Below are 121896 nucleotides of genomic sequence, written 5' to 3' on the forward strand. Positions count from 1 at the left end.
TACAGCTCCTGCTTCTGGATTAGCTTCTCATTCTCATTGTCTGGGATGATGACTGATTGCAATGAGCCTCATGATTTTTATTTTAGTAAAAGGGAGAAAAGAATGACTGCATGTTGCTGTTGTGACAAACACACATCCAGCCCTCTCCTGCTGCAGGAAACAAAAATGTTTGAAGAAACGGAGCACACACAGTTGTAGTAAAGGAAAAGCTACAAAGGGAAAATTCTAGAGGAATTCCTTTCTCCCCCTGCTTCCTCAGCCATGTAGTCACTTGCAAGTGACTACAGGCTTGCAGCAGAGAGGTGTTTTCATTGGGAAAGGTCCCAGCAGGCAGATTGGGTGGGCCCTTGCCCTCTGAATAAATGCCAAATCCAGCAGTCCAGGAAGAAGGAAACTTTAAAAAAAAAAATATATGCTTCAAGCCTAAATCAACAAAAAATGGAATAGACACCCTAGAGGTAGAAGTGTCGGGGTTGAGGTGGGAATGCAGGTGTAACCAAGATTTCTCTCCATTCCCATACTCATCTGAAAGCTCTTCTTACCCATTAAAGTCAAAACTATTTTGCAGAGGTCTGTTTCTTTTGCATTCAGGATAATTTCTTCCCAGTAGAACCTGTACAATGCAGAGTTTTTTAGAGCTCAGCAGCAGTGCATGTGGCACCCACTTAGTCTGTAACCCTGCTGCCACTGTGGCTCACCCCAAAGCACCCTCCGACCTCTCTGCTCTGTGCCTCTTGCTAGGGAATGTGAAAAGAAAATATGAGTGCATAAGTAAGCAGCAGCTGGGGAGTCTTGGAAGGAGAGCATTGACCACATATTCAAAATGTGGTAAATTGAAACAATTGTCAGTAAAATTATCTGTAACTTAATGATCTAGTCTGAGTCTAGATAATCTCATAGCACAGGAAATGTTCTGGACACTGAATTGACCTGTTTCTGGTGCAGTCATTATTTCAACCTTGAAGAGTTTATTTAGGCTACATGGCCTTCCTGCTTCTTGCCTTGTCAATTGATTTTGGATGGACAAAAAACCACTTCATTATTCTCCAAGGTTCAAGTGTTTGCTATCAAGGATACGGTTCTTTTTCTAACATCTTTAAAATACAGTTACCTATGGAAAAGAGGCTCCATAGTCATAATCAGTAGGGACTGGCACAAAGCAGACATGCACCCACATAATTATAGGTAGGAACGCACATGTATTTATAGGACCATGCAAGTACCTAGGACCTGATCTCATAAAAATTATGTTTCTCAGCTGTTTGTTCTTAGCACTCTAGACAAAGGTCGTTCTAACTGACAGAACATTATTGGAATATGGGCCAAAATTACAGAAATAACTGTCATGATGAGTCTGAAAGTTAATTTCAAGAGTGGTATATAAGCCATATATCTTTATAACCAGGGTCAAAGGACTCAATGCTTGATAATTCCTCTTCTTGCCCTAGTTTCATGGCATTGGACAAAGAAGTAGCCACTTCTTAGAAGAAGGCAGGGAGAGGAGCAGGAAGGAGAGCTATCATTGTCTTTTACACTTTACCGGATTTCCACTAATTTTAGTTTCTTTCTACCAGAGAAATTGTAGGAGAATACATTGCTCTTAAAGTCTGTTTGAACTAAATTTAACTACTTTATTTCCAATTTTTTTTCTTTCCTTCTATTTTTATTGTTTGCACAAATCCTCACATAAAGTTCACATAAACCTTCAATATTTAAATTATATTTAAATCATTTGAATGTGTATTCTCCATATGGAGAAAGAGAAAATTGAAAGACTGGTATACCAAACTTTTTAAAAAAAATGCTGATAAAAAGAGCAGGTCTGCCTTCCTTGCTATTACTTGTGACTAATTACCTGATTTTTTAATCATGAAAGGAAACTGATCTTGCTGCAGAAGTTGTGCAGCAGAGTATTTGGTATAAATACTCGGTGTGTGCTTAGTGGGTTCGTATAAGGTACATACCATATGGGCTGCTGAGGAATTAAAAAGCATTAACTCCTTAGGGCTTCTGGTAAACCAGCTACAAGAGACTGTTATGCTACAGGGGCTGCACAAAATCAGTAGTCCCACCTTGTTGCATGAGTGAAGAAAAGTGCGTTGGAATGTGGATGGAGTGAATGAAACAAGCCCCTTACCCACAGAAGGTTTGGACAAGAGGGAGCTCCCCACTGCTGCCTTCTTTGGGGAGTCTAATTGTCATGCCTGGCACTGTGGTCCTGTGAGATCCAAGAGACTGGCCAGAGTCTGTTTGGAATTCTCACTCTGTCATTTAGAAGAGCTGTATTTGGCATGCAGAGGCTGAGGCCTGAACTCCTCTGGTTGAACCTAAATAGCTGTTGCTACTGACAGCCACGTCACCTCTCCTACCTCAGCCTGAATTTTGTAATTTCAGAAAATTCCCTGTCATCTTCATGCCACAGATCATTGCCTTGCTTCAGCAAAGCACTTAGGAAAAATTTTCCTTGTAGGTCTGTTTGCATTAGACAAAAGTCACATTTCTAAATTAGATGTTAGCTTGATTCTGCAGTTGGTTTTGCTTTAAAGGTACAGTAACTTCTGTTCTAAACAGCCTATAGTCTAAACAAGGCTAGCATGGAAGGCAGAAAGCTCTGGAGCTGCTCTGGGAAGAACTGATATGCACAATGAATGTATATACAACAGGAGATGAATGATCCTCCCAGACTAAAACTGAAGTGCTTTTAAAGCTGTGAAATTTGAAGTTATTGCATAGACTTTCAGAGTGGTCCTTTGCAAAAGGTTAAATTTTCAGTATAGCACACTCAGTTATTCTGGCAGCATTACGCTTTCTATACTTTTGCCAATAGCTGAATTTAATTACTGTTGCATTTATGGAAATACTTACCAAACTAGAAGAGCTACACATGAATTCCATCAGCTTCATATAAAGTGAAGCAAATGCAGAGATGTTTGCCTATGGAGATAATGTGGAGAACTTTAAAACAGAGCTTTGCATTACTACCTCTAAATGTCATTTCTTCCTCTGTCTGGTTTAAATGAACTTTAGCATGCATGAAAAGTGCAAGGAAGTTGGAGAAAAGAAAAAAATTGGGAAAAATAAACTCTTCTGTATGTTGCGGTAGAGTCAGCAGTCCCTCCCATATTGTTGAAATCAGCTGGGGATTAAAGGGTGCTGCAGTTTTCAAAAGTAACAAGGGTGAACTGTACCCCCCTCTTACAGTGTCTCTGGCAGCAGTTTTGTGCAAAAAGAACTAAAAGCAGTACTACTTGCTCATTCATCTTTAATCCAAAAACCAGCTGCATATTCTCATTTTCCCTCACATTCAGAAGGCGAAATGGCTTGTGCAGAGCTCCACAGCCACAACCTAAGAGTGAGGCTCCTAAAAACTTCTTTCTGTTAAGGCCATATTTTTGTAGATTCCTTTTTCTTCTCTGCTCACAACCAAATTCAAAACTCATGAATCCTGTTGAATCATTTCTTTTTTAGTGAATCAATGAGGCATGTTTGCCAGCACCAGAGAATTCCCAGCCACGTGCCAAAACTACTGTTCTTTAAATGTGCTCCACAAGGCCAGCACACCCATCTGCCTGTGGGAATAAGAGAAGGTGAGATCTATACAGATATATATCCTAAGTCTAAATGTCTTGAAGCACTTGCAAAGAGCAAAGATCACTTCTCCTACAGATCTACAATACATCTGCTGCAATGGGTGCCTTCAGGAAGTAGTCCCTAAATAAAATTTCTTTCTTGACACTTCTGTTGAATTATAAACCTAGTCTTAAATATGGATTTTGTCCTAATTTGGCCAATACTGAAAATCAATTGTACTTTCGAAATATAATAATATTTACTTTTACTGAACAAAAGAAAACACTTTGCTAAAAAGACAAGAAAAACAAAAAGGCTGGAATCATCTCAGCTGATGTGGCAACCTGTTGGTGTGCCTCTCTTCCTGTCCCTGTCTCTACAATTTTTGTTTAAGGACCCCTCATCTCTATATTCCTTCTCTGATATTCTGGGATAAACACTAAGATTTATTTTATTTTTTACCAGCTATGACATTCACTGTACAGTTTGCCAATGTGTAGACAATTCTGAAGCCCTGCAGATGTAGTCCTGTCATAGTTCACACTCTGATTTTGACTGATGATGTACTGATAACATGCTGCAGTGAAATGTCAAACTACCAGCCCCAGATGACTGGATCTCCTATCACAGCTGGAGGCCTAGTTCAGACACAAATTCCTTTGTTGTTGACATCTACCTTTAGAGAAACACACTCTACCCTAGGAATTCCAAATCAGAAAATGTGCTGAATTTTATATAGGGAAACGGTGCATGGGAAGGGATCATCAGGTCCAATGAGCCCAGTTGCCAAACATAAATTACAGTGTAGCAATTTCTATTTCAGGCAGATCTGAAGAAAAATTGCCCCACATGACCCTTCTAAGGAACACAACTCCTATTGAATTTTCAGGTTTTTTTGACTGCAAAAAATATCTTTCCCTATGACAAAAGAAGTATAGTTGATAATTGCATATGTGATAGTCTAAAAACTAAATAAATTTAATTCCTTGTCTTCCTTTCATTGATGAAAATCACTCCTTATTTACCTTGTGCGGCTTTCAAATGTCAGCTCTATCTGCAGTTTAATTTGGTTATGCCAGCTATGGTACTGAAAGAAGACTCATTTTCTGAGACTTCTTTATTTGCCACCTAGTTGAATCCATCTTCAGCAGTTTCTTCTTGTTTTGTGTCATAGAGTTTCACAAAAGCTGCAGCTCTCTGCAAGTCTCTCTGTAATAACATGTTGCAGGTAATTATTGGTTTCTTGGAATTCACTACCCTCTACTTCAAGCCATAATTAAAGGAATCGAACTTTGGAATAGTCTCTGGAAATCTGAAAATAGGAGGGCGGAATGGGAATGATCTTAGGGTGGAATGGGAAATGAGTGAGCCAAAATCAGCATACTACAATGCTTTCTTGCAGTACTCTCAACAGGAAATCCCCTCTGTTTTGGCCACCAAGACTTATCCAAGGAGTCTTGTATATATATATGGGGTGGTGAGAACAGCAGCAGATCCTCTCCAGAAAGAGCAGAGTGCTTTTATTATCAAGACAGAAAGATATTGCTTGAAATTACATGAAGGTCTACTGTCAAAGGGACAATATTTCCACAGGGGAAACAGAACATTACAGACAAAGCCTCTTGTTATACCTGTTCATCAGTGTTGCCCACACACTACCTGCTGAAGTCCACATTTTAAACATATCTGGGGATACTTGTTTTAAACAAGTGGACACCTTCAGGGATGTGAAAGGGTTATGTGAAAGGTTGTGGCTTCTGTTGTGCTTTCTGTATCTATGCCACCTTTATGGTAAATGGCTGTTTACAGAAAACTCTCAAAACTTTGTAAACAGACTGCTGGTTAAATCCAGGTTATAGTCCATCAAGTGTACTTTTAACCTTTTTCCCAAAATCCTTCAGATATGGTCTATGAATATTTCTTCCTTATCAAGTGCTGGGTTATATTCTATTCCAATAAAATATTGGCAGCAGTTTTATGGGATGGTCTGTACAGTTCTGAGAAGCTTTACTATAAAACTAAGTGTCATGACAAGATAGGCCCAAAAAATTAAACAGTGCAAATAACCTGGATTTTATGAATTTCTTGGGGTTTTGTTGATTTGTTGGGGTTTTTTTAAACTTTAGTATCACTGTGAATTTTTTTACAAATTCTCAGCAAGTAAAAGCATAACCTTCTTTATTAAAAATGGAGCAAAGTACTTACCTAGATACTGATTTACAAGTAATTCACTGCCCTTATTTTTCACTTCTGTCTCACTACTTACTAGCTCATTTCTTCTTTTCTGCCACTGTCTCTCATTTGTATAGTTGGAAGACATTTTACCAGTTTTTTAGAATCTAACTAATTTTCTGTTTCTCCTTCCACTCCATTCCTCTCAGTACTTTTAGATCATCCTTGAGGTTCAAATTAGAAACCCTGTGACCTCTTGCTTTTCCCAGATCTCTCTCTTGCACTTTTAAATAAAGTGCTTTAACTTGAATATTCTTCAGATATATCTCAGGGTATTTTTCCCCTCCAGGTCATTCACAATACTGAAGGTCAAGTATTCATTTATGTCCCCTCCATTTTCCTTTCCCTTCTTTACAGGATAAAGTTTACTTTTTTGCAAAAGCTTATTTTATCCATAAAGTGTCATACTAATATATAGGATGAAATATTCTCTCCTGTGCATCAAGCACCTTCCCATGCTCTTAGAATTTCTCCCATAACCTTTCTGTAAAATATTTTTGCCTAGAAATCTAGGTTTATATTTGTAATATAAACATGCACAGAAGACAAAATTACTATCACTTTGTCTCAACATCTTGATTTTCTTTCCCCTCATTGCCTTATTTCCTGTATCCTGTGACAGGAGGGAAGATTAAGAGCTGATCACTGGCTGATTCCCTAATCTGCCATTTCCTTCTGGAAAGGGATGATTTAACAGAGGAAAACAAGAGTTTGGGGGGATGGATTCCAATATCCAAGTCTTTGTTTTAATCCTGGGCAAGAATCTGGGTCTTTGTTTCCCACATCACAGCTAAATGTCCAGCTCCACAGAATTGTTTTGGATTGCACATCTATTCCTGAATCACCTTTTTCTGTTTCTCCCTCCCATCTTTGGTCTGCACACTTTGAAGGGCATGAAACCCCCTGATTCTTCAGGACTGGAAAAGCAGTCCCTCCTTCCACTGTTCCTCTTTCCTGACATTAAAATCTCACCTCTGTGAAAAAGTGTGTAACCGAGAGTAATTAATTTCTAAACTGGTGACAGAACTGCTGGTTATATTGGCAAATATCCATTGTTTCTTGTGGTTTCCATGTCTGGCCCCAAGGAAATGGATAATTCTGCTCAAATGGAGGAAAATGTGTAGTCATTTGCTTTCTTGATCACCAATACCTGATTACAAAGGTCAGGATGATACCATCAAGGCAATACACATGAAGCTGTTTTAAAGATGTTTTCTATTTCCTCAGAACATATTCCATTTCCTTTGGGAAAGGTCAAAGCACAGAGAATGGGGGAATAAATGAGCATTATGCTAATAAACTTCCTGGAGCTATCTTTTACATAAATTACATGTTTTCTCTGCCTCCTTTGGGTATGCTAACAGAAAGACATAAATTTCACAGGGAATTTCACCTCTGTAAGTAATAACACGAATGTTGTATGAGAAGGACTAAAAAAGAAAACTGGAATAAATAAACTCTCTATAGTTACAGAGCAGCAAAATGGGAGATGTTAATGGTTTTCTTTTAACATCTGACATCCCCATACCTACCTCAGGCTGTAGTTCTCTTATATCAATTCCTGGAAAACCTATCATTTTCATCCATTATAATTCAAGTGCTGTTAATGACTGCTTCTCTTAGAGATTTTACCAAATAACTGAAAACAGGTATTCCTATTTTTTTCTTTGGAAAACTAATCCTATCAGAAAAAATATCATTAATGTCTGTTTACCTGTGATTCTCTTTGTCTTGGGAGGCTTACTTCCTTCACTCATTCCCATACTCTACTCACCTAAGTAACTTACTGATTTTGGTGGAGCTAATCATGGGAGAGAGTCCAACACTCTGCCTTGCAGAAAGACATCCAGAGTTGGTCCCATGCGGCCAGAGTTAATTTTCTTCCCTCTGTTTTGACATTGTTTTACCTCTCATATCTCTTCCCATTTGGATTCTTTCACTTGCTTTTTAAGCTTTGTTAGAAAATTAAGAGAAATGTTACAGAAACAGGCTCTTATAAACCCTTTTCCCAGTGCAATTGCAAGCACTGGGAAATACTGTTTATTTTTCTGCTGCATCTGCACCTGGTTTCAAGCAAAACTTCTTCACCCCCAGATGGTCAATTTTTAACACTGCTCACAGTAGAAGCATTAATTTGACAGCTGACCCCTTGGTACCATCACTGTTTCTGCATAAAACTGACAACTGCCAAACAGGAAAAAATACTGGAAGAAAAGGAGATATAAGCAGCTCCAAAGTTCAAATAAGAAAAGGATTTGGGGATTGAAAAGTGGAGAGCACTAATTTTCATATGGAGATGTCAAGTCCAAAATAATACATAGGTTAATTCCTGTTAGTAACATTTTGCTGGCTTGTCATAAAGCAGTAGGAGGCTGAAAGTACTTGTTCCTCTAACAGAAATGCTGGGTAAAATCCCCATATGTATGATTTTCCCATACTCCTTCAGGACACACAGGGTGAAAAGCAAATTGGTCACCTCTGTGTTGCTGCAGGCATAGGTCAAAGCTCAGGCTGGTGTCTGGGCTGTTGACCATCTTCCTCTCCTTCTTCACTCTATGGGGCTCCTGCCAGGTGAAATGGCAGGAATGGACATTTTCCTATGATTTCTTATTTTCTAGTACATGGTTTTAAAGTGTAGTAGGGTACAGAAAATTAATTACTCCATAAGATGTATAAAACTATGCTATAGACTAAGAGATAATTTTCAGTGCAAAATTTGACCCGCATTTCTGTTCATTTTCAATGTTCTGCAATCATTTCAGGCAGCATATGTCTTAGTGCCTCTCATAGCTGTAATATTTATATATCCACTTGTTCAACACTTCAGTTTGTGTAAGCCTTAACCAGGTCTTAAAAAGGGACCTCAAAATACCTCGGTGCTCTGCTAGACACTTGTCTGACCACAGACACTTGCAGAATGAGGGGCTGAATGTCTGGCCAAGTCCACAGGACACTCCAGTGGCAGAACACAGCCATTACTGACAGTAGTTAATATATGGTCCATTCCAGTTTTTCACTGTTTTACATCTTTTAGATTCAAGATCATTGAAAACAATATCATCTCTCTTTTTACAGACAAAGTGAAGCACCATAAACTCACCATCATAAGCCCTCCATCAGTTGAACGTTGTACACTGTGTATGAAAATATGAAGTGAGAGATCTTTTCTTCATGGTCTTTTCAGGTACCAGTAACAGTGTCTAGTAATTCAGCTGCTGTGTCTCTGTTTGTGATGATGAAATGGGATCAGCTGATGTTTCTGCATGACACCACTTATCTTGAAAATTGGTTGAGAAAAGTGAGTTCTCATATTTTTGACTGCAGCTGACTCTAACCTTACAGTAGATTAGATTCCCTGCTGGAGACAGTTAAAGATGCAAGGGGAAATAAATGGACTTCAGGCAGAATAGTAAAGGATGAAGTCTTCAGCTTTATCATCACCAGATATGCTAAGCAGAAGGAGGTCCTATGAGAGGTTTGCAGCTAGTTGGGAAAGGAGGACCCTGGCATTATTTAACTGGCTATAATCACTGTATTCAAGGCATAAATTGGCAGAAGCAATTGGGAGGAGACTGTAACAGCCTGGCCCACAGTGCTGATGTCTGCAGGAGGAAAATGGCTATCCACAGGCAAACAGATCTGTCAACAGAAGTTCAACAGAAAACAGATCTTCATTCATAGTTTGATTATTTGAATTCTCTAAGGGAATTTGGGTTTAATGCTAGATTATAGCCCTGTAGTTTACAATGCCAGTATATTATTCTAGCAGTTGTTTTTAATGTAAGAAAGAAGTTAGAATGTTCCAGTGAAAACTATGACAGGAAAAATAGGCAGAGCAAAAGTAAAGCTATTTGAACTCTCCTAAATAGTGCAGGGAACTGTGTCCAGAGGTATTACAGACGGGTTTATTGGAATTGCCTTCAGGAGGGAAATGGGGGAAAAGCTTTCTTGGTTGCATATTCACAACACATAAAAAGTGTTGGAGTTTCATTGGCTCTAAAGTTGTGCTCTGTTTGATTGGCTTAGAAACTGTAACGGGAGGAAAAAAAGTAGAAATTCCATCCTGCTTTAATCACTGCCCACTCCGAGCTTCCCTAATGACTTCCAGATGCATTCTTTTTGTGCCATTGTTTTGGCACAGTTTCCAGACAGCTTTTGGGTCTGTTAACATAAAAAAGAAAAAAGGAAAAACTCTGCCCTCCCCTCTCCTCTAACAGAAAACAGATTTCACTCTGGTTATATAAATGTGTGATGAGCTGAAGAATTAAAATGCCTGTTGCTTTCTCTCTTCAATCTCCAGGAAAATGTCTGACATAAAGTGAAAGAAAAATACTCCTTGTAGGGAAAGAGTTGAAAGCAGATTCTATAGAATCTATTGATATTTATGCAAACACCATGAAGTTGAATAAACTAAAAAACATTAATTCTACAAACCTAAATCTCCCCATCACAAAATAATTTCCATGCTGCTGTGTCTCTCTGTTCTGTTGAGCTGTCTAATGCAAATCATCTTGCCTCTTAATGCCCCAGTTTCCCCCATTTGAAATGGAGACAATGGTGTTTAGTCACAATACCAAAAACTTCTATGGTTTGTAGATGGAAATCACCTTGTAATGTAGAGTCAAAACATCCTCTAGCACACCCAGGGGATGACACAAGAGTCATGATGCACTTGCTAAGCTGGAGAGCAAAACAGCAGTCTCCTCTCCAGTGGTGTGTTTGATGCCCATGCAAGGCTGCCAAGTATTTGTAAAGTACACTGCTCCCCTTGGAACAAGATAACATATTAGTGCTAAGAACTTCTGTCTTTGAAAGCCAGCAAACCACTACCTCCTTCTTAGGCACCTCACCAGCCCTGCCTTTGCAGAGGATAAAACTCTGGATGCATTATTCTACATTTTTATATCTATGTATCTGTATCTTTTATATCTATAGCTAAAGACACAGATTATTCTATATATTTAAGAGAATTCCACCATTCCTCTATTCAGACATTCCTTCTCCCCCTAACACTGTTGTCCACATCAAAATGTCCACCCCCACAGTTACTGTGTCTTCCAGCCCTCCCATCCATGACAAGGGAAGAAGAGATATTGGTATATCTTGTGTAGAAGATATCTTTTTATCAGTCCTGAACTGCCTCAAGAAGTCTGGGTTTTAGGTGATAGCATCTTCTGCACCAGCAGAAATTCATTTTCTATCAAAAACCCCATGGAATTTCTGCAGTGAGCAAGGACACTTTCAACCTAGATCAGGTTGCTCAGAGCCCCAACCAATCTGACCTTGAATGTTCCCAGGGGTGGGGCATCCACCACTCCTCCAGGCAAAGTGTTCCAGTGTTCCTTCACTCTCATCATAAAAAGTTTCTTCTTTCTGTCCAATCTGAATATACCCTCTTCTACTTTACAACTGTTATCTCTTCTCCTATCACTGCAGGCTCTGCTGAAAAGTCTGTCTTCATCTTTAAAGCTTCCTTTAAGTACAGGAAAGCCACAATAAAGTAATTCCAGAGCCTTCTCTTGTCCGGGTTGAACAATCCAAACTCTCTCACCTATTCCTCATAGGAGGTGGTCCTTCCCTCTGATCATCTTATTGACCTCCTCTGGATCTGTTCCAACAGGTCCATGTCCTTCCTGTGCTGGTACCCCAGAGCTGGATGCCATGTTCCAGGTGGGATCTCTCTCACCAGAGCAGAGCAGAGGGGCAGAATTCCCTCCCTCCCCTGCTGCCCACACTGCTTTGGATGCAGCCCAGGACACGTTTGGCTCTCTGGGCTGGGAGTGCCCATGGCTGGGTCATGTCCAGCCTCTCACCCACCAGCATCCCTTCTGGTCCTTCTGGGCAGGGCTGCTCCACATCCCTTCATCTCCCAGCCTGTGTTGATACCTGGGGGTGCCCTGACCCAGGTGCAGCACCTTGACTTGGCCTTTTTGAACTCCATGAAGTTCACGTTGACCCACTCCTCGAGATACATAATTACCCTGAGGATAATTGCTTTGTGTTCCAGAGATACTCCAAGCACTAGTAGACTAAATGGTCTCCAAGCAGCAAGCACTTCTTGAGAATCAACCTTCTTGATTATAAATTCTTGTGTAACATTATTTTATGTACAAGTAAAACCAGCTGCTCCTGATAAGCTGGGAGAAGGGGAGTACTTGGGAAAGCTGTCTCTACAAAACTTTCAAGGTGTTGGCCAGAATTAGACTGAGCTAAGGAATTTTGCAACCCGATTTTTGCTTAATTTTAAGACTTGTAGTAGAATAGGGGGATCTGTCTGTTATGAGGTACTGAGAAAGAACCTATTTCAGTATTCAGCACTAACCACATGCAAGTCAAAGACCAGTAACTCTCAGAAGGACAACAAATTCAATGGTAACAAAAGAAATTTTGATTTATCCTTTCTTTTTCATCAGTTAATGAGTTTATATTAGACAGAGGAGATCTATGACAGCTCTTTATTAAATAAAACATTTACTAATAAAAGCAACATTAAAATTACTTGTATTTCTCTGCCATGAGGGTATCTAAAATGGTACAGAGAACATTACAAATTTTAATTGGTAAGAAGAAAAGAACATTGCCTCCCTCTGCAACTAATAGCACCAATCTGGATTTAAAATGAAATCTAGGAGATAGGTACAGATCTCTCCTGAGGAACTGGTTTAATAATTCCTTAATCCTAGTAAAATATACTCTTTATTATATTTAAATTATAAGACTTTGAACCTATATTTTACTATCTCTTACAATATCATGACATCTATGAAACAAAAACATTCACTTTACCCATAGAAATATAAATGAGGATACGCCTTTGGATTAAAAATGAAGACAAAGTGTGTATCTACCAGAACACCAGATATGCCCAGAAGGATTCTGTGCACAGTGGTGAACTGTCAGGTACTGGTTCTGGGCCAGGAAACCTTTCTTGAGAGCACCGTGTTACAGACAAGAATGATTTTGGGATGGCACCTGAAATAAGCATAGTACCTCACAACTGTTTGGCAGACTATGAGCTGGTCCAGGGATGATTCTGACAGCACAGACCATTTATACTGCCCAAGGACACCCCCTGTTTAATTTCACCACTGTGGGCATAGCCAGCGTGGCCCAGATGTAAAGGGGGATGTAGCAAATTTATGCCCATCCAAAGCAACACTTGGTAGAAAAGTTGCACACAGCTTTGAGGCAAAATCTGATGTTTCACATCAGAAAATCCATACCATGCCCTTTGATGTGCATAGGTATCAAATCATTTTGGACAGGTTCACTCTAAGATTCAGTCTTTGCCAGATCCTTCAGTCCTTGATCACCAGCATTACTCTTGTCGTGAAAAGTTCCAGCTCCTGCCAAGGTTGTGCAATGCTGGGTTCTTTGGGCAGACATTGAAATAACTTTTAACAGTAAGCTTGTTTAAAATTTAAGAAACTCAATCTATTAAATGTAACAAATGTAGGGTTGAGAAATCAAAAAGTCAGCTTAAACTATCTCTTTACTTCTAATCAAAGGCAAATATTTCTAGATGAATGCTGACTCATATTTAACATCCTTTTTAAACTTCTAAGAAAATTATTTCTCTCTCAAGAGTGGCAGTAGGTAACTACCATTAGCAGAAAGTTTTTCTCTTATAGATTATCCAAGTTTTTTGTCTTCCGAGGAATGAAAATTTGCTTGTTCTGCCCCAAATGAAGTGTGAGCAACCTTTCATATGCTGAAAGAATGCAGATGATATGCCCATTCAATCTGAAATTCCTCAAAATTTTTTTGTCAAACCTCTGTGTTGTTGAATGACTGCTTGTTCCTTTGCTTGCTCTCACTCTTGGACTCTCCAATTTGTCTCCCGTCCATCTCAAGAGTGAAAAAATGCTATTTAACTGCTTACACACATTTTTATTAATATATTTCTGAATGACATCAACAAAGCTGCAAAGAGGCTGTGCCATTGACTCACACTCAGTTTAACCTCTTTTGTATTCTCCAGATCCTTTTCTGAGGTGTTATTACTCACTTACGTTAACTATTCATTGTATATTTTGTGTCTATTTGCTTTCCTTCCTAAACTTATTTTGCTAGTGGTTTTTTTTTATCGAATTCCATGGGTTTTCTCCCTTTCTCCAAGTTGTCAAGATCACTCTGAATCCTAATGATAATGGCTTTCAGCCCCAGCTGTGGTGTAACAGTTAAACATTTTCCTGTTCTCTTGAAATATGCCTTGAGAATCTCAGGCAGATTGGTACTCACATAAAGCTCCTTTGACATTAAAAAAATGCCCTGAATCAAATATTTGTAATGAAAGACTATTTATAGGACACCATATTTATGACATTTTCTAAGACTGTCCCACTGCAAGGCACTTATCCAAACCTAATTTCTAAAACTTATCTCCAACTTCTTTTTTCCTTATATTTTATGAATTCTACCTCCAATGACTCCTCATGAATAGGGTTCCCCCTCCCTAAAACGTTAAGAATTAAGTGCAGTGACCTAATTTAGACTAGATGTAGAGGAAGAGTAATCTATTTCATACAGTTATTTTTGGCAGATGGTCTTGCAAAGTTTTTCTTAATATCTTCACTCCCTATTTATTTGCCCTTTCTTTGGGAAGGGACTAATGAGAACTTTCATCCCATAGACAAAAACATAACAGCCCCAGGATATAAGTTACCTTTTCACTCACAGGTGACCTGATACAGCATTGGAACTCATTTCTTCAAGCAGGAAATTGAATTAACTGACTTCCAGAGATCCCAATCAAAATAAAAATGTCAAGGCTCTTGCTACTGCTGGAAAGAGTTTTACAAAATTTTTCATGTAAACTCTTTTTTTAATATTTTTTTTCAAATCATAAAATTTCCTTGATGATTGATCAGTTTTACTGTAATACTGGGTGTTTCTAAACATTTCAGTAATGGTTTTGCTTACAAATTTTAAAAATCATTGTTTATCCATCCCCTCCCCCCATGTATCATACTATATAATGAAAGGTTTTTGCAAAAAGGAGCAATTTAAAAAAAATAATATTAAAATCCTTTCTTTTTAAGTGCAATAGGTGTTTTAGTAAAAATGTTGATCACCAAAACTATGAGAAACAAAAAGCAGTATGAAAAGCTTTTCAAACCATGTAAAATGGCATTTATTCAGCTTTTAAAAGGCAGAAAATTCTTCAGCATTCTTTATTAAAAAAAAAGTAGTTAGAAAACTTATTTTACAATACTGTTCTCTCATTTTTCATTGCTGATCTCATGTTTTCTAAAATCTCAAATAATTTAAGGTACTTCTATACATAAGCATTAGATTCTCCTTAGTTTACATGATCCTGAGCCCTGGTGCACCTCCTCCTCAAGATCCAGGGGGCAGTTTAACAAAAGCTATTCCTAGATTTTGCTCAGGCTTTGTGTTCAGCCTGGATATGGTCTGTCATTTGTATCTTCCTGACACGTCATGAAGTGAAACAGGCCAGCTTATCTTAGCACAGAATCCCCACAATATTCTCTTTATCTTCCTTTGCACAGACTGTTTGAAGCCCTGCCTCTGTCCTCCATGTGTTCTATAGTTTATTTTTTTCACTCTTCTGTTGCAGATATGTGAATCGGCTCAGATTAAGTTAAAAAAAGCCCGCAGCATACGGGGTTTATGTTGTGGCAAGGAGCAGGGAAACTGTTTTTAGGCATAAAGGGGGAAAGCAGGGAAGTTTAGACATTTGCCATTCATTAAAACTACTCTTCCAAGTGCTGCTGAGGAGAATGCAGCTCAGGCTCCGTGCGCTCTCCGAACAGAAACATGAACACCATGCTTAGCTGCAAATCACTTCTTATTTACTTCATGAACTCAGTGACAAACTGCATCCTGTTCAAGGTATGGAACTGAGAATTCTCCTCCCCCTTCACGTTCTTTCTTTGTGATTTTTCAGAAATACTGATACCTCCCTAGCATTTTTTTTTACAACCAAGTATCTTTGCATTTAAAAATTGAAATGTTCAGAGGTGATTGGGCAACTTCTAACGCAAGGTAGTAAAGCACAGGCAGAGAGCAGAGGGCAAACTGTCCTTTTGCATGGTGAGAAGGAAAATGTTAAATTATCTGGTGTTCCAAACAAACCCATAAGATGCAGAAATACCATGGGAAAGAATGTTGACCAAATTTATGCTTCTGGGTTAAAGATTCAAATGCTTTAACAAGAAAACTTGCAGGTCAAAAAGCAGAGGATTCCCTTCCCCCCTGCTCTGCTTGAATGTTTCTTCCAGGGATTTGAGAACTGCAGGATGACGTGGAAAAGGGTAATAAAACCCTTCGAGTCTCCGGGTGTTCCACAGCCTGGCCTCACTCACAGCAGCTCTAGACACTTCAAAATTAAAAGTCCCATGGAGTGAGTCATCTTGCCTCCCAGCTTCTCCCCTGTCAGAAAGAGTAGGCAAAAAAGACTGAAAATTTCCCCTGCAAATGTCTCGGTCTTGCAGGCTTTAGTCAAATCATAAAAACATTTTTTTAAATGTTACTGAGGAACTGCAGTAAATAAAACTCAGATCCTGAGATCTAGCAATTCTCAGTCTCAGTGTATCGGGCTGCACCTCTATAAAAATTTTCTATTAAGAGAAAAATAAGAAGAGAAAGTCTTTGTTGTTCCTCCTAACTTCTCAGTTTTTGGGTGGGTTTTTTTGTTGTTTTTTTTTTTTTTTCTGATTGGACTTTTTTGTGCTCTGTGGCTCTTAATTTGGAATTGTTGACTGTCTTCTTGTCCTGATGGTCACAGGGGACATACAACATGCATACCATATAATTGGGAAGTGGTTCAGGAAGCTGCCACGTCTGTAGGGCTCCAGCGCACAAAAGGAGGCGGAGGTAGCAGGAATACCTTCTACTTGACGAACTTGGAAATTCTCGTGCCACATCAGCAGGAGCATAGCCCAGCAAACTGCTCCTCGGTCACTGCAGAACTGAAATGCACCACAGAAATGATTCAAGGCACAAAACTGCCCAAATGCCTGCTAATATATCTGCCCTACTGCCCCTCACATCTCAGTCAGCGGGGGTTGGTACACACTTTAAACCTCTGTTTACAACAAAGTGCCTAATTTCATTAATGTACTAGGAACTTATTACTTCTATATCCAAAAGCCTCTCAGTCTGCTTCTCTGTGGATCAGAGAAGAACTGAGGCACAGAGAGACTGAGGATATATCAAGACCATGCAGTACAATTTCACATCCATGTACCTGACCTGACTTGGGAGTCAAAGTCTAACAGACAGACAGAGTCAATTGCTCCTACCCTAAGGACTCCCAGGTCCCAGTGGCTTCTGGTTCTATAATTAATTCAGGACTGTCTGCATGATGTTGTGACGGCCATGAAGACATAAGTGTCATTCTTAATCTAGTTTTGGTTCCATTGTGCTCAGGTTCTGAGTAGGCAGTGTACAGGATCTCAAGCTTTTCTGTTCTAGAGGTTGGGAGAGGGACTTTGAGCTACCTGTATGAGACACCTTACCTGGGTTTGGGCCCATTGGGTAGTTTTTTGACAGAGTGGGTTCATTTATAGACATTGAAGTGTATTTGCAATTCTATGAACTACAAAGACGTGATCTAGGAGAAATTCAGGACTGTATTAGCAAGGCCAAAGAGTGACCACCTGTATGCACAGTGCCTCTAGGGATAACAGCATGAGCATCTCATTTATCTGCTCAGCCCCTAAAAGTAGTGAAGTATTAATTAAAGAAAACCTTGATTCTTGCACCTTTGTACAGCTATTTGATCATATATCTGAAATAAGAGTGTGTGTTCACAGAGTCATGGCTCTACCTATCTCAGACATGATGTGTTTGAGGACAGAAGAGCCTGCTAGAGTGTCTGCTGTAAAAACCATCCTTGGAGCTATCAAAGCTGTCATTATGTGCTGATTATTAAGATTTATTATCATGTAGACTTGATCTGGGATGTTGAAACATGCAGAAAAAATAAGGGACATGTAGCAACTTAACAGGAACGATAAAAAGATTATGCTGGGACCAAAAAGGAGAAACAAATAGCAGAATTCAGAGAAAAATATAAGAAATAAATGAGGTTTCCCCCAAAAGTATATTTCATCTAGACAGAAGCAAGTTGATTTAGATGTTTAAAGGTGGAAATTGATGTCTTTGAGTACCATTTTTCAAATATTTTTGAAATGTTTGGAGGAAACAATAAATACAACTACACAGGTGAGTGTTCAGTCATCTAGAAAATAAATACAATTATGGATTTTCTCAGTTGGTGACTGATGTTCAGTTATCTCTTTTGCCTGTTCCAAGTGCACTTTTGAATCATGTAAATGTAATCTCCTCACATGGGGAAAAGAGGCAATTTCCCATTTTCCAGAACGGATACAACTGAATAATTTGCACATTAATTACCATACAAATCCTATGATGTCTAATCTCTCTGCATTACATACTTACTATACACACATCCACGTTTATGTGCTGGACACTGGTAAGAACTTAGCGCACTGATATCTATTTCATGGCAAAAATCAAAGTGGCACGAGGTGGCTGCAATGTCATGGCAGGACAGCAGCCATCCAGCTCCTTTACAGTAAAACCCCACCTCTGATGGAGACCTGCAGGACTTAGTTGCCAGGGTAGAGGAAGTATTTATTTTTCTGAAACAACATCTGGCTCGTTAATGAACTCCACAGGTGGCTACGCTGGTGGTTTCTAGTCCCTTATGTGGTTAGGCTCTGTGTGGACAGCTTAAAAAGCCCATCATGTCAATGACTGGCTCTTTCAGCCTGAACTATTTTCATTGGACTTAGTGATACTGTGGGATCTGTGCAACCTCAGCAAAGCCTCTCCTGAAGTAGGTGCTTAAAAACACCTACAGTTCAGACCGGAAAAAGAGATGGTATGTTTGTTTACATAAAGTTTAGCACAGGCAAGCCACCATCCATACAGTCTTTCTGAAACTGTTTATCCAATTTATAAGATTTTTGTTCTTAATAAAGAAATAAAACATATTATATGCATACACTAAAAGAGTGTTTTAAGGCTATAAAGTCAAGCACCCAAATTCAAAAGATTGAAAGAATTAAAAATGTGTGGGAAATATTCAGTCAAATAAACTGGTATTCTTTTCAGAAATGTTTTTGGATACCTAACACAGCTCTGTGTGTTAGTTATCTAACACTGTGTGGGGCTGCACAGTAATTTCCCTCAGCATCGCCAGAAAGGAGACCAAAAGGTTTTTTTGCTGAACTTTTGGAAAAATTTGACCAATCTAAATTGAACCAGAAATGGAGCAAACCCCTGCTTTCTTGATCTCTGCTACCTAAGTGGAATTGTTAATGCATTCTATCTTCCTCACTGTGTAAAAAGTTGGAAATAAGTAAGAAGCTAGGATATTTAATTATTTTTTTCTTTTTACATCCAAATGTTTTTAAATCTCCAGTGGGGAAAATCAGAAAGTGTGAAGAAATACATTGCTAACAATGAGCTATTATGAGTGGAGCACTCAAAATAGTGTGGAGGCAATATTGTAGTAGTGAATTAAAATTTCAGTTTCCTACAGAAAATTGCAGCTAGTCTAAAACAATCTGTCCAGAGCCCAGAACCTGGCTAGCACTGATACCATAGTTCAGCCCTAAATTTTCAGGCTAAAATATTTTCATATAGCTTCCAGCTTGGTCTATCTCTCTGCAGTTCTAACTGGCAATACCAACAATAAATGCAGCTTAAATATTTTCTTTCTCTCTATCTAAGGCAGAGAAGATAACAGCATCATGAGAACTTGCAAAATAAAAATAAAAATAAAAATAAAAATAAAAATAAAAATAAAAATAAAAATAAAAATAAAAAAGAATTTTATTAATTTTATTTTGAAAAAAACCAAAAAAAAAAAACCTTTGAAAAAGCAAGCTAAACTAAGCAGGTGATACATGGTCATTCTTTCCATAGAGTTTTGTTTATACATTGAAGCATATCCCTCAGGCTGTGGCATCCAGTTGGCTACAGTTTGCAGGTTAATAAGAAAGGCCTTGCAGGAATTCCAGCCCGAACATGTGACTTCTGCTTTTATGGCTATGAAATGAAGGAAGGGGTCTCACGTTTATACTGACTTTTCTCAGCTAGAGGCTCTACAGTTCCATTAATCAATAAAGTGAAGCCACTTACGACTGGGGAGCCAAGTGTACTGTTAAGCATCATGTACCTTTATTTCTGTATGGGCAGTGATTTGCCTGGAATGAACCCTCACCATTGCAGAGGATTCCCCGTTTCAGAGCCTTTAGCTTTGCTCTCAAAGTGGGGTTCCTGGAGGCTATGGAGGGTTCAGCTGGTACAGCGGTACGTTGCTACCCTGTCTGAATTGCACATCTGAGGGCTCAGCACTTCAATTCTAGTAGCACACAAACACTGCAGTCACACTTCCTCTTGTCATCCAGACACACTGATGTGTTCACTGGTCAGCTGTAGGTTGGTATGGAAAATGAACTCGCTCAAACAGAATTCGCTTTAATTTATTTTTCATATCAGTTTTAGAACAACTGATGACCAGGTAGAATTACTACTGAGAAAAAAATCAGTAACCATTTTCACAGTAAAAAAACATTTCTTGCATTTATGATTTTATCCAATTATTTCAAAACAGTCTAGTAATTAGCAGGATGATAAATAGGTGTCATGGCATTCTTCTAAAGTACTTGGCTTCTTTAGGGCTTACTGTACTTTTCACTGCAGAAGAAAACTGAAGTTAAAAGCAAAAAGAGTCGTATGTATAATGTGAGGACACAGGTTCCATAAAATGATTAAATACAGTGTACTTTAATAGTGAGTGTAGAGTTGCACCACACTGAATTTCAGCAGAACTCAAAGAATGGTTTCCCTACAATTCAGGGTATCGTGGGAGTCTTTAGTTTGTGTGTGCTCATTTCTAGACATCATCTGAGATGTGGTACCTTAGTAAAGGCATCCCTTTTTTCCTTAAATAGCTTATGACCTTTTTTTCTATGTACAGATACCTCTTTGTTTCCTTAGCTAACTAAAATAAAATATTCTGAGACATCACAATATGGTAGTTCTCCCGGAATTATTTGCAAACCTGCCACTCAGGCTTGTTTTACTTTCTTTATTCCACAATCAAATATAAACTAGAAAAAAATTAAAGCATGTCTAGTAACAGTTTCCTGAAGGTTAGGAGTGGGTGACTACAACACAGCAGACAGAGTCAGGTGCTGGCAAGGGGCTCCATCAGGAGCTGTAAATTCAGCATACATGGAACCAAGTCCGGGGTCCTTCTGGGAAGTCCTGTCACAAGCAACAGGAGACAGGTCAGAGACAAGGCTGCATTGTGGGTCAAAGGTTCTTGCAAGACACAGGTGACCTACTGTACAGGGCCCAAGTACATCCAGGAGGCAGGGCCAGAAGTAGGGCTGAAGAGAGAACACCTACAGCATAATTCAGGTAAGGACTCATGGCCCAAGGCTGTGCTGAGAGGGGGCTCCTGGAACTGGCTGAGGGTAGAGCCCCAGGGTGAGACTGGTCACCATTCAGGTCTCAGAGTCCTGGCAAATGCCTTCTTCAAGCTTCTCCTCACTTCATCTGCATGGCCCATTGTCTGATATTATTTTCACCATTTTGAAGGATTAGGCACTCCTACTATGGAAGAGCATTAGGACATTTTTGTTGGGAACATACCCAGTCTGTCTCGTTAACCATTGCTTTGAACAGTCCAGTAAGAAACAGAATAGAGAATTATCTCAGCCTTCCCACAACATACACTCTATATGTCACCTCTGCAGAATAGTACATTCTTCAGGAAATTTTTCAGAAATTTGGAGGCATTTCCTTTTTCTTGTGCTATAAGCATAGTGAGATGAATGCTCTTTTCGGATGCAAAACCAGTCTGCAAACCACCAGTGACACCACTATACTGCCACAAGCACAGGGAGCCAAAACAACTTCTTCACATTCCTATGATCCACACAGAGACGGGACATACGTGGCAGGTTGGGCACTGTGCTGGTGCCCTGCCCAGGACGCAAATTTCAACATGAAAGATCGGTCGGTAACTTCAGAGGCTGAATGTCTTGATTGCAAGCTTAGTCCATTTGACATTCCCTGCAGAACTGTTCTGTAATGGTGAAGAGAAAGGGAATAATGAACAAGTGGGCAGCTATGCTGCTGAAGATGTTAGTATTAAAGCTGCAGAAGCCACTGTGTGCTGTGAGGACTCAGCAGGAAATGCAGCCATGGAAATTCTCAGCAGCGGGGAGACTGGGCTGTCTCTTCACCTGCATTTCAGACTGAAAAAATATCATGGAAAAAAAAGATTGCAATGACTTCTGAATCTTCCTAAACATTCTACTTACTTCTGAAGTTCAAGAAGTACATGCCACTACACCCATTCTTATTAAAGAAAGGTTATTTCTTTAGAAAAAAAAATCACAAGAAATATGATAGAATGATCACAGAGTTAAGACAAAATAATGTACAGTGATTTAGTCTTGATTCATAAGTGAACAACAGAAGCAAACCTTCCAATAAAAATGGATTCTGAAAAGAGTCATTATTTTAGCTTTGGAATAGCCTGGTTTTGCAAAGCAGTGCATCACCAGAAATCTGTTTATTCGTATTGTGTTTTTTGTTTGATGTTAAGACAAAGATCCTGGGGTAGGAGGCTGGTAAAGAAAATACATTCTCTTGCTACAAACTGTTAGCAGACAGAGCTTTGCTTTGCTCACTTTAAGTATTTTGCTTAGTTTGGCTCATAACTCTGTTTTTTCTGGAAACCTCTCATTTTTCTTTTGGTCTGCCTTCTAAAACCACAGTGAGCTGAAAAAGAATTCTTACTCTGGTGCTTCTCTGCTTCAAGGAATGCTCACTTTATACTTTCATATATACCTGTACCCTGCATTTTCAGGACCATATTTATACAAATTAAAATATTTATCCCGCCACATTTTTATTTTTTTAAAAAGAAAAGGACAGAAGTTTAAGCCAGTATACAGGGGATGATCCAGCTGGCTTCTCCAGTGGAAATGATTACCGCAGAAACATTTGCAATCACTTAGCTTTGCTCTCCCATGATCCTTAGCAGAAAAGGCTGAAAACAATTCAAAATAAATGTAGTCCGATCTAAACAGGGAAGACAGAAATGAAAGACAATTTGCAGTAAATGAAGGAGAAGCCTTTCTCACCATTCAGGGTCCATTAGCTACAAGATTTTACAGTTATTTCAGCAATCTTGCTACAAATGCCTGGGAAATTAACACATATGGAGCCTTTATATATTCTGCAGCTCAGCTACAGTCACCCACATCTGTTTCTGGTTTAAATTATACCTCACTCTGGCATTGATTCAAAGAGCAGCAGTGGAAGTGAGTCTGGGTCTGAGACTTGACTGGGGTAAATGGATGCTGCTCCACTGAGAAAAGAGCAGCTAAATCCATATAACTAATAATGTGGTGCTACATTTCTGGAGACCTGTATTTCTATATTTTTTTTCCCTTTCCCTTCCTCTGTGTCCAATCAACTCTTCCACACAGGAAAAATAGTGTCCCTACCTTAGGATTCAGTTCTATAACTATATGTGAACTTCTTTGTAAAGCCAAAAAACATTATTCAGTTGAGAAAACAGTTCATGCTCCTATCAGATTGGTAAGTTTTGCATTTAAGAGGATCATTTATATATATTTATAAGTACAGAAGCTGGGAATACCATGTGATGTGTGTGTGTGTGTGTGTGCTTGCACATCCATACATATATGTTCATCATATGTTTGTCTGTGTGAAAAGCCTTTCATATAAAAATAACTCAGTAAGCAGAAAATTCCTTACCAAATAATTTCCTGTACCAGAAAAGGCTACATTTTTCCCTTTAAGTAGGTAATTTCTCATGCTGCAGTATGAATAAACTGAAAAATTGAGAAAATAATATCTTAGATCGCTTCAGCATTTTATCTGACAATACTGATTGTGTAGATTCAGCAATTCCTCATATATTTTGCATGCAAGAATAATGAAATTACACTAAGGATGCACTAAGGTATCATCATCCAGTTTTGTCCTGGAAATCCCAGTTTCACATAAGCTCCTAAATAAGCACAATGGGGTATTTAACTTCTGGAAGAGAAGCAGAATTTGAGTCGTATTCTGATGTCCTACATCTCCTACTATTTGTGTGTAGCAGTACCTACACTAACAGGTATAAGGAGCAAGGTCTCTTGCTTGGGCCTGTGGAAACAGTCTCCAGGTGGCTAAAAGTTCTTGCACCTAAACTGAAACTAAGCCCTTCCTTTATGATTTGGGACAAACAGCACTGGGTGAAGTAAGAGCACCCTGCAACTCAGCCCAGCAGCAGCTGTCTCTTACAAAGCAGAGGTGTAGCTTTTGAGAGAAGCTACAGCCAGGAATACAAATGAAGTAACTGTAGGTCACAGAAGCTGCACACCCACTCAAGAAATCCATAGTCACACAGGAATATGACCCACATGTCACTGTTTCTAACTGTAGGAAAATCCTTCCTCTTCTTACATTTGTTACCTAAATGGCTAATCAAAGCAGATTGAGAACTATCTAGAAAATAGAGTTTCCATTTTTCCTCTCACATCAACTAAGCAAGCAGTAAAAATCAGACCTATGGCAAACTTCTTAGGGAACTCTTCAGCAAGTTTCATTTTAAGTCCAACACAGCTTAATGGCTTTCATTGTATGTCAGTTCTATTTCATTCAGGATCTTAATTTTTGTTTTTGTTCCTTCATTTGTGACTGGGTTTCTATATTCCTAGGAAGAATTCAAAAAGACTGAAAACTAGTGAACACCAAGCAAGAGAAATTTCATTCCTCCTAGAAATAATGGTGTAGTGAAGCCATGTTTGGAGAAAATGGAAAGTGCAACTGTCCTATAAGTAGGAACACCACCAGGTCCTTCAAATAGTTTTTCCTTAAAATCTGCTAAACCTACCATGCTTCATACTGTCAATACACAGATGTAGATGCCACATTAAAAGGAAATGTCACATACAAAGGGGAATATATAGGTGTTACAGAAATAGTAAAGTACTCATTTTTTAGCCTGTTATTCAAACTGTTTCACCCATCCTCATAACAGAAATTCTGTAAAGTCTATCTCACTAAAAGCAGTATACCCCATATGATTTAGCCAGATAAAACACACGGGCACCTACAGGTGAAAATAACAACATGCTGCATCAGTTGCTCCTAGTATCATCTGTAGATCAAACAAGACACTAAAAAAAAATCACAAAAAATCCTCCTCTACTTCTTTTTTTATTTTTTTTTCTTAAGTGGATAAACTTTAGATCCATTTTGGTTGCATAACTATAGATTTTTAATTTTTCAGTCTGTAAAGACTTTCTGTAGTGTATTTTATTGTTTTCTCAGAATCTTAGAGGTGTGTGGAAGCAGCTAATTACAGAGTGAACACATAATCATTACACATTAATGAAATAAATTCTAAATATTTACTAGAATCAGAGACTGGGCTTTCAGGTTTTTCAAGTGTTTTTTTAATTCAGTCTTGCCAGTCAAAAGAATTTGCAGAGAAAAAAAAGTTTCTGTCCTCCCTTTTAAAAAAAACTTTGGAAGGTGTCATTCATCTACAAGTATTTTACCATTATATGAAACACTGACTTCTGCACATTTATGACACATCCAGCTCTGTATGTGTTGATTTCAATGCTTTTAACAAACTATGGAATATAAAGAAACAATAAATTACTGACAGATAAATTATTTGTGTTTAATTTGTCTTTCATAGACTAAAATATGGCTTTGTTGCACCACATGTATGACACATGATAAAATATAGGCTGGACCTTCTGAGGCAGCACCACTTCCCAGGAACAGACAGAAATAGCTAGGGTTAATCTGCACATCTAGCAGCAACTCCCATGTCAGAAAAGAAAAGCACAAGTCAACTACTTAGTCCCTAGGAGACAGCCATAGGAGGTTAAATCCAGGATGTGATTTCAGTGCATTAATCCTACTACCACATGGGAAGGGAAAAAAAAGAAAAAAACAGGCAAACTTTTTCCAACTTTTGCCTTATTAGCCAGAGTAGGAAACCCCCACTCAACGTGTTGAGAACTGTGAATCTTCCCCACAACCCAGCTCTCCCCAGGCCCTGGGGGAACTTGGCTTCCCAAGTAAAGCACACAGAACTTGCCAGGTGCTTTTGAGGTACTGCAGGCACAGCATCAGAGCACTGGCAGCCCGTTCTGGGGGGGACAGAGATTGTTTTGTGCTGAATTTAATGCAAGAGTCCCTCACCTGTCAATGGGAGCTGTGTGGCTACTGCAAATATTTCATGTTCAAACTATGGAGGGGGAGGGCACAATGTGGCCTTTCTCCTTCTTTTGAGACCTCATAATTTTAAGCATAGATTCTGAGAGCTGAACTGCTTGTGGAGCCCAAGAGAAGAAACGTAATGGTGAAGGAATCCTATTGCAGCAGGAGCTGCACTGCCACATGGCTAACTAGCTGAAGCAAATCCTGCCACTGCCCTCCAGGCCCCTCCTTAAGACACAAGTAAACGTGGCTCAGCAGTAAGCTCTCCAAACCAGAGCTCCAGTTCATAGATGGAGGGATTTCAAGGAAACTGCCCAGGATTTGTAGGCTTTCTTACAGAAGTACTTCCTTGCTTTCTTCCTCCCTCCCTCCCTCCCTCCCTCTACTTCTCCTTCTTTATTCTTGCAAGTCCCTTTCTGGGGGACTGGCTGCCAAGGCATTCCAACATTATGCTGATAGGAATCAGAACAATCTTTTCTAGGCTTACTTCTTTTTAGTGTCTGTACCACTAGGTTCATGGGCCTGACAGGTGTTTCTGACCATGCCTTTCTTTACAAAGTAAAGCACTCTTCATTTTTCAGCCTGTTTGGTGATAGTTATCATGCATTTACTCCAGACTAATAAGCAGGTAAAAGGAAACAGCATTATCTGATATACAATGCCATTAAAAGGGACGCCTATTCATGCATTTTTTCAAAGTAATTTCCAACAATTCACATCTTCATTCAAGAAGTGTGGTCCACACAAAGCAATTACTCTGAATCAAATGCCTCTGAAGTCTAAAATGTGAGTTTCACTGGGCATCATGTTCAAATAAGGGAGAACTTCTGCTAGATGCCACAGTCAGAGACTACAGTTGAATCAGTCCTTCTCTGCTGCCTTTCATATATATGTCAGAGATACATTTAGCTCTTTAATGTTTGTGTTTTGCTGAATGATAAATGGTTATTATGCTGACCAAAGGGTGTGCCCTTCTCTGAGCTTTCAGCTTTAGGGTCTAGGCTCATATGCTGCAAGTTAACACATGATTGACTGCTTGTGAAATGCTGCACAGCACTGACAAGAGTTAGAGAGCAGAAAAATCAAAAGGCTTTATTGTCAAAAAAGTGTTTTTGTCTAACAAAGCAGGTAACATCTCTGTGTTATTATAAGCCTCCTTGTTTTCAGGTAAGCCCAGCATACTGCTGAGCATTTCTGCTCAGACTTCCTCTGAGACTAACAGCCCTTAACTTCTGAAGCGCTGCACGAAAAAAAAAACAACCAACCAACCAAACCAAACAAAAACTGGTTTAAATACAAGTATTTGCAGTCAGTGATGACTATCTCTTAATTTTTCACCACACCAACAGGTTTTTAGTAGCTTCTCTCTCCCTCCTCTCTTTTCATTTTCAGCCTTCCTCTTCACTCTTTCATAATAGGGGGAATACTCAGCATGAACTTTGCCTGGATACTGAAATCGAGGAGTTGCAAGCAGTTTTAGTAAGAGAAAGGCAGAGGGGGAAATGGCTGCAGCTATAAAGAGCATTTGGTGGGCTGGAAAGATCCTGTACTTCCCAACAGCTGCACTGCATCAAGGCAAACCACAAAATAGTTTTGCAGCAGCTCCCTAAAACACAGGGAGAGCAAAAGTCAGACAAGGCTTTTTTTGGGTGTTGGGCTTTTTAAATGGTAGAGGACAGGAGGGAGAAGGGGACAGAAAAAAACCCCTACCTTGTGCCAATATGACACTGTGTGTATGCATCTGTAAATATACAGGTAGCTGGCAGTAGTGCTCATTGTCATATGTTACCCATTTGCTGTGATTTACATGCTGAGATTTCAGGGTAGAATTCATGGAGCAGTCAACTGCAGTATTGATCTACTAATAGATACAGCAGTAGATGTAAAAGAATATCTAAAGATGTAGATAATTCTGATTCTAGTGACACTCTGATGAAATTACATTCAGATTACTAGTTACTCCAGATTAAAACTAGTATAAATTTTAGATCGTGTCTTTATTGTCTTCCTCTGACTCACCACAGAAGTACAGATCCTGTCGTAGTAAGAAATACATGTGTTGATTGTCTGTGACATTGCCTGAACTTATTCAGATACTTCTAATGAGAGGGTTAAGAAAACTAACTCCTGCCAGGACATTAAAACCTTCAGCTGAAATCATAAGAATGTCTGAGCTGAAGTCCCATCTCCCTCCCTTCCCCCATTCTTCAGGCTGCACTATTCTTAAATAAACTATTTGGGCTGGAAAACATTCCTTGCGTGTATTCTGACTCATGATTTCTCTGCTGCTTTAGAACCTTTAAGTGCCAGGCAACTGGACAAAAGTTTCACTCTGCCTAATCTGCTGGGGGAAAAAGGCAACTCCTCAGTTCCTTGAGCACAGGGAGCCCAGTGCAAAGTAAGTTTGGGTGCTGGCTGTTGCATGACATGTGAGGAGGAAGCATGGGCTCTTTCCTAGATTTCCTAATTGTGCTCTCAGACGGACATGACATGATTCATAGCTGGCTATGAAGAACTCTTGCTTTCCAGCTTTTTTTTTTGGGACCAATCCATCAAAAAAGTAGCTTTCAACCAATTCTGAAAGAAAAGCTGACCACTGCATACAGACAGCAATGGAAAACTTTTGATGTAGCAGGGAGAGTTTTCTTGCTATTTAAATGAAAGGCAAAACATAATTTCATTTATGTGTTTAGTTACCAAATCATTACATGCAGTACAGATTTAAGTCATCTCTCTCATAAGGAGAGAACTAACTTGCACAGGTACATAGTTCTAGATGGACACAGGTACAGAGCCATACAAAGAGTCAAATTAATTAAAATATGTTTACCAATCAACAGCTTATGTCACTGGCTATATGCATGCACTCAGATCATGTAAACTGCAAACTAATACAATTTATCATACCCCTTAAGGGAGGAGAGATAAAGTAATCTCATTTTCCCATGTTTGTCACAGAATATTTGTGATGCTCAGCGACACTGATCACAGCTCAGCTGGTGACAGATCATTTGTTAGACCACCTGTAGGCAGTAATTCACATCTTTGTGCTTATATTGTATATTAAGACTTCTGAGGACAGATAGGGCTCTGTGTTTCTTTTGTCAGGTACAGTAATTACAGAGTATTTTATTCCAAGGGCTACTGTGTGCTTCATCTGCCATCAAAGGCCACACAGTGTGGTAAGGAAATTTGAATATCTCATAACAGTGAAGTACAAGAGCTTATAGAAAAGGAAGTGAAGAATGTTCTGTATGAGCTGGAGCAAACCAATTCACTTTACATCCAGGACCTGCAGCTGTCAATTATCTGTTGTGTTAAGCAGCTCATAGAGAACAACCCAGAAATGGAGAGTGAGACCCAGTGCACTGCAGTGTTTGCATCCATTCCCCATCTCTGTTTGCTACTGCAGGCACCTGCTCCTTCTTCTCCCACAGCTGCAACTCCCAGCCCATCAGAAGAGAGGCAGACATTTGGTGCCAGATGAACAGCAGCAATTTCACAAAGCTCCTCACCTTCTCCCTGTCTCTTTTCCATGCTGAGTGAGCCAAGCTGTTTTCCCACCACACAGAACCCAGTTAATTACACACTCACATGTAGTGCAGGAAGTGTATGAGAACCCAGGTCAGCTAATTACGGGACAAGTCCAGGAACATTTATTTATTTATTTATTTATTTATTTATTTATTTATTTATTATGGGGCAAATCCAGAAGTTATGGACACTTCTGAAGTGCTGCTTTCTTTGAAAGGAGGTAATACAAGCAGGACCAGACCTCAAGAAAGATTATATCACACATGCATACAAACATATACACAGGCCTACTTGGAAGGCAGAGGGACTGCCCTAGGGCATCTCCTGACCTTGGCCATACCCCCTCTAGGTCCCCCTCTGCATCATTTTCCTCTACTTTGTTTTCTATCCCTGCATTGAAATGTCAGATATATTTACATTATGCCCACCCAAGAAACTTCTGTAAATCTCTGATCATATAGCAAAATAGTTACTAGGTGGCTCTCTGTAAACACACAGGTTGTTCAAATTAGGGCTTGAAGACAGGGACTTCCTGTTTGCTCTGGTTCTTTCACAGCCTTACTTTATGAGCAAAGCCTCTACAAGTGACAATATAATCCCTTTCTGGCAAACTCATTAGAAATATATGTAAGAAATACAAAAAATAGCTAGAGCACAACCACCTTGCTGTATCAGAGCTAATGTCTCAGGCCTTCAGAACCATAATCAGACACAAATTTCTTTAGAACTGACTAATAAAGAGTAGGTCATCAAGACAACATCTTGTAAGTAGCATTTTAATGGCCAGACAGCCTCTGCAGACACCTTTGTAACAGGAAGATGGCTGAAAAGCTGAATTATATGCACGATTGAATTCAGATAGCAAGAATGTCTTTTCCCAACCTTGTTACACCAACTCAGTTATAAATTTTACTGGGTGGAAGTCTAAATATTCAAGGATCCCATACAACTGTGGTGAGCAGTCTAACAGGGGTGTACAGGTAATGACTGAAAGATAGCTTTTGAAATACTAACTACTTGAAGAGATGTAATGCCCAGGGCTGAATGAACAGACACAACACTAAAGGTTCTGACTAGTGTTAGGGCTCAGCCACAAGGTCTGCTCGTGCCAAAACATTTCTGTGTCACATGAAATTAAGGCTGGGCTGCACCAGCATGAAACTATTAGCATGCATCACACCTCTGCAAAGCATGTAAATGAAGGCACTTGTATGCATAATGCAGGGGCAGAATCAAGGACTCAGGAGGTAAACTCTCAGAGGTTAGCTGCCAAATCAGTGGCTTCAGGTGATGATAAATGCCCTGTCTTATGGCAAATGCCATCATACTGCCTTTTCATATTGCTTGTATGCAAACACTCTGTTAGAAATCAAGAAATTGTCTGGCAGCTAAATGACCCCTCAAAATAATGATATTCTAAGGTCTGTTAAACTGGTAAATAATGTCTCTAACTGACCTGAGTCTCTTGACTGTATTAATGGCCTAGAAACTGAATATTGGTGTATGAAACGTGTTTATCATGTAACTCATTAGCTAGATTTCTAAGTGAAATTCGATTTACCCAGTAACCTGGAGTATAATAAGTAGAACAGCAAAATAAATTAAAAACCAAGAGAAAAAACTATGAAACTTACACTGCAGCAAGTGAATGGAAAGGTATTCTTCACTTTTATCTGCCTAATTTTGGCAAGGATGTTGAAAATGAGAGCCAAAGTGCTGTCATTTTTAGCAGTGTGATTCTTGCACCAGTGAAATTTTCTGGTGTGCTGCAATAGATTCCACCAGGTGTGAATGTAATCATTCTTTGTTTCTGTGTCTGTAATAAGTGAGCCCCTTCTCCTGCTCTGACCTTAGCTTAGGAGCACTTATTACTTTGGAGAAGTAAGAACTGAGAACCCGAACTTTGTGTTAAAATTGGTACCATTTAATTTTTGATGAATAACCTTATAACTGTGAAATACAGCTCTGTATAAAAACAAATTACTTGGAATTCATTGATAAGAAGTTTCCTTTGAAGTCATTGATACAGAACTCCTCAGAGCCTGGAATGCTTGATATTAAAGCACATATTTTCTCTTATTTCTGAGATACTGTTCCAACCACAGGTTAAAAGAGCAGAGGCCAAACTTAAAGTTTAAAAACTGAAGTGTAACAGTGTAGGAGTGAATTTACATTTTCTTCTTTACCAGATGAAACTCCTGTAAACTGTATTAACTGCATTAAGACTTCCCAGACAAATACCAAGAATGTTATTCCTCTTGTCCCGAATTCATGTTTGTGCCTTAAAAAAGGGACTGCAACCTTGTGTATTTCTCTTCATTTGAGCTCTACCCTGCAATAGGGGCAGCAACTCCAGCAACTTGCAAAGAGCTGAGAAATATGAGAATCTGGAAACAGAGCAATATGAATTTAGCTGGGCACCCCCAGTCAGAAATCATCTGGAATATGGCAACACTGAGATGCAGGCTAAGTTATGGATTTGGAAGTAGTTAAAGAAAATTAAATTAACTCAGAGCAAAGAAAAAATAGAAATCCTGTGCAAATTAAGATAAACATTCTCTGCTGCAGTTTTCTTTTCCTTTTGTTACCACTCAGACTCCTCTGATGATCAAGTGTCTATACAGTGAGGTTGGAGTTTGCATGGGATGAACAAACAAATCTTGTCCTGAGCTGATGATGCAGGACATACACGAGGCTTGAATTTTGAACCATGCACCTACCTAACTAAGTTAAATGTACTAATTTTTTCAAGTATTAGAGTTTAGAATAGTAAAATTTGCAAGGGTGAGTAAACAGACCTGTCGGTATAGACACAAAGATTGCAAATGTCTTTGGGATTTGGCCACAGCTGATGCTGCTAGTGCAGAGCAAGAATTTGAGCACTGATGAGAACACCAAGTGTCTCAACATTTAAATTTAAGAGAGAAAAGCACTAGTAATTCCTGTAGAAAATAATAAACTAAGGCTCATGTAACCCTTTCACATTGTGTTTGAAAGAAAATAGCTTCAAGCAATAATTCCTTAAATCATTTAAACTGAGGTGGAATTTATAGACCAGTTCTGGAAGACACAAACACAGTTACACTGTAATGCCAGTAGTATACAACAGCTTTCAGAAAAGCTGAAATCTGCCTCATTTGCATGTCTTTCTGTTCCATGACAGGGATACAAAGGGAGGCATATTTCACTTGGAAGAAAAAATATTTACTTAATTTCATGAAAATAGTATGATTGAATGGCTAAGAGAGAGTTTGGCTCCAGGTGACTGCATAATCCATCCACAGTGTAAGTCTGATAGGGTCATACACTAAAAATGGATATAGTTATGTGCTCTCATAAAGGGTGATCTTTCCATTTACAGTTTAGCCAAATGAAAGGCAAACACTCTCGTGTTTGAGAGTGTAAGGGGCATAACCCCCCATTTTTCCTCTATAGCAGTTTTATAACAGAGGCACCATCCTCTGTGGTTTGAGACCTTTCAGAGAAGCCTTCCAAAAGCCTAAGATCTTTTAAATATTCACTTAATTATCCAGTCTGGGCTTTTCCAAAGCACTTTAACCCTTTGTTGATTTGCTCCTTATCCATTCAATGAGACCTTTTTGGTACAAATAATTCAAGAAAATATTTTTGGTTTCAATCTGGATGATCTATGAGGTTATGGTAGCCTGTAGTCCCAGTTCTGTGACCACTGCAGGGAAGGCAGAGTAGCTGCTGAATCAAATAGCTGCTGAGGCTATGCAGGCTTCTTAGGCTGCACCCTAAATTATCCTGAAAGGGCATTAGACTCTGGACTATCCACACTGCCTATACCCTTGAGCTTCACAGCACAACATTCCCTTTAAATGCACTCCAGCTGTGGTCAGATCAGAGCAGAGCAGTCTGCTCCCTCAGGATGTAACCCCACTCTGCACCACTACCTTTCCTGTAGGGCAATAGAGCCTCATTTCCACTACAGACAGTGCTAAATTCCCAACACTTTCCTGAGACAAAACCTGTTGGCTTCCTGTGGCTGATCTACTGAGACTGGATTCCATCCCACAGGATGGAATGGGAATTCAGGAGTGGGGCCTTCATGCACACAGAAATTTCACCTAGACATCCTAGTCCTTAATCACTCTTTCTGTAATTTCTAAAATGATAAAAAAATGGAATAACTTTAAAATATGGTATCATTTGTACATAGGCTTTGTACATACTTGCACTGGGAGCTCTTCTGTCCAGATCTTATCCATACACCCTATTGAGCATCTGGTCACAGATAGAAAGCAGTTTACGAATTAAAGTATTCTCCATCATATCTGTTTAACATAATCAGACTAAGCACAGACAGTTTAACTAGTCTCATGTACAGCCTGGTCAGTAATATAGATTCTGTAGACATGACCTTACCTTTCTCAGAGTCCCATGAATATACCTGTCAAGATTTTTCCATTCAACTTTTTTATAGCAGTACAACAAAGTCATAATCGACTTTTCACAAGAAAGATCCAGGAGAAAAACTTAAATCTGCAAACTATATAGAAAACAAAAATTATTTTAAATACACAGGCTCAGTACTGATAAAATCTTTAAAAATGTAATGATTCTATTAACTAATATGGTTTTATTCTGTGATTCTTGAGGCTGTCCTGTGCAAGGAACTGGACTTTGATGATCCTTGTGTGGCACTTCCAGCTCAGGATATTCCATGACTCTGTGACTCTATGTTTAAAGAACCCATCTTCCTTTCAGTATTGTTTGAGTTTTTTATTCACGAGTACTTTGGAACCTATCATGTCATATCAAAGTGTGTCTAATGCAGTGTCTTGTCTCTGATGATGACCAATAATTAACATTTTAAAACAATAAATATAAGAGATATTTTATTTAAATAGTCTCATTGCCTTTAGCTTCTTATGGTGCAGGAACAAGCTTCAACTCTCACTTGCAAATTTGCACTTAGTAGAGTTTCAAGGAGTCCACTAATCTATTATCTAATATTTCAAATATCCTATTAAAGTTTGACATGTGAAAATATCATGCTGTGAAAAAAGTGGAGTACAGCACTTCACAAGGCTGCTTATCATCTCAGAAGACTATGGAGGAGTACACCAAGGCAAGCCTTTTTCAAAGAGAGGAAAATATTGTGGAAGAGACAATGCAGAGCTGCCACTCTTTATCTATTAGTGGTACTTACTAACGAGCAAAGTTAATACTAAGAAGGCATTTTGTGATGAAGAATGCCAATATTCAACAAAATAGATTTATGTCTGAAGCCCAACAGACTTCAGTAAGGAGACATATCCTCTCTACTTGCCTGCCCACTGCATTCCCCCATAACCTTGTAGCCTACTTCAGCAGAACTGATGGAAGAATCCACAAAGATATAAAGTTTCTGCAAGTTTCAAAAAACTGGCAGGTTAGCTAGAGGGAAAAGACTAAAATCAGCAACTCCAGGAAGAAAAGGCTTCAGTGTGAGTCCAAAACTGCCTGGTTTGGTTCACCAGCTGGCTAATCAGTAGAAATATGCTGGCTTGCTTGGGTTCATCACTGGTGTGGGCTGCTTTTTGCCCAGCTGATAGCTGCAGAATAAGAAGCTTAGTCTAGTGAGAGGAGCAGGTATAAACGTGAGAGGGAGAAGGATTCTCATTCTAGGAGAAGGGAGAATCTGAGGTTTTTAGGATGTGTGCCACATCTATTCTTCTGAAGGTATGTGAGACAGTATCACACAGAATCCCACACAGAGAATCTTCTGAGCTGGAAGGGACCACAAGGACCACGGAGTCCAGCTCTTAAGTGAAGGACCCGTGACCTTGGCTTGGTTATGAGCACTCCTCTCAGACCAATCAGTTGCAAGGTCTGTTGCTTCCACACCTCATGCAATCACCCTGGGTTTTTACAAAACCACATTCTGTCACAACAAACGATGGCCCATTCAACTGTATTAAGTGCTTTTAACAATCAGCTTTAAAAATATTTGTAGGGAGAAACAACACTGTACTGCATGGCATTCATTGATTCTACTACTTAAAATTGGGAATGTTGTGGTGTACAGTTTCAGGGAACAGCAACATGGTAGACTCAGCCAAGCCTTATAAGAGTGATTTCACCAGCAGGGATTTCACATTTGCCTCTGTGTGGCATAAAAATATGCCTTAAGTCCTTGTATTCAGATGCTATAACTGTTTTTCCCTTGTCTGCAGCAGTAGATTTATCTTTTCAGAGAATAGGAAACAGAAAGTTGTGAGAAGAACATCCAAAACTAATGAACACATAAGATTTACTGTGCATTCTCCTTCCAGAATGAGGGATTCTAATTCCACGTGAAGCAGAACAGAGATCTGCCCACAGTTGCTGTAGGAGATGAAAGCAATTCAGGATGACAATTGGTGAAAAGTTCTAGTCATAGAAAAGCCTGGACTGACCAGGCAATATTGTTGCTGAACCCACCTTAAATCTGTATGCTGCCTCATTTTTCAAAATAGGATTTAAATGCACTTGAAAATTATCCCCACTGCCTGTGGGAGTTTATTTGCTTCAGAAGCTAATTTCATTGATCTGCACTGTCTGAAACAAGCCTTTACTTGCATTGCTGCTTATTTTTGACAGTCAGTGTGCATACCAAGTGGTATCCATATATAAGTATCAGGTTGAAGGTGCTTCCTTTTCTGAGACAGTTTTTTTGTTTTTCCATTAAATTATAGGTTATATGCTCTTTGTTGTAGCTGAAAAATACCATTTTTATCATTTTTCTTGATACAGAAAACTACCATTTATTATCATGCTAATTGAAACTCAGAACATGAAGATAACAAAAAGACTTTTTCTTTTCCCACCTGCTGTAAACTGTTAGAGTTGAGAGTTCTTTTGATGGTTTTGGTTTGTTTTCTTTTAATTCTAATTGCGCAGCAAACTTTTTCAATGGTTAATTTCAAGGCAAGGTACCAACTATTTCATAGTTTCCTCTAATATTGCCTGTCTGGTTTTGATTGCAATAGTAATTGTATCTAGCAATTATTAGAGCTCTATATGATACCATCCACAACATTATGTACAAAGACATCTTCACACAGGCTGAATACAATCCATGATCATGTTCACTTGTTTGCAATTACTCCACTGATCTCTACCTTGTATATTTTGCAGTGCATTCTTGATTCATGCATTTCTGAGCTATTGTTCCCAAGCCTGTGGGGAATGTAAAGGAATGGATCTATACTGATCCTCTGCAAGTGATAGTCATTGCATTTTTGTCTTATCTCATATAGAAAATTCTGAAAGTTCCCAGGAGCCGAGGCTCTGTAGATGCCAATTCCATAAAGATGCAATGCAACTTTTTAATACTGGGATTTGATCCCCATTTCAGCAATATTCTAAATAGCAGTGGCACAAGCTTAGTATATCAGACCTCATGTCCACATCACAAATTTATTTACAGTCTGTCTACACACATCCATTAATGTGTCTTCATACAGAGAAATTATTCTCACCAGCACTAAGTTAATTTGCTCTACTAGTATTTGCTGAGATTGATGAGCATCTTGAAGGACCACCTGGCTTTATTTCATCTTGTCTTCTATCTGGTCTTCTGTTTTAGTTGAGAATTTTGATTTCCTTGAGTTAAAATTGCAAGGCAGGCAAATAGAACAGGGGTAAAAAACAATTAGATTGTTAAAGCTAAAATCTAAAAAAACCCAAACAAACAACAAAAAAAAAGGTAAAAAATTCTGTGTGAGATATACAATTATAGTGAATATTGGCCTAGCTCTGCTATTATGGAAGTCAGTGTGAGTTTCCATTGTATTATCAGAGTGAGAGCAGAATCAGAGCCAGTGTGGAAGGATGTTTATAACATACATGCAGGCTTAGGGCTTTATTAAATGAAATTGAGGTGAAGTCCAAAGTCCAAATGATCTTAAAAAATAAAGATTTCAGATTATATTTCAGATGTAAAATAAGTTAGTATATCAATAATATCATTACTTTACTGGATGATTTCCAGTGTCACAGAGTAATACATTGAGTTGATAATGACATGAAAAGAGGTCAATGTGTCCTGAATTTATTTAAATATGATAAATTGTTTTGCCTCCAGTAGCAACCAACTGAGCCTTCTATCAATAGGTGAACTAGGCCTTTGTTTTGACCTCAATCCCCAAATGTGTAACTGCTGAGAAAAAAAAAATAGATAAAGAAAAAAAAAGAGGAAATTACACATACTTAAACACCAACCAGAAAGCTCACTGACTGCTGCTATGGAGGTTTACCCCATCTCGAGAAGAATAACAAGACATCTCAGTTTTAGTAAGACAGCCTTGAGTCATTTTCTTTACTGAAGTATAATTGAGGAAAAATTTTCATTACATTTGTCTACTGATCCCTCTAACAGCACTCTTACAAGGGCTGCCTATCAGTTGCTCTTTTTAGAGAATTCTTGGCCATTAATCCTGCTGAGGATAATGGATGATGACCTATTTCAGACATGAGACAGCCACTGGGGAACAGAAACTAGATGAAGCAGCTGCCATAGCTGTTCACATAGAATCTGCTTATTTCCCATTAAAAGTCAGTTTGCTGGACTATTTCTCAAAAGCCACTTTAAATGATTCTAAAAGAACCCCATCTTAAAATATCAAAGTATTAGATGTCAATACCTATGAACTGTTTGCACAAAGAACAATGTTCCTGCTTCCTTAACATTTACTGGTACCCCATGGATTCCCTCTAAATTATGATCCCTGGAGCAGCCAAGTCGTGACTCTGTGTACCTGTGCCATGTTCTTACATCTATGTGTACCCTTAGTGCTATATAGGAACAGTAGGACAGGCCACAGGAGCCTTAGAACATCCCAGCCCTTCAACACTGGGTGCAGAGAACTGCTGGAAGTTCCTTGCAGTATCTTGTCTCTCTGCAGGATTTTTCTGTAAGTGTATTGCACAACCTTTTTTTCTTTTTCTTTTTTCCTTTTTTTTTTCTTCCTTTTTTCTTTTTTTTTTTTTTTCTTTACCATTTTTTTCTGGACTGTTTTTTTCTGTTTTTTTCCTTTTTTTATAACTAAGCAGTCAAGAAGAAAACAGAAACAATGAGTTGCAGTGGGGGAGATATATGGTACCACTTTCATATTTTCTCCACTGAAAAAGTACTGGTCTCTTTGTTAATGCAAAATACTGACTAGCCAAGCTAAGGTGTGAAGTCCAGAATCGTAAACAATTCCATTAAAGATAGCTCTAAGGAAGCTGATATGGTTGCACAGCAGATATCAAGCAAAAACTATCCAAGGATCAGCTTAGTGATGCATGAAATCATAGAGACCCTCATATATCCATACTAAGGATATATAATCTACAAAAGTAAGATTGAAGCCAGATCATGTCACTGAACCAGCCCAAATACTCGTCCCACCGGGAAGCTACTTCCCTTAGGTACCTTTGTTGTTCACTCACAGCTGCTGTATGGTGAGGCATGCATCCATCACCTGAACAAATGTGTGAAAGTTTGTGTTGGAACAGATGAAAAGAGATCAATAACTTATGTGTACCAACCAGAACCACTGTTGCTCTCCCATTCACATCAGCTGGAGGAGAAGTTGGATCTGAGAGTACACCAAATGCAGTTATCCACCCCAGGGTATGAGGTTTGGTGACCACCTAAAAAGATGCAGGTCTTTCTCCAAATTCTAGCATTGTTCTGTGTTTTCTGGTAGTATGGTGCTGGCCAGACAGAATTAAATTGTTTGGCTGGATAATTGTTGGGTCCCTCTACTCTACTCTGGTGAGAACCCACCTTGACTACTGTATCCAGCTCTGGGGAACCCAGCACAGGAAGGACACCAACCTGCTGGAGTGAGTCCAGAGCAGGACCACTAAGTTTATTAGGGGAATGGAGCACCTTTCCTATAAGGAAAGATGAAGAGATTTGGGGTTGTTCAGTCTGTAAAAGAGAAGACTTTGGATTGAGCAAATTGTGGCCTTCCAGTACCTGAAGGGAGCCTACAAGAAAGATGGAGAGAGACCATTTACAAGGGCATATAGTGACAGGACAAGGAGAAAGGGTTTCAAACTGAAAGAGAGTAGGTTTATATTATATGCTGAGAAAAAATTCTTCATTGTGAGGTTGGTGGGGCACTGGAACAGGTCCAGAGAAGCTGTGGATGCCCCACCTTTGGAAGTGTTCAAGACCAGGTTGGCCATCCAATCTGGTCTAGTGAAAGATGTTCTACAAGAAGGGGATTGGAGCTAGATGGTTTTTAAGGTCCCTTCCTACCCAAACCATTCTACAATTCTATGATAATAGCCCAGTGGGTGGATGATAAGTTTTGAAATAGCATGCAGGGAAAATGCTTCCCAGTTTATGTATTAAAAATTTAGAGTTTTCACCATTTTTGATCTGTGTTCTAACAATTTTTCAGAAAAATGAGAAATATATCTGTGTTGACATTACCTGGAGACTCGTCTCTTAAAGTCTGCCCTAACAGCAAATCTTGCAGAGGATATTTCTTGTCATCATTAAAGTTTCAATTTAAATTGTGCCATAGGCATTACTGGCTTTAGTGAGAAATAGTTCCTTTAAACAAGTATGATCCAAAGGGAAAAAGTATTCTTAGATGTTTACTTGTTTAAGCTGGCTGATCAAATCAATTCTGGTATGCTAATGGCTCCAAAAGCTTTCATATTACTTCTGTTACTTCAGAAATACTTGTACTAGTAATGATATTTGCATGCTAGCAACCATTTGCCATAATTGTATTTTATGGAAAAAGTATTTCTGAATCCACACGACAGAACCAAAGTTACTAGGCACCACCTTTTTAAATAAATTGTTTCTCTTTTTCTTTCTTTCTTTCTTTCTTTCTTTCTTTCTTTCTTTCTTTCTTTCTTTCTTTCTTTCTTTCTTTCTTTCTTTCTTTCTTTCTTTCTTTCCTTTCTTTCTTTCCTTTCTTTCTTTCCTTTCTTTCTTTCTTTCCTTTCTTCCTTTCTTCCTTTCTTTTCCTTTCTTTCCCCCAAGTTTCTAAGATTATTTTTGCATGCTTAGGTAGAGAAGATAAACCGTGTAGCCTGTGTTCACAACAGAAACTGTGACAGTGCCTGTATGACAGAGACACCTTACAGGAAGACCAGCTTTACAGGCCTTTGTCATTTACCCTAAAATCATTTGGTGTGGCTTGAATAACTGCTGATGTTAGAGAGAGAAGAGATGCCTCTCTTCCTTTCCTCCTCTTTCCTTAAAATACAAAGACAATGGACGACTGAAAGTGAAGAAAATGGCCAAGGGCTCCATAGGTTCTGAAGGTCAGGTAAGCATCTGAGAGTGCTGTGGCAAAGCTGTCGGCCCTAGAGAACTACAGTTATGGATTTTTCAGCATGATGGATTGCTGAAAAGAGACTGATGTGGGAAAAGAGCCATATCAATGGATTATTCTTCTGCATCTCTTTTTTTCTATGCATATGCAGCAATCCTGAAATGGCTGGAGCATACCAAGAATTCATCTCTTTGGAAGCCTGAGGAGTCTCATACTATCTCAACTGCTTTTGTGTGTTGCTGAGCTTCTGGCTCCACATCTCCCTCAGTCACCTGCTTTTTGGGAGACATGGTGATTGAAAATCCACATCTTTGAAGGGGTTTTCTGTTCTTTGGGTAGGAGCTTGTGTGAAACTTCATGGGTAGGATGGATGGGAATAGCAGCTTAGTTTGATTTGGTCAGGATATATGTGCCTGCATCCTTGCACCTTCCATAGAAAAGAGCTATCATTTATTGAAAATGTGCATAAAATAGGTTTATACATATGCAATTAGAGCAGGTTTGTCCAGAAGTCTCTAATTACTATTATAATCAGTCATTAACTATTCTGCTGATTCATCAGAGTCAAAATAAAGAAAAACTGGCTACAGACTCAATGATTGACTTCAAGGAACAAGTTTAAAAAAAACCTAACTGTTCACTGAAAGTGGTGTCATTAAATACTTGGACTTGAGCCACAGTGTTTTGGCTTTATAATAATTATTATTATTATTATTTATTTTAGCTTGTTTGAAGCTCACTGACCTACTTTAGGTTTATGATGGTATAAACTTTCAAGTAGTTATCTTCATTGTCCAGGTTAATTTAAAATCCTTCTTGGTCTAAACTGATACCATTCACACGAAAGTTAATCTGAAAGAATACTCATGTACGGTTTATGCCATATACTTTTTTTACAATGTTTCAATCACATCATTTGTTGAGCTACCGTTTTGTGGTCAGACACACTTCCCTGGATCACCTTTTCCTAATGCTGTGGATTTTCCTATCCAAACTTCAGCCTTTTCCATTTCGTCGGCACTTTTGATCGTGAGGAACTGTCCTGTCCGCGGAGGCAGCTTCAGGCAGGCTGTCCAGCCGGGGACTGCTGGCTCGCCCGGACACGCGTGGATGCGTGGCACGGGGATGCTGCTTTGGTGCTGGCAGTTCCCTGAGACGCAACCCCTGCGGGTCCCCGCATCCACGACCCATCTTTCCCACGCTTTCCGTACTCGTACCCCCGACGGCAGCTAAATACGGGCTGGGTACAGCCCCGGCACATCCCGTAAGCCCGGCTGAGGCGAGAGGACCCTGTGGGCTGCGGGCGGTCGGGACGCGGTGCCGAGCGGTGCGGGACCCCCGCTCCCTCCGCCGCGGCGCTCCCGGAGCCCGTGCAGGATCGCTGCTGTGCCTGGGCAGGATCCGCCTGCTCGGCGATCCTGGGGGAGGGAAGGGGAGCGAGGACAGGCGCCCTCCTCGCCTTTTCCGCCCCGGAGAGGCCCCCCCCCTACCCTGAGGCGGGGCTCCGTGTTTCTTTCCCCGTTACCTCTGCTCGGGACTCCCTTCGGCGAGCGGAGGGGGCCTGAGAGGGGGCGGCTGCCCGCCTTGGAAGAGCCCCTGGGCGGGGAGGCGGGCTGGCCGCGGCTGCGCTTGGCCTGGCCGGAGGCACCACGTCGCCATGGGCGACCCCAAGTGACTGCAGCCCCGACCCCGGTCCCGGGGCAGAGCAGCGATGGGGCCGCCGGCCCTCGGGGGCACAGCGCGGGCAACTCCTCTCACACCCACCTCGGCCCCCTCCCCCGCGAAGGGAGAAGCCGTCTGCCGGGCAGACGTGGCAAACAAGCTGGCCGGCTTTCCCTCGGCTGGGTGGGCGGGGGTCCGTCGCGAACGGGAGATGCCGGGAGTGCCCATCCTCCTCCCTGCGCCCGGGGAGTTCCCTTCAGCCGGCCGGGAGGCGGAGAGCGCTCGGGGCGGCGGCTGCGGGACACCCCGGGCTCCCTTCGCGCACACACACCGCCCGAGCGGCCGCGAAGCCGGGAGGGGACACTGGCAGGGCTGTGCCCGCGCCCTGCACGGACGGAGATGCTTCCCCGGGGAGAGCGATCCGCCGGGACGTGAACGGGCTTCGCCGCGGCTGCGGGCGGGCTGAGGGGCTGTGCGCGTCTCCAGCACTCTCTGTCCGCGGGGAAACGCCAGGAGCGCGGGATCGGCGTGATCGTGCTAGAGGGGTCCGGGGATGGGGAGAGCGTCGCGTTTTGCCTTTGGCTGCAGTGGGATTGCGGAGAGAGGTTGAGCTGGAATCCATCCTCCTCCCGGCTCCCCCGGCCGCTTCCCCGCGGGGCGGGAGGCTCCGCAGGTCCTGGACAGCTCCCGCTTTGAACGCCGTCGGGGCGCTGCCAGCCGGCTGCCCAGCCAGGCTCCCGGCCGTGCACCCTGAATAGAGGGCCGAGAGGGGCGTGGGACGGCTGAGAGGGGAGGAAAAAGAAAAGGGGGGGGGGAAAAAAAAAAAAAGTAAAAAATCCCGAGACGACGAGTCAGATTTTCCTTCCGAAAGCCTCAGTGTCCACGTCCTCAAAGCATGGAACCAATTTAGCGTCGCCGCCCCCCGGCGCTGCCGCTGCCAAGGCTGCTGCGGAGGGCTGGGGACGGGGGGCACGTGACGGCCTGGGCGGCGCCGGGACCCTCCTGCGGTATAAGTAGGGCGGACCGGGGCTGGGTTAATTTAGCGTCCCGGGCAGCCGGTTTCTGCTAAGGTTGGAGTTACTCCTCGAGACTGTATGCCTGCGTCCCACAGGCGATAGCTATCCAACCGACTCGGCACCACAAGGAGTCTGCATGTCTTGCAACTAGACATGCTCAGCTTTGTGGATACGCGGATTTGGTTGCTGCTCGCAGTAACTTCATACCTAGCAACAGGCCAACGTAAGTGTTTTCCGCTTGTTTGTGGCAGGGGTGGTGGCAGGGGTGGCTGTCCGGCTCTGCGCTCCGTGCTTTGTCCCGACGCCCGCCCCACGCACGGCAGGCGGCGGGGAGCTGCCGCTTCCCAAGCGATAGAGACCAGCTCTTGCCACCTCCGTCCCAGATCAGACTCTTGATTCTTTCTTTCCCTCAGAAAAATATGGCAAATGGCCAACGAGATCCCCCTTTACGAGGAGAAAAAAAAAAAGAAAGGGAAAAAAAAATTTAAAACGGATCATCTCCCCCCCAGGCGGGCTCGTACGTAGAGGACACAAAGCTTCACCTCCAGCGCAGATGCTGTGAGGAGATGCAGATGCAGCTGGGGTGGAGAGCGTTTGCAGCGAACGGAAGAACTCGGGCTGCACTTTTGTGAGGCGTGAGGCAGTCTTTCCAAAGCAGGGAACCGGGGCAGCGGGCGAGCGGCGGTCCATCCATCCATCCATCCATCCATCCATCCATCCATCCATCCATCCATCCATCCATCCATCCGTCGCTCCGGGGGCTCCGCGCGCGGGGCGCCCTCTGCGGGCCGCTCGGAGCCGGCGCGGCGGGCGGAGCTGCCGCGTCCCCAAGGAATTCGGGAAGGGGACGAGGAGGAGGTGTGGGGCAGGGGGAGGCTGGCAGGGAAGGAGCAGTGCTCTCCGCTGTAGTGGTAAAAGAGAACGCGGCTCCCCGAGGGCGCAGTGCAGCTCTCCACCTCTCGTTGGATGAGGATGTAGTGCCCCCTCAACGCAGTCAGCGAAGCGCACACACACAGCCTGCACACCCCACAAGCGCACGCACGCACACACACACACACACACACACACACACCCCGCACACCCCACAAGCACACGCACACACACCCCGCACACACACCCCGCACACTGACATGGGAGGGAAACGCGCCCCGCCGCTCGGCAGAGCCTTCCTGCAGAGCCGCGCCCTGTGTAGGGCCCCCCGAGCCCCTGACCACCGTGGCTTTGACCCAGGGTTTGGCCGCGTTCCAGGGCGGAGGAGGGAGGGAGGGAGGGAGGGAGGGAGGGAGCAGCCGCGCGCTGCCCGCTCCTGGCGCTGGGAGCCCCCCGGGATGAAGAACCCCGGGATGATATCCCCCGGGAAGGTGCCCCTGTCGCCCTCTTCAGGGCGGGGGGCAGCGGCGGGGACGTTCTGGACGGGCATTCTGGGGATATGGGGACATGCCCCCAACCCCGGGGATGGAGAAAAGGAGACGGAGCGGCTCGTGTTGGGCTCCGCGAACCGAGCATCCCGCGCTTCCCGCAGGGAGTTTGAGTAGGCGCCGGTGTCACCGTCACCTGCGGGCAGCAGTGGCTTTGGTTTTGTGTTGGGTTAGCACAGGGTGGCTGTGTGTACTGCCGCGAACTCCGGTGCTTTCAGCATTTCAGCTCTGTTACCTTTTTCTGGACTGCACGGGTCATCCGAATTTAGTGTGATCATACACTGCCAAAGTGACACGTTGTGGAAAAACATCCAACAACCACCTGTTAGTTAGCAGTAATGTTAAATTGCTGGCATTCAGGTGTGGTGTGAGACTCTTTTACTGTGCTGAATTTAAGTCAAAATAGATTTCTAATTCCTTGAAATTAAGAAATTCAGAAATTTTTTTTCTCCAGCTAATGAAAAAAGCACATACTCACACTTAGCAGTGCATAACATACAGAGATAGTTATTTGCAATGTGGCATTTAAAAGCTTCAAACTGTTACCTGTTACACAGTTTTACAGGAAAATGTGGGAGTAGGGATGTTTGGCTAGAACCTTTTCCCATAAAAAGTGGGATTGAGACATTTATCTGAAAATTTCAGATTACTCCTACAACCTAGTATCTTCATACATGCCAGTCTGCCTGGGTTTATTAATCTCTTGCATGAAAAAATATGTTGAAACACATAGGTGTGGGGGGTGTTCAGTGGAGGTATGTTGAAACATACTTAGAGCAGGTTTATAGTTGATATCTGCCTTTTTACTGTATCAGCCACATTACTTGTCTTGTCCATTTTGAATTTGAAATGCATGGCAATTTCACCCGTGAGTCATTCCAGTCTAAGATAATCATCTTAGACTATCAACAATAAGAAATCACATTAGGAAAATGTTTATTGCATTAAGGAAATCAACAAAATTGAATTTTGAATTAAAAGCAGCAAATTTAATTTTGAATTGAAAGCAAGTTTAAAATTTAAGCCTTGTAAAATATTTGAATCCCTGCTCTAATTATCTCTTTTGTTCTTTCCCTCTCTTTGCAGATGTGAGTGAGGTCAGTATAATTTTTTTATCTAATAAGCAACACTCCAATTAACAGGCTAGGCTTCTCTTGTGTCAGTATTATTTTCTAACATTCATTCCCAAAAAGTGGTGATTAAATGCTGAAGGCATTGCCTGGAAAGGTACCCACCCCAATTTCACAAGTGGGATGGCCTTTTTAAGAGACTGCCTTCATAGGTGTAGAGACCATGAGGAGAAAGTAACGGAGCAGTCCTCTTTGGACATTGTACCTGGAAGTTTGGATTGGAGATGACTCTACTTTAAAGCCAGTTCTATAGTCTAAGTTTCATTGCACAGTAGGATTATGAAAGAGCTCAGGTGTGACTTCTTGTTTTGTTTTTTTTTTTTAGTTCTAGTATTTTAGGCTGTAATAGCTATACAGTTTTCAGTCTTCAACACAACATTTTAATATAGTTACATGTATTTTGCTAAACTTAACCTCTTAGCCTTCAAGGAAATTTTTAACCATAGGGCAAAGTTAAATATATTGGACTGAAAAAAGGTATAGTTATAGAAGAAAAGTAGTCTAAGTTTATGTATTATTTTAGTTTAAAATACTGGCAGAAATTGTAACTTTTTAAAAACTCTCTTCCTTATTTTTTTCCAGGCACCCGCAGGGCGCAAGGTAAGCATTTTTATTTTTCTTGTGTGGAAATGAAGATGATATTAGGTAGTCTTCAGCAGATTAATATTTTGTTGAATATTGGATGAAAAATAATTGGAAGAAAATTTACTACACTGCTGAATTTCAGTGTTCTCTGAAGATTGTGGTAGCACTGAGATGAATAGGTAGTCAAAAAAAGGGGGAATGATCAATACAGCATTTTAACACCAGGGTAAATTCAAATATAGAATTAAAGGTGCTTTACCTGTGAGCAGAACTAAGTCTAACAAGACCTAAATGGCATCAAGGTGTCATTCTTATTTTAACAGAGTTCCTTTGTAAAGATTTGTGGGGATTGAATAGCACAGCAATGTCCACAGAGGTCTAAAAGGCTAAATCGATTCTATATAATTTCTGAAAGTCACTACTGTTAAATTAGAACTAGTTATTTAGGTAGAAACAAACCCCAGTTTTGCAAGGACTTCTGTGGTCTGTGCAGTGACACTTTTAATTCACACAATAGTGGCAGTGAGAGTAGCTAATGTATTTCCAGTAGATAATTGTGGTCAAAAATATACTGTCTGTGAAAAATAAACTGTTGGACCTGTATTCTTTCCCTTTTTAATGTACACTAATTATTCTTAATGTATCTGTTTCCCATGTATTGTTCTGGAAAATTTCCACAGTAACTCATTGAGTGTTATTTTCTTCTGGCAGGGCCCTAGAGGAGACAAAGGGCCACAGGGAGAGAGGGTAAGGAATTAGATTGACATTTACTTGTGATCTTTGAACAGTAGTTGTTGGAAGACCATTAGGAAAAAACTAAGTTTAAGCATTGCTGTGAGATTAAATGATTGTACCCGTAGAAGCTTGCACATACAATTCCATTAAAAAAGAAATTACCTATGCACCAAATTCAGCCTAATTATGGTCATTGTGCCTGAGCAGATGTGATTGAGATCATAGGGCAGCCTAGCTCTTTAAGTGATGATTTGAAAAATGTTTTTCCAGCTGCTCACAGTGGAAATAGCACATAGAAATGCAGAGGGAAAAGTTGACATGTAAAGATGTAATCTTTGAGTAATATGGTGTATGGGTAAACTCTCTACATATGTAAAACCTGAATAGGCTAAGTCTGTTTTGAAGATAATAAATTATCTGTACCTCCAAAAATGTTTTGGAAAAGCTCTTTTCTTGGCAGTTGGGCATTTCTTATCTACCTTCTGCTAGTCAAAATGGATGTTATACTGCAGAAGGCTTTACCATAAAAGTAACCATAAATAAGGACAGTTTAATAACTTAATTGTAATGTTTATTCATATTGCTGATATCTGCTTTTCTGGTTTGCTTCTGCATCATTGCTGCTTTTTGTAAAGTTGTATTCTGAACTTCTGGGTAGTGTGTAGTTATGTGTCTTTTTCTATAATCTGAAAATGAGAATGCCATAGTACTGATGAGGGAGCTCTTGAGGATTTCTGAGATCATGGTCTGCTGACAAGTGTAATGGAAACTATTAGGAAGACTGTATCAGTGTGGTCAGTTGGATGTTTGCTTTAGGCTGCCACTAACTAAATTTGTTTAATGAAATAAGATTCTTTCCTTGTTTTGAAGGCAACCAGCCTAATTCTGCTCCCTTAGAAATCCATTTATTATGGATTTTATTAAGTACTGAACTGGGTCCAAAAATCTCAACAACTTGACCAGCTTTGTGTAATGAGGATGAAGGAATGTAAGGACAAATGTTACTGGACTGTACACTGGTAATTTCAGCCTGTTGTAAAAGTTCTGACAGTGGTAGTGGATGGACAGTATCAATCTGTAGAAGAGCACTGCTAAATTTTAATTGGATTTGCAATTATACCAGCAAATTGTCTATACCGATTAAAAACTGGTTTTGGGCTTACTCTGGATCCGTGTTAACTCGTATCAGTAGGGCTAAACTTTTCTAATCCTCAAATTTGACCTCAGCTGGTCAAATTTTAGGCTCTCACTAACAGGATCTGCCAGGCTGTGTGGGTCCACATGGGTCACTTGGGGTTCATAGGTCCAAAGTTTGTCACTTAAGATGAAACTTCCCAATTTGGATATTACGCTTTGGTAGCATAAATCCAATACTGTCCCCATAAATCTTCTCAAATACAAAGCTCCAGTACATATCTGATACAAGCAAGGTAACATAAAATCAGACTATGTTTATTTTCCCAAGTTAAGCATTTATTGAAATTATTTATTGAAATATATAGCACTGCTGTAGGGTATGCTGTGGGTGCCTGGTTGTTGGTGAAGTTACCACATCAGAGATTTCTTCAGCCACTTCTAATATTCACTGTATAATTCTCTTTTTAACTCCAGGGTCCACCAGGTCCACCAGGCAGAGATGGTGAAGATGGACTACCAGGTCCTCCAGGGCCCCCTGGTCCTCCAGGTCTTGGCGGAGTAAGGCATCCAAACTTTTTATTACTAGAACTCATAAGCTGTGCTTTGGGACCAATATGGAATTTATATCTGCTGGAAAACACTGTTGTTGATTTGAAGAGTGGAAGAAATATTCTCTTGTGAGCCATAAGAAATCGATGGGGCCAGTTCCGATGAAGCCCTCCTTGGGGTGTATATATTCCATGGAAAATTTGGATTCCGTATTCAACAGGGACTTAGGAAGAAGAGCAAATCAACCCTGTTATTTAGCATTAAACTTACACGGTGATAATGTGTTAGGCAGTCACTAAATGAAACCAGTGCTGTTAAGTAGATGAGGAAAATAAACTTTTGTGGTTGGATTCAAGAGACAGCAACCGTATTGGAATAGACAAAGAAGACGACTCCTTAAGCTAAAAATCAATTAAAATTAATAGAACTTTAAGAGTACTGTCCTTTAGAAATTTTTCTTTTTCTTTCTGTTCATACTGCAGAACTGTAAATGGGCTGTTGCATACACACTTTGTGCACCAGTGTCCATCATGTATTCCCTGCAGAATGCTGAATTTAACTCTTTGCTTGACATTAGCTTGCACAGGGAGCATGAAGATACAGACAGTGTTGTATTGATCGAGTTTAGTAAATCCTTCTGCATGGAAGAATACTCTTTTGACTTCAGTGTGAATAGTAACACTTTATTTTGCTACTTGCAAATATTAAACTGCTTTCATTATTTTTTTTTAATATGAACAAGCAAGAAAATATAAACAACAATAATGAAACAAGCAAGAAAAGGGGGTTTGACTGTGTTGTGGAGAATCTTTCTTTTTCTATTTTGATAAAATATCAAAAATCCATTGCAATGTTTCTGAGGCTGCATACTCCTCAAATGTTTCTGAAAGTGAAGGGCCCAGCTCATGCAATGGCTACTCAGGGCTCATACATTAATTTTACTTATGCGTGTTTTTTCACTTCTTTACTTAACTTCCCTCACTTGAAATTAGGCAGAATAATTTGAGAGTTTCAAGAAAGTTTTCACTTTTAAATGAGCACTGAATTTACATTCCTAATTTCCAGTTCACACTATTGAATCCCTTCTGCAGAGATACTTAGGTTTGAAAGGGCCTTCCCAGTAAAAATCAAGTCTTTTTGGAAACAAGTGAATAGAAATGTATTTATAATAGGGCTATATTTACTGAGTTATATGAATGCTCCTTTAACAAACCTCATAGCAAGTATAAAAAAATCAGATGATATTTTGATACAGAATGTTGATTGAAAATAGTTTTTAAAGTAAAGCTTTTCATATTTTGATGTCAACCTTTTTCTTATCTACAGAACTTCGCTGCTCAATACGATCCATCTAAAGCAGCAGATTTTGGCCCAGGACCTATGGTAGGTATATGACAGAGCACTTGATAACTCACATGAATAATGCGTTTAGAATTTTCCTTTAACTCTAATTCAGCTCCACTAATGAAAAAAATAGTGTTAAAATTAGTCGTTTGATCATATATTGACTCAGAATGGAAACTGATCCTTTAATATAGGATGATGATAAGTATTTTAAATGGTCTGAGAGCTTGAAATATGGTCTTGATCTATATATTTATCTTGAATATAGCACTGCTGGGACTTGTGCTTTAACTCTTTTTGTTGACCACACTTCTATGAGTCTATGAATCTCATAATCTGATGTTAGATAACACACGTACTTTGATACAGTATTACTTTACTCATATTGAGACAGGAAATTGTGTTTTAGGAATGAGATTAACTGTAAAGCTATTCTCTAAAGCAGACACAGACCTAGAAAGTAACTCAGTATCTTGGCTCCAGTTGGTGGTGATTTTTCCTCCATGGCTGTACAGCTCTTTTGATATCCTTGCATAGCACAGGTTTTTTAGGAAATTGGCTGCTGCATTTGTTTCTCAACATCTGAGTGTTATCACTTGGTACTGTAAGGCTGTTCTGAGGAGGACTCTTTATAGCTCATTGCATACTATGAACAAATGAAATTTAAGGGGTCTATTGCCACTCCTCATGAATTTCTAACCCTTCCTTATGTCAGCAAATATTTTCAGTGTACATAGTTAGCAGAATATGGGTTAAATTCACCACACACACTGATGTCACAGAGCATCTGATGGGTGAGCAGCAGGATGAAGGAGGACCAAGATTCTTCTGAAAACACTCTAATATTAAATGGATTTTGGAAAATACTTTTCCATCCATTTAGTTACAAAATACAGGAAAATAGGAGTACTTTCAATAAAGTTCTGCCTTCAGTGTCTGATGATTAATGAGGAAACACAGATGAGGCTTTATTTGAGGTGTCACCATTTCTGTGTTCCGATTTTTGGGTCAGTTAGGTTCATTTGACAGAGACAGCAGTAGTATTGTGAGGAAGTTTTAAGTTTCACAAATAATATGTAAAGGATCAGGAAGAGAAAAGTAATTGTAGAATATAATTAGTGAAGAAATTCACAGGGTTTATGCAGCACATGTGATTCAAACTGTCTAGAAACCATTCTTTTCCTTGAATTACTGCATATTTTCATATCCACAACATTGCTTTAACTTCCATGAGTAAATGCCTTTAATTAATGTGCATTTATTCCTCTTAATAAAAAGGTTTTCAGTCTTATGGGAAAGCTACATAAACCACTGGAAAGTCGGCATATGATTTTAATCTTGTAATGACAAAATCTTAAAGGCTTTCCAAGAAAGCTTTAAAACCAGTTTAAGACATAATTATTTCTGTTGAAACCTCTTCTAAATCATTTGTTTGGACTATAGAAATCCAAGTTAAAATTTCAGTTCACAATTGTTTGCCTGTTTAGTAAATGTTAAGATAACTGTTAAGAGAGGGCACCAGTCTATGGAAATTTCCTTTTTAGAAGTGACTTTCTCTCCCTGTGTTTTCAAGATGTATGTAAATTGTAAATAATGTCAAGGAGAGCATATTAGTGACTTATTTTGCAAGTGATATGAAAAGAATTTAATCAACACCAGAAAACAATGAAATATTTAAATAGAAGTAGGTAATTAATGGAAATAGATGTATACACAATATGTATAAGAGCCTTTCATAATGTGTTATGGTCCTCATCTTTAAACTCTGGATGTTTCTGCACATGAAGGGTAGAGGGAAGAATTTAAAAAAAAAATGAAACAGTTTACTTGCTAACAAGCCAGAATAGATTAAGAAGATGAATCATGAAGTTCACAGCCACAGGGGTACATTTGTGATCATCCTACTGGATTCTGTGCAGGTTCCTTGCCATTAGAAGATGTTTGCACTTGGACTGCCTGTGCAAATTCATGCGGTTCTCTTAACTTCCTCTTATTTCATTTGAACATTGCACAATGAAAACCATGATGCTAACCAATATTTTAGGAATTCTGGGAACTGGTGCTATAGATGAGTTTGTATAAGTGTGATTTTTTTAAAAAAATATCTTGTGATTTTTCTTTTCTAGGGTTTAATGGGACCCAGAGGCCCACCTGGAGCATCTGGACCCCCTGTGAGTACAGTCTTCTCTCTCCTACCAACACTGACATCCTTCCAGTAAAATTGCAAATTATCTTCTTTGGGAACTAATAGTATCTCCCTCATTTTCTAGGGTCCTCCTGGTTTCCAAGGCCTTCCTGGTGAGCCTGGTGAACCTGGTCAAACGGTAAGTACAGATCACATACAGACCCTGTTAGCATTAGCAATAGCTCACCAAAGTAGGCTTGTAATGCTTAGGCCCTTTTCTCTTATCCATATGCACTTCTCTAAATGTTTGGATACTCCTGCTTGATCCTGTTACAGAAACAGAACTGAACTCTCAGATTCAAGCTCTCTCTAATTGGAATCAGAAAGTGCAAAGTCAATTAAGCTCTACCTACGCCCCAGCTCAAGTCAGAAAACAGTGGGAAGATGCAAATGAAGACTGATGCTTTAAGTAATTCTCAACCTATTTTTAACAGGGTCCCCAAGGTCCCCGTGGTCCCCCTGGTCCTCCAGGAAAGGCTGGTGAAGACGTAAGTGGTTATTAAATGTTTCTCATCTCTTTTGGGGTGTTGATTCAATTCTAACAACCAGATTATTGTTAAGCTAAGCATTCTATTTGCTGTATTTTTTTACACCGTTAAATAAATAAATCCTTGAAATAATTATCTTATGGTACAAGAGATGCAGTATGCTGGAAATGCACAGAAAATCAGATAACATCCAAACCACTCCAAATACCTTAGTTGACCTCCTGAACACAGGGACAAGAAAACTTAAAAATTAAGAATCTCCCTGTATTTATGGAAAAAAGGGAAGCTTTGCCAATGTATTTTCTTTTTTCTTAATGGCTTGTGTTGCTATTTTATAAAAGAAGCTTTCCTTCTTAGTGCGTCTTTATTGCATTTTTTAGGGTCACCCTGGCAAACCTGGAAGACCTGGTGAGAGGGGTGTTGCTGGCCCTCAGGTGCGTAGTGATCCACTGGATACAGTACTTTAATTGATTCACTAATCCATGAAACCTAACAACCTTTCTGAATTTCACCACATTAACAGTCTAGTAATATTCCTTATATGGATTAATACCATTTCAGGTCTTACCTGAAGGGATACCATATAGTTATGTTTTAATTTTGTTTCCCTACCCCTTTTCCCATTAAAGCTAGTAATGAGTAACAGAAGTGGCATTGTGAGGAGTTAAACAGGAGAAGGTAAGCAGGCACCTTGGCATAGAAAGTTTAAAAAGCTGTACTATCACATGATAATGTATGAAATTTCTGAGATTCAGAACTGGAAAAATCGGGTTGATTACTGTTAGTCTTGAAACAAGTCTGGTCCTGAGAGATTGGGATCTAGGTTCTATTCCTTACTTGAATGATAATGATCCAAATCTGCTTACTAATTTTATTGAAAGACTTATTCATCATCTTTCCTTTTAACTGCACTGTACAATAAGAGAGACAATCTTTCATGTACTGTGTTTTTAGGGTGCTCGTGGTTTCCCTGGAACTCCTGGTCTGCCTGGCTTTAAGGGAATTAGGGTGAGTACATATATACTTTTCCCTGAATATTTAGGACTAACATCACTTCAGCATACTGAAAACCCCTGGAAATCCTCTGAAAGTGAAGATTACATGAACCTCTTTGAAGTTTTTAATATTGCCTGATATGAAAGACTAATTATTTCTGAAAAATCGGAAGATTATATTAGAAAGTAATTTTGTGTGGGAGGAAGATTTTATGTTGTAAGACCAAAAACTTTCATATAGCCATTTGAGAGAAAATATGTATCAATATTTATTTTTCTACTCAATATAGGGACACAACGGTCTGGATGGTCAAAAAGGACAACCTGGTACTCCTGGCAACAAGGTAAGGACAAAATCTGAAAATGTAGGATGCACTTGTAGCCCTTCTTAGCAAAAGGTATGTGAAGGCCCATGCAATCAGTCTTCCGTGTTGCCATTAAACTTTGCCCAGCTGCAGTAATCTAGAAGTCAGTGGATCCATTTAGAAAAAATACATGCACCTTGTTATGAGAAACCATTCCTGGGGCCTTACTCCTGAGCCCTCAATCAAGTTGTAAACAAGCAAGTGCTTTTGGTGAATAAAGGCTGCAGAATTTGGCTCTTGATGATTGACTGTTCAGCAGCACTTCAGACTGACTTTGCTATCTCTACTCTTCTCTGGATTGTAGTCTACATTTGGGTAGGTTTTTTTAAAGCATGCTAAAATGAAAGCATCTTATTTTTCTACAAAAAACTCCATTTTGTGAGACGCATGGTCAGTGTGTCTTGCTAAAAATTTGGAAATAAGCCGTACTTTTCTGAGTTAATGCTATTTGATTGTCACAGGCTTTTCATTTTTATCATCTTCATATTAGTGCACATTTGAACACTAGTCTTAAAAAAAACCCACTTAAAAATATATTCTGAAATATGGTCTAGAAACATCTGTGGTAAGCTCCTTAGTCTTTTAGTTTTTTCTTCTCCCATTCCACCTCAGTGCCTAATATCAGTGTTCTTAAAAAATTCAGTATTGCATAATTGTGTTATAGGGAATCTTGACTGATTCACAGGAGATTTTATTCAAAGATTTCTAATATAACTTCTATATACAGACTTCTAATATATGATATGAAAAACTCAAATACTAATTCTCCATCTTGCTTGTTTCTAAGAGCTTAGCATTACTTGGTTGTAGGGTTTTAAATTGTAACATAGCATTCTTCAATATCACTACAAGTTGTTAATCTTCAGAAAAAGTTTAAATGGCAAAGTCTGTCCACTCATTGGAGATTTAAAGCAGATAAAGCATGTAAGTAAGGAATAGAACTGTTACTAATAAGAGTGCTAGAAAACACCACCATATTAAATGAAGGTTGTTCATGATATAACAGTGCTGAAAGCAGCAATGAAGGCAAAAATTTGCTCTCTTTGCGGAATTTAAGACTAGGTGCATTCAGGTATATTCAGGATACAATTGCTCTAAGACAAACCTTGTCACTGTAGACCAAGCTAGACCTGTTGAGAAGGCTGTTGAGAATATAGTACTGAAGGGAGAAGAGCCATGAATTAACAGCTGTTACTCAAATACTCAGTATTATTGGTCTTAAGTTAAAATATCTGAGGCAGAACCTTATTTTAAGCTATTTGAGAGGACTTTGTCAAGTTATACTAAGGCAAAAGAAAGCATCATTCAGCTTTTGCTCTAGCTACAAAACAGCTGCTGATTGATCTGGATTTGTACTTGACTATTCAGATCCAATCCCTTAAATGTGTACTACAGACTACATGTCAGCATAAAGAAAGGGGGTAAGGAAAGCTGAGCAAGTGACACACCTTTCTCTGGCCCTTCCCTTCTGAAAGGATTCCATCTGGCTGTGTTCCAATATATTCAGGGACAGTTACAGTCTCTGTCCCCTCAGGACTTGATGTGCTATTATTGTATAGTGTGATACAGAAACATGGACTGTGCTGTGTTATAAAATGCTACAGAAGACACAGACAGTGGGATCCAGTAGCTCAAAATCTCTCAGACAGTGTTAAACTATCTGTCCAAAGTCTCCTGTGAGTAACTCAATCCTCCAAACTTTCTTCTTCATAGGGAGAGCCTGGTGCCCCTGGTGAAAATGGTACCCCAGGACAACCTGTAAGTATTCACTGCTGGTGTGGGAAGTTATAATCTGATAGATTTAGTTCAGCAAGCATTTTCTTTAATATTTGTCATTATTGACACTCCAGATACATAGATACTGTAATGTAATAGTAATATTACTTATCACAGGAAAAAAAAATCTCAATATATCTATGTTCAATGAAAATATATAAATGAGTTAATTTAATTTTTCTTTCAAGGGTGCTCGTGGTCTCCCTGGTGAGAGAGGAAGAGTAGGTGCCCCTGGACCAGCTGTAAGTGGCTTCCCATCTGTCTGTCAGCATGAATCAGCCATTTACTGTGAACTCCTCTGATATTTAATTCTCTTTTCAAACTGTTTATCGTGTTCTTTCCTCACAGGGTGCTCGTGGAAGTGATGGTAGCGCTGGCCCCACTGGACCTGCTGTAAGTTTCAGACTTGCTTTTTGACAGCCTGGTTCCATTAGGCTTTGTGCTTCTCTTCCTGTTTTTAGAGGATTTATTTTGAGAAGTTGATTGTGTAGATGTTTTTAACATAGTTCTTTGTTGCTTATCAGACCATCACAGAGAGAATTAGTGAAACATAAACCTTTTGTAGTCAATATCATGAGAGCCTCAGGATTTATATTAAACACATCTATATCAAAGAAACAAAATATTCTCTTGTTTGCACTGGTGATTTCATGAGAAGGTTTTCCAGCACGTCTCACTGGGAAATACCCAGTGCACAGAATTCTCATTCTCAACAGTCTTAACAGAATAATTCTCATCCAAAAGCTAAAGAGACTTTCTGCTTTTTAACAGATACATACCATGCACATGTTACAGATGGCTATAATGATATACATTCTGTAAATTATATATGCACAACAGGACATAGCTTTGCACCTGCAGCATTGTCCTGTCAGCCTAACAGGCCTAACTGTTTTAATTCACCACTGATACCTGAGTTGTGAGCTCATATGAAAGGCCAGCAAGATCCAACTCTCCTGATCTGACTGGTAAACTGTAACTATTCTAATAGGAGCTAATCCAATACAGATTTGTCTGATAAAAGGAGTTAACATTGCCATAACTTACCCCTGACTTCAGTAAACCTCATTTATATCAGCCACATAAATATGAGTACAAGCATATAGTTTTGAAATTGTAAAACAAATCTGGAATATACCAGAACAATAGTAATAACAGTTAATAGTTGGGTTTTTTAGTTCCTACTTAAAAAAATTGAGTCTGTGATGAAGCTGTACTTGGTTCTATTTTGCCACAGTTGATTTTAATACCCCTTGTCACCTCAAACACCTATTGTGCTTTAACAGAGTAGAATGTGAGCATGGCTGAGAATTTCTCTGAAGTTCTCCCATGTGGAGTATTCAAAAAAATATGTGATTGGGTAGTTAAATTGCAGGCAAATAAAAATCTTACAGCTAACATCTGATGTAGTAGAATCAAAGCATTTTAGCTGAAGACATTTTGAATGAAGGCCGTTGAGTTGCTATAGGAAAAATGTTCTGAAGCTGCCAATTGCATAGGTTGATATTCACAATAGGTACAGTGCTGCCTTGTGTCCCTGTGTCTGTCCCAGGCTGAAGTTATTTTTCATGTACTTAGGTTATGATACCTTACATATTCTGCAAAGCAGTTATTAACACTCATTTTTTAAAACCAAAACAGAAATAATGTTTTGTCCTTCTTTCCACTTGAAACTAAAAAGTATAAAAAGTCATTGCAGTGAAAATTCTGGAGGTTTATTCTTTCAAACAAATCCTCAAGGACATTTAGTCATTTTTTCTCACTTATGCAAAACCAGTGACAATTCCAGGTCTATAAGGGGGTCTAATAGCCCCCTTATAGCACAGTAGGTTGTAGAATGTCTGAAGCCAATTCCTCTTTGTCATACCAGCTGATATGATTTATTACCATGGATTTATGAGGAAGTTTTGCTATAAATATTTCTAATTGAAAGATGTTACCTCACAAAAGAAATAGATGTTGATTCCCAATATCAATTATTGAGTTGGGTTTTTAATTAATAATTGAAGGAATACTATCCCTTTTTATTTATATGCATTAAAAATTAAGGCCATGAATCCATCAATGTATCTTCTCTTGTAATGTCTGGTACATTGGAACTTTGTCCCAATGTAATTATAAATCTCACAGCAATAGGTAAACATAGTAGAATCAGTCATCTTGCCTTGCAGATGCCTGCCTCTGCTCATCCTCTGTTCTTTCTCAGGTGTTTGGCCTCAAGGCAAGGTTTTACTAATTCTTGCTTAATTTGCACTGCAAATGTTGCTTAAGCATTGACCTGGCTCTTAACTGTTTGTAGCAATCAAATCTGTCAGTTTGGAACTGCAAAAGGCAACTAATATGCTGAGGTGGTAATGTGTGGAATAACTAAATGTGTGTTTTTTCAATCTGTTTACTTCAGCAAGCAAGATGTTTCTGTTGTCACTGAATACCTTTACACATCTGTTTCCCTTTCACTTCCCAGGGCCCTATTGGTGCTGCTGGTCCTCCAGGCTTCCCAGGTGCTCCTGGTGCTAAGGTAGGAACATCTGCTTCAACTGGTACATTTGATAGTGAAGAGGAAATGCACTAACCAGAGTTTCTAGGCAGCAAAAAAATCCCCACCCTCTATGAACTGAGACTGCTTTCTTATTAGTTACTCCAGGGTTTCATCCTCATCCTGATCTGTATTTGGAGAACATCAGATATGAATGCAATTTAAAATACAGCTTTGACTTCACAACTGGTGATTGAAGGTTCAGGTTCAGGAGGACACATAACCCTTTTACTGCTTCTTGTGTGGTGCACTTATATACACTTTCCAAGGGTGACATGAATCATAATAAATATGCTTTACAGAAATAGTGGAGGATGAAGAAGCTGCATTTGAGTATTGGGCTGCTTCCAGTCTAAGTCCCTGAAATTACAATGTAGAAATTGCATTAAAATTTTTCAGGTTTAGGGCAGTACCATTTTGCTCTTGTGAACTATAATTTAAATTATTTACTTTTAAGAGCCTTAATATTTTGAGTGTCCAAGGAAAGAGTGTTGCATGGATTTAATTTTCAAATTTTGCTGGCTATTTGGAACAAAATCCATGTCATTCTGTGTATCAGACAGAACTTAATGCACTTTTTGAAGGAAAAACAAGTATTGTTTTCTATACCCTTGAATTTTTACTGCAGGGAAGATGAGAAAAAAATTGAGATCCCATTCTAGTGATTGTTTTTAAAAGGCAAGACTTTTGAAAGCCATTAAGTCTTCTCTAATGCAAATGTAAGCGTGGTTATAGCATGTCGTTTCAAGAGAAGACTGTCTACATATCCAGGGTGAACTCTGGCTGAACTGTTAAGGAGAACTTGTCATTATATTCAGCTTCTTGTACTCAATTTAGGGAATACAACCTTCTGAAAATAAAAGCAAAAAACCTGATCTGGCATAATTTTGCATTTTGCATCTGTGCAAATGGAATCAGAAAATACAAAATAATGGCCAATTAGATCTCATGTGCTGTGGCACCTCAGGCCATTTCTGGAGGCACATGGATGCAAATGAGACTGGAATTCTAATTCTGATTTTTTTGGTCAACCTTCTGGGTAAGCATCTGTTTTTCCTGTCTTAGCCATTACCTTAAATGGAGCCTAGCTAGACATCCCAACCTGAGTGCCTTTAAAAGCCATTAAATGCTCTCAGCTGCTTGTTTTCCCAGCCTCTGAAGTGGGAATACACAAATCTGATTATCAGTTCCAGGCTGATACAGGATTGCTTCACTCTTGCCACAGGACTGTGTACACTGATAGAGGATTCTGTCCTTCTCTCCAACAGGGTGAAATTGGACCTGCTGGTAATGTTGGTCCTAGTGGTCCTGCTGGCCCAAGAGGAGAGATTGGACTTCCTGGTTCTAGTGGTCCTGTTGGCCCTCCAGTGAGTAACTTGCCAGATTTTATGTATTGTCAGATGTGTGCACTTTAGATTCTGAACTAACCAGTATTGTTATCTTTTTTAACAGGGCAACCCTGGTGCTAATGGTCTTCCAGGAGCTAAAGGTGCAGCTGTAAGTACAACTACACTGACACATGTTTGCTCTAAAAAAAACCCAATTCAGTTAATTCAGCAGAAAAGACAATGGGTTCACAATACCTTTTTCCCCCTCTGTTGGACAGGGACTTCCTGGTGTTGCTGGTGCTCCTGGTCTGCCTGGTCCCCGTGGTATTCTTGGTCCTCCTGGCCCTGCTGGTCCTAGTGGTGCTAGAGGACTTGTTGTAAGTGACCTCTGATATTGCATGTATCTGAAGACCAGACGCAGTGTCCACAGTTGTAAAAGATCTCCTCTGGATATGTTTTTGTTATAGTGCAGACGTTTTTTTCTTGATGCACTATAATTGAACATTGTAGTTAATTTCTGTGTCTCATTACTTGCTTTAGATGCTGAGACTGAAAAGGTTCACTTTGGAGTGAACCGAGGAGTAGCTGGACTCAATGATCCTTGTGGGTCCCTTCCAATGCAGAATGTTATGTGACTGTGAAGCTCTGCCTATGTTGATAGCATTGAGATGTGGCAGCAGTCTCACAACTAGGCCCTCAGTGGGTATCCTCAGTAGAGGAACTAGCCCTAAATATATCATTCAGTACTGTCATTTCTAAGCATCTTTAAAATCTTTGGGTTTGTGCCTTTTAGGTCAAAAACACAGTCATGCTCATTGACCATTTTCACAATAGAGGGAGGCATGCCATAAGATGATAAAAGAATTTTTTGATTCATGAGTAAGCTGTCCAGATAGAAGAGATTTTTTGGAATGATGCCTAATTCTGTCATCTCTTTTTGTTTTGGGCTCTAGGGTGAACCAGGCCCTGCTGGTGCCAAGGGAGAAAGTGGTATGAAGGGTGAGCCTGTAAGTATGGCAAAATGTGAAGGCTTTTTCAATCAAAAGCCTGGTAATATCTGCAACATGGCATCTGATATCTTCTTTTTCCCTGTTTGTCCAAAATAGGGTGCTGCTGGACCTGCTGGCCCTCCTGGCCCTAGTGGTGAGGAAGGCAAGAGAGGCAGCCCTGGTGAACCTGGCTCTGCTGGTCCCCCAGGCCCTGCTGGTCTGAGAGTAGGTTTTCTTTTCATGTTCCAGACATAGAAGCAAAAAAGGAAAGTGGAAATCAATCTAGAGTCCCACAGGCAAATTTAAAAATTATGAGTAATTAAATTTACATTAATGCTGCTAAACAGTGATAATTTTAAATTCTGAGCCTTTTAATTAGTTGGGACCAAACCTATTTTTGTTTTGCATTAATGCTTATGTACTGTCTTATCCCTCAAGTATTTAGAGATTGCTTTGATTTATCCACTGTGTAATATTCAGTGATTTATCTTTTGATTACTCTTAAACATTCATGATGGGATTTGACTGCTTAGAACAGATAATGGGCTCACACATAATGGGGGGAAAAGCTTTCAATTCAGTGTCTTCAAGGATGCCTAGTAAACTTTTCACTGGGTGAGAAAGCCACCCCATGGACTTCACGGGGCATGTAGCTTTGTGAAGGAAAAGATTTCACAGGAAAATAATAAGGAAAAAGGCAATGCTTCCCCCAGGGTTTTTTTTTGTTGGTTTGTTTTTTTGGTTTTTTTTTTGAACAGAGATAAAGAACTCAGAGTCAGTAACTCTCTGCAGGGAATGTGGAATTGTGTAGGGCAGGTTGTGGCTAGCTGCTGGCTAGAGACACTACAAGTTACAATGAGCACTGAGAATGATACAAACATTAGCATTTAAAGAAATTTGCAGGATGAGAGAGAGATTTCTTTCACAATACCTGTTTACACCAAGGTGTGTGCTTAAAGCTGCACTTACCTCAAATTCAGCAGACCTGCTTGGAAGGCTGAAATCTAGTAGGCACTATACACCTCACAGGAACAGATTTATTTCTTTCCCTTTCTTGATTTGTTTTGTGTCGACTTGCAGGGTGTACCTGGATCTCGTGGGCTCCCTGGAGCTGATGGCAGAGCTGGTGTAATGGTAAGACTTTTATCTGGGCCACTACTTCTGAACCACCTTTTTATAGACAGATGTGTAATACATTTTGCTACCTCTGCCTAATTTTATTTATTTCTTTTGGTAGGGACCTGCTGGTAACCGTGGTGCTAGTGGTCCTGTTGGTGCTAAGGGTCCTAATGGTGATGCTGGCCGTCCTGGTGAGCCTGGTCTTATGGGTCCAAGAGTAAGTTCGAGCTCTGTGGATTAAGTTTGAATTTATAGAAAGAAAGATACAGAAAGAAAATTACTTACAATTAACGGACAAAATTATTTGGAAATCCAACTGCAAAAATTCAGCATGTGTTAACCACAGGGCATTTCCACCACTCAACTGAAAAAACCCCATTAGAAATTATTAAGAAGCATCAAAATGTTTATTGAAATTAGTTACTTTTGTTGAGGTAGTATTTGATCACCTTGGGATGGAGCACTGTCCTTTTGTACAGGATACTGCACTAACTTCTGTAAGGGATTTCCACTTGTGATTACACAGTGTGATCATTGTGATCAAAATTGAGGTGTGTTTTCTCTTTAATGATCTCAAAGGAGAGCAGACCCTACTGAAATGATAAGAAATGGCCAATGTCAATTATTTCCTTTTTAAATTTGCAAATTATTTCACTGAAAACAGCCATTCACTTTTAGTGGTGTTGGCTGCAGCCAGATTATGTTCATCTCATTTAATTTATACTCCTTATTCTTTCTCTTCCTACCCTACCCTGTGAAGTGAAAGTTTGCAATGCACATATGAGTATTAGGCATCTGCAAATATTGAAACACACTATCCTCCATAGCAGAGCCTAAATTAGTTTCTCTGAGTAAAAGAGGTTCTTCCCTATACTGATTTTCAACTGGCATGGGAGCACACACCACCAAATTAACAGTCAGTGTGCTTCAGGTGGAAATGTGATAGCTCCTACAGTCCTTTTAAACAGTGTACCTTGGTAACTTGGCACTTCTGTGTGTGTGCATGCATGCATGTAGTAAAAATAGTGGTTATGTGTTTGGTTAGTAGGTTTCCTTCTAAAAACATGAAACTTTTCCTTTCTCAGGGTCTCCCAGGTCAGCCTGGAAGCCCGGGTCCTGCTGGCAAGGAAGGTCCTGTTGTAAGTGTCTTTCTTTTTATTCTGTTCCTCCCCCACATGGGAAAGAATGAGGTATAACTTTAAAAAGCAGGCATCTCAGCAAGGAGCTCTAACGCAACTGTATAAAAACAGCAAGATTTTCTATTGTATTACTTAGAAGATCAGTGTGCAGCTTTCCATTTGTTTCTGTGGGTCTCAGATCAGGCCTATGTCCTGAAAGGGGAAGAAGAAATACAGGGATCTACAAAAAGGAGAGAAAGGGAAGGATGCATGAGCATGCAGTGTATCAACAATGGTGAAAAGTTAAATTAAAATTTGCATCCTGTCAGTACATATTTCTCTTAAAGCTGAACTCTAATTAAATTACCTCATCCATTTAATAGTATGATTTCTTTTTCTAGGGTTTCCCTGGAGCAGATGGTAGAGTTGGGCCAATTGGTCCAGCTGGTAATAGAGGTGAGCCTGGCAACATTGGATTCCCTGGACCAAAAGGTCCCACTGTAAGTACAGTACAGAAACTTTCTATTACTATGAAAGTACTTCTGGCCTAATCTGTAGGGTCTCAACTCTATCATTAATCCAACACATCTCCCTGTATCCTCCTGTTCTGCTCATGAGATGGCATCTGCTTACATTTAAGAGTTCTGTTTCAAATTATTTTCCAGTTATCTAAAATATGATTGAAGAAATGAAAAAGCAGTTTAATTAGCTTGAGGATATTTTGACATCAAAGTGATTGGAATAATATATGTCTATTTTATGATTCCAGCATGTCCATTTTATAATTTCTGTATATTCACATCTGTAAAAGTTCTGTCAAGTTTGGCCATTCAACCAGTTCCAGGGTACTGTTATTTATGGAACACTATCCAAAGCTCACTCTACTTAGAAGAAAAGCTACCAGTGACTTCAGTGGAGCTCTTTACATGTCTCACAGAAGCCACAGAAAACAATCATGACCTGTACTTGGGTGTTGCTGTACATACACACACATGCAAACATACAGTGTATTGCATAGGATACTATGTGGAGTGCCATGAATTACGATCTCAAAACACAAAGGCATTGAGTTTAGAAAATAAAATACATATATTTTAATCTAAGTGATCCAAAAAGACTGATGGAGCTTGTGTGTGTTTTAATTTGGGTTAAAGAAACATTACAGTAAATCTTTTGGCAGTGAGAGTTATAAGTCTCTGATTAGTAATTTAAACTGAATCTAATACGAAGTGTTGGTTAACTTTTATCTTTTTTTTTTCAACTTCAGGGTGAACCTGGCAAACCTGGTGAAAAAGGAAATGTTGGTCTTGCTGGCCCACGGGTATGTGGATATATTATATTTATCACCTTCCAGAGAGAAAAAAAAAGTAGATTTTCCAAACCTCTGTAATAAGATAGCATTGGCTTCTGCAAGTATGAATAGGTGATGAAATTAGAAAAGCCCTTGGGAATGCATTTTTTTTAGCCTCATGTCAGTGTGGGCTATTACTTTAATGGATAAATGAAAACTCCCCTTCTTGGGTATTAGTTGGGTAATTAATAATGGGATTTTATCCTACAAAGAGGAAAAAATAACACTCCCTGTCCTTAATTCTTAGAGCACAGCGTATGGTTTCTAATTAATCCTGTAAATTTTGAAATTTTTACTAATAGTTGAAACTTACTACTTCTTCCCTTCAAGGGACCCAAACAACAGTCTGCTGTGGGAAAAATGCTATCAGCACAGTTTCTATATTCTGTAATTCAAAAATAAGTTTTCTTAAGCATGAAAGTGCTGCAATAACTAAAACAATAATGAGAATTTAAAATTTTAAGCATTTTTAGTGCTTCTGACTATGAAGTTCTTGCAAGTAAATGGTTAAGTTCAAAATACACAGTCAGAGACTTTTGGTTTGGGCACATAATCATTTGGAGATATTAGTCATATTAAATCAAAACTTTGATAACAGCTTTCTACTTGAACCTATATAGGGTGCTCCTGGTCCAGAGGGAAACAACGGTGCTCAAGGTCCTCCTGGAGTCACTGTAAGTAACAACCTCCACACAAATCCAATTTGTGATTTACTTTTCATTAATGGGACTTCCCATTTTAAAATCCACTTCCCTGTATTCCTTCTTCCAAGTTAATCACTTGCTTTTCATTCCATCCAGGGCAACCAAGGTGGAAAGGGTGAAACAGGTCCTGCTGGCCCTCCTGGCTTCCAGGTAGGTAACTATGCTCTGTTCAATCTTATCTATGGTTCCCAAAGTGTGAAGAGCACCTGCCTTAACTATATTTTTATGCTTGTTTCTTTGCACTCAGGGTCTGCCAGGTCCCTCGGGTCCTGCTGGAGAAGCTGGTAAACCAGGCGAGAGGGTGAGTGACAGACACAGCATTCCATGGATGGGGCAGGCATTGCAGGAGGGCTGTGTTTGCAATGGCACACGTGGTGAAGCAAGAGACTGTTGAATCTGTTTGCCAAAACAAAGCAATCAGGGTAACATGCAAACTTTAATAGTCCCTTCTGCATCATAGTTCCTTTTTTAAAGTTTTGGTATGAAACAGAGCAAAGATAGTCCTTTGCTTTTTGGGCCTTAAACAGTAATAAAATATAAATCTTCCCCCAGAAGAGACAGTTCATGAAAAATATTTTACTTCACATTTCGTTCAAAATCTTTAAGGTTCAATCTAATCTGCACTACTCCAGTTATGTTTTTGCATCTCATCTGATTTCAGGGAATGTACAATGACCTCTAACTGAGGTGTTTCAGTTGTAGTTCATGCTCTAGCTGCAGCACAGTTAGTGTGAGATGTAGTCTGCACATTGTGCATCCTTTGTGTCATAATCAGCTTTAACATTTATAGTTACATCTGTGTCCCTGTAAAAGAGTTTACATTGCATATACCCGAAAAAAGAGCTTGTAATTTAATAACTAACATTTCAGATGAAAAAAATATTATCTGATGTGTACCTTGAGACACTGTGCAGCTGGAAGGGCTTATTTCCATGTATGTAATAGACTGAAAATTTGTCTGAAACTTTTCAATATGTTGCAGCAATTTGAGAATTTCCATTTGTTGCTAAGAAACCAAGTAAAATTTAAGCAAGTAAAATAAACTTTACCACTATATCTACTCTCTTCTAGGGTCTTCACGGTGAATTTGGTGTCCCTGGTCCTGCTGGCCCAAGAGTGAGTAACTCATTTAAAATCTAATGCAGTCTTAACAATGGGTTCAGTGATAATAGTAACTATACATATTTGCATGTTCCTCAAGGCAAAAAGCTCTTCTCTGTCACAGAACAGTATATTGCAGCAGACACCCAAGAATGAAGGATAATATTTTCAGGTCTTTGCAGGTGTCAGGGTATTTCCATTAGGGTTAACACAGTTGCCACAGTGTTAGTAAACTTCTATATAAAAAGTATTAATATTACCCAAAGAGTGATATCCTGTATTGACCTTACAATGAGACTGTGGATGACAAAGGGCTGATCCTGCAGTGTTATACTGAGGTCTGATGAGTATGAGAGTTTTCATCTGCAGTGCCTGTGCACAGACCTTCTTAGCTGAACTTAGCTTTTAGTTTTATTATTCCTTGCTAGGCATCTCCTCCATCCCTAGTACTTTGAATAAATAGTGGCCTGAATTCAGAAACTTGAGTAGTCATTAGAAGGTATTGCCTGCCACTTCCCTTTAATTCTAAACTGTCAATGAACATCCTCAAAGAGCTTTATGTGGATGCCTTCCTGCAGGGCAGGAAGATCCCATTTATGTAGAGCAAGGAGTCATTTATAAAGGACTCAGTTAAGTATTTGCTTTCCAAATCCACCTCTAAAGATATTGATATTCAACCTACTTCTGTTGCTTCTTATTTTCTTCTGACTTCCAGATTAAATGTAACCAGTGACAAATATTCCCATTCACTCTTACAAGTTATTTCAATCAATTTAAACAGCACTTTTGCTCCCTATGTTTGAGTGCACTGAGTCTGTATCAAAAACCATGTCTGCTCTAAACTCTCATTTTGCCAATGCATCCAAGCCAAGTTCCCTTTGTCACAGTAGTAGCAGCAGTTATTTACCTCTAGTCTAGCTTGCCATAAGCATCACATATCCAGCCCTCAGTGTATTTCATCCAGTATGCTGATGCTTTATACACAAAACTAACACTTCCTAAAAGAAGTACCCCACTGTCTGTGCTAGATCACATTTTCCTTTTACATCTCTGTGTCATATTGTTGGCTATCACCTTTTCCTTTCAGTCATTTCCACCACTGAAACCTCCATTTACAGCAGAACTCCCAGTTTTGGTGCCTAAATAAATGGCCTGGTACTTGCACTCTTGAATTTTATCTCTGCTCTGAAAGCCATCTAGCAGTTTATTCACTTCTTCCTGTGCAGTCTTCCAATCCTCTTCCTGTTGACAAATGCTTCCACCTTTGTAACATCTGCATATTTCTTCTTTTCCTGCCTCTCTGTAATTAAGAAAACGTATGAAAAAATTAATTTAGGAACACCCTACAATATAAATTAATCTGTTGCATCATTGATGCTTTCTACTGGTGTGGTATATCCCTTTAAGTCAGTTCTTTCACCATATTATAGTTCTTCTACAAATTGCAAATTCTCCAGCATAACTAAAAACTCTATTATACCTTATCAGATTATTCACTGCTGTCCATCTTGATCACACTGAGGTAATTTGAGATATTTCATAAAACTAGTGTTTCTATCTCCAATAGGTCTATTGTGCATTTAAATCGAGTTCTGGCTAGTTCCATGTCTCAAGATCTATGATTCAGAATTTATCCTTATACCTGTGTCCTGGTTTGAACCAACCCCCAACAACCTGTTATAATGCACAGGTCACATTAGTAGGCTTTAGGTGTTACTTTTAATCTCCTGTCACCAGGCATTTGCCACTGTAAAAATAACTGCTTGCCAATTACCATCCCCTTAATTTCATTAGAGTCAATTATTTGTCCTAAAAAAGAATCTCCATTTGACAGTAGAATGCCAGACGCTGTTAACAGAACAAGCACAGTAGCCAAAATCCATGTCCAAGAAGTAATAATACTTTAGTTGTCAGCTGTTGTTGTGGTGCAAGACTTTATTACTTCATTTTGATACTTTTGTGTCAAAAGCTAGAGCCAGTTCTAATGGCCAGTTTAGTTAATAGCTGCGCAATTCTAATTAAAGGTTCAGATAAAAATGTGTCACAATGTCATTGCTCCTAGCCAGTGCTTTCAGGTGCAGAACAATTCAAGGAAGCACTCAGATCAGCCTGTCTCCTGTAGGGTGAGCGTGGTCCTCCTGGCGAGAGCGGTGCTGTTGGTCCTGCTGGTCCCATTGGAAGCCGTGGTCCCTCTGGCCCACCAGGCCCTGATGGTAACAAGGTATGCCTTTTCCTGCTGCCACTGCCTTACTATTGAACTCCTGATGAACACAATCCAAACCCTCTCTCCAAGTGGTAAAGCTCCATCCCAGCTAGTCCACACTGATATTAAATGGGTTTATGTTTAGTACTATAGATGATGGGAGGGAAAGTCAGTTTGAATAGCGGTTGTCAGCTGGGTGTGCTGTTATTCTGTTTGGAGACAGGATCTGAGATTCTGGCCAAAATTCATGCTGACTTCTGTTTATATCGACACCTTCTTTTACACAGGAAGCTCTTGTGTCTAGTAAGCAATAATTTTCCCCAAATATTAGGGAAATATTAGTAAGTGATCATCTAGCAAATGATGATGTTGGCTTGATGCTAAGTGAATCTGGTTCTTAGTCTTCTGGATTTCCCTGGCTAGTCTTTCTACAGAAGTTTCGTTTGGAAAATGGACCTAAAACCTCAGGAGCCCACAGAATCAGAGAGAGTATTCACATCCAGTATCTTCACTAGCTGGAAAAGTAAAATATGTACAATAGCTCAAGACAAAAATGTTACTGCTCACACTGTTTACAACCAAGCAGAATGGTGGGCAGAATAGTAATGATGATTTTGTTCCAAACTGTGTAAGTTGACCCTGACTTACATGATGTGCTGTTGCTGCTAGGGTGAGCCTGGCAATGTTGGTGCTGCTGGTGCTCCTGGTCCTGCTGGCTCTGGTGGAATCCCAGGAGAGAGAGGTGTTGCTGGTGTTCCAGGAGGCAAAGGTGAAAAGGTAAGATGAACAACTGGCTTATTACTACATGCACAGGTTTGAGATGCCTAAATGTCATTAACTTGGAAAAACCTGCAAGTTACCCCAATGTGACTTTTATTTACTGTGAAGCTGTATTACTCAATAGTCAGCAAGTAGAGGTTTTGTTGGTCTAATAGACTGACTGCCTTTTCTAAGGTGCTATCCTAAAACTTTTTTAAAACTATGCAGATTAATGTAGAACATTAGGCTGTATTAAGGAAAGAAAAAAAAAAAAAAAGAGAACAGATTGCTGATCTGATTTCTTGACTCAAACAACTTTTTATTATATGAAACATGACATTTTGTGTCCACCCACATGACAACATTGTTTTTAATAGCTCTTTTCTTGCTTCATATAGAAAGTATAATATGAATACCCAGAAAAATTTTTACAGGTGGCTATCTCTTGACCAAAAGAATAATTATTTTGAAGGGCATTTACATTCCTTATTTTTGTTTTACATGGACATGGTTTTCAATTTCTAACCCCATTCAAAACTCTTGGGACCTGGGAGAAACCAAGGTTTCCCATGACAGAAGGTTTATTCTGAAAAGCATGTCAGTCCCCTTTCCAAACATTCACTTTGCAAGTCAGTATCTATTCAGCAATAAAGACTAAATAATAATCAATGCTCATTTCTCCAGAAAACCTAGCATGATAAACTTTTAGTATGGTGTCTAAGTAATGCACAGATACTCAGCAAGCAGCTCAAGACTTCTTTCATACAAACTATTGTATTGACTACCAATACAATTTTTCCCACTGTGTGTTCCAGGGTGCCCCAGGTCTGAGAGGTGATATGGGTGCAACAGGAAGAGATGGTGCTCGTGTAAGTATCTTCTGGTTCTACTTGATTTTACCTTGCCACACTTCAGAACTTAAATAACTGAGAAGGATGTTCAGAACTTGCTTCTGAGCACTGTATTGCATTACTGCTTGTGCCTGCTCATTTTTGATACAAATCAATGTGATCTTGTCCCTTGTCCAAGGATGATTGAATTCGGGGGGTAGAGAGAAAAGTGATCATTTGTCATGCATCCAAGTAGAGAAATTGCATGCGCATTACATGAGCAGAGTATTGCACAGACATTGCACAGCTGTTCAGTGTGAAAGTGTCCTCTTTAATTTCTTGGGCTCAGCCAGACAGCTAATTTTAAAGGCAGCCTGCAAAGTTACACAAAACTATCATTAATTTGAGATTTTGGGTGCCTTTCTTAGAATTCGTACTTTGGGAAGGAAAATAACAGGATAAATTTTGTTTTATAAAATCATGTATCCTTTATATTGAGAACATCTGAAAGAAAGTTAGTTACACACCTTTCTCCAGGAGGAAAGAGAAAGCTTATTTAAAATAGTTGTTCCTACCTACATTTTGTTTGTAACAGTGTCCTGTCTCTTGGCCTATAGGGTCTCCCTGGTGCTATTGGTGCTCCTGGCCCTGCTGGTGGTGCTGGTGATCGGGTAAGTCTGCTATTTGAATGAAAAAATGCCTTTTTGATACAGTTTACTCACACATGAATATTAAAGATGAGTTCCATAAAAACCAATTCCATCTTTCTAGTTTGCACCAGTTCTTTAAGTTTTTCAGATTCAGGAAGCAGAGGCTGTTGGGACTATTCAGTGAAACTTGCCATAAGACCCCAAACCTTTTTCTAAAAGGGCAGGGAAGAGGATGCACATCTACATGGGAGTGGGTTACATCTGGAGAGGATTCTGATTCAGCCTTGGGCTGAATTTTTCTCAGCTGAGGTTAAACTCCACAGTCGTACTCGCACTGTGAGAGGAGGTTTTGATACAATGAGATATGGTAGCTCAGAATGATACTTTATGTTGTCTGGAAATCATTAGAAATTATTAATACAGGGTGGCTTAAAACCAGAAGCATTTTCAGTAACATCCTTTTCACTGGAGACCCAAAGAGACTCACACTATGTATCTGTACCACAGGAGCATTCCTGTTCTGACTGCAGTAAGGCCATTTCCTAGTGTCAATATGTTTTGGGCTGTCTTTTAGGGAGAAGGAGGTCCTGCTGGTCCTGCTGGTCCTGCTGGTGCCCGTGGTATCCCTGTAAGTAGCAATTTCTACAATTATTCCTGTGTCAAAGATGTAATATTCAGAGAACTGCCCTTTAAAATACCATCTCCAACCAGTTGTCTCTTCTTTGTCCTCCCTCTAGGGTGAACGTGGTGAGCCTGGTCCTGTAGGTCCCAGTGGATTTGCTGGACCCCCTGTGAGTTTTATTTGCACTTTCCTCATATTGATGCCTCAGCCTTCCTCTATTTCTTCTGCAAGGTTTCAGTTCCTCATTTTGTCTGTTTTTCTGCCCACAGGGTGCAGCTGGTCAGCCTGGTGCTAAAGGCGAGCGTGGGCCCAAAGGACCTAAGGGTGAAACTGGACCAACAGGTGCCATTGGCCCAGTCGGTGCTTCTGGACCACCAGTAAGTGAATTGTGTCTCTGTGAAATGCATAGTTCTCAACTGTGCCTTGCAAGCAATGCATTAGCCTGGAAGCCTTGAATTCTGAGAAGGTAATGATAGAAAGGAACAGAACTTCAAGCTAGGCTGTGTGAAAAGTTACCATGCTTTTCTTGCATTATGTAAATGTTATCAATCTATTTATGTGGGCTCAGATGGTGAGTATGGAACTGAAATGAAGAGAAAATAATAACTAATTTTCAACTTGCTCTGAAGATCAGCAAAATCACTCTATATTGGAACATTCAGGGAGTGATTGGGGGTAAGCTCTGAACTGAGGGCATTGACACTTTTCTCTCAAAGATGGGATGTGCTGTCACAGTCTGATTTTCAGACTCAGCTGTCCAGAAGCATGTGTGCAAATTTGTCCATGCACCCATTTGAACACAGGCTTTTCACGTGCTGACACCTCTATAGCCCAAAGTTGTTTACTGTTGCACATGCATGTTATTGGGGAACTGGTTGAAATTATGCAGAAAGACAGACCCACGTACTTCAAATACCACAGTGTTGCAGGATAATATGGCTTGGGTTACCTATTGTATGATTTTAATAGACCAATACCAGGCTCTTGCACTATGTGGCTGTATTAGTCACACAGTGCAGAGGACTTGATGATTTTGACTTCTAGATTTGTTTAGATGCACGTAACAATTGCAAGGAAGTTAATCTGTATCATAAATGCCTTATGCAACTTTTGTCAGGCCTCATGATACCAATTTAAAATGTCTGTGAGAATTTAATACCCTATTATGGGGATAGGCAGCATGATATTGGGCCCAGTGCTCCTCCTGCTGATGTAAAAGTCATCCTTAGCTTTCACAATAATGAGACTGGGCCTTTATTCTAAACAGGGACCATTAATTGTCTTTGCTTCATCCATCTCTTTTTCAATCCTTCCTACTTAGGGTCCTGCTGGTGCTGCTGGTCCCGCTGGCCCTCGTGGTGATGCTGGTCCTCCTGTAAGTCTTCAGGCTCTTAGTACTGACATTGTTGCTTTCAATGAAGTTAATGTTTCCTTTAAACTTAATCTTCCTTTTCAAATTTGTTTTTCAGGGCATGACTGGTTTCCCTGGTGCTGCTGGAAGAGTTGGTCCTCCTGGCCCTGCTGTAAGTAACTAATGAAGAATTCTAATGGGAGATAAGTCAGAAGTTGCTTTGCTTAGGGATAATCCTAACTTTTGTTTCATTGATGTGAATCGTAATTGCACTGGAATAACCTCATATCCTTATAGAATTGAATGAGAAAAAAAATCATCTAATTGTTCCAACTCCCAGAGTACAACCTATGTATTTGATTTGTGAGTTTTATAAACCCTCAAGCATCCCTATGATTCTTGAAGTACCCAACCATTTCCAAAAATTTGTGTTTATTTGCCTTTGTTCAAATCAATGGTGCAATTACTCATGATGGAGTGGAACAAGAAGGTCATGTCCAATGTGCAGAAGAATCTTAAGGTTATCATATATCTACATTTTCTAAAGTACCTGCAGTTCTAGCCCCTGTCTTGAGCAGGGCAAACTCACTATGTTTTGGAATGTGAATATTATTTTTATTTTTCAGCAAGAAATTCTCATTCTAGATTGACATCTGTAGTTTTTTCTTTTCAGAGGTGTTTCCAACCTTTACCAAAGGGCACTTATTTTCTTAGACACTCTAAATTTAAATAAATTTTAAATCCCAGTATCCAAAGCAAATAATCCTCTTAAATTGAAAGATACTGCGGGTTTTTTTTCCCCATGGGTTTTGTAGTTGCAATTAACATCTCCAATGAAAAACAGATCTTTATTTTCCCACCAAATTTTGCCACTTTCACCTGCCCAGAGTAGAAAAAAAGAAATTTTAAAAAAAATTTTAAAAAAAGAGAGAAAAAGGACAAATAATTCTGCTGCTTCCAGCTCTCCACTGCTAAGAAAGTAATAGAAGTTGGTGCTTTGGAGCAGCTGATGACCTGTTTATTTCAAGGGACTATTTTTTCACATGGACTTAAAATGAAATTTATCTATGCTATCCCCAGGTCCATATTGTAATGGTATCATATTCATACTCAATCCTAGGGCATCACTGGTCCCCCTGGTCCTCCTGGCCCAGCTGGCAAAGATGGTCCTCGAGGTCTACGTGGTGATGTTGGACCAGTTGGCCGCACTGGTGAACAAGGTATTGCTGGCCCACCTGGATTTGCTGGTGAGAAAGGTCCATCTGGAGAGGCTGGTGCTGCTGTAAGTTACTGAGTATCACATCTCATTTAATATACTTCTCTTCGTGTAAATGTTATGGCTTCTGAGATACTTTTGGCATTTGTGAAGGGCTTTTCTACTTTACCCACTAATTTAGCAAAGCCTTTAAGTAGAAGTGCCACTGAGACACAGGAAATTGTTTGTAGGCATGCTTGACAAACATGCCATAAAAAGAGAACCTGATCTCTGGGTCAGGGTTTTCTTTCTCTTTTTCTGTTGTGGTGAGTTGCATATTTCTCTAACTACAGAATAAATGGACATTTAGTCTGAGAAAAAAAAGCACGTCTTCTGATCTGAAATTGATCCTCATGGACAGAAAAAGAAGGAATCTGTAAATGTCCATTTAAAACAATCTCAATTCATAGCTGCATCAGAAACTCTGATTTGTGGGGATCACAAGGTTAAAGTTATCTGCCCACAGGTTGATTTAGAGTTGTGCAAATAAATTAATTACTTTTAAGTATCTTTAAGCTTTCACATCCAGAATTACTGATTTTTTTAAAAACTCATACATGTTTCTGTCTCACTGAAGTAAGAAATTGTGTGAAATACCTCAATTGTTACTCAGCAAAAAATTATCGAAATTTCTTCTATGAGCTGCAGAATGAAACTTTCAGTATCATTGTCTGATGTATATGTTACATTTATTTTTGTCTGTTAATATAAATATTATTCTCTTCACGTCATAGGGTCCTCCTGGTACCCCAGGTCCTCAGGGTATTCTTGGTGCTCCTGGTATCCTTGGTCTGCCTGGCTCTCGGGGAGAACGTGGTCTTCCAGGCATCTCTGGAGCAACAGTGAGTATATAATTAGTTAACTGCTTTGAACAGATAACATGTAATAAAAAAGAAAAACCCACACACTTGAGGTCCTCTCTTATGGGAAGCCAGGGAGGTACAGATTATGCTGTTTCCATTGCTGTTGGAAACAGAGGATATGGACCTACCAATGGAAAGTATACCAATATGGAAGAAGTTATGGCTTGTTGCAAACCAGAATTATTTTCAAGCAAATTTCTGAATGTCAGAAATGTTAAGAGGTTTATAATAGTAACATTTAGAATGAAGATAACATGTGATATAGATAGGTATATTTCTTGTGTCCTGATTCTTTTTTCCTTCCTGAAGTTATTGCAGAGAAATGTTGCTCTTAGATAAAGGCTAAAAGTTCTGTAAGACTGGTTTGTGTTGTATTATAATGTCACATTTTGTTACAACTGTTCCTGTATTAGGGTGAACCTGGTCCCCTGGGTGTTTCTGGTCCTCCTGGTGCTCGTGGTCCCTCTGGTCCTGTGGGTTCTCCTGGTCCAAATGGTGCTCCTGGTGAAGCTGGACGTGATGTAAGCTGTCTTTTATCCTCTTCAGGTTGCTTTTCCTTTATTCTGATCCAAGTGCAAACACTCAGAAAAAGTGGATGGAACCAGAGGCTGTTCTGTTGGCAAACTTGTACAATGTCTTCAGAGAAAATTATACCAGGATTTTTATAGACATGGATTCCTATGCCAAACTAGGTGACAGACTTTTTAAAGTACAAGTTGTGTCTGAAATACATCCCGAAGTCACTCTCAGAATCTTTTCACTTTTTACTTAAATGCCAAGAAACATGGAGTGGGGAACATACATCTCTTTCATGAAAGTACAAAAATTGCAGCCTTATCAGGGAAGCTTATTTGATAACCTGAAGCATAGTTAATACATTGTTACTACAAATTTTTCAGTAATTTAAAAATCCTCAACTTCACTTCATTCAAATTTTCTGAAGGAAAAGGGGTTCTTTTGGACAAAGCCTAAGTGCTGAAGTGAAATTAACATTCACAAAGGAAACCATTTAACCTTGTGAAGCACCACAACAAATTAATTTAGCTGTGGCTATTGTTTAGGTTCTTTTCCCTCCACTGGCATTTTTCATCTAAAAAGAAAGTCTCCATTTTAAAAGAGTGCAAGCTAGTGAGGACCACTATTGTCTTAGTCTTTTCATTTAGAGAAATATTGCAAAACCCTGAACTTTTAAAAACTAAAATATTTAAAGACCGTTTTAGTTTTCTGAGAACATTAGTATATCTAAGGCATTTGAGAATGGCATGTATAAGGAAGAGGGGGTTTTTTTCTCTAAGATTTTTTTTTTAAATCTTAAATATCATATCTCAATATCTTCTTACTCTCACTGTAAGCAATTAGACTGAGACACAGTTCTGTGTGACATGTAAGGTGATGGTGTTTAGTAATTTTTTCATGGTATTTTAATAGGGCAATCCTGGAAATGATGGTCCTCCAGGCCGTGATGGTGCTCCTGGTTTCAAGGTAACTTGTTTCTTTTTCTTTTATTTCATTGTCATGGAAGAAATATTCCAATATGTGTAAGTCAATAATAACACAATGTGTCTCCTGTTGCAATCCTTTGTTTCCAGGGTGAGCGTGGTGCTCCCGGTAATCCTGGTCCCAGTGGTGCTCTGGGTGCTCCTGGTCCTCATGGCCAAGTTGGTCCTTCTGGAAAGCCTGGAAACCGTGGTGAACCCGTAAGTTGATGAGATGAGATACCTTAACTTTCTGGATTAAGGTCTAAGAGGACTAAGACTTGTCTATCATGTATATATATACACAAAGTACATCCCACCTCCACAATGTATAGATAATTCACTTTCTCCATGGATGTGTTGAGCATGGAACTTTCATTAGAACAATATACAGCAGTGACATGCATTCTCTGTTCTTGTTTCAGGGCCCTGCTGGTGCTGTTGGTCCTGCTGGTGCTTTTGGTCCAAGAGGTCTTGCTGTAAGTTAGATTTTTAAACACATTACCACATTGATGCAAGAAGAGAAAACATGCTTTATTAATAAGGACTCAAAACTGTAATCAAGGGACCCAAAAAGTAATGCTTAAGGACCTGAAAATATTTAGGGACTTAGAATCTCAGTTAGCATTCTCTTTTGTGTGGATCAATCCTGGAGCTTTTGGGATTGGACTTAGAATCTCAGTTAGCATTCTCTTTTGTGGGATCAATCCTGGAGCTTTTGGGATTGGCACTCTTTCTGTGTGTGTTAAGGGGATGTCCATTATATACATTGGGATATGTCTTAATGTAGAATATTTATGCTTAAATCTTGCTTTGACATGAGTATGTTCTTGAAGCCTTCTAATTTATTCCTTTGACACCTATATCCCTTCCCTAGGGCCCACAAGGTCCACGTGGTGAGAAAGGTCTACCTGGTGATAAGGGGCCTAGAGGTCTGCCTGGCTTGAAGGGACACAATGGACTGCAGGGTCTTCCTGGTCTTGCTGTAAGTAAATGATTTTCAGGGTTTTGAATACAAAGAGCAAAAAAACCAAAATAAGGTCACACTAGCAAGTAATTACATACGTAAAACACAGCATGTTAATACCACTTACTTCACTCTGCTGCACCTTTCAAATGAAAAATCATAAATAACATCTATAACATTCAATGTTTTTTGTACAAAATGGTAAATTCTGGTATTGGCATTAGAACTGTGACTACCATTAGTTTCCTTGAAGCTCAATTGCATTTGGCTAACAAAGAATTTAAAAATCTTCTGCCTTTGTTTTATTTCTTATTTTGGCCAGAATCTGTAAAACTTTTATCTCAGAAAAGCTGAAGTAATTTGTGGATTTTCTTCCCTTTAAAATGGGTATCAACTTAGGAGTTCTGACTTTTAAAGCCTTCTCTGAAGATCAGGAGAAACAATATAAAGAATTTTGTAGGCTATACTCTTAAATATATTTTGACAGCCTATCTTCTCTCTTCCCAAAACAAGCATTTTATACCAATACTCCATTAATAAATGTCATTAGCCCTAGATTTCCATTCTCTGAGCCAAATGCACATTACATACAGCTCCTTCTTGAGTCAAGCAAACACAAACATGTTCTACTCTTCTTCTGCTCTTTTTTTGATGACAGTGTATCTTTCCCAATAGGGCCAACATGGTGATCAAGGTCCTCCTGGTAACACCGGCCCTGCTGGCCCAAGGGTATGTGAATTTCACAATATATTCAAATAACTCCCATTCTCTTTGTGCAATATATATGTATACTCCCATCTGTATGAATCCATATTTGTGACATTTTTACGGTCATTTAAACCCTTCAAATTTCCTTTTAGGGTCCACCTGGTCCTTCTGGTCCTCCTGGTAAAGATGGTCGCAATGGTCTCCCTGGACCTATTGGCCCTGCTGGTGTGCGTGGCTCTCATGGTAGCCAAGGTCCTGCTGTGAGTAAAACCTTTTTTTTGTTGTTGATTTAACACATTTATGTTACACTATAAGCTTAGTAATTACATCACTTCAGAAGCCCGGCAGTTTTAACACCACACATGGTTTTATTTCTTAAAAAATACATTTAATATTAGGGAAAAGTTTAATAGACTTAAACTGAAAGGTTTTGTTCACTCCTTATGGCAGAGAGCAAATGCACAAATGCATCTTCCACTGATTCAACACATAGTAGTCACCACAGGACGAGTCCATGTGTGCTGCCTCTGATTAGAGTTGAGAGTGCCAGGAGTTAACCAGGACTATGCATGTGTGGAAGCATTTTATTAAAAGCACCGTATCTCTAACAGAATGCTTTTTGTCTTCTGCTTCTGTAAAACTTCAGGGTCCTCCTGGTCCTCCTGGTCCCCCTGGCCCCCCTGGTCCCAATGGTGGTGGATATGAAGTTGGCTTTGATGCAGAATACTACCGGGCTGATCAGCCTTCTCTCAGACCCAAGGATTATGAAGTTGATGCCACTCTGAAAACACTGAACAACCAAATTGAGACCCTGCTGACCCCAGAAGGCTCCAAAAAGAACCCAGCTCGCACCTGTCGTGATCTCAGACTTAGCCACCCAGAATGGAGCAGCGGTATGTTAATGCCAGATGTTTGCCCTTTCTGGCTCAGGGAACACTTCCAGGGCATTAAATGAAAGGTATCCTTTTCCACTTGGCAAAAATACTAAACGACCAATGAAGAAGTTCTTTCTGACTCCACTGAAAATAGATACACTTATATCCTGAAAAGCTCTTTGTAGATATTTTTGCACATTATTGCAATAATTTTCCAAACTAATACAAAAATATTTAACCCTTGCTTTCAAATACAGTTTCTTTTATGTTAAAAGTCTAAAATATCTGTATCCTAATTACCACCTTAATATTGCACCTAGCTGTGATATTTATGGCTTGAGTTCCTATATCAGACAAGTGAATATGAACTGCATGCTAAGTTTATGTGGAGTGAAGCACTGTTTACATTTCTTCTTCCAATGGCAGGCTTCTACTGGATTGATCCCAACCAAGGCTGCACTGCAGATGCCATTAGAGCATACTGTGATTTTACCAATGGTGAGACTTGCATCTATGCCAACCCTGACAATATTCCTGCTAAGAACTGGTATATCAACAAGAACCCCAGGGACAAGAAGCAGCACATATGGTTTGGTGAAACTATCAATGGTGGCAGCCAGGTAAGTGATATATGGCAGGGTGATTATTTCCTACAGTGCTGTATGAAGAGTTCCCAATTTACTGACTCTCAGGAAGCAAGCAGATAAGTTCTTAGGGGAGAAATATGAAAAAGCCATCTCAAGGGAATAGAGCTCTGATTCTGTTTTAGATCCGTTTAAGAGTACTTCTCTGCACTGTTCTAACTTTTCTTGATGTCTGCAAATGGTCAATTCAGCCTGACTAGTGGTTATCACTAAGGGAAGCCTGGACTGGAATATGGTACATATAAACACCGTCCAGAAAATGTCTGAAAAAATAAGAAAAACATCAATCTTTTAAATGGATGTTTATTGCATAAAATAAAAACAACACTATTCCTCAAAAGATATTTATATTACACATCACACATTCTGAGTGCATGCCATCATAACATTCAAAATTGTTGGTGTAAGTAACAACAAGAACTACTACTTGCATGTTAGAAACTGTCTCAGCAAATTGCAAATACATTACTTTTGTACAGCTAAGGAGATGTAATACATAATTCTTAAATTAAATTGAGTTGATATTGTGATGAAGTGTCTAAGATGAGATTTAATCTCATTGTATCAGAACAGTCAAGGGTCCTGTTTCTTAGAGTGTCTAAAAGTAGATGCTATAAAAAGAATATAAGAATGAAGAAAATATTTGTGCTATCCACAGATACTATTATCTTTGTAAAAGTTTCAAAATTCTCTCAAAAAAGTTTCACAGTTTTATTGAGACAGGCATTGTCTGTGCATAGCTGTGGAAAATTGTAGATTGTCTTTCTTGAACTTATGTGATCTTGTCCCTGAATCCAGATAAACTGTCAACACCATATCTTGGAACAGAACTCTACAGTTTAATTACATCCACTCATGTCTGGCTGTCAATCTACCTCCTTTCATGATTTTTAGTTCTGGAGTGGCAATAGAAAAGTGATTGCAGACTACTTGCAATTTTTTAAGTTCCTAGCTCTCATGATTTAAGCTCAGAAAGAAATTAGGTACTATTGCCACTTGCTCAACTTCCTCTCTCATCCCCCCCAAACCACCCTATGAGAAAGGGGAGGAGAATCAAAGTAAAACTGGCATTTTGAGATAAAAACATTTTAATAATTGAAAAAAAAAATACAGTAACAACGGTAAATAATAATGATAATAAAAAGAAAACAACAGGTGATGCACAATGTCACTGCTAACCACCTGCTGACTGGTGCCAGAACCCCCTGCTTCCTGAACCCAGATTGGTTGCCCTTTTGGGTTACTTCATCCCAGTTTATATACTGGGCATGATTTTTTATGGTGTTGAATATCCCTTTGGTTAGCCCAGGTCACCTGTCCCAGCTATGCTCCCTCCCAGTTTCTTTTGCCCACTTCCTTCCTGGTAGAGCATGAGACACAAAGAAAACCCAAACCAAAACAAAAAAACAAACAGAAAAAAAAACCCAACCAAAAAAAAACCAAGCCAAAAGAAGTGTCCTACACTTAGGATAATCATGACTTAGCAAAAATACAAAACATCAGTGTGTTATCAACACCATTCTCATTCCAAATCCAAAACACAGCACTGTATCAGCAACTGAGAAGTTCACTCTACCCTAGCTGAAACCAGGACACTAGAGCAGCTATCACACATTTTCATTACAAACATGCTCCTTTCCCCAGCAGTACCACTGACTGGGTTTCTCTCTGTTTTTCAGTTTGAATACAATAGTGAAGGAGTGACCTCAAAGGATATGGCCACCCAACTCGCCTTCATGCGTCTGCTGGCCAACCATGCCTCCCAGAACATCACCTACCACTGCAAGAACAGCATTGCCTACATGGATGCAGAAACTGGCAACCTTAAAAAGGCTGTTGTGCTGCAGGGATCCAACGACGTTGAACTACGAGCTGAAGGCAACAGCAGATTCACTTTCAGTGTTCTCGAGGATGGCTGCTCTGTAAGTAACGCAGAAACCACGGGTGTGGTGACTGGCAGGACTAAGCATGTGATTAGGGATAGAGCTGTGCTTTAATTCAGAATTAGATTTTCGGTCAAACAAGAAAAAATTTGCCTGGTGAAGATACATAGCCTACAAACCCAACCGTGGCAGATCCTTAACAAGTGGGAAGGAAGAGGTTACAAACAAATCCTACCTTGTACTGTACAAGTGGCCAATAAAACAAATTTTCAAAGGGACCAGATCCAAATTCTATGTAAACAGAAGATTAATAGGAAAATAGTTCACAAGCTATAGGAGGGGCAGGGTCTTTAAGTCCTGAAATAATCAGGCAGGTTTCTCTTAGGATCTAACATCAATGTGAGTAATATGGTAGCTTGCAAACAGCATCATATAGGACTACAGAAGATTCAATTAAATAGATCTCTGTATTGTAGATCTAAGTGGTTGGATGTGGGTATCTGATTTGCAAACAATAGAAGCAAAAATAATATGAAATTATTTCAGAAATTATCCACTTAGGTGAAACAATTCTTAATGTTGTGAACAGTGCAATAACAATTGCAATCAATCTTCTCTTACAGAGAAAGAACAATGAATGGGGCAAAACAATCATTGAATACAGAACAAATAAGCCATCCCGTTTGCCCATCCTCGACATTGCACCTTTGGATATTGGTGGTGCTGACCAAGAATTCGGTTTGGACATTGGCCCAGTCTGCTTTAAATGAATGAACTAAAATTAACTTAAAGCCTCTCCCAAATTATTCTCTTGTCATTTCTTTTTATAATGAAAGCTGACTCCTTCCATTTCTTCTGTTCATCTACTTGCTTAAACTCTGGGCGAAAGAGAAGGAGAAGAATTGATTGGAGCATTGTGCAATGAAATTTAATACAGCCCCAAATGGACTTGGAAGTCTTTCAAGATTTAACACCTTGTTTTGGGAAATGTCAACCTTTGTAAAGAAAAAAAAACAAAATAAAAAGTCATGAAAGTTTGCACCACTTGTGGCCTTTGAATATATTCCACAGAGGAAGTTTAAATCCATGACTTCCAAAGGTTTAAACTACCTCATACACTAAATCAGGAGTGATCCACATCTTGTGTAGGAACTTCTCCATATGATCTGAGGTACTTCCAGTACTGCTCAAAATACAGTGGTGCTAATTGCAAAATTACAGAGTATCTTTCCAGTACTTGAACTTTGATGGTGCTAGTAGCATTTAAAGTATTGCTTCTCTGTTTCTTTGAAGTCTATCTTAAAACTTAGGATGTCCTGTCTCACCCACAGCTTAAGCATGTGGATAATTTTTCTTCCTCTTTGTCTTCTTCCTCCAAAATCAGGTGTTCCTGCTTTCAAATTTCATTTTCATCTCCTACTATGGGTAAAAAAAAAAAAAATCAACATTTCTCAAAAAAAGAAAGAAAATGTATTTTGTATATGTGAGATGTTTAAATAAATTGTGGAAAAAAAATGAAATAAAGCATGTCCACTGTTCCAAAAGAAACTATTTAATTAATTACTTGGAGATTCTCACACACAGATTTTGCAATACTGTTAGCACATTGCTATAAAACATTGTGTTGCCTCAAAAGGTTGTCTACAACTCTCTTAAGGGTGTGATTGTCTACTTGACTCTTCATTTCAGCACGAACTTTTGAGAAGTTCTCAAGAAACTCAGTAACTCTGTGCCTCGTAGTATGAGAAGTTCAGAAGCAGAAATAATTCCTTCCTTTTTTCTAAATACTAAATAGGATTAATGGCTACCAGAAGGATCATATCTCACTTAAATGTGGAAGGAAAATGAAGCTTCTGTCTTTCAATTGAAGACAGGAAGCTTCTAGCTGTTGATAGAGCTGTGCTGGATGCTGCTGTGCTGTAATCAGTTGAACTGTGCCTGTGCACTTCAGAAAGGATGTGCAGAAGTCTATGCCAAGAATCTCAAGTGTAGCTGTTTTCTCAGGAAAGTCAGTGTTTGTTAGGTCCTTACAGTTTGTTCAGTTGTGTATGGGACACAGAAACATACGCTTTTGTAAATCTTAAAAATTTACTGTCACACAAACCACCACGAGAAGCAAAGACTTCTTCTCTGAGACCTTTTAGAAGACTGCTGAAAACCCAAAATGAACTGGAATTCCAACAGCCATGTTTTTTGTGATTGGAAAGGTGTATGAGAGAACCCACAGAAGACCATGAAGACAACAGCAAAAGCATGTAAGGTAAGAGGTGAGATGGTCAGCCAGAGCCCTGAAGTGAGGCATGAAGAAAATTTCCAGAGTAAAGTGCCTGTAAGAGCACTTTGAATCATTCCAAAGATTAGCAGATGAGAGCCTGAAGGCAGCTTCAAATGGTGCAAGGGGGAATAAACCTAAAATCTGTTTCTAAAGACTTTTTTCTTTGTTCTTGCTTGCAATGAACTGATTAAGGAAAATAGGGAAAATACCAAAACATGATCTTAAGTGCAGCTGCTACATGCCTGCAGCTGTATGCTGAATTAGTAAGATGGGAATTTCCATGATGAAAAGTGGCCCATTTTTTCTTCACTGAGTAAAACATTCTGTAGGTAAATACCTGCATTTACTCATTGGACCATGATGATTCTTAAAATATTATTTTAAGCATTGTTTTACCATTTCAAAACAAGTTTGTTATTGTAAAAACAGTAATTCAGTATTTGAAAACAGTAAAGACTTTCTTTCCTTTTATAGATTAACTACAAGATAGGGAGTTCCTACAAGGACTGGAAAGCTAAAATTTCATCCCTCAGGTTACGCAATTCACTAGAAGGTATGCAAAGGCTATTGCTAGGATAGGGAAGTGGGCCTTTGTTGCCTGGGGAGAAAAAAAAACCCAATCCACAGTTAAAGGAACACTTGAGTTTAGAAAGGAAGCTACTCCTAGCAAACACTGTCTCCTTTTGTCATCTTCTGATTTCTTATTTGCTTTCTGTGATCTATTCCATGGCATGTCCTCCTAGGCAGAGAACACTTTCTTTCTCTCAGCTCACTGATAACATCCATATTACATGTTTTCAGATTTTGCCCCGAAAGCAGCCTCATTTGGAAATGAAACCTGGAAAAATACATAGCATTTTACCTCACAAATTCCAACCTCATTAGTGCTGGAAAGATATTCAGTCTGCCTTGCAGGTTTTCAGCATATTGGAACTTAGTGCATGATCAAGTATTTTGCTTATACTATGTACAATATTGAAGAAACTGCATTTCAAAGATCATAGCTGAAAATAGGGATAAATGGCAGACAGGGCAGAGAACCTCAATATTGTCTGGTTTTGGGAATATAAGATGTTGAATAAACTTCTGGTAAAGTGATCTTAATTATTTTTGGGAGTGCTCTGCCTCCCTATCAGCATTATCTTTGGAGAATTTTGTTATCATCAGCAATACATCTACAGTATTAGCATAAATTAGCTATAACAATTGATTAAAATTTACATTTGTAGCAAGAAAAAATACTGTAAGGAAAGGAAAACAGCTGGAGTAACTAAATGAAAGGCAAAATTTGCAGCAAGCCCTGACTGTACTGTGCCAGAACAGAACTGCTGGAGAAGTTCTGTAAAGCTGGGTAGAGAGACAACTGTGAGTGCTCAGTTGTGGTACAATTGTGCAAACCAAAGTACTGCAGCATTCAGAATATTTTCCTCCCTGGAATCTGTGGGACTGATGACCCTCCCCTGTGTGATAAATAAATATGTTCTGTCTATCAGCTTCTCTTACACCATCCCCCCAGGAGATGGACAGAGATTAAAAGGTTGCTGTCATTATGTGCTTCAAATTGTACCTAAGATGACTTCTGATGTTTGTATCCATGCAGAGTTTCCTGCAGGCAGGCTTACCTGGCAGCACATTGGGCTCTCTGTAGCATGTGCTTTTGCATTAATATGGCCTAAGTAAGGAAAAACTAGAGGCAAGAAGAACACCATCAATGGGACCAACATGGGAGTAAAAAGAAACTCAAACCTTGTAGCACGGTTCTAGAAGGGGCAGTTGTAACCATGCAGCCCCATAGGGAGAAACACAAGCCACTGCCAATTAGCTTCAGGAGTTTTTCAGTTTAAAATGTGAATACTGTGCTACAGACAAATATCCTTTAACACGGGTTAGTGACAAAACAACATTAATAGACAACATACCTACACTTCCACCACTCAGGTTTAAGTCAAAACTTTTGACATGGCTTTTGATTACTTTTCTTGTAATGGTTTCAGACAGGATCTCCTAGAATCTGCCTTCCTACCACCCTCTTGATGCAGTGTTTTACAGTATTAGAATCGTATACCCAATTCCAATGAGATACTAGCAAGCTTAAATAAAGCTATTAGACATGCAAACAGAAGTAACCCCTAATTCATTTAGCTTTACTCGTGCCTCATCCTGAGCTCATTAGAAGTCCACTATTTTCTGTAGGTCTCCCTCATGAATCTCAGATACGTAATTAATGCAATCTACAGGGCATAAACAAAGAAATTAGTGTATGTCTGTATTCTAAAGCTGGAATACACTTGTCCTTCCCTGGAAAGCATGTGGTTTCATATTACATGAGCAAAATTTTCTACACATGAATCCATGCTTATGTATACACTCAACTACTCAGGAAATAATGATTTGCATTAAGGCAAATATAACTATCAAAATGAACAAATCCATCATTTGAATATTATTTTAAACACAAGTATTTGAAATACATATAATAAATTCCAATAATGATTACCATTATCTTGCTGTGTTAAAGCTTGAAAATTCACGTTCAGGTGAAATGAAACTTCTCCCAAGTGCCAATTCTGAAGACACAATGAAACAGCAGAGCAGTTCTCTAGCATTTTTATGGGCGTTGTGCACCACCTACTGACTCACACACTAATTACCAGCCCCTGAAGACTTTTTCAAGGGTTTTTATTCCCAAATTCACTGTCATTCACAGAATTACAAAATACTCTGACTTGGAAGGGATCTACAAGGATCCTAGTCCAATTCTTAATTAAATGGCCCATAGAGGTATCAAACCCACACCATGGTGTTAGTGCTACCATGTTTTAAGCAACTGAGCTAAACTCAGGGCTGCTGCTGTCACAATATTCTGTGCCAATACTATCCTATAGGTAATTTTTTCAGAACATCAGCATCAGAACTCATCCTAAATATGCACTAACATATTAGAAGAGCACTCACCCAAACAGGAAAGCTCTTGGCAACAAAGAATGGCAGGATCACTCAGGGCGCAAAAATATGATAAAGATTATAATAATAATAACGATAACATACTCTTTTAGTTGTCAGGTTCTGTCAATCTGAAATTATCTTCTGTATGTATTGATGTAAAGGACAGGGTTTTTTTTCATTAAATCCTTACTCTATAACGACTGTGAGTTTTTCTGGGCAATTTTATCCAAAGGGATTTACCACAACATTTTGGTTAAGATATTTAGCATCTCAGGGTGTCTCTGCTCAAAATATATCCCAGTATATTCTCTACAACAATGTGACAAGAAGAGTCACACAAACACAGCCTAACTTAATTTGGGAAACATGCTTTTCATTACTGTTTCTAGTTAATAATGAATTACCTTCTCATTTATTTTTACCTTTCAGCATTTAAAAGGGAATAAGATTAATTCCTCAGTTTGAAAGAACATCCATTGCTATTAGGGCTGTCTGTACCTGCCTCTATACCACATTTACTTTACCACAGTAATGTAAAATCTCAATTCCTACAGAAGCTGCCCATAGCCAAAATTATTACTTCCCCAGATTCTGTGATGAGATCCAAAGGACCTCTGCTTATTCTTCTCAGAAACAGCAAAGAGAGCAAACCACACCTGTGAAGAGCACCTGCATCACAGCAGACCAAGAGTAGAATTACAGTTTAACTTCATTCCTCTCATCTATTTTAATTCTCATATAGATACAAGAAATAGGTACAATAGATATAGACAGATATAAGAGGTCCTTTGAACTTTTTCAGTTTAGTAAGTGATTCTTGAGTACAGTTTCAAATACTTTATTTAATATATTTCCTGTAACTTCTGAAACTATTCTTTTAGTTAGTAGTCTCCAATTTTCTGGAGAGGTTAAGAATTAACCCTGTGAAAGATGAGCTGGTGGTTTGTACCTATAGATGACAGTGTCCTTGTCTGGCTCCAGGTGAAAGGAACCAGCATTTCATCTTCCTCCTCCAGTGCTGGGATTCCCTCATCTGCTTTTGGAGTATGAGCATTTTGACTCTCCTGGAGATTCAGGAACTACATTCCTACCTCCATTCACCTCCCTCCTGCAAGTTAACCATTAAATATGTATTTTGACAAATACATCAAAGAGTAAACAATTCTTCTTTTGGCATCTTGTTCATGTTTAAGGCATTGTTTCTCTGGCCCTATACACAATGATATTATCATCTCCATAGCTTTTACTGTTGTCTATACATCAGGATCTTATAGATCTCTTTATTGTAATAAGACTTGGGTATCCATTCCAGGTGTGACAATCTGCCAATAAAATTATGAGCCAAGGACTGACCTACGGATTACCTAAGTTTCTCTCACACCTTCTTTCTTGGTTCATAGCAATGTTCTTACATTCTATTTATTCTCTGCTGCAGAAGCTTAGTCTAAAAATCCATTCTCTATGTCAACTCTGCATAAATACTGTGGAAATTTCATATGCAGCAACTCAGTAGCAGTTTTCTGTGGACTTTATCTGAACAACTCCTTTACCTCTTTTCCACTCACATGAAAATGCACTGCCCAGACACACTATGGAGACTACTTGCATTGATTTGTACTGACTCTGTTTCCTAGTATGGTTACAAAGTTTAATAGATTTTTTTGGTTAAACTCGCAGCCTGTGAGTTTTAAACTCGCAGCTGTGGAAAGAGAGCTCTGTGTGAGAAGGGCAGACTCATAAAACAGAATCATAGAACCATTGAATTGTAAAGGGTGGGAATGGACCTTAAAGTTAATCTAGTCTTGACCACTCCTGGCAGGGCTCTTCCTACTCCACCAGACTGCCCAAGGCTTTATCCAACTTGGCTTTGAACATGGCCAGAGTTGGGGTATCCACAGTCTTCCTGAGCAACGTGTTCCAGTGTTTAACTACCCTCACAGTAAAAAATTTCTTCCTAGTATCGAACCTAAATTCTCCCTCTTTCAATTTATCCCCATTACTCCTTGTCCTATCACTATAGCTCCTGAAAAAGAGTCCACAAGAAATCTGATGAAGGATAATGGGCTCCAGTGGTTTCACTGTGTATGGATTTGTTCTGGTTTTTTGCTTTAGAGAAAGCCATACACTGTTAGTTAAACCTTTCAGTTCAACTATTATTAAAGCATAAGGAAAAACAACACAGCAAAGAATTAGATCTACCTGCCAGTCATCTGAGCAATTATTAAAGTGTGATATGCACAGGAGATTTAAAGCTAGAAGCAAAAAACAATAGCTTTCCTGTAGATTCCAACTCACCAGCTACACAAAATTGCTGGAAATGGCACAACTGTTCAGTTATTGCTAATTCCTAAAAGATAAATCTTTACTAAGCCTGAGGTGCACAGTAGCCCATGTTGATATTTTGTGTGGATATATATATTTATATATATATTTTTACATTTCAACATCATAAAACAACACAGATCCTTTAGATTTCACAAGTAACACAACAGAGCACCACACAAACAAATATGACAGAAAAGGAAACGTTGCAACACTCAGCTAAAATGAAACAGTTTCTATGCAATTTCATTTTAAAATAATGGTGCCTGGAAATATTTTAATCTGTTAATCCATTGCTGATACTTCAGCAAACTAGGGTTTCAGTGATCCTGAGGCTAAACAGAGAACTCCCAGGTTCTAAAATTTCATAGAATGACTAGGTTTGGGAGGGACCTTAAGGTCATTTGGTTCCAACCCCCTGCCATGGCAGAGGAAAAGGAAGAACACGTCCCTGGGTGGGCTTGAACCACCAACCTTTCGGTTAACAGCCGAACGCGCTTACCAATTGCGCCACAGAGACTCCCTTGGCATTGGAATCTTCACAAGAAAAAAATAATTTTTCTACCTAAAATAAATTTATGTTCCTAAAAACATTGATTTCAAGTAGCAGGGATATAGTGCAGAGATGCTAAAAGAGAACACAGACATCACATGGCATCTGTATTGCTGGCAGCCAGAAGGAATGTATGCTGCACAATGTCACAGTGCTGCACAACCACAGCAAAGCTTGCACTGTGGCTGTGTAGGCTTCCAAAGGCTGTCTTGTAAATATAAAGAATTCTGAATTTTAAGAAGGCAGAACAGGGAGCACAAAGGAGAACCAGAAAAAGGTACAATACAAAATGAAGTGTTCATGAAAAACTAACTCAATTTGACAAGGAGCTAACAGTGAGTGTCATTTTTCCTCAACCAGGAGTCAAGAAAAGAAGGGGCGAAATAGAAAAAACTTACACCTGCGTACTAAAAAATCTCATCTAAATCAAATTCACATTCTTAACCCATTACTTTGATGGATACAAACTTTGAGGATAAAAATGCAAGCAGCAGAAAGAAAATTTGTGTTAGTGAGTTTTGTTAGTTGGGTCCCAGCCCCTTTTTCAGACTGTGTGGCTGCACAGCAAAATCACACCCCATGATGCAGAGAGGTGCAGATCCTTGACTGTCCTTAATGAAAGTGGACAGATGACTTAAATATTTGCTATCTGCCCATTTCTCTTCCCTGACTTCATCTGATAGATCTGTATTTTAGACCCACAGAAGTCTAAAATGAAAATACTATTGTGTGTTTCCACTCATGTTATAGAACAGCAGACATATTTACCTCTTAGTGATAAAGCTAAATATGACCTTTGAACATGTGATTTCATAATTACTTAGTATCAGCGTGATTTTACTACAAACTATTGAGAAACCATTTTTATACCTGTTACAAAATTGGAAATCTGTAAAACCAGTAATTTCTGATAGAATTTCCAGGATCTTACAGGCTTGAGGATATATTTGTTTCAGCATTTGGCTACAAATTCAGTATTCAGGTTACATTGCTTGATTGAACAAGTCCACTGAAGAAAAGACTTCTTACACTTTGTACTCCCTCTTCATTAATGTAATCAAATATTTGCAATAGATGGCTATCATGCATACTCATGCCACATGAAAACTTGATTCTTAGGGGAAAATTGATTATCATCACGAGGCTGAAAACCCAACAATTAAAATGTCTGATGCCGTCATTTGGCAGGTACCCAAAAGCTGCCCAGGCAAAAGCTGTATAACTGAAAATACTACACTGCCCAGGAATTCATTGGAAATATAGCTTTATTTCTGGAATTACAATTTGACCAGAGCAGTCTGGCAGTGCTGCAAGATTTAAATTAAGAAGTGATATGGTTTGGGGTATGGCAGATTCTTCTAATTAATTATTCAACACTAAACCTGTAAGTTAACGTAGAGAATATTCTACTTATTATATAAAAAACAGTGTGTTCCTTATGAACATATGATCATTTTCCTTATGAAATTTCAAGATTAAAGGTAAGTGATAATTTTTTCCTCGCTTATATTCCTTGTTATGTATACTTGTGAAAAATTATTTACACTCTTACAAACATACAGAAACAAAGTGGAAAATACCACATGAGAATGCCCTACCATCCTCTGACTGAGAACATTTAAATATCAGCTCTGTTACATCTGACTTTATACTACAGTAGCCACTTTATCTTCTTCTATACTCCCAGTCCTTGTGATTACATTTCGCCTTTGCCTGAGGACAGTAGTTCCAACATGAGAAGCTACACATGGTTGCAATGCTGAAAACAGGAGGAAGGACCTCTCCTGTGAACTCAGTTTATCAGCACACTCATATGTGCATGCCAGGTTTGACCCATGGCACAAAGTTCTTCCATTTATGCTGAGCCTGCCAAGAAAAATCAAGGAGCATTCAAAGAAGAATTACCTCACCTAAATTATACCTGTGTAAATGACATCTGTCCAATTTAAATTTATTTTCTAAATTGAACAGAAAGTCACCGTTCTTCATGGTAAGTCATCCACCTTATTCTAATTTACAAGTAAATTACCACACTCTCAGTTCTACAGAGGGAGGGTGATTAGTTTAAAATAAATTGGTTCTCTATGAGTGAGTGGAATTAGGTGGGATGAATCCCTTCATTCCTGTTATTAGATTGACTCACTGAGGAAAGAGAGCAGCCAAAAACTACAGTAATGACAACATCAGTCATTAGTGACCATATAAAACCACAGCCTCTTATGAAAATAATTAATCCAGTTGACCCAAGGCTACCCAGTAGAAAACCCAAATGTGAAATTCTTCCAGAGACATTTTACTTTTAATATTCATAGACATTATCCCATGTGCACAGCAGTGTCACATCTCCTCTGCCTCTCAAAGAAAACACTTTTTTCTGGGTCTTCTCCTTGTGGCTGCTCTAAGTGTTCCTCTCCAACTGACAACCCTTGATGCTTCCAGCACAGCAAGCAGAAAGCCAACAGGAAGCTGTAGAATTTGCAAACCAAAAGCTGAAGTTTGACTGGTTAGAAGAGCTAGCAGACCTTTGGTTTACTTCCAGCACACTAAGTTAATCAGCACACAGAAAAATAAAGAAGGTACATGATTTACAAAGCTGCTTCTAGCTAATAATAGTTCATGTCTGCATTTGGTTTTATAGGGTACTTAGCAATCCCTAATTAGCCTTTTCTATCAGGCCTTTTATATATAGTGGTTTTGGTGTGAATTTCTTAGGTATATGTCATGATGCCAAATTCAATTAGCTTGTGAAAAACAAGGAGGAACCTGTTAGAAGCAATACCACATGCATGCAAACCACTTCCTAACTCACAGCACTTCAGCAAAAAGTTTCTGACTGAATGAAGGGGATCTCAATTATTGAACCCCTAAGCCATGTCTCCAAAGAAGCAAGGACGCAAAAGCAGATGTCTTGCTCATGTCCATATAAATATTTAATATACACAGGGGGATTATCCTAATTAAGATACTCAGCCTGCAACTGTATCAGCATGTATTTCTACAGTCCTAAAACAACACAGTTGAAATCCACACATGGAGTTTTCAGGCATTACTGTAGATCAGTGTTATGTCTTAATGGCAAGTGAGGAATGACAAGGGACTTCTGGCAGAAGGCAGCAGATCTGAAAGAGCCCTCCAAAGGCTGCACAACAGAATTACTATTTCTAAGGCTTGTAAATTTCTGAGATAACTATAAATAGAAGTATGGTTGTTTTGATAGCATTTTAGTTCCTGCTGCTGTTTCAGAGAAAGACTATTTAGTTGAAGATACCTGAAATTCTCCAGAGACAACCTTGTCGTGGAGACTTGAATTAATTTTTTGATTTTGAGAGTAAAACAATAAATTAAATTTCCCTGCTTAAGCATTGTAACTACCCTAACTGAGAAGCTGAGTCAATACCCCAGGAGCTCTGGCAGAACCCCATGTTTTCTGCATCTACACTGCTTATAGTAAGAGCAGAAATTTGAGTCAGTTTTGAGGAGCTGCAAACATGGTCATAAATGCACCTTGCAGACTCACTAGATAACCCTCAAACTTAGTTACACTGCAGGATGAGACAGACTGAAATAAATATGTTTTGGTTGGATGAAGAGTCTCATGAAACACTTGTTTACGAACAAATGTTATATAAACAGATGAAGAAGAGTACCTGTGGTCCTCAATCACTGCAGGAAAGATGTATTTTGTAAGACTTTAAAGAAACATTAATGAGCAACAATGCAAAAAACTACAGAATATCTACCTAGAGAATGTGTTTTAAAGTGTTTAAGTTTCTTCATAAAGTGTAAAATGCATATGAATTGAAGACAAAGAAAATTAAGCATTAACAGGAATATTTTAACAAACAATAAGGCTTGTTCACAGTAAGAAGGCCTTGAAAATTCTTGGCTTTTTGAATGAGGCATGAGAAAAAAATAATGTGTCAATGAGAATTTTTCATTTAAAAATGAAGGACTAAAGGACTAAAAGAATCCCTACTACAACCAGAATTTGGGGGGGGGCAGTTGGTTTGTTTGGATTTTTGTTGCTGTCATTGTTTTAGTTTGGTTTTTTGGGTTTTTTTCTGGAAAAACATTGCCAAGTACCTACCCATCTGTATACTTAGTACCATTTTTCTCTCCCTTTCCCTGAGAGACTAAACCTGAGCACTTTAAAATAGTGTTTTTATTATTTAAAAAGTGAATGAATCAACAGACAGACTTGAACAGAAGTATAGTCTATATGTTGGTAGATAGTAAAGACATTGGTTGGATGGAAATGGCATATACATTGAATATATAGCAACAGCACACATCAGACTAATACTTAGAACTCAAATTTTGTATGTACATTACATTATGTGACTACACACATTTCCTAAGTTTTAAATTCGTTTATACGGTTTATGTATGGTTACTTTATTTTGTAGAAATGTCTTTCCAATGACAGCCTGCCCTGCTCCGGGCCTGCCGGGTTTGGTGTCAGCCTCGCAGCCCAACTACTCATGAGGAACTGGGTTCTGAGCCCAGATTTCCTGCTCAACTCAGCTGCTTGTGGAGGATCAGAATTTCCCTTTTGTAAATCTTAGCAAAGTTTGATTTCAGCAATCATTTCATGCATCCCCCAAACCCAGGTAAATCTGTGGGGGCCAGCCTCTTCTCCCTGGCAAATAGATGAGAGGACACAGTCTTAAAATGCACCCCAGTAGATTAGGGTTGAACACCGGGAAGAATTTCCTCAGAGAGAAGGTGATTATGGGCTGCCCGGGAGGTGGTGGAGTCACAATCCCTGGAAGTGTTTAAGGAAAGACTGCCTGGCTTTCCTTAAACTCAGTGACACGGTCCAGTTGTCCTGGTGGTGTTTGGTCACAGGTTGGACTCGATGACCTCAGGGGGCTTTTCCAACCTAACTGGCGCTATGATTCTGTGAGTGCGTCGGCTTGCTTGTACAGTTACCGGCGTTCAGAGGGAGTGAGCGTCTTCCCAGCCTGGAATGACCACTTCCTTGTCAACGGAAGAGTGACAAGTGTTTAAAAATCTCGCTGTTTGGAACGAAGCCCTCACTGTCCACTGCCCCTTACGGACCGTACGCGGCACAGACCCTCGCCCAGCTCCTCATTCACGGAGCACAGTCCCCAGGGAGATTCCTCAGCTGCGGGGCTCGGGCGGCCGAATCCACCGGCGCCACCGCAGCCCCACAGCACCGCGGGGCGGGGAGGCGAACGCTGGGGCCGCCCGCTGGCGGCCGAGGGGAAGCGGCGGCACCACGAGAGGGGCTCCGGCTCCGCCCCGCGGGCCGCGGGGTGCGGGGCTGTTCTCGGCCGCGGCGGCGGGGACGGCGGCAGCGGCGGGGTCCGCGTTGGCCGCCGGCGGGGACCCAGTGCTGCCCCGCCGCGCCCGCCCGCCCCATCGCACGCTGTTGTCATGGAGGAGCCAAGATGGCGGCGCTGGCCTACACCGGGGGCAAGCGGGAGATCAACTACTACTTCAGCGTGAGGAGCGCCAAGGCGCTGGCGCTGGGCGCCGTCCTGCTCCTCACCGCCTGCCACGCCGCCTCCCGCCGCTACCGAGGTGAGGGGGCGGCCGCGGGCGCTCCGCGGGGGCCGCGGCTGCCGGGCAGGGGAGGCGGAGCCCCGGTGCAGCCCCGGCGGAGCTCGGGAATCCGGGGCAGCGGGTCCCTCCGCCCGGGACAGCCGCCGCGGGCCGGGGCGGTGTGGGCAGCGCGGCGCGGCGAGTCGCTGGCTGCCGAGGGATGCCACCCTGGGGGACAGCGGCGGCGGGGACCCTGCCCGCGGGCCCGGCCGGGGGTCGCCGCAGGCCCGGCCGGTCGGGCGAGGCCCCGCGGAGCGAGGGGGGCGAGCGAGGCCGGCGGAGCTGCGGTGTTTGCGCTGAGAGCTCGCCGCAGCTCCGGGGGCCCGGCCTGCGGCAGGTGAAGCTGCAGGGGTAGAAAGTGACTTCTTCCCTGTCACTTGTTTCCGTACGGCATGATTAATGGATAATTACCTGGCAATTAGTGGTTAAAGTGTTAATTGGTACGAGATTTGGTATATATTGTTTTACTCTTTGAGCCACCGCCTCGAACACAACGAAACCAGCCGCTTTGGTGGATGAAGCGAAGTAAAGAGCTGCTTGGTTTGCCGTGCTGTCGGTGGCCGTGGACAGGATCTGGGGACCGAGCGGGCGTAGCTGTAGCTGTGCCGGCTGCGCACGGGCGCGCCTCGGCCGCGGGGCGCTGGGAGCTCTGCTCGCTCCTCCTCGCTACGGTTGTTTTGGTCCTGAAGCAGAGAACCTTGGCATGATCCGTAAATGCAAATGGAGCTGCTGAAGGAAATATTTGCTTGTTTCCGTGTCACGCTAAAAAATGTGGTATGTTTTTGTGGGTAAATGAAGACGTTGAGCTGTAGGGAGATGACCGCGGCTCTGCTGTTAGCACAGCTGGTGTCGTGTTCTAATACTTGGCCAGCATTCATGGGGGACAAGGCTGAGGCAGTTCATTGTGGAAATGGGAAAAGGGATAGGGATCTTTATGTTTACAGTTCCTTAGATTCACCTTCTAGCTGGCATGTCAGTAAATCTGATAATCTGGCTAGTATCACATTGGAAGACTTGGAAGCATTTACTGAATTCTAGTGTAGCTCAAGATGAGGTAACTGAACTTGCCTGTTGTACAGTGTTCCTTAAGGCACAAGGGAGTCACAGAACTAGACAGGAGGAGGGTGGCAAATTTTAAAAGAGGGATTGCAAGACTAAGAAAGCAGGGACTGACATATAAAGCGGGTTACCAGGAAAATAAAATATGCATAATTTCAGTATATGCTAGGAGAGTTAATGAGAGGGGTGAGTCTTAGATTACAAAATGGTGAGAATCTGCTGGTATTTATGTAAATTGATACAGTATGAGTATGAATTGTTACAAACATTTCAAGTTTTTTCACCTCAGGCTTTTAGTTTCTTGAAGCAATTAAAGGATAAGGGAAAGGTTTTCCCATAAGTGTTTAAAAGGTAGGAGGTTTAAAAGGTATGGAGTAATATTGAAAATAGATGTACCAGTTTGGGCTTCTATGAACATAAAATATTCAAAAGAGAAATTTAGAAAAGGAAGGTAAAAAAACTACAGACAAATTTTTAGGCTAGATAAAAGCACAGATGCTTTTATTGAAGATATCATTCTGCAAACCTGCAGTGATATCAAACAGCTGAAATTCAGGAAATGCCACAATACTTTTGGCAAGTAATGAAAAAACCAGAGGTTTTGACTGATAGTGCATGGCTGAAGCTCACTGGCACCTCGCTTATTCTCAGCGGTGCTGGTCACCCACTCTTAGGAGTGGTATAACAGAACTTGGAAAGTGTGTGCAGAAAAGCAACACAAATGGCAGAAGGATAAAGCAGCTTCTCTATGAGAATATTGAACTATAATAAAATTCTGTAGCCTGGACAGAAACCTAGTAACTTTGTGATGATCTCAAGTGTTAGGAATTATTGGGGGAAGGTAAATTGATTGTTACTGTGCTGTAACACATGAAGTACCAACTGACAAATTAAATTAGGTAATACGTTTAAATGACCACAAGAAAGCACTTTCTTTTACACATAAGACATTTTACACCAAGATTTTTATATAAAAAATATCCCAAAAAGGGTTATCCTGGTTTCCAGGGGGTGTATGAGGTAGGGCTGCAAATAGGTTCAAAGTTACCAGGCTATGAAAGCCAGGCTATATCATGTAAGGGATTGCTGTGTTTGTTGTGCTTTTATACTTTCCCTTTTGTCTGATTGTCATTACATGTAAAGGTTTTAGCTAATTCTGCCCACAGCCATGCAAGTACATATTATAGATAGGAGCAGCCTGGTGTACAGCCCAATCAAACATGCCTGTATAAAATTTACTTGCATGAAAAAATGCAGAATTGGGGTTGTGGAAGGTCAGATTTGTGTTCAGGAAGACTGTTGTACTTAGGGGTCAGCTACATTTTTTTTCAAAAGAATGTGAATAAAGAGAAGGTACAGACTGTCTTTAATTTGTGAAGAGTTAAGTGGGCTGAATGTCACATACTATCCAGTGAAGTTAGTGCTTTGTGTTTTTCAGTTGTTGTATTTCAAAGGTACAGTCCTAAAACTTTTTGGAAATAAGAATTTATTTAAAATTTTGCATTTTTAAAATCAACAGTAGTAGACTCTGTTTAAAACTACATTTTTTATTTTGAATAATAGAGAACAATTGAATTTCCAGCTCTTCGAGAGTATGCATTTTAGGGAAAGCTTTGTGAAACTTAGTCTTCTTTGGTGCTGAATGAGGACTTTGAGATTTCACAATTTCAATTGAATAATCATGATTTTGAGGAATGATAAATTAGAATAATGAGCATAATAAGACTGAGAAGAACTATACACTTTGTATAGCTATAATAGTGTGTATCTAAGTGAGCCTAAAAGTTGATGTGTTGGAAGTGTAATTTACGCAAAGAAAGGTTAAAAAGAATGGTCTGTGTTTCGTGTATACAGTGGCACTTGCAATTCTTTTTCTTAGGTTTTTGGATTGGGTTTTTTTTTGTTTGTTTGTTTTTTTTGTTGTTTGTTTGTTTTTTTCTTTTAAGAAAGATTGTTAAGAAGAAGTTGTGGTGTATTTAAATGAGCATAGTTCTTTGGCTGCTGTTTCATCTGCTGAAGCCAGAGTTGAGCATTTCTGGAGGCACTGTATGGTCTTTAATCTCTAATTTACTTTCTTGGCTGCTGTTTCACTTTTGTTTTATTCCCCAGCCTCATCTTTTCCCCTCATTTTCTACTGTAATGTTTAAAGGAAGGTATAAAATGTCAGTAATGGCCTGAATGAGTTTCAGGAGCTTTGTAAAGTTGCTCAGGGCAATAGTAAGATGATCAGTACCTAGAGCTGGGAAAGAAGGCATAACCCATTGATGTGAAATATTGTCTCCATGTTTGAAATTTTTCCAATGTGTGATGTATTTTATATATATATATATATATATGATGTATATATATTATGCATACAGTGAATGCATTGTAGGATGAATGATTGATCTATTTATGGGCAATTATTGTGGGAATGCCATGGAGTAGAGAGGTACCAAGCTTGGGTCATGACCTCAATATAAGGACACCCTCCAGTCTTAAAAATGTGATTGAGAAACAAGTGACAGCAGTCTACAAATCATGACAGACGTAAGTTCAGACTGCCTTGTCCCATGGAAGAACCAGAGAGTGCCCCAAGTAAATCTAGTAGAAACCATATTTCAAACAAAGGCAGATGATGCTTCAAGCATCAGGTCTGGATATAGAAAACTCTAGAAGGATTCTGTGGGTGCTAAGAACTTGAAGACTGTGTGTCCATTTCAGTAAATCCTTGGAATGAACATAGTCGGGAGAAAATTAGGCAAGAATATAATGTTTATTTGCCCTCTTCTTATTAATCTCTGAGCATCTGCTTTTGGCCCATGTTGAAGGCAGAATACCAGGCTAGACTGACCATTGTTCTGACCATGAATAACTGTCCTGATTTTCTTACCCATCTTTCTCAACAAGTTAATGGATGTCAGAGGGAGTCTTGATTAGTTGTGGATATTCTTTTGCAAAGTTCACTCTTAAATCACTTTGATACATCTCCTAGTTGTCATCATCTGCAAAGTGGTGGACTTCTTATCAGTAATAACTCTAAGCCGCCTCATTATCTAACTCACATTTCTTTTGTTTAGATAGTTTTTTTTTTTTATTCCTGACATTTTGTTTATGCAACTTACTTGAAATGACAGTTTACATGAGTTTGCAATTTTGAGAATCAGGGGTATTGTGTTGCCTGAAAAACAAAGTATGAGTTGAGCTTAATGAAGTGAAGGTTTCACTGAAGGTGTTAGGTATGGGCAGTGGTGCATTGTTTCTGCACAAGCTAGAACAAGTCCCTATCATTTCATTCACAACCATTTCCCTGTTTGTCAGTGCTCAGAAATGCCAAGTATGACAAAAATGTTGGAGAGCAACTTCTCTTGCAGTGAATGGTGTTCAGTTGTGTCCAGTTACAAAGCAGCAGAATATGACATGGAATTGGGAAGATAACAATCACTGATTTTATAACTGAGATATTTGAAATTTAACATGACCTGAAACATCAGCATCTGTAAAGTGATTAATCTTAATTGGCATAGAACTTATTGACTGGAAAAGATAAGTGCAGTTCATAATGATCAGCAAATTGATGTGTAAATGTGTGGTTTTTGGTTTTGGTGGTTTTTTTTTTGTTTGTTTGTTTTGTTTTTTTAATTAACCCATATCACCTGTTCTAAGGTGACCACATGACTGTATGTCTTAAATGAAGGTATAGCAGACTGGATTGCATACCTTGTGATAAGTTTTTGTGTTCTATACAAGATTCCGTGCATGGTGATTCTGTGTAGATAATTTTATTCAACAGGTGTATTCTTTAATTTATATTAGTGTATTCTGGATAGTAGATAGCAGAGTAAATTGGCCCCTCTTAGTGCCATTCTAAGTCACAACATCTTTTTGACAGCAGAAGTGGGATCACTAGCCACATTTTGTGGATAGAGGTGAGATTTTCAAAACAGCATTGTATAGTAAGTGAGAAGGCAACTTGCAGAAACTTGTGCAAGATGTATTTACAATCAGTTAAATTTGTTTACTGCTGTTGATTATTTCAATTTCTGGTTTTCAGATGTTGTCAAATTATTTTTTATAATAGCAACAGGGCTCTGTTTTACATTTCATGTGTCTGAATTCTAATCTTAATACAACATTTTAAAGGTGGTGATACATGTGAGTACCTTCTGTCCAGTGGGAGATTTCTTGGAGAAAAAGTATGGCAACCTCACAGTTGTATGATGCATAAGTATAAAAACAGGTAAGAAAACTCATGTCTTCTGTTCATTTGGAAAGAATGGTCATTGTTGTTTGACTGAAGCTGTAGTAATTGCAGTGTCATCTATTGTTCACTTTATATCTGATTCTCTAGGCTTTCAAAAATACATAGCATTTATCAAGAAGAAGTCTTTTCCAAGCACTTCATCTGTGTGTCTACAGAGTTTACCATAGCTGTATTTCTGTATACAAATACAAATAAATGTTGGTGTTGGAGGTACTGGCACAAGTTATGGAGGGCCACATGAGGCTACATTTGTCATTCTCAGATTGCTGACCTTATGTGTCAAATTGCAAGTAAAAATATCCCAAATAAAATTACCAATCACTTTTTTCATTTCACTTCACTAGTAAGAGAAGTATTTTTTTTTCAGTTACGCTGTATATTGCCATTTTGAAACTACAGTATTTGTAGCACACATAATAGGAAAACCTACTGATCTCATTAGCATTAGAGTTCATTTTCAATTCTATGCAAATTGCAATAAACTCTTTATTGATTCAGCGTGTTTAAAAAAATTATCATACCTTAGAGCTGGATGTAATGTTTAGAATTGTCTATATAGCTCTGTAGATTTTTCAGAATACTTCTTTCTAAGATGCATATTTTCTCTAACATTACTGTTACTGTTTTATTTTACAGTGAAGCAAAAAAATGCCTCATAGACAAACATGTTGTGTTTATAGGAGATTCTAGAATTCGACAGCTGTTCTATTCATTCATAAAACTGGTAAATCCTCAAGTCAAAGAAGAGGGAATTAAGGTAAGATAGCTTGTTTTGGTGATTGATTTTTGTTTTCTTTGTTCCCAATTTACCTCATAACTCTTGTCTAAGCTTCAAAAAAGCAAATTATACTGTTTGCTGGCCTAGCCATATGAAAGGAGAGGCACAGAAATGTCTTTTGAAGAAGAACAAGATTAGACCAAAATAGTTGTTTGGGTACAGATGAGGTAATTGTGAATCTGAGAAGAGAACTAGGAAGCTCAAGAGAAAGCTTGTGGCAGCCTGGGAATAAATTAATGAAGCTGACTTGTCCCATAGCAATTTATGCTTTGTATTTGGTTTCTTGATGAGAAAATGATTGCTCCTTTGTGTGTTTTTAAATAGTAGTAATTCATGCCTTCTAATTTGTCATTTAAAATGTCTGTTAAATTGCTGATCTAATCTGTTCATAAAAATCCTTGGGGCAATGACAGATTTCCAGGTCTAACTTGAAGCTTAAACTAAAAATAGCTTCAGGTCTTACCTTCTTTTCAATCAATGATGAAGAGCTATCTGAATTTTCTAAGGTGAAGTATATAAACTACAGCCAGGTGGAAGGATGATGAAAGGATTTAGGTGTATCATTTGGTGAACAGAATGCTGATTTATTTTGCTATGTGGTACTTCTTGGGCACATGTCTTCATAGATGTATGTAGATATGTGATGGAAAAGACACCTTTCACTTTCAACAGTACATCAGATTTGTTGATTATTTAGTCATTCTGTCAGTTAGAAGTGCAAGCTGGCAGCTTGTCCAGCATGCAGTCACTTCCACCTGTCAAAACAAGATATTTGATTGGCCCAAGAACTCTGGTTTTACTGCTCAATTGGTAAGGTCATTCTTGCTGCCCAGAAGTAATGGTGGGATGATAGAGTGATGTAATAGATTTTGAGTTGAGAGGTATTTTTGTCAAGTGTTATTGAAATCATGATCTCAGTTTGAAGAAGTACATTTGTGCTTATGGACCAAGACAGAAATTAATACTGTATTTAATAATTTTAAGGAGTGTTGTATATGCAAATCTGACTCCTTCCCTTTTTGGTTTCTTTCAGTTTTCACTCAGAAAATTTAATAATGCATTCTAGATTTTATTTGTTCTTGAGATTATTTTTATTCTTTAGTTAAAACTGTGTTGGTTGTTTTGTGTAAAGGAGATGGGCAGTTGAAAAGGATGACTAGAAAAAGGCAGTGTAAGAAAAGAAGGAGGAAAAGTTGTAAGTTTTTCTTATGTTGGGAGGCTAAATTTAGGAAAATATTTGATATCTTTGTAACTAAGTCAACAGAAAGCATTTCAGACTTTGTTGGCTAGATTGGTTCCAGGAAAAGCTACTGTTTATTTTAGTAGCTTGTTTTATCAGGAAAGCAACGTAAATATTTTGTGTGAGTACATTGACAAGTTTATACAAGAAAAAATCTTTTTCACTGAAGATAAATATTGGGTGTGAGCAAGTTAGTATAGGTATGTAAGTATTTTGTTTACATTCTGAAAGGTTTTTTTACTTTGTTTTTATTGTTTTGGCGTTTTTCTTGACAGCATGGAAATATCCCATTTGAAGATAAATCTGCTTCAATTAAAGTGGTAAGTTTTTATCTAGTGTTAAATTGCAAGCCATAATCATATTATAATTTAATACAATGTAATTGAAAATGCTGTCAGAGCTGAAAAGTTAAAATAAGGTTAAGACCATCAACATTCTTTATAAATGTTTCACAGATGTTTCACAGTGTATCTTAACATAGTGTATTTTAAGAGAATTTGGCATGGAGTACTTGTATTGTGGCTTAGTTTTGGGCATAAGCTCTGGAACTGTGTATAACTTCTGTCAGATCTTACCATTTGGTCTTTCAAAACATACCTTTTGGCAGGAAGTTTACTCTTTTCATGCTGTAAAAGTATGTGTCTGAGTCTTCCTTGGATTGTGGTAATTGTAATTGCCATTGAGTTTTCTATGCTATCCCAACAAGTATTCCTTCCACTGTTTTTGCATGGAGAAATACACACAGTGTTGATTATAATGTGGACATTTAAAAGAAGAAAACAAAGTACTTGAGGCTAGTTTTTCTGAAGGACTCTGTTCTTCTCTGCCCTGGCAATGGAAATGCTGTCCTCAATAGTTTTCTTTGCTTCCCATGACGGCTGTCAGCAGTGCTGGGATTGTGCTAGTCATGTATTTATTTATGCCCTGAAGAAAACTCATTCTCTATTCACCAAAACCAAAGAAGCAGTGTGTTTGCTGAGTTGTCTGAATGTGTGTTTTCAGTACTTGTTTGTATACATGGTTAAGATTTAGGGTACAGAATAACATTTTAGGGTGTAAGCCCATGGCAATTTAAGCATGTGCTGACCTACTCTGTTGGCCTTCACGGCATCTGCCTGTGTTTGTGCTGTAACTAGCACTGGTTAGCTGTAGAGTGTGTTTTTTCAGGAGTCAATTCACCCAAAATTTACTATGTAGGATTCCTTTTCAATCAGGTCTGATGTGGCTCATCATGTGGTTATCTGAATGCTGGAAAAGGTGGGACAGAACACAAGGCAGCACAAAGGGCCTGATGTATTGTGATTTTCATTGGGCTATCCTGACAGAATCACATGTTTAAAACTCCTTAACCACCAAGATTTGAGATGGCAGGCCTGGGCTTTTGGGAGGCGTCTGGTAGTTAATGTATTCCCAGTCTGTTGCTTCCTTGTTTTGATGCAGTGTTGCTCTTTGACATTATTGGCATGATAGCTGAATTTCCGTACTCAGACTGGTTGTGACCCAATAATCCAAATTTGGAAAATGCTTGACCATCAAAAGAGAAGATTACTGGGAACAAGTGGAGAGTTTAATTTTGCTCTTTCTAGTCATCACAGTAACTCTTCTATCCTTCAGCCTTTGCAGAGGACTGCGTGATTGCTCTCAGGTTCCACAGCCAAATAATGAATTCCCAGTACTCAAGTGAACTACCAAAATGTAGCAACCCAGGGGAGTGGAAGATAGAGATTTCCTCTGCACTGATAGTGTTTCAGTATTCTGTTACAAAGTTTCCTCACAATAGTGTCTGCATGTGTAGTCCCTGCCATTTCCCTTCAGCATGTATTTTTAGACTATTCAATTGTGCTTTCCTAAGGAGTAGCTAAATGCTAGGAGACACAAAAGCACTAGTCTAGACTGTCCTTCTAGATGAAAGTCGAGCACTGCTTCTGGCATCTAAAAGAATGCTGGAATGGCTATGTGTTTCATGGCCTTGACACTATGAGATTTAAACAGCTGATAATTTATGAAGTTGTAAGGTAAATTGTTAGTTTTTGTTTTCTTCTGAAAATTGTGATTTCATGCTGTCAATTACTTTGAGCTTTGGAGCAAAGAAAACCTGCTGGTAAAAATGTAGAAAACTGAGCCAAAAGCAAGTTCTGCTAAGTTATAGATGTGACCCTGGATTTATCCCTGCTTGCATTAGAAACCCAAGGACATCCCATTTGGCAGACATTAAAAAATTACCTTCTTGGTGAAATCCCATCACCTGAACTACAAATAAAAATTGGTTTCTCATTAGGGAAAAGTTTTGTGGGTTTCTTTTCCCCTTTTTTTTTTTTCCTTTGCTTTCTGTTTTCCATGCTGGAGTAAGATGTCAGACTTTTCATGCTAACTATAAGGAAATCACACTCTGAGCCAAATGCTTTTTCTTTACAGTTGAATTGATGGCAATTAATTTGGTCTTTTGCATTTTTTGGTTTTAGTCTACTGATTTCCTTTTAAGCTTGCAGAGTAACTCTGCCTTTATTTTTCAGGATTTTCTGTGGTATCCAGAAGTTAATGGCTCTATGAGGCAACGTATCAAATCTTGGACTGAGGTTTGTTTTAAGAGATCTTAAGTTTGACTTTAGTAAAGTGAAAAGGAGATGTTTACTGGTGTATATGTTTCTGGGTATCTCCTGGTCTTCCAAGGATGGCATCACTTGGACCTTAAAAACCCCTAAGCAAACTAGAAAAACCCTACTTCCTAGGAGCAGGTTAATTAATCCTATTAAGAGCTAAAAGAATTACAATCTGGTTTGGCATTTTACTTCCCCTGTGGCTGCAAGGACTCCACTTTAATGTGACCAAGTATTTTGATCCTTATGGTTCCATTCCAACTTGAGATATACTATGGTTCTATGATTTTGTATATATGTTAATTTGAGTGTTTCAGAGTGTATGGCAAAGGTAATTTACAAAGTTAAGAATTCTTTGATTTTATTTGTTTTCAATATCTCTCAATTAGCATACTAATTATTTTATGTGTTTCAGTTATGATGCAGGTTGTCATGTTATTCTATGTATAACTCTGACAACATGTAATACATTTACAGAATGGCAACTAATTTTTTACTGTTTCTTCCATTGTTGACCTTTTGATAGCCTGGAGTTATTTAGTAGTAGCTCACAGTGATTATTTTGCTGTCCTGTTGATCGTGCTTGCACAACACCTTCCATCAGAATAGCTGAAGTTATCATTTGGGGGTTTTTTTGTTTGCTTTTTGGTGGTTTTTTGGAGTTTATTTTGTGTTTTGTTTGGGTTTTTTTGTGGTTTCTATGAAAATTGAGAGCTGCTGATCTTCCTTGCTGTGCCAGGATAAAACTGGTACTGAAGTGCTCAGGACTTTTTATTTCCTTGTGCTCTTGTCCTTGTCCTACACAGAACTGTCAGACCTCTGGGATGACAATGGTCAGTGCAGCAGCTCTAACAGATGTTTGACAACGCTGAGACTGAGATAAAACATTCAATTGTGTTCAGATCTACAGTTTACTTGACTTAGGAGAGGATGTTCAAATAGCTGTTAAAGAGAACTTCTGTGCTAAATTATCAGGATTATAGGTGCTTATTAATACTTCATGCTTTTGTAGATTCTATTGCATAAAAATTCAGGTATATTACATATATAAGGTGCATGTTCTCTGTAATATATATGCAGTCTACTCTTTTGTAGCCATTAGCTGATGGGTGAGTCACAGTTAATTAAGATATTAGTCTTAATAATAAGTATAATTTAAGAATATTTTAAAACTATTTTTTTGTTTGTTTTGTAGGGTTCTGTGGCAAAACCTCATATAATTGTAGTAGGAGCTGCCACGGTAAGTTATACATACATAGAGGATTTTAGTAAAGAAATTCTTATAGGATAACTTAGGATAATGTTCTCAAGTTGGTTACATGATCAAGTTGTTGAACACAGTTTATAGTAAAATATCCTCAGCAAATTTGCTGTTACAAAAAATAGTTTTGAAATATCAGGTATGCTTTATTATAGCTATGTGATGTACAGGACTTGCTTTTTGTCACTAATACTAGTTAATAAGCATTAATTTTCCTTAACCTAGCTAATAAAGTGGATTTAGTTAAAAGCAAATTATTAAGTAAAATAAAGTATTTGCATACTCACTGAGGTATATTTTTAAAGCACCTGTTTCACCCAAAAACTTCTACTTTTGAGAATGGCCCAGTCCAGGATGGTCTCTTTCACCACACATATTTCTTTTATATATATAGTATGTATATATATGTATGAATATATATACATATTATACATATATGTATGTATATACATATGTGTGTGTATGTATATGTGTGTGTATATATATATATATATATACATACATGTGTATATATATGTGGGTGAAAACTGTAATTTTATGTGGATAATTCAACAACTAAAGAGGTTGGAGTTCTGGAATCTTGTTGCACTGAAAGATTCCACCACTATGCACTGCAGCATCACAATAAACAAGGCTGACAAGGACCAGAAAAGGTGTCCTTAACCCATCAGTTTGCCACCAGGCAGGACATTTCTACCTGTATTGCACTTGGCAAGAGTCAGCCAATTCTTTAAAACTTCCAGGGATGGAACTCAACAGGTCCCCTTAAATAGTCCGTTCTAGTAACAAAGTCGAGTCAAACAAATACTCATCTCATGATTTCCACATTTAATGTCCATTACTTCTAATATTGGGGATTTTGAATTAGGAAAGAATTAGCTAATATATTTTCATACCAGCTAAAATGTAAAGAGGGGGAAATGTGTTGCATTTAAAACAAAATCCTTCAAAAGCAGTTTGGTTTAGAGACAGTTAAGGCACTCTACCAATCGGAAAACTTCTGGGCATGCCCATCTGAGTATCAGTTTCCTCAATTTTAAGATGAGGTCATGTGTGTATGTAGACCTCCACACATTTCCTGAGACATGAAAAATTCCCCTTTTCCTTTAGGTGAACCTCTAAGTTCCCTTCCTCTGTAGGATCCACATAAATGTTTGAGCTTTAGGAATTGTAGTAAATGTAGAATATAGTTTCTCTGTCTGAGACTGTAGCATTTATTACTAGGATAAGTCATTGTATTTCATACAGAAAATGCCATTATATATGGATAATGTTCCAGCATGCAGAAGGCCAGGTTGCAAAACTACAGGACACTTAGGTAAATAATTCCCTTTACTCATATGTGTACATTAGCTATCGCTTGTTGCCTTTTGTGGACAGGAGGAGATAGAAGCTAACAATATGCAGGGGAGGTTCTGCTCTTTTTAACACTAGTGTATTTAGACAAAACATTTAATGTTATATCTAGAGTTGGACAAAGATAAACATTCCCTATTTTAAGGGACTTTCAAAAAAATAAAAGCTTCAAAAATCATACACATCATCAATCTCACCATAGCTCACACTGGTGTGGTAACCTGCCACTAGATTAAACTGGTATGTGCTTTTGGACTTTGCTGCACTTAGAAATTTACCTATATCTTTAACTTAACTCTTGGGTTGGTCATGCTACTTTGGCCTGGACATGTCTGTCTTAAACTGTCATGCAGTTGTCACCTTATAAATAGCAGTAAAGTCTTAAAAGCTGGAGGAGCTCCAGCACATACAGAAGTCAGGCTTGCTTATTTTGGGAAAAGGAGCTTCTCTGAGAATGTCACTACCATGTTCTGGTTCTTAATTCCTGACTTCCTGTTGTATGGAATGTGCTACTTTCTGTTAAATACTGTTGGTGTTTCAAAAGTAAGTATTTAGCTGCTGGTAGAAACTGCTTTTTTTTCCAATGTGAGTTCTCAGAGCAGCTGTATGTTATTTGGTTTCATGAAATATTACTTTATATTGAATAATATTTTCAGGAAGTGCATTAATCAGTGTGCTTGACTTATAATGAAATTTTTATGTAGCTATTTGGAGATAAATAGAGTTTGCTACATTTAGGCTAATTGTTTTGGTTTTGCTTTCTTTAGTTTTTACTAAGTCAGTAGAGATACATTAACATACAGATTCTGAATTTATTTCTTTATTTCTGCAGTGGTCTATCAAGATTCACAATGGCAGCAACGAAGCCCTTGCACAGTATAAAATTAATATCACTTCAATTGCACCTCTTTTGGAAAAATTAGCAATAAGTAGTGATGTTTACTGGGTCTTACAAGGTAAAGTAATGAACAGTAGGTAACAGTTTTTATCCTCACTGTCTGTTGAATCATTAAGTTGTAGGATATGGAAAACTTAATTCATACTGCTTACTTGCAGATTGAAATAGGTGTTGGTTGAACTTCAGTCTCTCCTTTCTTGCAATCTTAACTAAGATTTTACCTAAGTAGCTGCTACTACAGATAGAGATTTCAAAGCTCTACCAGGAAAGACTTTTGCCTTATGAACTCCTAATTCTTTGTTAGCTTCCTCTGAGACTCAACATGCCAGGTCTATTCTCCCTGTGCTGTGCTGCATACATACATCCTGGGAGTCAAGAGCACAGGTGCATGCAGCAGCAGTATTCCTGTGGTTTCATTCAGTTGAATTTTCAGATTATATTAATGACAGAAGAGGTTGAATAAGTGCATCCTCTGTGTGTGTCTAGAATTAATAGAAACACTCTTGAGAATGTGGAGAATTTAAGTCTCCAGAATGAAACTTGTTTCTCTGCACTGTGACGAGAAATGATGGCTCACAGTGAGTTAATGAGGTTTTTATTATGGCACCAAGCTTACATTGTTTTGCTTTTCTTCAATAGAAATAAAATATTTCCCTGTAACTGAGCAATGAGCTTATAAGGTAGAATGGTTTCTCTGCCACAGGACACAGTATTTTAGATTGTCATCACCTTAGTTAGATACAGAGGTGGATTTTGAGCCCTGTTAGCAATATACACAGGTATACCCTTACAGTCACATCAAAGTTCCTATCAAAGATGGCTCTAGAGATAAATCTGAATCAACAAATCAATCTCCCATTCCTTTTAAAACCATGCTTATTTATACCAGAAGCAGTTAGCTGTCAGACTTGCCCCACCATGGTATTGCTAGGGACCTAGTCCATTTACGTAATCTCTGAGCTCTTTAATGGCCCAAGTGGGAGGAGAAGCAGTGTGTACAGAGTTGTCAAGACATTGATTATCCAAACATAGGCATGAGGTACCTAAAGTAAATCAATCTGCATCTCACAGGTGTGTCACAGCAGGAGCTTTTCACAGGAACTTCAAGACCTCTGGCTGGCCTTTTGATCTAGAACCCCGTATAACTTTCTTTTAAGCTTTACGTAATTTCTGAAGCCTGTAAGCAATTAAGTCAACTTTTTTTTTTTCTGTAAAACTGAGTTTCTGCCATAAGTTAAACTGGAATCAACAGGAGCAAGTGGAATATGTTTATGGCCTATGACTTATGAAAAATGAGGAGCTGGTTTTTTTTCCACAGAAAAAAGAGGGTTTGAGAATTTTTTGTCATATGTCTATTCTGCTGCCTGTCTTGTGCCCTTTTTCCTTTGGAGTCTTTTCTTAGGAGATTCCATTGCTGAGAGAAAGCATAAGCAGCTCTGCACTCTAGCATTATGTGCTTTTCCTGGATTCAGAGAAATTAAACAAGCATTCATGTCTGACAAGAGCTTTCTAACCTACAACTACATATGCATTAATAGGGAATGGTGCTAAGAACATTTCATGATAAACAGCTCTGGTAACTATAGTGTTTATTCCTTGCTGTACATTTTTTCTGTACGATTAAACAATTGTGACCTCTTAAATGAAAGTAGCCCGGGCAACTTGAGCTAAGGAAACTCTTTGATAAGTAGAAGATTAATGTGTTCATTCTTTGTCCTTTCAAATTCAGATCCTGTTTATGAAGATATGCTGAGTGAAAGTCGGAAAATGATCACTAATGAGAAAATAGATGCTTATAATGAAGCAGCTGTTCGTATTCTGAACAGCAGCTCCCGAAATTCCAAAGCTAAAGTTAAAGTGTTCAGTGTATCAAAATTGATAGCACAGGAAACTATCATGAAGTCTGCGGATGGCCTGCATCTCCCTGAATCAAGCAGAGATACAGTAAGTGTTTTTATCACTGGTCAACATTAAAACTATTAATAGTAAAACAAGATCTCAGGTGAATGTTCTGAAACTGCAAAGAGTATGACGTAATGCGGACTGCCTTCGTCAGGGAATTTTGTTCCAAAAATTCCAGTGGGTGGGAGTGCTGTATTTTATAGGCATTTTAAAAAACATAATGGCAAACAGATTAGTGCATAACTGTTTTTAAATAGCTGTTAATCCACTAGATCTTTTAGATCCTGAATGCAAACTTCATGCTTTCATGTGTATGAAAGTATGTGAGTTAAGATGGCAATGACTTGTAAGTCATAGTGCTAAGAAGTAAGTCTTAAATTTTTCGCTATGTGTCCAGAAAATTTGGTTTGTTAAGGAGCATGAAGAAAATAAGACACACAGTATAGACCTCCCTGGTTTCATGGAGTGCCTCTGACTTTATTTCTTCTCGTTTACTAGCTAGTATGTGTATGCATGCAGTGAGCCTCTCTGAGCTTTTCAGCCTGCCCTTTTTGTGGAAGAGCTCTCCCATCATGTTGCTTCATGGTTCCATTCCTTTGCTGGTTTAAGTTGCTTTTAAGTACTGGATGAACTGCATGTCATCTTACCACGTGTTTCAGTCTCACTGTCATGTTTTAGAGACTTGCATTACTGTGCCCCTTTTAAACCCAAGTTTTTGACCTGTTTTTTATCTATAGACCTTCTACAACCTGTAGAGAGAACCCTCCTGTTCTAAGATTAGCCATTTTTGCTTGCCTCTAGAAGCTCAAGTATTTTTTGTTTGGAAGAAGTATTTTGACTGGACTGTTGGATGCAAGTGGATATATGGTGGGAGTGGAAGATTTTATTTTTGTAATGATAAGGGAGAATTGCATGTCTTATATCAGCACATGATGCAGAAAAAAATTTCTTTTGATGGAAATGTTAACTTTTTCATTAGAAATTAATTACCAGAACGTCTCTGTTTTTTTTTTCACAGAATGCAATGATTCTTATGAATGTCTACTGCAATAAAATAATGAAGCCCATTGATGGCTCCTGCTGCCAGCCTCAGCCTCCACTCACTCTGATACAGAAGATAGCTTTCTGTTTTTTTATTTTGTCCATTATTGGATATTTAATTATCAGCTTAATTCATCGGAATAGTTATCGGAAGAACAAGTCATGCACTGATTTGGAAAGTGGAGAGGAGAAGAAACCTGCCATCAACACATCTAACGTTTCTACTTTAGAGATGCTCTTACACTGCTTTTGCAAACTTGGTCTAATCATGACCTATTTTTATCTATGTGACAGAGCAAATCTTTTCATGAAGGAAAATAAATTTTACACACATTCATCTTTCTTCATACCAATCGTCTATATCTTGGTTTTGGGGGTATTTTATACTGAAAATACCAAAGAGGTAAAGATCGCCTTGACATCCCACTTAAAATGTTGTTTCCCAGTTTGCATGTAAAATAACCAATTTCTAAGTATTCAAGGTTAATTTTTCAAAGTCAGTATAACTCACCTGCAAAAAATGCCTTCTCAAGCAGTATAATGTTTGCATTGCAATAGATACAAAGGCTTTTTGAAGCCATATGGATGTCACCACTTTAGTCATTCTCACTCTTTCAAACTGGAATTGATCAAAGCTCAGCTAAGAGAGAATTTAAATCATGTTAAATCTGTGCCCACTAGACAAGAGTTTTGCAGTTGAGACCCTTTACCCATAAAGTGGTTTATTATTTTGAACATTTTCTCCTCATTTTGTAGATGTTCCTTGTTCTTTTTGGAATAGCAACACTCTTGTTTTGTTTTGCATTAGACTAAAGTGTTAAATAGAGAACAGACTGATGAATGGAAGGGCTGGATGCAACTTGTTATTTTGATTTATCATATCTCTGGAGCAAGCACTGTAAGTGATTTGGTTTTCTTTTACTTTTAGGAGGAATGCAATTTGTGTATGTTATTTCAAAAGAAAGATAGTGTTAATGGGCATTAGAACTGAATAGAATGAATAAATAATGCTATTGTTTCTGTAGTTTTAAACATGGTGTTAGTAGACTTAGTTTTTCTAAGTGTATAATTGATTGATAAAAACATTATATGTGTTACTTGACCGGTGAAAAAAGTGTTTACACTATGTAGAGGATTAATTATTTTATTTTATAGAATAGGACAAGTGTAGAGCAATAAATAGAAAGAAAATATTTTAACATCAGAGGTTAGGACACCAAAAGAGCTTAGTAAGAAACAGAGCAGTGTACCACGGTGTTTCTTAGTTAAATATGATTTACTACAATGCAGAAATAGCATAAAATAGAGGGGGGAAAGGAAAGCCAAAAACATTCACCTTTGTAAAAGCTACTTTATTTTTCTCAACAGTTTTTGCCTGTGTACATGCACATTCGAGTTCTGGTTGCTGCGTATCTGTTTCAAACAGGTTATGGGCACTTCTCATATTTTTGGATAAAAGGGGACTTTGGTGTATACAGAGTGTGTCAGGTAAGAATATCTACCTGCTGTTTTTATAAATAAATTTATCAGATAGCAAAGTATCCATAATATATCCATACTCTCTAAATAATGTGATATCAGATCACTTTACCAAGGTTTAAACAATAAAAATGGCTGTTGTGTCTATGTAATCTGATCTGTTTAATTGGTACTGTTTATCTAATACAAACTTAAACCATATAAATGGTACTTGATGTAGTATTACCCGGTGCTGGGGGCGGGCGGGTCCCGCAGAGCTGCAGGAGGGCTGGGGGTGATGGCAGAGCTGTCCCGGGGGAGAGAGAGATGGAGAGAGAGCTCTCCGCTCACGGTGTGGGTCCTGATGCTCAGCAGAGTGCTGGATGGTGGCAGGTTACAGTGAGAAGACAGCAGGGCAGGGTCTGACAGCAGTGAGGATGGCTCCCGGTGCTGGGATGGCAGGGATGGGGCTGAGGCAGTGATCGTCCTTCTCGTCTGAACTCCGCGGGGAAATGGGCTGAGCCAGAGCCTTCCATCTGCTCTTCTGGATGTTTGGATATCGAGGGGTTTCCCTCTTCTCTCCCCTCCCCCTTGCCACCAGGGCCCAGTCAACAGGTATCTTAGCATGACAATGGGGAAAATTCCACAGAGGGAAAAGGGAAAGAACCAACCCCCAACATATACCTATCTTTTATTGCTGTTAAGTCTTACATTGTCCTGTAACTCAGGTCATTGTGCTTATTAAACATGTGTTTGCAGCCTGGTAATGGCATTACCCTGCCTTTAACTGAGTTAGCCCAGGTAGCTGTGGGGGTGAAAGAGAGACATTAACAGCATCCAGCAACTGGAGCACTTGGCCCCAACCTGGGAAATAGTCAGAAAAATAGTCAGAGTTAACCTTATTTTCATTGCAATCTCTACCCAGGCAGGTTAGGGTCGGGCAGGTCCAGAATCACATAATCAGCCCTCAGTCTTACATTGCCCTGCTGCTGTTCCTTGTGCTCTATCTGTGTTTCAACTGAAATACAGTCAGCATGTGAGATGTCAAATACATTGATATTTTTGTATAGTGCTAAAGGACCATGTCCTCATCTTTCTCAGTTTTGCCTCACACTTTATGTATCCTCTGTCTTCTCCCCCCAGGTTTTATTTCGTCTCAATTTCTTGGTTGTGGTACTGTGCATAGTGATGGATCGACCTTACCAGTTCTACTATTTTGTGCCATTAGTAACTGTCTGGTTTATGATCATTTATGCCACCTTAGCTGTATGGCCTCAGATTGTCCAGAAGAAAGCAAATGGTAAGATTTTTTTTTTTTTCTGCTATAAAACATTTGCATGTTACTATAGTGATAATCATACAGAAATGACATTATTAGTAGATCTCAGTTTCTATGTTAGTCAAAATATGCTAAACAGCTGCTCACAGAAATACAGTTTGTTATAGGTGAGTTAGGTCAGTTGAAAAATTTAAGAGCTGATGACTAAACTCTGCCTCTGGTAACAGTCAGATGAGGATACTTTTTGATTAGGTTTTGATCATCAGAAATGTGTTTTGCCAAGAATTGTAATTTTACTGAATGGAAATGAAAACCATAGGTTGCACTGTCTGTGCTGCCTGAGGCTGTCTGTCGTGTGCTCGGGGTGCAGTGTGAACAGAGAGTGGACTTTCTCGTTCTGTGTTGCCAAGGTGTCTGTCCATTTTGAGCACCAATTCTGCCTTAGCTGGTCAAATAAGAATGTGGAGCTTGCTATCCTAATACCTTAGATTAAGTGAGCTATCAGAAGTATGGCATGTGGTACAAATATTTTAAATAAAAATTGAAGTGAAATCCCAGTTTATGAGTTGGTGTTCATTAAAAAGCTGTAAAGCCTGTTGTAAATGCTTATTATTTCATTTGCCTAAATTAGAACTAAAACCCTAAGAGCCTTAAATCCTCATTCCCTATTGATGGAGGAAGATCCCCATTTTATAGCCTGAAGATATGACAATGAAATTTACCAAATACATGCCAGGAATAGATGCTGCAAAAATAGACTTAAAGAGTAGTTTTACAAGCTATTTCAGAGGCAAATATCTTCAATTTTTTTTTTTTTCTACAAAGACACTTCTCTTCCAGAAACAGAGAAATTACTCTTGTGTACTTTGGAGCAATAGTGTACTGTGCAACTAGAAAAATCTTTCATTGATAATATTCAGTTGTTTATGACCCTGTTTACAGCTGCCAATTTATATGGCAGGAATGGGGGATGATCTCTGTTGTGATGTTGAGGCTTGGGTAGAGCTTAATATCAGTTGACAGCTTTGAGGAGTAGTTTCTCAGGCTTGTTTCAACAAGATACTTGTCCTTAATGACCTGCATTTGAACTTTGGACTAAAACTGGTATCTCAAAGTTTAATAATATTTACTCATTTCATGTAACAAAAGCAGGCATTTTTATGTATATATTTGTTTACATTCACCTAGAATAAGGACAGCCTGTGCAGAGTGTTTGGGAAAGCAGAAGTTTTAAAAGAGTGTTTCTGTTTGAACACCTAAATTCTCTTCTTCCTGCATCTTGTTCCTGTCTATGACATGATGATTAGTTTGGGCTTAATAGCTTTTCAGTTGCTGTGAATGTTTATTATGATGGCATAAAGTAAAATTTAAATGTAGGTAGTTATAAAATATTGCTGGTAATGGTTGAATATTTATTTATGAATGGATCTATTACAAAGTATAGCTGTACTAAATAATTGGCAGTTATTATTTAATGTACCCTGGGGTTTGCTATTGGAAAATTAATGACAGTATAATGATTAATTTATTTATTTCTTCCCCAGGGAACTGTCTATGGCACTTTGGCTTACTGCTGAAACTGATTTGCTTACTGACATGTATATATTTTCTGTCATATTCTCAGGTTTGTAAATCCTGACTATATTTATCCTTAATGACCTAAGAGTGTATTATTACCTGTCTCTACTTTCTGATGTGCTCATAACTTGTGTATTTTCTCCAGTATCATAGATACAGAAGGAAAAAAAAAAGGGGGACATTTTGATTTCTTCTCATATTTGAATTGTGTGGGTGTGGGTGCTGGAGAAACCCATAACTGTGTGTCGTACTCATTGATTTATGTTTGACATATTTTCAATGTGCTGCTGCGAATGTAGTAAATACAAGGGCCTGTGCTTTGGGTCTGGGGTGGGGTTTTTTATGTGCTTAGAGTTACTGGTTTTGCCCCCACGTGGGGACAGGTATGGTGATAGGGTGATAATGAAGTTCTGTGTCTCTTAGAGACCTAGTGTTGGCTTTGATACCACATCAAAAGATTGGTTTTCAGGCTAAATTAGTGAATCCCTGCATGCTGTAAGAACAGCTGACACAAGTCAAGGCAGAGTTTGTCACTCCAGGATCAACGTGGGGATTGTGTAGTTTTAATCCCTCACTGGTTTTTGGCCAGTTGAACTGTAGTCTTGGAGTGCATATTCCTTTTCATAACCTGGGGAGTGCATATTCCTTATCACAGCTTTTCAGTGGACCTCTCCCTTTGAGGAGCAGTACAAAAGCAGTGCAAACATCTTAAGGGGAGGCAAAACTCAAAAAACTCAAAACTCACATGAAGATTTTTTTTTTGTTGTTTCGTTTGTTTGTTTTTTGTTTGTTTGTGAGGGAAAGGCTTCTAAGGAGTCCTGCTATTTTTCTAGTGCCATGTAGCTAGTGAAATAAGGGTAGAATAATATTAAGCATGTTATTGATTTCAATTTAGTAAATACGGTTGACATCAGTGTTAATGCTTTTTCCATGTTTGTCTTTTACAGGGTGCATTTGAGAAGATATTTTCATTTTGGCCATTGTCCAAGTGTTTTGAACTGAATGGGAATGTCTATGAATGGTGGTTTAGGTGGAAGCTGGATCGCTATGTATGTAACATTTGCATAATTTCTTGCTTGTCTTTTAAATGTATGTTTAAATTTGTGGGAAGAGAGAGGGTTGTTTTCCTTCCCTCCAGAGAAGACAGGAGTTTTCCCCAGTGTTTAATAAAGGACTAAGGTGCACCTACTTTAGTTCTGAAAATGTCTATCAAAGCCTTGCTTAAAAGATGGAGGTTGAATTATTTGCTTCTGGATTTAAAAAAAATGAAGTATAAAGTATCCTAGATCTGTCTTTTCTCAAAAATTTTACTGTGAAAATTTAACACCTATAGCACTTCAGGCTGTTGAAATACAAGGAAAATTAGTGTGGTAGCTTTCTTAATAATACTTTTTGGAAGTTGTACCAATTAAGGATATGTTTCTTTTAAGGTAGCATTTCAAACATTAAAGTCAGGGTCTTGGTGCCCAAACCCCAATATGTACTCTTGCACATATTTTTAAATTGTTTTCCACTGGGAAAGCGCTCTCCTTCCAGTTATTGACCCTGCAGTGTGGGGGAATAGAACAGGGAGGCATTGGTCTTTTTTCCTTTCCTTCTTGGCAAAGGTAAGTGGAGTTTCTAAGATGGAAGCCTCTGTGTGCTAAACTTACCCTCAATGGGATTGATCACACCTGTGTCCCCTGGGGCCTCTGGGAGGTGAAGTCTGGGTCACAGGGCACTGTCACTCCCGGGGCTGCCCAGCAGCAGCAAACCCTACCTGCCAGCCCACCCTTGCTGTGGGCTGCTGTGAGCCCTGTGGGTTGGGTGGCGCTGCTGAAGAGCAGAGCTCAAAATAAATGCAGAGGACAAGCACTGCATGGGGCTGAAATGGCCTCATGTTACCAGCTGATGAGAGCTTGCAATAAGATTGTAAAACACTGTTAAAAAATTGTCTGTGAGAGAGGGATGCACTTGTCCTGCTTCTTGGATGTTTTCACCTGCCAGTTTGGGAGAAAGCCAGAGACTTGCGGTTTTTCCCCAAAGCCTTTTTCAGTGGTCGCATAGATAGCAGAGGGGACAGTAGGTACTTGAAAGCTTCTTGAAATTTCATTGTCTTGCCTTTAATGCTCTCTGAAGCATTAGTAAAAGTTCTTTGTTTGTAGGTTTTGAGTTGAGTTAAAAATGCAGTTTATGACTACCTTGTGTAGAAGGTCTGGTTTTGTTTGCTTCAGTAAATCTGGGAAAGGACCATTTGAAACACAGCTGTAGAACTACTTTATCTGGTAGCATTTCTATTAAGTGTTTATACCTGAAGTACTTGTAAAAGCCATGAAATATTAATTGCATTCTGTTTGTCTTTTACAGGTGGTTTTTCATGGGATGCTGTTTGCTTTTATTTATCTGGCATTGCAGAAACATCAGATGATATCAGAAGGAAAAGGAGATCCTCTTTTCTCCAACAGAGTTTCAAATGTTTTATTATTTATTTCAATTGTGTCCTTTTTGGTAAGTATCTTTTATAGCCTAGTACAATCAGGTTTGTAAATATCTGAAAAATAAGTTTTCTGGAGTTCTTGTTTAGTCAATATTATCTAATGCAAACCTCAAAAAATCAAATCTTCATCTGGAGATATTTCAGCTGGGTTTTTCTGTACAGCTCTATCTACTCACTAAAATATTTTTCTGTGCAGTCAGACATAGATGAAAACATTACTATTCTTTCAGTTCATTGCAAAAAGAAAATTGGATCATAAAAATAACATCTTATTAGCTCTTAGCTCATATCACCACAATTGATTGTTTGTCTATTTTTGATGAAAAAAGTTGTATTAATAATTATTCATCAGATAAGTTTTCGTCAGTTGCAAAGAATTTGAAAAAACCACGAAACTTCAGTCACGTAGCTTTTTTTCCTTAATGTCCCACATCTTAGTGAACCAACTAATACTAAAGCAATTCAAAGTATCATACTCTTATTTAATTTTTAAATGTTACATGTAATTGCTACACTGACTAATTTTTAATATCTTTTAGACCTACTCTATTTGGGCTAGTAGCTGTAAAAACAAGACAGAATGCAATGAGCTACATCCCTCTGTTTCTGTGGTGCAGGTAATTATTGGTCCTTTTGAGTACAGTGCTAGAATCTAGTCTGTTCTTATTGAGCTTTTTTTAAAAAGTATTTTTAAATATATTTGTGCTTTTGCATGGAATGCCAGATATTGAGCTTTGTTCCTGTGTCAGAAAGTGAAAAAGAGTTCAACAACATTAGTCTGTTTTTCATTGCCTTCAAGCACTGAAATTGAACACTGTGACTGTGGTTTAGATTTATCTGGGTGTCCTTAGTGTTGGTTTCATATGCACCATTTAAATCCAAACCCAACTTTTGACTATTTGCATAGCAGTTGAAAAGCAAAAAGCTGTGGAAGAGAAGAAAGGTGTAGAAAAGCAGGAGTGTTTGGGAGGTATTAGTGTAGGAAGCAACCTATGATCACTTCCAGGCAGAGAGAGGTGGGCCACAGAGCCATGCTCCATGTTTTTCTTAAATTTAGATGTTCCTCTTGCTGGGTCCCCTCCCCCACTATACCCCAGCTGTCTCATTTTGTGCCCTGTTACTTTTCTTGTGAATTTGTCCTGCTGTCGTGAGGGGCAGCAAGAGGGACTTAATTTTTTCATATTATTTTGTCCATCTTGACACCCTGTCTTTAAAAATTGAGGATTAACTCAGATTTGTGGCCACCTTCATTTTAGGCTGGCATGGTGTAACATGTTTTGTGACCATGCCTAGGAAGCATGTAGTAACACCTGTCAGCATCAAGGCCATGATTCTACTGGAGATGTAAATGTGACCTGCTATGCTGTAAGAATGTGTGTACAGTATTTTTCTTTTCAATACCTACTTTGTAAAGTATAAACTGCATGGATTTTTATTTTTGTTTGGTTTATATTTTTATGAGCTTTTAAGGAAAATTAAATGCATGATGCACTTCACTTAGTGCAGTGAAAATGGATACGCCTTTTATGTGTTCATTTGGCTTGTCATCCACAGTCCCTTTGTTTTACTTTTTTTCTTTTTGCTTTTTGTTTTTTAAAGATTTTGGCTTTCATCCTCATCAGGAACATTCCTGGATATGTCCGATCTGTGTATAGCTCATTCTTCGCCTGGTTTGGCAGAATTTCTTTAGAGGTAAGTAGAATGACCAGAAGTACAGTGAATTAAACTCAAAAATGTAAGATGGGGGTATTGACTAGATTGGACTGTAACACACAGAGAAAGCATTTATGGGCTTACTAAATACCATGCTGTCATGTTTGACTCTTAGCATTACATCTTTTGTTGCACTTAAAAATCATGGCTGAAATAGCAGGCTCACAGTACCAAGCTTAATTCTTGTGCTGTTTTAGGGATGGGGTGATTTAGGGTTATGAGATTGGGGATTAAATGCTGGGGTATGCTGTGAGGTATATGCAGTTGGAAGATAAAAATTTAGGTCAGTTGAAGAATTTGCATGAATTATACTTACTAGTGTAAGTGCATGTATGAATGTGTTTGCCCTAGAAAGCTTTTTGTGACTAAGAAAGAAATGTACCATTACAAATAAATCCCTTCTTAATGCAAGTGTTACGTTGTTCCATTGAGTGTGTAATTTGAAACAGTAGGAATTACCTTGCTTCTCATTTTATTTGCTGTTTAGTGGTATTAAATGTGACATTTTATTCTATTACTAAAATATATTTCTAAGAGAAACTCATTGCAATATAGGATGGATGCAGTACAGGATTTTGTGGGTTTTTCACAGGACTGCATTTGTCTCTTTCAATTCCTGCTGGGCTTTAGGTGCTGATCAGCTCTAGGGAGCTGTGCATTCATCAGCAGGTGAAGCATTCTCTCTTATTTGCAGGCATGTCAGTTCAGACCCTCACCAGAGAGACAGTAACTGAGGGAGGCAGATTCTTCCCTGCTCGATGGAATGTGTCCAATGCTCCCCTGAGCTGTATTTGGTTAAGGGCCAAGCAAACCCATTTCACTGTGTGATTTAACAAGCTCATGATTTTGTTCTGTAGCAAAGATGTGGAAAATAGCTTATAACTTAAGCAGAAGTGTGTCAGTTGATGCAATAGTAATAATTATATGGTTTTTGGTAAGTAAATTTTTTTACATATGTAAGTACTGTTAAACACTTTTTTTTTTCTTTTAGCTTTTCATTTGCCAATACCATATTTGGCTGGCAGCAGACACTAAGGGGATCTTGGTGCTCATTCCTGGATATCCAATGTTTAATGTTCTTGTCAGCACTTTCATATTTGTGTGCGTGGCACATGAGATTTCTCAGATCACTAATGATCTAGCACAGATTGTGGTTCCTAAAGATAACTCAACGCTGCTGAAGAGGTTGCTATGCATAGCTGGATTTTTTTCTGGACTACACTTCTTCTCAGCAATGCAAGATCAGTCAAAGCATTAACTTAGAAACTTTCTTCGGGTTTACTTTGTGTCTGCCTGAACAAAAATTCTCAACTGGAGGTACAAGAAGACATTTAAATTAAGCGTGTGGAAAATGTATATAGTGGAAATGTACATATTTTGTGTGGAAATAGCCTTCTCAAACAATCTGAGAAACAAAAGTGCGCTGTACAGAATTGCATGTGCAAATGAGTCTTTTCTACTGGATGTTTGTTTCTGTTTACATATCTGTTGGAACGAGACACGAGGCAGTGCAGTGGTTGAGCAGTACCACGGGCACATGACGGGGTTTGGCCGGCACTGGGCGAGCCCAGGGCGCGGAGCAGGCACTGCCATCCTGGGCAAGGAGCGTGCCCAGCACAGCCGGGAGCCTCGGGAGCCTCGGGAGCCTCTGGAACCGCTGCCCGCGGCTGAGGCAGCGACACCGGGGCACGGCTCCGAACAAAGCGGTAATTTGCTGGTTAGGAATTAGTGGTTGGGGTGGAAATAGT

General features: G+C 39.2%; 2 protein-coding genes and 1 non-coding gene across 4 annotated transcripts; 2 read left to right on the forward strand and 1 right to left on the reverse strand.

The window, feature by feature from the left end:
• The first annotated feature begins 43266 nt into the window (after positions 1-43266).
• On the forward strand, positions 43267-82375 carry COL1A2 (collagen type I alpha 2 chain). Its single transcript, XM_062494995.1, has 52 exons — positions 43267-43790; positions 46072-46082; positions 46698-46715; positions 47412-47447; positions 49047-49130; positions 50448-50504; positions 52592-52636; positions 52736-52789; positions 53085-53138; positions 53519-53572; positions 54093-54146; positions 54424-54477; positions 56212-56256; positions 56463-56516; positions 56623-56667; positions 58739-58792; positions 60079-60177; positions 60263-60307; positions 60417-60515; positions 61092-61145; positions 61245-61352; positions 62208-62261; positions 62365-62463; positions 63332-63385; positions 63766-63864; positions 64632-64685; positions 65336-65389; positions 65516-65569; positions 65667-65720; positions 66491-66535; positions 68643-68741; positions 69393-69500; positions 70298-70351; positions 70930-70983; positions 71537-71590; positions 71700-71753; positions 71854-71961; positions 72906-72959; positions 73054-73107; positions 74056-74217; positions 74925-75032; positions 75467-75574; positions 76482-76535; positions 76643-76750; positions 76954-77007; positions 77406-77513; positions 78171-78224; positions 78356-78463; positions 78850-79096; positions 79505-79698; positions 81402-81644; positions 82229-82375. The coding sequence occupies exons 1-52, from the start codon at positions 43721-43723 to the stop codon at positions 82373-82375; spliced, it is 4095 nt and encodes a 1364-aa protein (XP_062350979.1). The 5' UTR covers positions 43267-43720.
• Positions 82376-89594: 7219 nt separating this feature from the next.
• On the reverse strand, positions 89595-89668 carry TRNAN-GUU (transfer RNA asparagine (anticodon GUU)). The gene has a single exon. It is a non-coding gene; the product is annotated as a tRNA-Asn (tRNA).
• A 5447-nt stretch (positions 89669-95115) lies between these two features.
• On the forward strand, positions 95116-121687 carry CASD1 (CAS1 domain containing 1). Of its 2 annotated transcripts, XM_062495007.1 has the most exons (18): positions 95116-95248; positions 100451-100547; positions 101208-101328; positions 102865-102909; positions 105103-105165; positions 106382-106426; positions 108636-108759; positions 110431-110645; positions 111622-112047; positions 112453-112542; positions 113013-113132; positions 114246-114402; positions 115926-116005; positions 116907-117008; positions 118306-118446; positions 118975-119052; positions 120035-120127; positions 121140-121687. In XM_062495007.1, exons 1-18 carry the CDS (start codon positions 95116-95118, stop codon positions 121404-121406), a joined length of 2397 nt encoding a protein of 798 aa, XP_062350991.1. In that variant the 3' UTR covers positions 121407-121687. The 2 variants fall into 2 exon arrangements, with proteins under 2 accessions (XP_062350991.1, XP_062350999.1); XM_062495015.1 differs by lacking the exons at positions 95116-95248; positions 100451-100547; positions 101208-101328; ... (2 more) ...; positions 106382-106426; positions 110431-110645 and having other exon boundaries at positions 108739-108759.
• Positions 121688-121896: the final 209 nt, after the last annotated feature.

Source organism: Cinclus cinclus, chromosome 1 (assembly GCF_963662255.1).
Source record: "Cinclus cinclus chromosome 1, bCinCin1.1, whole genome shotgun sequence".
Taxonomy (NCBI): Eukaryota; Metazoa; Chordata; class Aves; order Passeriformes; family Cinclidae; genus Cinclus; species Cinclus cinclus.

Excerpts from the sequence above, each read along its gene's own strand:
- COL1A2 (XM_062494995.1), top strand. The coding sequence starts at position 43,721 with ATGCTCAGCTTTGTGGATACGCGGATTTGGTTGCTGCTCGCAGTAACT. Across the intron at positions 60,308-60,416 it reads CAGGAGCTAAAGGTGCAGCT|GGACTTCCTGGTGTTGCTGG; the intron begins GTAAGTACAACT and ends TCTGTTGGACAG. Across the intron at positions 61,146-61,244 it reads GTGGTATGAAGGGTGAGCCT|GGTGCTGCTGGACCTGCTGG; the intron begins GTAAGTATGGCA and ends TGTCCAAAATAG.
- CASD1 (XM_062495007.1), top strand. The coding sequence starts at position 95,116 with ATGGCGGCGCTGGCCTACACCGGGGGCAAGCGGGAGATCAACTACTAC. Across the intron at positions 105,166-106,381 it reads GTATCAAATCTTGGACTGAG|GGTTCTGTGGCAAAACCTCA; the intron begins GTTTGTTTTAAG and ends TTTGTTTTGTAG. Across the intron at positions 112,543-113,012 it reads ATATCTCTGGAGCAAGCACT|TTTTTGCCTGTGTACATGCA; the intron begins GTAAGTGATTTG and ends TTTTCTCAACAG.